This window comes from Achroia grisella, unplaced genomic scaffold (assembly GCF_030625045.1).
Source record: "Achroia grisella isolate CSIRO2021 unplaced genomic scaffold, CSIRO_AGI_Agris_v1 utg2156, whole genome shotgun sequence".
NCBI classification, from domain to species: Eukaryota; Metazoa; Arthropoda; class Insecta; order Lepidoptera; family Pyralidae; genus Achroia; species Achroia grisella.
In genome coordinates, this window is record NW_026712714.1 from 471,602 (window position 1) to 615,780 (window position 144,179).

Consider the following 144,179-nt stretch of genomic DNA (forward strand, 5'->3'; position numbering starts at 1 on the left):
GACAAAACAAAAAAGTTTTTATTAAAACGCACATAACGCTATCCGTGAAACTGACAACACTGCCAACCCACAGAAAAAAATTAGGGGAATTCCGAAGGTATAACTTTCGAATTTCTCTCAACTGAGTTGCCATGATTACAGTTGGGTTGCAATCTGTCATATTTATTTTGAAAATGAGAGAAATTTTCAAACGTTCTGTTCGATCGAGATTTTCTGGTGAGAGTTCGAGGACCCCCTGAGCTTGGCAGCCCCGGGGCGCTGTCCCGCCCGCTCCTAGGTAGCTAAGCCACTGGTAGTAACTATTGCCGCCACAAAATTATCGGCTAAAAAATAAAATAGCAATAAGTTATACCTAAATGTTAAAACTATCTATAGGTAGATATGTGCAAAATAGAAAAGTGAAAATATAGAAATAATCCTTGTAGTTAACATCTCCCAAATTTAAATTTATAAATAAATCTGTATTATTGTAAACATGTAGATACCTACAACATTTATTTGAAAAGAATACGAGCTGAGTTTCTTGTCAGTTCTCATCTCGAAATCATTCCGAACTGACGGTAGATTTGACATAAGATTCTATAATAGACTTACATGAATAAAGATACATATTTAGAATTTGAAATAAAAAAATATAGTGGCTGTATGGGCTGAGTTCTTTTGCCTTTCCCTAGAAAGGGAAAAACCGAACTAAAAAAAAATAATAAAAAATATAGTCCCTAGAATTATTTTGTTACTTTGTTTTATTGTATTCCATATATCCTGTAATATAATAAAAAAAATGTGTATAGATAAATAAAGTAGCAGCCAACGTGGAAATTAATATCCGGTTATATTTAAAAAAAACATGGGCACCGTAACGACGTCATGTCGGTGCTGATTTGTTGCTTAAAAAAACAGGTAGGTATGAAAACCTCCTGCAACATGTTTTTTTATTACAAAAAATATAGAGTTTTACATTTTTTAAATCCGGAAATGCTATAGAATCGTCTTCTACAAAATTTTAATGATTTATGACATCAGGCTCTAGTCGAATTAGTTAAGGTGATGACTGTATGCCTTAAGATAGTGTATCTACTAATTGAAGTGCAGGTAACATAAATGAACTGATCGGTAGGTAGTATTGTTTATCAAAAAAATTTCGGCGTTTTGAAATGAAATTTGTAGCTCTAATGTAATACGAAATGATCTCCATAGAGTTCAAATCGTATTACATTCATTTTAAATGTACCGTAGCGACATCTTTCATTGAGTAGAATTACTTGTTAGTTACTCTCAAACTGGGATGTTATTGGAGTCATGATTACAGTGCCATCTATATGTGAATAGTTTTATAAAGTTGTGAGCTATTTAAAACAAAAACAAACACTTTCTTTCTAATCCATTTAATTTTTTTTAAATATTTTATGTTGTATTAATAATCAGGAATATTATGGTCTATCAGGTAGTGATTTATATTAAAGTGAAACAAAAATAATTAACAAAAAAGTTTTGTACATTGGCAACACTGTCACCAAAAATTGAATCACAAAGTTTGTACTTCCTTGAATATCAAATATAAACTTTATTCTCAAGCGGGAGAGATTATTTTCATCAAAAATTCCACGTTATTATGACATTTTATCGTTTGTGAAGGAAGTGGCACAAAAATAGGATTGCCAACAATTTGAGTGACGTCACGCAATGGAGCTATGGACTTCTAAAATTACAGACAGAAGAAATTTTTATTTTGCCGTATACGCTTCATTTTCTTTTAATTAATACACGAAAGTGACGATATCCGTGTACGACGCGTGTGATCAAAATTGAAAGAATAAAACCGAAACGCCAGAAGTCAATCATTGTGATATTCGAGTTACTTGGTTACCAGTATTTTAATATTTTGTGAGTATAATTTATATTTCGTCGTAGCTGCAGTTAACTATCGATTTATTAAATAAGCGACGTCTCCCACGTGATGTTATAAGTTAATAATGAGTTAAATTAATAGTCTAGATGTCTATGTCGAAGAAACGAATGCTATGTTGATCTAAAAATATACTTCTTTGGTATATTTTGGGCGATATAATTCGTCAATTGGCCTGTGCGAGCTCTGGTGAGTATGAAAGTGCTTATTGCGCCTTTCTCGCGACAAAAAAGCAGTGTACTTTCCGTGGCCTTGATATTACGAATCAATTTCCCACAGTGGTGGTGTCAAGTTACAATACGCTAGCATTCTTTGACAATGAATTGAGTGGCACGACACTTACCGCCTTCTAAAACATGCGCATATGGAAAATTTGTTAATTCGATAAAGTACGCAAGTGACAAGGTTCTGTTAACCTTGACTTGGGATTTGTATGCCTTATTGTGTAGATGCGAACTGGTTTTTTACAATGTTTTTGACTCTCAAATCGTCCGCCCCGCCGTGTAGTGACAGCACCTCGATTAAAATCATCTGTTCATTTGTCAGAGATATAGTGATTGTCTTCAACTCTTCAAGGTTGTGTCCCAAATCAATATTTTCAATATCTATCACATTGTCATTCATATTCATCTCCTGAGACCCATAAATGTATTATATACCTATTTAAATGTGACTTTTAAGTTCTTTTTTACTTGGCAGTAGTATAATTTCCAATAATAATAATGTATGTAACACATTATTATCCTTAAGTAATATGTCCCTTCCATTCTGTATTGTGACCTTACTACAGTATTTAAAATATAATTATTGAGGAAAACTAATATTATTTAATGTATATTAACTGTATAATGTAACTCCATTTTATAGAAAATGTTTTATTAAATTTATTTTATTCTAAACACTTATCCAATGACAAAGTAAAATTTTCTTAAAAAAATAATTTAAGTAAATAGAACTATATTTCAAAACAAATAAAAATTTCATATCAAAATGATACATATATTTTTTGGTAAAATTTTTATATTTAAAAGAATATTTTACTATTATTATGAACCTCATTACATAATAATTGTATGGTTGTTCACTTCACACTCTATTTGCAAGTAGCTAAAAAACTGGTTAAGTAATATATGATAAATGTGAAACTTCATAACTAGTGGCATACACATCTTAATTTAGTAAGTTCCAACATATATCGTCATATATCTCGTAGAATACAGACGGATCTGACTATTAATTTAATATACCACTACTACCACTTTACGACCGATGCCATGCGAGGAATTCGCGGGTTCAATTCCTCGCACGGCACAAAAATTTGTATTCATGAGTATGATTGTTTGTATCACTCTGGGTGTTTTCTATGTATAATATGTATGTATTTATGAAAACAAAAATTATCTATGTATTTGTATCAGTTATCTAGTACCCATAACACAAGCTTTCGCTAGCTTAACTTGGGTCTAGATGGCGCTGTGTGAATTGTCCTGAGATTGTTATTATTATCATTATATATATTGAAGTACAAATGTTGCAAACTATTCTATATATCTTGCTTACTATCTATGTTTTTTATAATTATTATATTATCTATACATATTAATAAAGTTGGAGTGTCTGTTTGTGATATTGAAATAACCGTTTTTTACTACATGCACATGAATATAAATATTTTTTTTACAATATTTGTCTGTCTGTTTGTTCCGGCTAATGTCTGAAATGGCTGGACGGATTCTGACGGGACTTTTATTGACAGGTAGCTGATGTAATAAGGATGAACTTAGGCTACTTTTATATTAGTAAAGTTAAATTTCACGCAGACAAACTCGGGAGTACAGCTAGTTATCTATATAATTTTATATATTGGTAGCAGTTATATGTTACCTATTATATATTTATACGCTTGTAGGGAGTGGTTTGCTCCGATTTATTAAGTTACTCAAGTAGCTAATTATTTACAAGTAAACAAGTAAATAATAATAATAATAATCTCAGGACAATTCACACAGCGCCATCTAGACCCAAGTTAAGCTAGCTGAAGCTTGTGTTATGGGTCCTAGACAACTGATACAAATACATAGATATATTTTTTTTTTTCGTAAATACATACATATTATACATAGAAAATACCCAGACCGATACAAACAATCATACTCATGAATACAAATGTTTGTGCCGTGCGAGGAATCGAACTCGCGACCATCGGTCGTAAAGCGGTAGACTAGACCGCTAGACCACCGAGGTCGTCAAATATACTATTTTGCAGAATGGTTTCACACAAAATATTAAATATATAACAATTAACAATATTTATTTAAAAGAAGAATATTCACATTACATCCTCATTCTTCTTGTGGTGAGTCTGCTTGCTGAATAATATATATTGATACTAGCTACCGACTTCGCCCGAGTGTACATGTCTCTATCTATTATTTATATGTATAAATTAAAATTGGTCAGTTGTGTAATAAATGATTACATTATATTACATAAGTAGATTGTGCATTGTGTAACTCTGTGGCCTACAGTTAGCAACTGTGCCTGCGACCTTGTCGCTAATAATGCTAATAATTATCTGATTATATTTTATCATTGTCAAAATATCACATTGGCGTACATAGTAACAGTGCTGTGTGATATTTATGACCAATAACGGTAGAACTAATAAACAAAGAGAAAATAAATGGTCGGCCACAGAGACGCTGGGAGAATGAAATGTTAAGTAGTAAGTAAAAAAGTTAACAGCCGACTCCTACTGGAGAAGGGTAGGTCGAAGGATTTTTTTATGTATGATAACGCCTGCCCTAACGGTTTACCCTGGTGGGGCACCAGTGGAGGATAAGATAAGTATGAGGTCAGGTCAGCACATCGTGATAAATTCACCAAGAATGCATCACCATGGTTTCCAGGGGTGTCGCGTGGAGGTCAAGCTGACATGGTACATTGCTAGCAATCAGATCATCAATCCACATTACTAACAATCCCCTTTCCCACTTACATGATCATGTTAAAGTCTCCAGAAAGAAAAGAATAAACAAGTTTTTAAAAAATCTATGTACATCCAGTCTCCAGTTTGGGTGGATATTTTAAATTGATTTTACTATGACCTACAGTAGAAGGTTCCATATTACTATTTAGTTAATAATTATCCTTTACTTCATTGACGTCAATATTATTAGTTAATAGTACAAAACTAGCGACTCCCTTCGAGGAAGCTCTTTCAATGATTTTCACTTACTGAAAACACGCCTAAAAGTCAGGGGCATTTTTTTTTCTGTGTGTGTAGAATTATTTGGGACGGTCTTGGTGGTATGTAGCTGTATAAGCTAATAATTCTATCCACAGAAAAAAAATGCCCCTGATTTTTAGGCGTGTTTTCAGTAAGTGAAAATCATTGAAAGAGCTTACCTCACGATCGTCGATTTCACACACGTTATATTACATACATAAACCTTTCTGAAGGGATTCAAATTTAGCGTAAATATAGGCCTGTATGACAGAAGTAAGGGAGATAAGTGATTAACAAATAAAAAGGACTGAAACTGCCTTGTTTAATACTGGTTAAAGAAACTCAATCTCAATAATGTATATCTTTGTTTCAGATATAGTTACAATAAAAAATGCAAAGAAAACGACCGCCGTCCAGAATTAAAAGAGTTACATATATATAGATAAGTTATATGACCTAAGCGAGCTATGTGATACAGCGCATAGGGTAATTAATATTTAGTTAAAGTATATCAATCAGAATGCCTGTCGTATCCCCCTCGAGGTACACCTCGGCCTCCACGAGCCTCTCTGGCTCGTATCGCTCCACGCTAACTTCAACGTCAAGCTTAGACAAACCCTACTATAGAAGCAGTAGTGGTACATATGTCACGTCCACGCTCAGAAACTCATATGGAGACAAAACCACAGAATACAGATCGAGGTACTCGGACGTGGACGGGAAAAGAGAAAGAAAAACGTCCCTAGTAGAATATTCGAGAACGTCCCGGGCGCCGAGTATTACCGACTCAGATAGCGGAATCTCAACTCGATATCGGTCTGAAAGAAGCGAATCTAGGTCCAGAGATATATCGACCACGAGAAGCGAGAGCAGCAAGACATCCACCGAACCGAGGAACAAGAGGAATGTCATCAGCACAGCTGCATTGGCCATGTCGACGGCCGAGTTGTACAATAAGTATTCTCCAGCAAATTATGTGCCGTTGACGCAACGAATTAAAGAGCAACAGCAAAACAACAGCGCGGAAATATCTAGATCTAAATCTATATCCAACGATATCGGTAGACCGCCGGCGGCTGATCCGTCTAGATCTAGGAGAGCGAGGAATTCAGCGGCGACTATAACTGAGGTAAATATGAATGTATTTCCTTATAATTGTATAGTTTATTCTCACTTGGGTGTCTGCGAAATCATTAATTTTGACTAACTTTGATATTTGAAACTGAATTGGGCCTCAGTTTTTTGACTTTGTTTAATGCAATTTTTTGAATGTACCTTTAGAAATAGTCCAATTTTTTTACCTAAGAGCAAAGACTTGTACTAGTGTTAATTGCAAAATGGGTGTGTTATCAAAAACCTCTGCTGAGGAAGAGATCTTTTTGAGTCATAAACAATATTTAGTTAATACCATTGCACGTCACAGTATAATATTAATACATGACAATGAAACGTGCGGACGATTCTCATATAATATCAAATGAAGTTCTAAAGTCTAACGGATTGAAATTCAAACAGGATATTTCAAGTTTCCAGTTTTGCTATTAACTCGACTAGCCTTACGAGTATATAGTCTTTATCTTCACACAATAAAATGAACATATTTTAGCTATATGTGATACAGACGAAAGCATAGATAAGAAGATAAACAAGTATGAAAATACTTTTAAAATTTTTGTGGTGATCTATTTATTTTTTAACTTCTCTCGTATAAACCGCTGAAATTATCTTAAAAAATGACTTGAAAACAAATTATAACAAACGGACGGATATATGCAATATTATATTATAAAAAGCAGAATAAAAAATAAATATTCCCAATAGTAGATGAATACATGATAATGAAACGTGCCGACGATTCTCATGATATCAATTGAAATTCGCAATAGAAACGTCTGTAAAAAGTCTAACGGAATTGAAATTCAAATAGGATATTTCAAATCTCCAGTAATCTCCAAACCGGAACGTTAATGACCTTGAAAAAGCTGAATGCCTAGACATTATTGCGGAAATTCTATTTATAGAGTACAATAACATTATCTACCAAACGGGGTTAGTGGGCCGTATCTAGAAGAATAACGGGTCTTAAATTTATAATTAAAGGACTGAAGATGGGGATGTTCCATGTTTCCGACCTTGATGATGAATTATTAGGATCTTATCGCGATCTATTCTAATGATAAGTCGATTAATTAAATGTTATCTAGTTATTGACACAAAATTTCCATAGCGCTTTCTGAATGTCCATTTGTAGAGCATCATAACCCAATAGAACATTTTTATATCTACATCAGTACCCAGCTATACCAAAATTGTGTAGACCTTTGAAATGCTAAAAAGACCCTTGTCCTTATTATTTCCCAATATTTTCCTTGGCATTGTCATCGTTTGAAAAACTGAGTGGATAATACTTTACAGTTACACAATTGTGCACATTTCAAAAATTAACTAGAGCTATACCATCTAGTTGTGTATGATGTTACAAATTTCGCAGACACACAACATTGTGTGCGTGTGCGTGTGTGTGTACATACATTAACATCGCACTAAGAAAGAGCCATCGGTCGTTTTCAGCTTCAAAATAGAGTACTATCGCTTGGGAGGCAGACCCTCTTCTAAATAACTGCATTCACTATGAGAACTGCCTTTCAAATGATGTAATGCATTAGTTACATAGACGCGATGCAATCTATGTAGCATCAACATTCCTCATATATTTTCTCCGTGGATACGTGATGCTGCATATGTACTTGTAAACGCCACTAAAACTAACACACACAACCACAGGCCGCAATTTTGTCCATTATTGATACCATAAAAATAAGCATTCATTTTCAACAACACCAGAAACCCGAAGGCAGAAGATCAATGAAGGAAAGCTCGCCATCATCCAGTTACAGTAAAAGAAACTCTATGACGAATGGAGTCAAAGACAGCAACGGCAATGATGTGCCTTCTGTATCCGATATAAGAAAGATATACGATAGCAAAATGACTGTAACGAAACTGCCGGCAAACGACTCTAGATATCCAAACAAAACATCAGTCGAACACTATTTCAATAAGTTGAAAGATTGCGAGAACGGGACAGTCGGTTACACGAAATTACTAAAAGACGAAAAGCCGGTGCCTGTACATTTGCCTTATGTTGATAAGAATGGCGTAAATCGATGGGAGGTGGGCTCCTCCAGCTCTAGGTCGAATTCCAACTCAGATCTTTCTATAAGCAAGACTATATCCGAACCAGTCTCATTAGCTAAGCCATTAGTCGAAAAAAATAATTCCATGTCAACTTCATTAACTACTAAACTACCTCCAGATCGTTTAGCCAGTATTAAAAGTCAATTGGATCCAAATAATCCAATAGGAAAAATTCTAGAAAAGTCCACAGTTATACAAGTTGAAAATGGGGACGTAGATCATATTGAAAGAAAGAAAAAGAATGGTACAGATTTTAATACTCCAAAAACAAAAGAATCTCTGAAAAATGATATCGAGAAACAGGTAAAGACGCCAAAACACACATCTAACTTTGCTTCTTACATACAGATCTCTCAACCAATAGCAACCGGTACTTCATCGCCGAAAACTACGAAGCAGATAGAAATTAACAATATAATTAATGAAGAACTATCGAAGAATGATGTCCAACCTGCTGAACCAAGAAAATCAAAAGTAAAACTTAAATATATCGACTCTGAGCAAGATGATCGGCTAGTATTGGACAATGATATCGACTCTCCTAGTGGTACAGGCTTTGAAAATAAAACATTTGAACATGAGAATTTCCTTAAAAAGCGTACTGAAAAGGAAAATGGAGAAGATAAGTCACTAATTGAAGACGGTGTTAAGTCCATGGAGACAAGCACTGAAAGCACTTTCAGTGAGGCCACAGAAGATTCAAGTCCCGAGACTCCATCTTCTAGAAGGCGAGTGTTGGACCACAAAGATTTCGACGACATAAAAGCGGTGAGTAATCATTTTTATATTTTTAATTTGAATATTACTGAATTTTCAATTATTAATATATATTATTATTAGATAACTAAAAAATATAATGTTGAAAATTCACGCAATATTCATAGACACCATAGATTTTGGCTCTTTTTGAATGCACATTTGTTGTTTCTAATTGTTATGTTTGATTGATTACTTAAATGAGATGTTGTTTAGTTTGTTGTGGAAATTTTAGATTCCCAATATCCGTATACTTGTATATTAGACGTATTGAACGTATATTTTACTGTGTAGATACTTTAGATTTTGACGCATCAATATCCTGAACTTTCTGTTCCTCACTGCTACGGCTAATCGCGATCGCCTTTATTGTGAAGAGATTCTAAATCAACTTCGTTGCATAAGAAGTCTTGGATACCACATATTTTTTTAAATTAATATCGTTTCATGTTGTATTTATTGCTAATAATGTTTCCATGTAAAAGACGATCTGAGAATACATATACCTCATTGGTACTTCGTGTGAATCATTAAACGTGTCACCTATATGATTATTTTTGAACATATAAATCATAGACATTGCAGACGGCTGCTGAATATGTCTAATAATAAACATATAATTCACAGGACTTGTAAATAAGTATTTTTGTCTAATGATAAGTGACACGAGTTTCTGGCCAGTTCCTTCGATCTATTTGCTGAACTACTCCGGGAAAAATATAGAGAAATTAAATAAGCGTATATTATTATTTAAAACACATTATAATTTACACGCCTTGTCGCAAACTCCAGAAACAAGTTGGACTATAAAAATAAACGCTGATAATTAAACAGAAATATTGTAAAATAAGTAAAACAATTTGTCTATGATAAAAACAGCGAACGTCGAAGCTGTGTATAAATATTTAAAAGTGTCTGTCCGTTGACCTCTCGGAGTCCATTGTAATACTTAAATTTAATCCACAGTGCGTCATCATTTTAGAATATTGCTAGTGCTCAAGCATGTTTCCGTGGATGTTTAGCACAATTGTCTAGAAACAAATCTGCGGGAACTGGTATCTTCCAGTGCCTTGGATATCGAGGAACCTTTCATATGGATAACCAAGCCATATAATCGAAGTTACGTGCAAGATTAATGTTTTGCTGTGCGAACAGAAGTCTAGAACTTGTATCTTTAAATTATGAACTAATAGCGAACCGCTTCATTCGTGCTAGCTCCGGTAATTTTCACACTATAAAAATCTTAGAAATCTTAGAAAAAGTACCTTTTTTGACGGAGACGCAATGGCAAAAAATAGCACATCCCCAAATGGAAAGTGGTAATCACATGAGGTAAATATATGAGGTCTAACGTTGGCGCTCCTTAAGTACCTCTAATTTCACTGCCATATCTTAACTTTCACACCGAAACGCAGCTTTCTTCGAAGGATGCTTACCAACAAAATTGAGAGAGACAGAGTTCAGAGTAGCGAGACAGTAATTCAGACGACTTCTTACAAAATCTAGCAATTTTGCTGCTCAAGTTTGTGCTGACCCCAAATAATAGCATAAACGCAAGACAATACCTCTGACGTAATAATAATAACATTAACCCTAGACAATTTACACAGCTCCATTTCGTTCCAAGCTAAACAGAATTTTTGTTATATGTACTATCCAACTGATAGAGATGCTTTAATACATTTTTTAAAAGGACATACATACGTAGGAAACACCTAACACGATACAAATAAAAATACCTACTTATGAATACAAAACTTGCGCCTTGCGAGGAATCGAACCCGCGACCATCGCGTAAGGGGGTGTGCTAAACCGATAATCACCGAGGCTGTTGCCGCTAAACGGCACATCAAAAGTTAGTACCATAACAAAAATCGTTAATGTACAGCCGACTCTCTTCGAAAATCTCTCCGAGGATCTTTTATTTTGTCGCTTTTAGTATGCTTCATACTAGATACTGTTATATGGAATAAATGACTGTTATAGACAACAGATCATAAAGACCGTTGTCTTTACAAGACAATATGTCTAGACACCCGTACATACATGACTTATTCATATGAAAACTTATTAACAACTTCCCTTTCTTAGTGATAAAAAGATCTTCGAAGAAATTTTATAACTGACTATCAGAAGCTAAAAATTATTTTCTGGTAACCTTATCGACACGTCGTAGAATTGTCTTTCGATAGTTTCAATTATATCTGGAGATAAGCTAGAAATCCCAGAACTATATAAAGCACGGGTTCGTTGACATATAAGAAGTAGGTCGTTTATTTGTGCGAGTACTACGCACCTGTGCTTCGTCATAAGCGTAGGTCGTTGTATCTACTGTTGAACTCGCGTAGCAAACTCGACTATCCTTGGGAGTCCGTCTATATCAACTCACACGTTCGTCTAAAAGTGCACGTGTTTCAATGATTTATATTATGTATCATAAATCTTTGATACACGAAGCTCTGAAAATGATTTGGTAATTTAATCCAGAGGGTAACAATAGCAGAACATGAAAATGGCTTACGTGAGCCAAGTTTATACATCGTACTATGCATATTACGAATTAATTTCTTGTTCAAAAGTAATCCATTTTGCTGTTTGAGGAAGTTATCTAAGACTCGATTTCAGACATGAGAGAAAGAATGTTTTAATTGGATTATATTTTACGATCTAACATTTTCATTTCTTTCTCTCTATTGTTAATCTTATGAGTAGAAAATCTAATCAATTGATCATGTGTGTGTCAAGCACTTTCTTTTGGACGCTCCATCGAACTTGTACGGCCCAATGAACTTTTCCCATACGCATAAAAAAGTGGGTCTAAGACCACTCGTAATGATAATGTTTTCTAAATTTACATTTCACTTTGATCTATGAACACGACCGAGATATATTATTAATAAGCATGTAACTGAAAAAATGGGACTCCAGTCATAGATAAATTTAGATTATGTATCAAACATTCGTCCTTCATGGCATATCTCATGTGATCTATCGCCCATCAATTCTACAAAGAATGTGATTTTTTCTCAATATTACTAAAAGAATCTAAGAGTTCGCGATTACTATGAATTGGCATACAGTAATATTTTCTGTCCTATAATAGGCCTATGTACAGCAGTGGACGTCTTCCGGGCTGCGATGATGATGATGATGATGGATATTTTCTTGTTCATTAATGAACACTAATTAAACTTTTTACTTTTGAAATATAATGCGCTGGTCACTTTATTCTCTCAAATTTGAATTTAAATGAATCTGTATTATTGTAAGCAAAACAACATTTATTTGAAAAGAATACAAGCTGAGTTTCTTGTCAGTTGTTCTCATCAGTTGTTCTCATCTCGAAATCATTTCGAACTGACGGTAGATTTGACATATCATAAGAGTCTGTAATAGACCTACATGAATAGAGATATTTTGAATTTGAATCATGTACCTGTAATCAATACAATAAATATAAAAGATCTCTTGAAAAACCATTTTACAGAATGAGGAAGCCCTGACATCTTAGTACTCTCGGATAGCATTGTAAAAGTTTTTTTATATCACAAGGGACAAACGAATATGCGGCTCACCTGATGGTAAGTGATTACCGCCGCCCATGAGCACCCGCAACACCACAAGAATTGCAAGTACATTGTCGGCCTTTTAAAAAGGTATAAGCTCTTTTCTTGAAGGTTTCAATATCGTATCGGTTCGGAAATACCATTGATGGAAGGTGTGGTTGTGCGTGGCAAAAAGTTTCACCCGCCGCACTGTGGAGGACCGCCATTAATCCAGGTGATCAGGATGGTATTTTAGTTTTTGGCGGGTGGTACAGTGGTGTTCATAATGCTATTCATGTACGTATATAGCTAGCCGGCAGACAGATTATAGGGAAGCAAAGTTTCACTAGTATAATTTTCCTTTCTCTCAATTCACTCATCTATTCTATTTATATCTCACATTATGCCTCTAAAAACTTTACGTGCATTCTCTTCGCCAGCCCTAACCCTATCTACTTTAAGAAAAACTATAGGCGACATACCACAGCCAGCCATACCAACAGCATTCGCAAGATTTCAGAGACAATACGCGCCACGCGTCCCCTTTTCGTCAGAGTTGAACTAAAAATACTCACACTAAATGTTACGTCTGGAAATAAAATAACGCGGGATAACGTCTCTTGGCGACCTATAGAGCACATTTTTTCGTGCCACGTGCGATTTTTTTCGCAGAACCGTCTGCTTCCGTTCCATCAGTCTCGTAAGTTAAATTATTTCGCGCTTCAAAGTGTATGGAGATTAGAAATTTTGACAGAGCAAGTAAGTCGCATCGAGACAGTGTAAACTCCTTCGCGTTTCCCGCCAACGTTTAGATTGCTTTCTCTGTATCTGTGTATAACTCTGGCCGGTCGAGAGCGATGACATTTGCGCGCGTTCCAATTGACACCTGTCAAATTCATCTGTCAAACGTTTTGGAAAGGATTTTTACCGGTTTCAATGTGTTTTTTTTTTATATATAATATATAGATGTTTATTATTTGCGCGCCTTTTATGTTTTGTGAAAAAAGCTGGTTGTTTTTTAAGGGTAATGGTGTTTTGATAATTCTGTATATTATTATGAATATAGAATGACACAGTGGTATACATGTACGGGGAAACGACAAGTTGGTTAGTTGGTGTTTTCTGAAAGAGTTACGTCGAAAGTTAGCTCGAAATCTGCGAAATCAACAACGAACGGATATAATAAGAAACAGATAAGAATGTACACTTGTACACAAAACTATCCATAAGTTAGCAGATTAGTTTATTTTTTGGTATATTATCAATAATCAATAATCTCAGGACAATTCACACAGCGCCATCTAGATCCAAGTTAAGCTAACTAAAGCTTATGTTATGAGTACTAGATGACTGATACAAATACATAGATATTTTTTTCGTAAATCCATACATATTATACATAGAAAACATCCAGACTGATGCAAACAATCGTACTCATGAATACAAATGTTTGTGCCGTGCGAGGAATCGAACCCGCGACCATCGGACATAAAGCCGTTGTGCTAAGACAAATAAAGTAAAAATTGTCTAGTACTTATAAAAATGAACGATCCCCGTCCAATTAAAACGGTAATCGAAATTACAACGGCCTGAGCCGAAGTTCGAATCCCTAGCGGTGCGCTCAGACTAAAGTCGTATCCGTCAGGCAGGAGTTGACCTTCAGCCGCTCCATAAGTCCTTCCGCGGATTTGTGAATCTGCAATCGCCCACTATCGTCTGGTGAAGCCAAAGGCCAGCTGCGGCAAACAGTCTTAGAATCTTTCGAAGTAATCTATACATATAAATAAAATTGGAGTGTCTGTTTGTAATATTGAAATAACAGTTTTTTACTACATGCATATGAATATAAATACGGTACGGTACATACACTTAAAATAAAATTTTCTTACAAATTTTTTGTCTATACGGATTTTGATGAAACTTTAGAGTAAAATAGCTTTTACATCGGAATGCTATAAATTTCACGCGCGTGAAATTTGTAGCATTCCGCAGACAGAGGTAGTTTTTAATATTCATATTACTTGAGATAATTGAAAATTATTTACGATTTTATTTGCTCTTTAAGAGATAAAAGATAACATTATCTTCCTTTCATTGATATCCAATAGTTTAATCGGGAAAACGTAACAAACAGACAGAAATAGGGATTTATAATATTAATATGGATATTATAAGACCATTTCATTGCATCATTGACGACCTCGGTGGTCTAGCGGTCTATCACACCGCTTTACGTCCGATGGTCCGATTTATTCGTCTGGGTATTTTCTATGTATATGTATGTATTTACGAAAAAAAATCTATATATTTGTATCAGTTATCTAGTACCCATAACACAAGCTTTAGCTAGCTTAACTTTGGTCTAGATGGCTGTGTGAATTGTCCTGAGATTATTATTATTATCATCAAATATTTTTCATTTTCCGTTGAGATAACTGATATATTAGAATTTCATGAAAATATAACTGCTGTATATGATATGATTATTGTATGATTATTTCGTTGCCATGTACTTATAAAAAGAAAATATGTTTATTCTTAATTTTAAACTTTCGTGTTTAATATACATTATTTAAATTATTAACCGGGTCTTAACACGAATAATTTTATGGCAAATAAAGGTATTTACATCTCTCGACGTTTCGACTAGGTTGCACTAGCCGTGGTCACGAGCTGACTGGAGCAACAGCGATGTCAATGTAGATAGGTGACAGCAGTTTTTTCTTCATCTACGTGTTAAGTCGTGTTAAGACCCGGTTAATAATTTGAGTAATGTTTATTCTTGAATCAAAATATGATTGAAAAGTATTTTTATTCCGATCAACCTCGCACTTATTCAACACCAGCTACTCGCCCCGTCTTCGCACGGGTGTACATGTATTATATATATAGACCTTCCTCTTGAATCACTCTATCTATTAAAATGAAACACTTCAAAATCCGTTGCGTAGTTTTAAAGATTTAAGCATACATAGGGACGGACAGTGACAGCGATTTTGTTTTATACTATGTAATGATATTCAAAATAACAGCAACTCTTACCGATCACACTTTTATAGAACAATTGCTAAACTTCTGTTGTACGTCTGACACGGATAATCTAAGTAAACATTCCATTAGCACTTTTTTTTTAATTTTATAAGTAATATTAATAAGAAAGGAAAATACGCGAGTCTCTACGCGATCTCGTTCTTAAAGAATATATTATCAGTTATCAATAAAAGATATTTGGTTGGCGAAAAAACTGATAAGCACTATCAATTATCAAAGTAGATAATTCAACCTATTATGGAGCAGTATAGTGATGTATTATAAAAAGAATTACATGTATATATCGTGTTAAAAACTTCCTTTGTCAATTAAAAATATGATAAATTAAAAAAAAAAGTGTAAGGGTTATATTTTCGTGATTTTCCCCCGTTTTTTGCAATGACGGGACTTGCTGATTTCTGTTTCTATATGTGTCACGGAACGTTGGAACAGCTGATTGTTGAAAGTTTTAAGGTAGATACACGACTTTCGGACTCTAATGTTGTTGGCCGCAGCTGGCCTTTACAGCTTCACTGGACGATAGGGGGCGAGTGCAGATGACACTCCAAAACAAAGCAAGGACTTTGGAGCGGCTGAAGGCCAACTCTCGCCTGACGGAAACTACTTTAGTCTGAGGGCAGTCCGCTAGGGGTTCGAACCTCGGCTCAGGCCGTCTTAATTTTTATCATCGTTTGAATTGGATCGATCGGATTGGTGATACACGACCGTTTTTGTGCTTTTCACGTGACGTCCATACTGCATTCCATCATCATCTGCTTCTTCCTTATCTCATTTATTTGTAGTCGTAATTTGTTTTTCCCTTCCATTCATCCCTGTTCGCAGTCATCTCGTTATTTACTCCCTTTCTTACTATATCTTTCACACAGTCCATCCATCTCTTTTTCGGCCTTCCTCTGCGCTTATAACCACATTAATATATAACACCTTCTTTAAGGTATATCTTCATTGCTAGGCATTTCCGCAGTGCAATCCATGTATGTATATAGACGATGGTTGCCACCTACCATCAGGTAGGCCCTCACGCCTCAGCTGGCGAGACCTTCCAGTTACGTAAAACTCCCGCCTTTTGTACCAGTGTCACCAGCTTACCATTAGAGTCCAGCCATAATCAGTATTTAATAATCGTCCTGAGTGCCTAATGCCTCTTGAGTCTCTTCTCGTTACGCAAAGTCGGTTTTATTAATCTTGAGGCCCATACATTTAGCTGGTAAGCATCGTCATTTGACAGACCTAAGTCCTTCATGTCCTATGTCATTAATCAACCAGGTAGCCGCTGGCCTGCCTCGTGCTCTTTTTTTGTAGCCTTGGTAAGGCACTTTTTCACAACGTGGGTTTCAGGGTTTTCAATAAGGGTACGAAACCTTACTTAACAGTCGGCGACGTGACACCCCTGTTGTTTCATGCGTCCATAGGCTACGATAATTGTTCACCATCAGATGGGCAATATGCTTGTCTGCCACGTACGTGGTAAAAAAAAAAAGGTTTACCGCAGAATATGTCCCCACCACTTTACTCTATTGAATGTAGCTGTTTTTTTTATTTGGACGTCACTGATTTGTGTCCCTTTTGTTATATATTATATTATTATTAAATTTCTTCCTTGACTCGACTATGAAATCGCACAAAGAATATATATTACAACATGAATATCGGTGAGTCCCGTTATTAAATTTAATAATATTCATAACAATAATTACGTTTTAAAAAATGAAATTACATTAAATACTGTAACTAGAGCCGTAAAATGTAATAAGTAAATTAAAAAATATATAATTTACTTTTCTCCAGAATTTTGCGCGGGAAACTTTGTGATTGGTCAATAAGTCGTTGCAAGTTTCTGACCAATGACGGGCCAAATCATTATCGATTCATTCATTTTTCATTTGCTACAATATGGTATGGTCTGTGAAACCTTATACGATTGGTCGAAAGTTTTTTATCTACCTTATAAACTTAGCACAGGGGAAACCCACGAAAATTCATAAACGTTCTAAGATAATAGGATTATTGTATATAAATCAGTATATATGTATATATGTAGTAATATTGTTGTATTAGTGAAACACATGTTGAAATGTATTTACATTTAAAAAAATCGCGGCAAAACTACTTTTATATCGGAAACGAATCTCACGTACAGCGCGATACGTACTCGTGCGCCAGCGAACTCTCCAATGTAAGTTGTTTTTTTTTTTTTAATTTTAACGGCAATGGATACTAACTGTATGTACATGTACACTTTATTTTTTTTTATAAAGATGCTTTTTTTCATAAGATTGAAAATGTTTTTATGGTAGACCAGTAGCGTCTTATCGAAGAGTTGACTTTCTAGTATTCCGCAATTTAATGCCTCAAAAATCTATTTGATTGCAAGAAATCTAATTGTAATTTTTTTTAGGAAATATTACGGTTTTAGAATATATACCTTCAATAACAAAATGTTATCTAAACAGAAAATTTGACTGTAGTAATAATTGTAGACGTTTTTATAATACACAGAAATTGTTTTGCTCGAAGTAATGGGATTAATCATTGGATGGAACCTCGTCTTATGAGAGAACTAGTTGTACTTTATTTATCTAATATAAAAGATTTTTTCTAAAATAAAAGTAGCCTATGTTACTCCTTATTACATCAGATACCTGTTAAAAAAATTCCCTTTTTTGAACAAATAGAACCTTTGAACAAAAAGTTGTCTCCGTGGGTACCTCTATCTATACATATAAATGAAACTGGAGTGCCTGTTTGTAATATTGAAATAACCATTTTTTACTACATGCATATAAATATAAATCCGGTACATATACCAAAATAACATTTTTTTCTATTTTTGTCTGTCTGTCTCTTTGTTCCGGCTAATCTCTGAAATGCCTAGACCGATTTTGACGGGATTTTTTTGGCAGGTAGCTGATGTAATAAGGAGTAACTTAGGCTACTTTTATTTTATAAAAATAAGTCGCGTATACGGTTAGTTTTATCTATATCTGCTGCCAACCATTTTGTTTAAGGGTCAGATAGGGCAGTAATATTATAGCATATGGAGGCATGGTATCTTGGTCTTTTGGTATGCAACGCACTAAGCATATAGGATATTTGAATATATAAATTGAGAAGCAACGGTGAGAATATTTGCCTCTTTGAATTTCTCTCTTCGGTACGCACTAAGCCAGGTGGTGTTCTAGTATATAGGTTACGCTTATTTATCGACCAATTGGTTGGGTACATAGCTTGGTTACGCCTATAGTTACGTTGAAGAAAATAATTAAGAGGGATTGAATTTATTTACCAAAAAAATATTATGCTCCAATGTCAACACGACCCACTGGGGCCCACGTGGTGCCTTTGACCCCTATTAATTGGGTCATTTACTATCGCATACATCATATAAACTATAGTGAGTCAATTGTGCAATTTGGCACTACCCTTTGGCAATTCAAACCGGCGCCACCAACTGCCAGTACGCGCTGCACCTTCGCGATGGCCGCTCGGTGACGTCACGGGCGCGCGAAATGCTTTTCCCCGCCATTTTGCGCTTTCTCCCGCCATAACTGTCACATTTGACAGTTGAGTTTACAAAACAACCAGCTTTTTTTAACGATCAAAGTGCAGTTAGTGTTGTTAAAATAAAAAAGTGACCTTAATGAGTCGTTTGTAGAGTGACCTTCAGATGCGCCGTAATTGAATGTGAACTATTTGTAGTGTACCATAAATTGACAATGTGTTATTTATAAACGTCAGTGAAATTGAAAGTGTCTATGGTTCAAACATTTTTTTTTTAATCTATAATGCAGACTGTTTATTGTTGCAAAGGACTGTGTTGTTAATAACTTTGTTTAATAGTAAAAGTGATATATTTTTGTATTTAATATTTAAAAAAATTTGCGGACTTTATTCTATTGCTTATCAAATATACTACTTACTAGTCTAGCCTCATTGCTTTTTGAAAGATTATATCTATTACGATCTTTCATATTTTAATAAAACTTGTACTAGTCTAGAATACATCAACAGAGTTAGTTATTGCATTTTTGTGAAAAAAAAAACAGTGTAGAACAGAAAAATCAACTCTTTATTTATAAAACTTTTTTTTTATATTCGAGAATCCAAATTCGTCGCGATAAGAAAAAACAAAAACGAATACTTTAACGGTCATAGTAATACGGCAAATTGTCATTTTCGAGGACCTCAACTCCAATACACTTCATCCCTAGTCTATCTACAAACTTCATCCCGTTACATCCCTAATCGGGACTTTAAACAACCCCGAGTCGTTGGCGGCGGGCGTACCGTATTTATATGCTGACATACTACGAAGTGCTGGTGATATTGGCATGCGTGACGACCAGCGTGCTCGCGGCGCTGCGGCATGAGGTGTGGGTGCCGGCGGTGCTTCGAGCCGCGGCCCCGCGCCCCCGCGCCGGCCCCGGCCCGGCCCTCGCCGGCCCCGGCCCAGGCCCAGGCCCCGGCCCTTCCCTCGCAGCCGCGCCTGCTGGGCCGGACCTATGGCGTGAATACCTATCAGGTTAATATCGACTAATCAATTGCTAAACCTAAAAATATATTGGGTACATTACATATTGTAAAGGCAGGCAGGTTACTGCGACGTTTGTCTCCGTATTACCTTGAAACTAAGGGAAAAATTTACAAGTCCATAATCCGGCCTGTTAATTTTTTTCCCTACCGTTCAGTTCAGTATTATAGATCCAATTGAAAAGAACTGCCAAGAAATTCAATTAAATTACTTTTTTTTTTAAGTCATTTTATTTAGCAATGTACGCAAAATTCTAAAAATTCAATTTGTAGCAGTTATGAAGGTACAGAATAACATAAAATTGTTATAAAGTGTGTATGTTGATAATAGTCCGCGCGCACACCCCACGACAATCTGTCGCCGGCCAGTCGGTCGGCAAGCGTTTGTCGCGTCGCGTCGTCGTCGCCGGTCGCGAGCACAGTCGCTTCGCAGTCGAACTGGCAGCGGTGACGCTCTCCCGGATGGTACGGGCAAAGGATGTGTTTGGATGTTACACGACATTAAACTTCATACCTCTGAGCGTTCTTATACTAACTTGTACTAAACATTTAAAGCCTAAGAATTCATAAATGGATGATAGATTTATGATTTTTTCATTTATTTGATACGCAGTATGTCATTACATATGGTATACTGCGTAACAAATAAATTAATGAAGGAAACGTGCAGTCTTTCCTATTTAGGCTGTAAGGATAGTGTGTATATAAATAAATAAATTTATTGTACATTACCGGAAAGTAAAAGCGTTCGTTAAAATGGCTACACATCTGTAAATTCCTGTGTGATTGCTGAGTTAAACATGGACACCGCACTTGGACTGACGTTAATGCAAGCACTAGGCAACAGTTTTAATAATCACGAGCCATGTGGTCAGGTTGCCTAGATCCGTTCCTGGGTCAGCGGTCACATTATAATTATTATAATTTATAATCATAGAGCTTTTCTCATTCGCCATTCGTAAATCACTTCTAGAATTACGTAAATTATTATGATATATATACTTTGCGTTTGGCAGTTTTAATAATTACAGGCCCTAGACATGTGCTTTGTCTAGGTCTCAATCTGCTCCTGGGTCAGCGGTCATACTTCCTATGACATGAGCCGCGTGCTCGTTTGACTCCTATGCTATTAAAATTGCGTTTAATAAATCATAGTTTCATTTAATTTAATAACAATCAGTGATCTTAATAAAGACATTATACATTGATACATATAATCACAAAAAAACAATCATTGTAATCCAACGCGGCACATCGAGGCAGCGTACCCAAGATACTGGAGCGTTGCCTCTTTGAATGGCCATACTTAGCCTTTATCATATATATATAAAATTCTCGTGTCACTGTTTTCGTTCCCATACTCCTCCGAAACGGCTTGACCGATTCTCATGAAATTTTGTGAGCGTATTGAGTAGGTCTGAGAATCGGCCAACATCTATTTAGTTAGGGATAGTCAACCCCTAAATTTTTTTTTATTTTTTAGACAATTTTTAGTTCCTATTTTTTTATGATACAAAAATACATACAAACCTAAATTTTCACCCTTCTATCATCAACCCCTATTTTTTTATAGCGTTATTAATTTATATCGCAAAACAACGTTTGCCGGGACAGCTAGTAAATTATAATTATAGAGCTCTTCTCATTAGCCATGCGTAAATGACTTCTAGAACGACGTAAATGATTATATCCAATTTATACTAAACAGATATAAAATAAAGCGACAAATATGATCGTTGTAAACTATACAGTAAAGCAATATCAACCGTCATTCTCCGATCGTCTTTTTTAAATAGCAAATTGTACATATTTATCTTTTTTGTGTTGATAGCTAAATTGGGAGTGTTTTTTCATTTTGTGTCCAATCAAAAGTCGTCCTGTGTATTTAGGTTTAGTTTGTTATTAATTCGTCCAGCATTTTGGACATCTGTGGCAGCGTTTGGTAAGTTTTGGTAGTATGTAAGTATACTACAGAGCGAGTCGACGCGACAAATAGTTGACGATGTGTCGCGTCGTAGTCGCTCGGTGTGCGTAATTGTTTATTTGTATAAACATGGCATGCTCTAACCACTGTCACTTTTTTATTTTGGCATGATATTTCTATTGTGCGAGGAAGACACATTTTGTGACAATGCACATGATATTGTGACGCAGTTGATATTTGTTAGCTGCAACTGTGACGTATACATTGATAAAACATCGTACGGGTTGAACACGAAAGTGTGTGGTAGATATATTTGATTGAATTAGTATTTTCTTACTAATATGATAAACACGAAATTTTGAATATGGATGGATGTTTGTTACTCTTTCACGCCAAAACTAATGAACTGATTTCGATGAAACTTTACAGTAATATAGATTATATATTGTTATATTTCGCCCGATTTACATATCTCTTTAAATTATAGATTGTGTAATTTAAAGAGATATGTAAATCGGGCGAAATATAACGATATATGTCAAATAAAGGTATTTACCTCTCCCGATGTTTCGACTAGGTTGCAATGTAGATAGTTGTGCTGTCATCTATCTACATTGACATCGCTGTTGCTCCAGTCAGCTCGTGACCACGGCTAGTGCAACCTAGTCGAAACTTCGAGAGAGGTAAATACCTCTATTTGCCATAAAGTTATTCGTGTTAAGACTCGGTTAATAATTTAAATAATGTATATTAAACACGAAAGTTTAAAATTAACGATATATGTCAAGTTAGTGTAACAGACAAAGACGCGCGATAGCTAGTTAACTATAATTACGTGCCAATAAATAAGAGATGACTTTGCATAAAGTCGTAGTAGTCTGTCTCATTTATTTCTTAGTTTTGTTTTCTTGGATTAAGGGGGTCTTCCTATGTGACGGCCTGTTTTTTAGGGATATTTTAGGATTTTTTTTCTACGACCAGTAAATATTTAGAGCTTCAAGTTTTTTATCATTTATTAACACATATTTGGGCAGTATAAATATAAAATTTCAGCTAAAAATATTCAGTCAAACTAGAGTTACAGCGCTCTGAACACCCCCGCCTCGAAAAAAAGAGCTCCCACTTCCTCCACGATTCCGGCTTATCGGCTTATCTTAAAAAAAAAAAAAAACGGCGTTTTAATTTGTAGGCTTAAAAGCACGGAATGACCTATAATCAAATGAATATAAAAAAAATTGGATTTTTGATAGACATTTGAAATAAAATTTGCAAATTAGGCGTTTTTTTTTTGTTTTTTGCTATAAAAAAATCGAAGTTTTGAAAATTTTCGATTGATAATAGTTCATTCCATGCGTTTACATATATTGAGTGTGCCCTGTAAATTTCAAGTAATTCGGTCCAGCCGTTTCTGAGATACAATGGAGGAAAGTTTGAAAAACACAGTTTTGAGAAAAACGCGTTTAAAGTTTCAAGTCCGTTAAAAACTATTAAAATATCAACTTACTCTCAATCGGCGATGCCTGGTCCATAGAGTATTCCTTCCTCTTCCTCGTGAAACTCTTTTAAAGCAGATTGTTCAGCTCTTGAGTCAATCCTGGCTTGTTTAACGACATCACTTACGCGCCGCTCAGAGCGTAAGATTCGTTTTTCATCCCGTTTCTCAACATACGCTTGGGCTTCACGACCAACAGGGCATCCCATAATCGACATAACTTTTAAAATACCTTGAAAACCTTCATTAAAGATAATAACTGCTAAGTAGCTAGCAATTTCAACAACTTTGGGACCAGAATGAAGATGTTTAGGAGCGAAAGTCCAAATCAAAGAATTCAAAGATTCGTTATTGTTTTGTGTCTCTGCTCCTAAACAACGAATTAATAATTCGTCTTTCGATAAATCTTCGAAAACCGGTTTGATAGCTTCTTGGACTTGCGGAATTAGAGGTGGTTTATCGTGATGAAATTGGTCCAGTTCATTATTAGCTTCAGCCTTACGCCATTTACACCAACTGTCTTCGCCTTCTGGACAAAATTGATGCTGAGGGTTTTCATCAGAAGAACATTTGTGATAGTACGTTGCCCAAACTTCCTTTCTCATATCTTCAAGCGAATCTGGATGGCGTCGAATTGCTAATCCGTAGAATTTTGTAAAATATTATAACAATAGAAATTTCTGTTTAAGTCTGTAGAAACGTGTCTAAACTTGTATAAACAAATATATTAATAAAAGGGCGGCCAGGTATAAAGCCGACGGTACACAATAGGCCCGGTCTCTAACTGCCAACTCACCGCTCCGAACCGCTCTTTCTTTTACCTGCTGTATCTTTAAAACGACTTCGAATTTTCTAAAATCGCTTTACTACCGTATTCTAGACATGTTAAGGGAGCAATTTATGAAAAAAAAAAAAACGATTTTTTCAACCCATCACATAGGAAGACGCCCTTAAGATGTTTTTGAGATTTTATAGTACAGAGTCAACGCTTTGGATTGAAAACGCTTTAGAAGTATCGCAGATGACATTGATGACATGATGACGTGATGTCTATAGTGCTGTTTATATATATAGGGAAATATTTACTTACCATCAAGTGGGTGTCAGTTTGTTTAACATCATAACAAATACATAAAAGATTCAAATTCAAAATATATTTATTCGGTCTATTACAGACTCTTATGATATGTCAAATCTACCGTCAGTTTGGAATGATTTCGAGATGAGAAGAACTGACAAGGAACTCAGCTCGTATTCTTTTCGTATAAATGTTGTACATATTTACAATAATGCACAGTCATTAATATTCAAAATTGGGAGAATAGAGTGACCTCCAGCGTATGCTGTTGCAAACAAAATCTAATCAGTGTTCGCAACCTGAACTGACCAATCCCCACAAGCAGCACCCGTTCACGAGTATGACGGATATAAAATATATAATAAAAATAATACTAATACAATAGAAAATTCTTTGTTTAAACACTTTTGAGTAGTGTAAAGTAGGTAGTAATTATTTTTTTTATCTATCACTTATTTGGAAAGCTGCCTCGTCACATGAAGAACGAGCAAGAAACTTGCGTGTTGCTCTTTTAAATATTTTTTGTAACTTTTTTACATTTTTAAGTTTAAATGTGTGAATACAAACAACCAATAAATAAAATAAGCACTTTGGAATAGTAGTAAGTACTTAATTTTTTTTATCTACCACCCATTTGGAAACTGTCTCGTCACAAGAAGAACGAGAAAGAAACTTGCATCTTGCTCTTTTGAATAAATGTATCTTTACACTTTTAAGTTAGTGTGTGAATGCGAACTACCAAAACATTGGTAATAGACTCAAAATGTGTGTTCCTCGTATAAATATTTTATAATAGTATTCTTATGATAGTATATGATAATGTTGATGCGAAATATTAGATGGACTAGCTATACTCGCGACTTCGTTCGCGTGGAATTTAACTTTATTTTTCTAAAATATATGTAGCCTAAGTTACTCCTTATTTCATCAGCTACCTGCCAAAAGTCACATCAAAATCGATCCAGCCATTTCAGAGATTACCCGGAACAAACAGACAGACAGATAAAAATTATAAAAAGTGTTATTTTGGTGTCTGTACCGTATTTATATTCATAATAATTAAAAACGTTTGTTTCAATATTACAAAGAGACACTCCATTTTACTTATTATATATGTATAGATAAATTGAAGCTATAGAATTGTGTGAATATTTTTCGTCAACATAATCATTGATGGGTGTGACATATAATTGTTAAAATTTACTGAATACCAGAAAGGACAAGTTTTTTAATTTAACTTGTTACTGAGTTACACAGTTATACTAGTATATACACTTATACTACTTAGAAATAAGAAGTAAGAACTGATGTTATTCTATCTTTTCGACAAGTAAAATCATTGATTTTAAAAGTTATTTTAATAAATTATATATCATATCATATATAATCTTTAAAAGTAGAACGGTTATTATATCTGTTTCTTTATATAGATTGATTGATTCAAGAGGAAGTTTGTGAGTAATGATATATATACACTAGCTACTGACTCCGGCTTCGCACGGGTGTACATGTATTATATATATAAACCTTGCTCTTGAATCACTCAATCTATTGAAAGAAACAGCTTCAAAATCCGTTGCGTAGTTTTAAAGATTTAAGCATACATAGGAACGGACAGACAGCGACAGCGACTTTTTATACTATATAATAATGATATATAATTTTCTTAAAAAAAATTCGGTAAAGATCTAACTGGATTTTAAAGTACAAATAAAATATATATATATATATGTAATACACTAATTATTCCATCTTAAAACACAAGCTATCTGTTATTACAAATGTTAATAATTGTATGTCACACCCCCAACATCCCCTGAACTTGTCGTTTAACCCCCTGATTATACAATAAGTGGGTGTGTGCAGGAATTGGCCGGCGGTAAGAGCGGACCGAGTGGGCTCCGGCGAAGCGCTGATCGCTCAGAATCTATAGAGAAACAGCCCAGCCAGACCAGTGGTGAGTTCATACTTTGTTTTATTTATTTCGTCTTTATTCAGGCAGGTAAAAATAATAAGAATATATAATCACAGCAATGGGCAGGGCACATAGCTCGTAGGACAGATGGCCGTTGGGGCAGTAAAGTCCTCGAGTGGCGACCACGGACCGGAAGACGCAGCGTGGGAAGGCCTCCAGCAAGGTGGACCGACGATCTGGTCAAGATCGCGGGAAGGCATTGGATGCGAGCAGCGCAGGACCGATCGTCGTGGAGATCTTTGGGGGAGGCCTATGTCCAGCAGTGGACGTCTTCCGGGCTGCGATGATGATGATGATGATGATAATCATCGCTTAGGGGTATGGAAAATAGATAGTAGCTGATTCTCAGACCTACTGAATATGCATATAAAATTTCATAAAAATCGGTCAAGCCGTTTGGGAGGAGTATGGTAACTAACATTGTGACACGAGAATTTTGTATTCTTATTCTTCCTTATCCCATTTATTTGTGGTCGTAATATGTTTTTCTCTTCCATTCATCCCAGTTCGCAGTCATCTCGTTATTTACTCCCTTTATCATATCATCTTTCACACAGTGCATCCATCTCTATTTCGGCCTTCCTCTGCCCTTATAACCATCCACATTCATATGTAACACCTTCCTTAAAATATTATCCTCGTTCCTACGCATTACATGTCCATACCATGATAGACGATTACTCTTCAACCTCTCCGACACCGGCGCCACTTTCATACTTCCTAATAAGAATATATATATATGTAATTTATATTATAACTGTTCCCGCTCCTCCATATGCTATAATATTACTGCCATATCTGACCCTTAAACTAAATGGTTGGCAGCAGATATAGATAAAACTAGCCGTACGCGACTACGTCCGTGTGGAATTTAACTTTATTTTTTTTTAAATTAGCCTAAGTTACTAATTACGTCAGCTACCTGCCAAAAAAAAGTCCCGTCAAAATCGGTCCCGCCATTTCAGAGATTAGCCGGAACAAACGGACAAACAAAAATTGTAGAAAATGTTATTTTGGTGTATATTCATATGCATGTAGTAAAAAACTGTTATTTCAATATTACAAACAGACACTCCAATTTTATTTATATGTATAGATTACCGAAGTACAGTAGTGGAATCTACTCCACAGGGAAGGGGCAGGCCTAGACACGATTATATCAAGCAGATTAAGAAAAGAGTTGTTATAGAAACTTGTAAATAAATAAATAAATTTGAAAAATATATAAATAATTACAGTATAACAAGTTAGAGGCATGCGATAATCAACATAGAAATCGCTACGCACTCATTATTAGTGTAATCACTATGTAATTGATATTTATTTATTCAGTAACAATTTATATTGTGTTTGAAATTATACAATTTTTGCTGCTAAGAAATTCATCAACAACAACTTCCTCCTAAAAAGCTTCCAATTATGTATTTTCTTTAAACTATTGGCCAAAGAGTTATAAACCCTCACCATGTTTCACAATATTAAGGGTAGGTTTATAATGTTAGGGTAATCCATTCTGCGAGTACTTTCCCTTATGTCTCGATTCTCCCTGGACTCACTACCAACAATACTTTTTACAAAATCTGTTAATAGCACCAATCAGATAATATTGTCAGTGCTATGGATATAAAGTTTTTCTATAAAAACATTATCGTTAACGAATTCTTCAATTTTATAGTAAGCTTGAGTGGGAAATAAACGACTGTATTTGGTGTTTGCAGGATTGAACGGGCTCCGCAACATCGGGAACACGTGCTTCATGAACAGCGTGCTACAGTGCCTGTCTAACACGCGGCCGCTGCTGGAGTACCTCGCGGACGACAAATATGCCGACGATATCAACACCACGCTCTCGTGCATGAAGGGCGCCCTCATCAAAGGTAATATCATCATCATCATCGCAGCCCGGAAGACGTCCACTGCTGGACATAGACCTCCCCCAAAGATCTCCAGGACGATCGGTCCTGCGCTGCAATAATAATAATAATCTCAGGACAATTCACACAGCGCCATCTAGTCCCAATTTAAGCTAGCTAAAGCTTGTGTTACGGGTACTAGATAACTGATACAAGTACATAGATTTTTTTCGTAAATACATACATATTATACATAGAAAACACCCAGACTGATACAAACGATCATAGTCATGAATACAAATGTTTGTGCCGTGCGAGGAATCGAACCCGCGACCATCGGATAAAGCGGTGTGCTAGACCGCTAGACCACCGAGGTCGTCAAAGGTAGGCATTAATAATAATAATGAGTTCACCTTATAGATATTGCAATACCAAACACAGAAATAGAAATAATCTTTATTCAAATAAACTTAATATAAGCACTTTTGAATAGTCAAAGTTTTTGATTCTACCGCTCATTCGGAATGCAGACTCATCACAAGAAGAATGAGCAAGTAACATGTGTGTTGCTCTTTTAAATAAATATTGATTTAATTATATTTACATTAACAAAGATTAGGCATGCGCTAATCAATATAGAAACCGCTACGCACTTAATCTCTGTTCAATCAGATAACATTGTCTAATGAATTTTAAGTTAGATATTTTCTACAAAATCATTATTATCGTTTATAAATTCTTCAATTTTAAGCTATTTTACAAAGAAAATATTTTATAAGACATTTGAATTCTGGAAAATCAAGTACAGACTCTGGGAGTTTGTTGTAAAACCTTACGCAATTTCCATAAAACGTATTACTAACTTTCGTCAAACGGCACTTCGGTAAAACTAGTTTGTTGATACGTAGCTTTTATTAGTGTAATCACCTACTTTTTTAAAACTGTCAATATATTTCCTGGCATACATGATATTTTCGTAGATGTATTGAGAAGCAACGGTGAGGATATTTGATTCTTTAATACACATAATCATCTATCAACACATACAGAAAGAAATACTAAGTATACTGATCCAGCAATAGAACTAAAAATGCAATGGCAGGTAGAAACAGTAAAATCTCTCCCAATTATTATCTCGTCCACAGGTGTCATTCCAGCATCCCTACACACTAGCCTCAAGATATTACAGCTTCACCCACTTACTTTGATACTTCTCCAAAAAGCTGTAATACTAAAACACATACAGAATAGTCCGCAATTTTTTGTCATAATCATTTCTTTCATAATTGTCATTGTTTCGTTGTTTTCACCTGCAATGACAAGTTTTACACACCATCAAAGGGAGATATTTAAAATACTAGCTTTTGCCCGCGGCTTCGCTCGCGTTAATTTATCCCCTTAGGGGTGGAATTTATCAAAATCCTTTCTTAGGGGATGCCTACGTCATAGTAGCTTTATGCATGCAAAGTCTCAGTCCGATCGGTTTAAAATTGACAAAGTTTCATACAAACTTTCATCCCCTATTTTATCCTTTTGGGGGTAGAATAAATCGAAATCGTTTCTTAGCGGATGCCTATGTCATAACATCTACCTGCATGTCAAATTTCAGCCCGATCCGTCCAGTGGTTTGGGCTGTGCGTTGATAGATCACTACGTCAGTGACCTTTGAATTATGTATATTTAGATATACATAAGCAATAATAATAATAACTGTCCGGAAATTTCTGGGAAATAGATGAAAAGGAGATAATACCAGTCACATAATAAGTCATACAGACACACACACACAATGCATATGAATACACCAAAATAACATTTATTTTTAATTTTTATCTGTCTGTCTGTTTGTTCCGGCTAATCTCTGAAATGGCTGGACCGATTATGACGGAACTTTTATTGGCAGGTAGCTGTTGTAATAAGGAGTAACTTAGGCTACTTTTATTTTAGAAAAATAGAGGAAAGCAAAATTCCACGCGGACGAATTCGCGGGTACAGCTAGTAACTTAATAAGCAAGGATGTTATGGATATGAAATTTCGGATACGAATAGGTTTCCGAAACCTATAGGAATGATTATTATACCGGATACGGATGCGGATATGAAATTATTTCGGATTATCTGTTAGTTTCGGATAATTTCGGTTACGGATATTAATATTTTAAAGAATTTCAAAAGTAAAATACAAATCTAAATATATATAACTCAAAGGTGACTGACATAGTGATCTATCAACGCACAGCCCAAACCACTGGACGGATCGGGCTGAAATTTGGCATGCAGGTGGATGTTATGACGTAGGCATCCGCTAAGAAAGGATTTTGATAAATTCCACCCCTAAGGGGAATAAATTAACGCGAGCGAAGACGCGAGCAAAAGCTAATAGCTAATAAAATGGTTATATAACATATCTCAATTAGATCCCTATCCGATATTATCCGAAACTTTTATTTCGGATTCGGTTACGGTTATATAAAAATATATTCGTATATTTTTTTATATCGGATATCTATATATTTTTTTATGTTTCGGTTACGCAGCTCCCTAACATCCCTGATAATAGAATAGAATAGAATAGAAAATCATTTATTTTTGAATAGTCATAACAATTTGTTTTTTATCTACCACTACACAAGTTAAAGTATAATAACCAATATAATGACGCAGCGTTCGCGAGCGTGATCAAGGAGCTGTGGCGCAGCGGCGAACGAGACTCAGTCGTTAACACCACCACCCTCAAGTCGCAGGTGCAGAGGTTCGCGCCCAGGTTCATGGGGTACAGCCAGCAGGACGCTCAGGTACACTACAACAAAGTTTATTTGTACTGCCTTTAATAATGTTTCTGGAGAGGTAGGTACGTGATAAGCAAACAGCGAGGTTGATTACACACTGATTTAATATTCCTATAAAGAGTGGACGCAGCCATCCCTCAATATCTTAATCTGCCCACATATATAACAAATACAAATAGAGGTTAAGATCAAGTGTTGCCACATTTTAAGATGCCTTTAATAGAAATAATAATAATAATGTCAGGACAATTCACACAGCGCCATCTAGATTATCAAGCGCCAAGTTACGCTAACTAAAGCTTGTGTTATGGGTACTAGACAACTGATACAAATACATACAAAACAATCATATTCATGAATACAAATGTTTGTGCCGTGCGAGGAATCGAACCCGCCACCATCGGTAGTAAGGCGGTGTGCTAAACCGCTAGACCACCGAGGCCGTCAGATAGAAGTGACGGTCAAATGTTGTCACTTTTTAACATGCCTTTAATAGAAATAGAACTTACGGTCCAGTGTTGCCACTTTTTTACTTGCCTTTATAGGAAATAGAACTTACTGTCAAGTGTTGCCACTTTTTAACATGCCCTTAATAGAAATAGAACTTACGGTAAAGTGTTGCCACTTTTTAACATGCCTTTAATAGAAATAGAACTTACGGTCAAGTGTTGCCACTTTTTAACTTGCCTTTATATATACTTACGGTCCAGTGTTGCCACTTTTTAACTTGCCTTTATAAGAAATAGAACTTACGGTTAAGTGTTGCCACTTTTTACTTGCCTTTATAGGAAATAGAACTTACGGTCCAGTGTTGCCACTTTTTAACTTGCCTTTATAAGAAATAGAACACACACACACTTTAACATGCTCTTAATAGAAATAGAACTTAGGGTCAAGTATTTATTTTTAAATTTTTATAGAACTTAATGTCAAGTGTTGTTTTTAACTTGCCTTTATAGGAAATAGAACTTAGGGTCAAGTGTTGCCACTTTTTAACTTGTTTTTTATAAGAAATAGAACTTACGGCCAAGTGTTGCCACTTTTTAACTTGCCTTTATAGGAAATAGAACTTACTGTCAAGTGTTGCCACTTTTTAACATTCCCCTAATAGAAATAGAACTTACGGTAAAGTGTTGCCACTTTTTAACTTGCCTTTATAAGAAATAGAACTTACGGTTAAGTGTTGCCACTTTTTACTTGCCTTTATAGGAAATAGAACTTACGGTCAAGTGTTGCCACTCTTTAACATGCTCTTAATAGAAATAGAACTTAGGGTCAAGTGTTGCCACTTTTTAACTTGTTTTTTATAAGAAATAGAACTTACGGCCAAGTGTTGCCACTTTTTAACTTGCCCTTAATAGAAATAGAACTTACGGTCAAGTGTTGACACTTTTTAACATGCCCTTAATAGAAATAGAACTTACGGTAAAGTGTTGCCATTTTTTAACTTGTCCTTAATAGAAATAGAACTTAGGGTCAAGTGTTGCCACTTTTTAACTTGTTTTTATAAGAAATAGAACTTACGGTCAAGTGCTGCCACATTTTAACATGCATTTAATATTCTGACTTACATATTAGAGCAAACATCCATACGACTTCTTATTTGTGTTGCAGGAGTTCCTCCGCTACCTGCTGGAAGGTCTGCACGAGGATGTGAACCGAGTGACAGTTAAACCGAAGCCTATACTCACAGAAATCGATGACAACCTCAGGTACAAGATATTTCTTAATGTTTTTTTATAGCATACAGAACAAATCGACTTGCGGCTCACATGATGATAAGCACCCTCAATTAATTGAACCCGCGACCTTCGGAAGTAAAGCGGTGTACGAAACTTTTAGACCATGACTACCACCATGTAAAAAATGTATGCTCGTCTGTTTGTTTGAGGCAGCGCCACTACTGATGTATATTGACAGGTGAAGAATAAAACAAATTATTATATGTAGGTGACGTAAACGTTGTGAATGGAATTGAACTGGTGTACTGTGGATTAATGGAATGATGCACCCGTCTGCATAAACGGTTTGCGCTGGGGGAACACCAGTGGAGGATGATAAGATGAACTTGAAGTCAGGTCAGTTAACACATCTTGGGAAATGATAATTTACTATGATGGTTTCCAGGGCTATTGTCAGGTGCCTGTAGCACCTGTAGCACTGCAACCTACATAGATCTATTATGCTCGCCCTTTTTCAGAGTTCTTTACCTTTAACTAGACCCGTCAGGGACAAGACTCGAAGGATATTCTTAAGAGCGATGGTTTTTATCTCCTCGGGAAAGAGTGTAAACTTTCCAAAGGAGATATTTCGTTTATGCATGAGTGGGCTACAACCATATACGATGTGTAGTGGCGTTTCCTCTTCATTTTAGCATAATCTGCAGATTTTTGACGTGCATAGGCCTAGTTTTGCCATATGCTTGTTTAATATTTTGTTTTTACTTAATAGCAGTAGTCTAAAATCTGACATGGTACTCTCCAGGGTTAACCAGACATGGTACTTTGATAACAATGGGGTTATTAGTCCACATTACTAACAATCCGCTTCCCTCCTACTGTGGGGTGTTGCAGTCCAAGTCTGACATTAACAACAGTCAATTTAGTCTCCGTAATTAAAAAAGAGACTTTAGTTAGAATGGCAAATTTGGGTGGGAGCGGAATTGAACCGGTGTACTATGGGGTGTACGCTGGCGGGGCATCAGTGGAGGATGATAAGATGAGCATGCGGTCAGGTCAGTTAGCCCATCGTGACAAATTCACCAGGAATTTAACACGACGGTTTCCAGGGGGAACCGCGTGGAGGTCGACCTGACAAGGTACATTGCTAGCAATGGGGTTATCAATCCATATTACTAACAATACCCTTCCCCCCAACTATGGGGTGTTGCAGTGAGTCTGCGGCGGCTGCGGAGGCGTGGAGCCGGTACGTGCGCATGGAGGAGTCCCGCGTCGGAGACATCTTCGTGGGACAACTCAAGTCCACGCTGCGCTGCACGCACTGCCACCACGACAGCGTCACCTTCGACCCCTTCTGGGACCTCAGGTACTGTATCACGACAGCGTCACCTTGGACCCTTTCTGGGACCTCGGGTACTGTATCACCACAGCGTCACCTTCGACTCCTTTGGACCTGAGATACTGCACCACGACAGCGTCACCTTCGACCCCTGGGACCTCAGGTACTGTATCACCACAGCGTCACCTTCGACCCCTTCTGGGACCTCAGATACTGCACCACGACAGCGTGACCTTCGACCTCTGGGATATCAGGTACTGTATCACCACAGCGTCACCTTCGACCCCTGGGACCTCAGGTACTGTATCACCACAGCGTCACCTTCGACCCCTTCTGGGACCTCAGGTACTGCATCACCACAGCGTCACCTTCGACCCCTGGGACCTCAGGTACTGTATCACCACAGCGTCACCTTCGACCCCTTCGGGGACCTCAGATACTGCACCACGACATCGTGACCTTCGACCTCTGGGACCTCAGGTACTGCACCACGATAGCCTCACCTTGGACCCCTTCTGGGACCTCGGGTACTGTATCACCACAGCGTCACCTTCGACCCCTTCTGGGACCTCAGGTACTGCATCACCACAGCGTCACCTTCAACTCCTGGGACTTCAGATCACTACCTGAACACATTTGCCAGAGTACCTTTCCTGGGTACCTTTTATCGTATTCGGTCGGCCTTAAAACTTCTCTGTATTATAGATGGTGGTAGTTAGTTACCACTACCATCGTCTAATATCTTTTTAGAATATCGTATTTTTCTATAATATTGATCCTAATACACTTAATTCAAAAAATTCAAAAATCGTTAATTCATATCTGACATTTTAGCCGCTTATGAACATCAAATATTTTCTCCACCGTCCAGTTCAGTTTATTGATCCAATTGAGAAGAACTGGCAAGAAACTGAAGTACTTTTTTCTTGTGGTTTAGCACACCACCTTACCTCCGATGGTCGCGGGTTCGATTCCTCGCACGGCACAAACATTTGTATTCATGAGTATAATTGTTTGTATCGGTTTGTGTTTTTTCTATGTATAATATGTTTGTATTTACGAAAAAATTTATCTATGTATTTGTATCAGTTGACTAGTACCCATAACACAAGCTTTAGCTAGCTTAACTTGGGTCTAGATGGCGCTGTGTGAATTGTCCTGAGATTATTATTATATATATTTAAATTGTTTCTGTCCGTGTTCACAGTCTGCCGATCCCGTCGCGGACCGGTAACCTGAAGTTACAACAGTGCCTGCAACATTTCACCAAGGAAGAGGAACTTGACGGCGACGAGAAACCGGTACGTTTTAACAATGTTCAGTTGTAGAATAGAAAAGAAAACTCCTTTATTCAAATAAACTTCAAACACTTTTGAATAGTCATCACATTTATTTTTCAATCTGCTGGTCATTCGGAAAACTCATCATAAGAATGAGCAAGAAACCTGAGTGTTGCTCTTTTAAATAATTTTATTGTTATTTTACATTTTTAAGTTGATGTGTGAATACAAACTACCAACTAGCAAATTCAATTATTGAATTTATTACTCAAATATTAAATATACAACCAACTGGTTAAGGACTAAGAGTAAGCGAGTCTAAGAGTCGTAGTGACAAGAGCAGACCAGTCCCTACAAGCAGCACTCGTTCACGAGTATGACGGATATTGTATTCTATTTACATAAATAATTGCGGCGTACATATGATAACTAACTTTTGCCCGCGGCTTCGCTCGCGTTAATTACCCCCTTAGGGGTGGAATTTATCAAAATCATTTCTTAGGGGATGCCTACGTCATAGTAGCTTTATGCGTGCAAAGTCTCAGCCCGATCGATTTAAAATTGACAAAGTTTCATAAACACTTTCATCCCCTATTTTATCCCCTTGGAGGTAGAATTAATCAAAATCCTTAGTGGATGCCTACGTCATAACATCTACCTGCATGCCAAATTTCAGCCCGATCCGTCCAGTGGTTTGGGCTGTGCGTTGATAGATCACTATGTCAGTCACCTTTGAGTTATATATATTTAGATGTGATGGTAATGTACACTTTACTAAGTTGAGATGATGTGTATGCTCCTTTTCTTGCTTTTAATGTTTAACTTCTTTATACAACTACTGTGTGTGCTAAAGATAGAAATAAATCATTCATTCATTCCTTTATCTATCTGTGTACAGACGTGTTCGAAGTGCGGCGTGCGGCGGAAGTGCCTCAAGTGGTTCACCGTGCAGAAGTTCCCGCAGGTGTTAGTGTTGCATCTCAAAAGGTACAGCATACTACATACTTTATAATAATAATAATAATCTCAGGACAAAACGTACCGGTTTCTCGTCGCCGTCAAGTTCCTCTTCTTTGGTGAAATGTTGCAGGCACTGTTGTAACTTCAGGTTACCGGTCCGCGACGGGATCGGCAGACTGTGAACACGGACAGAAACAATATAAATATATATAATAATAATCTCAGGACAATTCACACAGCGCCATCTAGACCCAAGTTAAGCTAGCTAAAGCTTGTGTTATGGGCACTAGATAACTGATACCTATACATAGATATTTTTTTGTAAATACATACATATTATACATAGAAAACACCCAGACCGATACAAACAATACTCATGAATATAAATGTTTGTGCCGTGCGAGGAATCGAACCCGCGACCATCGGTCATAAAGCGGTGTGCTAGACCGCTAGACCACCGAGGTCGTCACATACTTTATTACAGGGGTTGCTTGATTAGACCCAAGATCTCTTGTTTACCAGGGATGTTATGGATATGAAATTCCAGATACGGATAGGTTTCGGATATAGAAATGATTATTAATTATCCGTTAGTTGTGGATAATTTGACATTATTTTTTTAAGAAATTTAAAAAGTAATACATTACATTACGTTATACAAGTTTCTCAACGGTACAAAAGTTGGTGTGGTGTGTTAAACCTTTATACCATCGAGGCTGTTTTTACGCACATAATATGGAACTAACTGTACATGTCGTTTGCAGATTCTCGCCGCAGGAGCGTTTCCGCGGGAAGTTGAACGTGGTAGTGGAGTTCCCGCTATCGGCGTTAGACGTGTCGCCGTACGCAGCCGCGCCCGGGACACGCTGCCTCTACAACCTGTACGCCGTCAGCAACCACTCGGGTACGTAGTGCGCAGTACGTAGTACGTAGTACGGCCGGAACACGCTGCCTCTACAACCTGTACGCCGTCAGCAACCACTCGGGTACGTAGTGCGCAGTACGTAGTACGTAGTACGTCCGGAACACGCTGCCTCTACAACCTGTACGCCGTCAGCAACCACTCGGGTACGTAGTGCGCAGTACGTAGTACGTAGTACGTCCGGAACACGCTGCCTCTACAACTTCAACTAGCAACTTTAAACGTCAAGACCTGGCAAGAAGTACAGTTACTTAAATAAAATAATATTGCGACTATAAATTGAGATGTAAGCTATCCTATCTTTCAAGTTGGATCAAATTGCACACAATGTGCAAATCAAATTTGCAATCGGTTCAGTAGTTTAGGAGTCCATCGCGGATATACAACGTTATAGTTATTTTTAAACTTTCGTGTTTAACATACATTATTTAAATTATTAACCGGGTCTTAACACGAATAATTTTATGGCAAAGAGCACATCGCAGCGGTTAAAAATCGACAACCACACAAATCTGCGATTGCCGATCATCTACTGTACAAATCACTGGATTAAACCGTACGCGCCTAAGGTCCTCTCTACTGATCGCCACTATTATCCACGAATGGTCCGGGAGGCGATTGAAATTAAAAAACTGTTGAGAAACTCTTTTGATATATTTAAAGTTTTCTTATATTCTATAATCAAATCTATTAAAACAAAATTATATTATGTCACTTCACTGTCTACCATCTTACCATTAAATACATTTTTCCAGTCATAAATAGTTTTACTACATATTTCTACAACAAAAACATCCGAATTTCAACAGAGAGGATGGCTTAAAATTATCATCTGCGTGGAATCCAGTCATAAATAAGTTCAAGCAAAGTTCAGTAGCATCAACAGTCGATAAGTGTACGGATACCGTGAGTGTGTCGCGAACTTACGTTGAACAATCTAGTGACGGTAGATGAAAAAACTGCTGTCACCTATCTACATTGACATCGCTGTTGCTCCAGTCAGCTCGTGACCACGGCTAGTGCAACCTAGTCGAAACGTCGAGAGATGTAAATACCTTTATTTCAGATTATTTTGAAGAGTTATCCACTATTGTACATGTTAGCCGTTTGGAATATAATGCTAGAAGATTAGCTGAGAAGTTAAAAGAAATGATACCATCAAATGGTGCAGGTCGCCATCCAAGCTGTAGTAATGATATAAATAGAATTTGCTAAAACAACAAGCAGAAGGAAAGAAAAAAATGCGAAGTGTTGCTAACATTAATATTGAAATACTTTTATATATATATAAAGATATATATATAGATTTATTTGCCATAAAATTATTCGTGTTAAGACCCGGTTAATAATTTAAATAGTGACACGTGATTGTTATATATATATAAAGATATATATAGTAGTTGTTTGTTTGTATTTGCAGGTACTACATACTCTGGGCACTACACAGCGTACTGCAAGCATCCGTACACCAACGAATGGCATGAGTACAATGACTCGAGGTTAGTTTTCAACATTTTATTGTTGTAATGTTCTTCGGAAAGTAATTTCGTTTTTTCTGACAGAGCATTTAATTGTATTTTTGCACTCAAATTCACACTTAAGCCGTATCATTTTTATATGCATTGAGAACTCATATAGCAAGGCTTGTGTGTGAAAAATTTCAATTAATTCTACACAGTAGTTTTTTATTGGTATTTAGAGGAAGTATGAATGTGGCACCGGTGTCAGAGAGGTTGAAGGGTAATCGTCTATCATGGTATGGACATGTAATGCGTAGGAACGAGGATAATATTTTCGAAAGATCAAATGAATGTGGATGGTTATAAGGGCAGAAAGGGCAAAAAAAGATGGATGGACTGTGTGAAAGATGATATGGTAAGAAAGGAAGTAAATAACGCGATGACTGCGATGATGTGGAAGCGAAAAACAGGTGATGTAGATAACAGTAGTTTTTTATTGGTGGTATTTTATGGAGAGCGATAAGCAGCATTTTCGACATATCTTACTGTTTTACTACAGAAAGGTCAAAAATGCTGTTGAAGTCGAAAATTGACCGATGTGTGGAGAAGGTATGTTAACAGTACGATAAACTGGTTCGCTAATTTCGATCCGGAAATTTTGATGTCGAAAATGCATCATCCTCGGGAACGCCGGTTGAAGCTGATAAAGGCATTGGTTGATGCGACCCGGCGAAGTTGAGTGCAAAATACAATGAAATCCTCAGTCAGGAAGAAACGAAATTACTTTCTGAACAACGTAACAAATTATTTACGCTAATTATTCTACAAATAAGACATGCTTTTTTTATATACTACGAAATTGGCAAACAAACATACTGCCCATGTGATGGTAAATGGTTACCGTAGCCTATGGATGCCTGGGACACTATGGGTGTCACATGCGCGTTACCGACCCTTAAGAAACGTTAATACATCCTTCTTGAAAAACCTCATGAAAAAGATACACACAAATACATTTTATTCAAATAAACACGCCTAAATCTAAATGTATATAACTCAAAGGTGACTGACATAATGATCTATCAACGCACAGCCCAAACCACTGGACGGATCGGGCTGAAATTTGGCATGCAGGTAGATGTTATGACGTAGGCATCCGCTAAGAAAGGATTTTGATTAATTCTACCCCCAAGGGGATAAAATAGGGGATGAAAGTTTATATGAAATTTCGTCAATTTTAAACCGATCGGGCTGAGACTTTGCACGCATAAAGCTACTATGACGTAGTCATCCCCTAAGAAAGGATTTTGATAAATTCCACCCATAAAGGGATGAATTAACGCGAGCGAAGCCGCAAGCAAAAGCTAGTCTTAATATATAGTAACTAGCTGACACCGCAAACGTAATATTTTAAGGAAGGTGTTACATATGAATGTCGATGGTTATAAGGACTGAGGAAGGCCTTAAAAAGAGATGGATGGAAGAGATGTGTGAAAGATGATATGATAAGAAAGGAAGTAAATGACTGCGAATAGAGATGAATGGAAGAGAAAAACATGTTACGACGACCACAAATTAATGGGATAAGGAAGAAGCAGATGATGTAAAATAAAAAAAACGTTTACCACTATAGTAATATATGAAAAATCTGTTTCAGAGTGACCCCGATAAGTCCTCGCAACGTGGTCTCTTCAGAGGCCTACGTGCTGTTCTACGAGCTCGCGCGCCCCAACTCGTAGCGCCCCTCCAGGTACCATCCACCACTCACAACTTACCACTCATCGCCCACCACTCATCACCCACCACTCATCACCCACCACTCATCACCCACCTCACTACTACAATGTACATAAGAATTAATCTTCAGTGAAAGAAACTTGTATTTAACTTTGTTTAATATACATTATTTATATTAATCTATACATATAAATAAAATTGGAGTGTCTGTTTGTAATATTGGAATAACCGATTTTTACTACATACATATGAATATAAATACGGTGCATACACTAAAATAAAAAATAAAAAATTTTTATCTGTCTGTCAATTTGTTCCGGCTAATCTTTGAAATAGCTATTTTGACGTGACTTTTTTGACAGACAAAAATTGTAAAAAATGTTATTTTGGTATATGTACCGTATTTATATTCCTGTGCATGTAATAAAAAAACGGTTATTTCAATATTACAAACAGACATTCCAATTTTTTTATGTGTCGATATAAACATAAACGCTATAGAGACGGTGCGTACCGTTCCATCGCACACTAGACGATTTTCTGTCGGCGACTATTTGTTGCTCGGGACCAAAATTAATTGACTGTTTATATTTTCAGCGTGGGAGCGAGCAACGTACGATAAGAGAAGACGAATAAAGATTAGTTACAAAATTGACAGACCGTGTTAATTGTATTGAGCAACCAGCGCCGATAGAAAATCTTGCAATGTGAGTAAGCTGTGATTGTACCGCGTGTGCGACATATGTATGGTTAGCCTCTCATCTGCGAAGGAGCCAATTGGTCTCGGACACTGTAGCCCCATCTCAGAAGGAGCCAATCGGTCTCTGACACTATAGCTCGAATTGAGACAGAGTCAATTGGTGTCAGATACTATAGCCCCATCTCAGAAGGGTCCAATTGGTATCAGATACTATAGCCCCATCTGAGATGTAGGTAATTATTGGTCTCGGACACTATAGCCCCATCTCAGAAGGAGCCAATTGGTATCAGATACTATACCTCAATCTCAGAAGGAGCCAATTATTGGTCTCGGACACTAGCCCCATCTCAGGAGCCAATTGGTCTCGGTCACTATAGCTCCAATTGAGACGGAGTCAATTGGTGTCAGATACTATAGCCCCATCTCAGGAGGAGCCAGTTGGTCTCAAGCACGATAGCCCCATCTCAGAAGGAGCCAATTGGTCCCGGACACTATAGCCCCATCTGAGAGATCCTGTAATTGATCAGATGGAACTTTATTGTCATTTTGACATTTGGTAGGTTAACAATTATTACTATAGTTTGTTACGTCATAACGTGAATAATTTAAAAACACATTTGCTCATAATCTGGATCTAATGTTGTCGTTTTTTAAAACATAAAATACGTGCACTACGTATTCCGTAATACTCTAAAAACTCCTTATATATATATATAGTATTAAAGTATATAATAGTAAAGATATATTCCATAACTGCATTAATAGCAATTTTTTTTATCAAATCTCAAAGTAAACGCCGCACGACGATAGCCAGTAGGCAGCCCCGATTTAAAAAAGCAAAACCGCGGAAAAGCAACACTGTGTTTCACAGTTTTATAGTTGAGTTCATTTCAAAAGTGTGTTGAAAAACGTCGTACGTTATACGTGTTTAACACACTCGGCTCTATTACGCTCTCGCCTTCGACTAAGGTTGAAATTGCGCAGTGTGTTATAACCATTACAACGCACTTATATCTTAATATGCTATAATGGTAAAATGCTATAATGGGAGTTTTCAAGAAGGGTATATTAAGGTTTCTTAAGGGTCGGCAACGCGCATGTGACACCCCTGGTGTTTCAGGCGTCCATAGGCTACGGTAGCCGTTTACCATCAGATGGGCCGTATGCTTGTTTGCCACCTAAGTGGTATAAAAAAAAAAAAGTATTTACGTCGCTCGACAAATTATTCATCAGTTAAGACGCAACAAATTGTTTTAATAATGTATGTACGCGAAAGTTTAAGAGTATTCGTATTAATACAGTTCAAAATGCTTAATATTTGTCTTCAAAGATCTTATAATTCGACCAGATTGTGCACTCATATAGAACAGAAGAGTTAAACGAAAGAACGCTATGTGAACGATTATTTTCGTTTTGTTAATTCAAATCAAGATGTGATTTTAGAAGGAAATTTAATATATTTTTTCATTTTGAAATCTTGCATTCTGCTCATCAAGCTTTTTATAGATTTGTTGTGGGACTGTGACGTGAGAGAACTGTACCTCTAGTGACGTAATTGTCTCATTTTACTTTATTCGACGACCTCGGTGGTCTAGTAGTCTAGCACACCGCTTTACGTCCGATGATCGCGGTTTCGATTCCTCGCACGGCACAAACATTTGTATTCATGAGTATGATTGTTTGTATCGGTCTGGGTGTTTATTTATTATCTGGGTATTTCTATATTATTTATATTACATTATGGTATATTTATTTTATATCTAATTTATCTTATATATAAAATTCTCGTGTGTTTTCTATGTGTAATATGTATGTATTTACGAAAAAAAAAGTATCTATGTACTTGTATCAGTTATCTAGTACCCGTAATATCAGCTTTAGCTAGCTTAACTTGGGACTAGATGACGCTGTGTGAATTGTCCTGAGATTATTATTATAGATTATTATTTCCCATCAGTGAATAAAATTCCCATATCTTTTAAACAATTATTCAAATATATATTTCAAATTACTAGTATTGTAACTCGTTTCAATAATACAGATTGATGTATATTAGATTTTAGACTTTATTACATTCATATTAATTTTATTTTAACTTGATATAAATTTGAAGTGCCCAATCGTGTATTATAGGATCTTTGAAAATGTATCTTAATATTTAAAACGCATACAAAGATTGTATCTAAATGTAGCAATATACATTATAATAATTAAAACTGATAACAAAATCAGAGGTATATTACAAAAAAATATATGTATACAACAAAAATACATAGAGCTGTATTCAGCAATAATATAATTTATAAAGTGCCATAAAATTGGGGCACTGTTGCCAGTTGCATAGTGTGCGGTGTACCTTATGTTTACATGATCAATACTTGGACCTAATACTAATTGTCGTTGTTTTCACATCACAAAATTAATATATTTTTAATTTGTGTAAAAGTGGCTTCTAGTCTATTCGTCATTTATTGTAAAAATCGTTATGTTCACAAATTTGGAACGATCTTGTGTAAAAATGTTTATTGGATATTATGTCGTTTGGTACCATGTACACACCAAAACAACTACGCTACCGAAAATGTCCGTTGTATGTATTTATTTCCCTTATAAATACTCGCAATGTGTACAGACCGTGCAATTTGAGGGCGACACCAGTGGCGCCAAGTGATTAGTGTACAAAGTAATATTAGCGAATCACAGTTAATGTGTTCAATCACGGTTAAAGTAAAATGAAATTTAACGTGTAGTGTGTAAAGATTAAAATTATATAAGAGCACACGGAAATTGTTATATTGCGACATAACGTCACGCTCCACGGTCCAGCGATATCCATTTTTTTTTATGATTATGCGACAGACAATAAGAGTAAGGAAGAAACGCATACCGCTATTGGATGTCTATGGTTTATTATTTGTTAATAAATGTTTATTTTTATTTGAGTAATCTTCATAAAAGTTAAGGAAATATAGCAATAATAAACTTAACATACAATAATAATATTATTATTAAGTATCGTTTTTTTTGTAATTTGTATGTTAGAATAAAATGGAACGGTGGACCGTGAGGTAAAGTCTTAAAGGTTTATTTTCAACTCCGCTTGCTTCAGAGACTAACTTTGTTACCTTCAGCGCCTTGTAATAAGATAATTAAGTTACTCGCTAGTTAAATAAATTGTAACTTGGCCATATTCCATTTGGTAAGAAAACTTATTCAAATTCAAAATCTTTTATTTTGATTTTTTCAAAATTTTTTCCTTACCGTCCAGTTCAGTATATAGATCCAATTGAGAAGAACTGCCAAGAAACTCAATTTAATTACTTATTTTAATTTCAGTTCATACGTCACAATAGTAACAGGAAACAGTGTTTCGTTTGTCAAAAATGATACAGCTGTTTTTTTAGTGTATACAACATGTATATTATTGTATATATTTAAGCAAAAAGACGGTTCTTGGGAGAAATGGCTAATGATAGCCTAATTGCTACACTGGACGGGACTACGTTTCATGGTCTTTATTATATATTTCAGACCTGACTGATACATGTAGTGGTTACAGAGTTACTACACACATGCATACAAACTCACGATATTAGTGCAAAGAATTGCGTGTAACGTACACACAAATATATACACCACATTGGTGCAAATCAGACTACATGATGTTTCATATATTCTAACCATACACACGACACCGTCCTCGCCGGCGAAGACGACGACCTCAACCACAACATATGGTGCTTCACACTGGCGCCCCATCTCTCCGATCAGTCCCCCGTCCAATTCAAACGGGGATCGAAATTACGACGACTTGAGACCCGGTTCAAAACCCTAAGTAATAGTGCCCTTAGACTGATATCGTATCCGTCAGGCAGGAGTTGTCCTTCAGCCGCTCCATAAGTCCATCCTTTGGTTTGGAGTGCCATCTGCACTCGCCCCTATCGTCCGGTGAAGCTGTAAAGGCCAGCTGCAGCCAACAGCATTAGAGTAGTCCGAAAACATTCATTTACAGTCTTCTAAATATTTGCTTTTGGGTTATTGAATTTATGGTTCATTGCTATATCTCAGCCTCCTGGTTTGTCTGCTCTTATATGAGACGCGTATAATATAAACAAACGGAATATGGCCAAGTGAAGCATTGTAGCTTTACATTAGGTAATCGTGTCTATTCAAGATGGAAAATAATAGCATTTTTCGCGTATTGTTATTGAATTGAAATTCTCTATTAAAACGAAAATTTACCAACTTAAATAGACACAAGTGCAGTTGCAGTTCAAACGAGAAATAATGTATATAAAGACGCTAAAATATCACACAGCAAATGTATAAATACTGATTTGCTTTAATCAATACACGAGTATTAATCTCAGTGCCCTCGTGCAGGCAAATAGTTGATCGATCGACGACAAAATGTCGCCCGATATGCGGTTGACCTTTGTCTTACATGGTTTCTCTTGTAACTCACACACGACTACTATTTCCAGTGGCCTCGTGCAAGCAATTATTTGATCGATCGACGACAAAATGTCGCCCGATGTGCGGTCGGCCTTTGTTTTACATTGTTTCTCGTGTGAGTTGCAACTTATAATTATAACATTGTGATTGTTATTGCCCACAGAATGTGAAATAAATTTATTTATTTGTTATAATTAAATTATTTAATACGCTATTTCTATTTAAATGAATCTTGTTTTAACCAAAGATGTTTGTTGATGATCACTGTATAATTAATATTATTAAATAATTTATAAATACTATTACATATTTTATAATGTCGAGGCAGCGGGCGGTCAATATATATATTATGGCATACGTAACAGATTTATAATATAGAAATATATATTTAAATTAAATTATTCGAGATTGTTTCATTTGATTTAGCCCTTTTTTGTCTATTGATTTTTTTTATTAATGTCTAGCTGACCCCGCGAACTCTATGTCAAAGGTTTTTTGAAGTTTAGTTACGCAATAAAGTTCTGAACCCTGTTTGACAGGTATCAGCAGTTTGTATGGGAAAATATGTGTTGTTTTTACTATTTTACATGCAATTTTTATATTTTATATTTTACAGGTAGTTGATATAGTAAGAAGTAATTTGGCTACTGTTATAGAAAAATAAGTTAAATTTCACGCAGACGAAGTCGCGGGAACAGCTAGTATATAATAAGTAAATTACAATATATGTAGTTAATAAATCGACATATTATATCATAATACATATATAAAAAGATACTATACTAAATATATTAAAGCAAATATATATGATTATATAAATACATAACGACCTAAGCATCAGGGATGTTATAGATATGAAATTTCGGATAGGGATAGGTTTCGGATATAGGAATGATTATTATACCGGATGCGGATATGAAATTATTTCGGATTATCCGTTAGTTTCGGATAATTTCGGTTACGGATAATAATTTTTAAGGAATTTCAAAAGGAAATTACAAATAGCAATAAAATGGTTACATAACATGTATATAATTAAGAAACAACATCCGAGTTTGTCATAAACTTTACAATATATGGATTCGGTTACGGTTACGGATATTTTTTATCATATATAAAAAGATACTATATTAAAGCAAATATATATGACTATATACATTAAGCGATTAAATATTTATAAGATGATTGTTTTGGAAACTGCTTCATGTATTGATCGCGGCGAGAGGGTGATTTTTCAGAAATTTATCACGGTGGTTTCCAGGGGAAACCGCGTAGAGGTCAACCTGACTTGGTATATTGCTAGCAGATCATCAATCCACATTACTGACACCCTTCGCCTCTACTACAAGTGTTTGTTACCAAGTATATCATAATAAGTACTACTAAGTTACGCTAATTATATGGGTAAGTTATGTTCTTACAACACATATATAAACTATATAGGTCCGAGGTTTAACAATATGACACGTATTTTGTACGTAACTATGTAAGTACTATATGTTATGACTATCTGTATGATATATCTTAAGGAAGGTGTTATATATGTATGTTATAAGGACAGAGGAAGGATCTAAAAGAGATGGGTGGACTGTGTAAAAGATGATATAGTAAGAAAGGGAGTAAATAACGAGATGACTGCGAACAGGGATGAATGGAAGAGAAAAACATTACGACGACCACAAAAAAAACTGTAAAGCGACTTCTTGTCCATATTTTATAAAAAAATTTAAGGGGTTCATCCCGAAGCTCCCACCCCTACGGGGGAAGTAACGGGATGAGAAAATCATACGACGGCCTCGATGGTCTAGCGGTTTAGCACACCGCCTTACTACCGATGGTCGCGGGTTCGATTCCTCGCACGGCACAAACATTTGTATTAATGAGTATGACTGTTTGTATCGGTCTGGGTGTTTTCTATGTATGATATTTATGTATTTACAAAAAAAAAATATCTATGTATTTGTATCAGTTGTCAAATTCACTGGTGCTCTGCCAGCGTAAACCGTTAACGCTGGCGGGTGCACCATTCCACTATCATAAAAAAAACTGACCTGACTACATGCTCTTCATATCATTCTCGACTTGTGGGCAGCCAGCGTATATTTTTGCGCAGGTGGCTATGTGATAATGATACTGTATCATTTATAATCCATAAATCAAATTTGTATATTTTTGTTACCTATTGCCAATACTAAAGATAAGATAATAGAAAATACGTAGGTATACTCAAATAGGTAAGTAATATATTCTGTAGACATCAAGTCACAAAATTATTAATAAAATTTCTCCTTTGCTTTAATAGTCACTATTTCCAGAAAATAAAAAAAAAATACGACCTATTTTTTCTTGCCTTATTAAAAATTACAATTTTTACAATGTTGTGTGAAATTATTTATGGACAGAGAAAATACTAATATTAAAAAATTAAAACAGAAGTTTTCTGCAAAACGCCATCTAGTAGCAACATTATATAACTAACAACACAAAAATGCGTCATCAACAAATTAGGTTAAAAAAATACTTCTATTCGGCGATAGATGGCGCAATACAATAAATTACATTTGTTTTCATAAACAAAGGTCCATCCATGAATTATGAGATTAAATACTTGTCCAATGTCTATTCGCCTTCAACTAAACCTACGTAGTCATAATATGCAAATAATTGTAGTTTTAATATATGTTATTATGTACCAAAGTCAATTTTTACAATTCACGTATAATGCGCCGACCCCAAATAGGCAGGTTCAAGGACAGGACAGAACAAAGTTACATAGTCATAAGTAAGTAGAAGGCTTGGTTACTATACACATGAGGTAACAGACGTAGTTTACATTTTCAATCCAATTTTTGAGGAGACGCCACAAATGATAATAAATTGTACCTACTAATTGAAAATAAAACCAGAAATGGGAAAAATATCTTTGTTGTATCAAACGTTTATTGAGAAAATGTACTAATTACAGTTCTTTGTAACTTAACTGCAATAAATATTTAAATACCTATATACCGATAGAAAATCAATGCCTTGTAGTTGTGTATGCATTTTGCATTTTACAAAATAGATCGATAATTCTACTGACGGACTTGCCCCATGCCGTTTGAAATTGGCGCGAATGACGTAAACACCGTGACGTTGACGTCACTGCATTTATAGCGTAACAGAGACCAGTCTACTCGTTTCATTCTAACATTCGAACAATGAATGAGCGCAAGAGAAATAGCAATATCCGTATAAAGGTTGTGAATCGAGCTCTCTTTTTTTCAAACCTGTGTGATGATCAACTAAGACTACACTTATTGATAAGAAAAACACTGATAAGAAATAAGAATAATGCATGTTATCTTTTTTAATGTCAGTTTAGAGATACTTCAATAAGAGTTAAACCATTATAATTGCGATTATAACTAGGTATAAACAATCAGTCAGTTTAATAATTACGTTACTTAATGAAACATTGGAGTCCGTATATGAACATCCCCAGTCGAATGACGTGAGCGCCGGTGGCGCCGCAGCGGCCAAAAGTAGGAACTAACAACAGTAGACAAAAATCGCTCGACAGAATTATAAGGTCGGCTGAGTTTTCTCGCGTTTTTCACGAAAATGGCTAGCAATATTAAGCCGATGCACAAAAGCAAACATTTTCCGATAGATCAGCTCGTGTGTGTTGGTAATTATGAGTTAGAGAAAACGATCGGTACAGGGAATTTCGCCGTTGTAAAACTGGCTACACATGTTATTACTAAGAGTAAGGTGCGTACCATCATCATTTCATCGTGTTTTTCAGTGATATTAGTGTTTATTTGCCTATATACTGTGATAGTGTCCGTCTACGCGACGTCCTGAGTGTTTTTGTGCTTGTTTATGATGCTGTGCTGTGTAGGTTTTTTCCACTCGCCTGAGGCTCGTTTGGATGCTGCGGCCAGGTTTGCCAAACAAACAACTAATAAGAACTCGTTTACTCTACTGATGGTTGAGGGGGCGAGAAGAGAGCGAACGTGTTTGTAAAAAAAATATATTCAATACAACCAGTTCGCGGTGTACATTATTTACAAGACGTCGTAGATAAGAATAATACTTTTGTAATCAGTCGCGTTATACGTTCGAACTTCAAAATTTCCCTCGAATGGGAAAATAAGTTTCCAATTCCAATTAGAACTTTTACTTTCGTTATTGTTTTGTGTAGAAATTAGAAATACTTTATTGTGGTGAATGACTGAATATAATGACCTCAATTATGTTTTTTTTTAATCAATTATAGTCAATTTGTTCATTCATTGAGTGTCCTCTCAACCAATTATTTTAGTCGTGTCTCCGTTGAAATATGTAGCTCCCGTGCAGTCATTACTTATCTAGAGACATCAATAAACTTCCTTGTTAGAAAACTACTCATCACCTATGTGGTACTCAGGACCTACTAACATGCCGCGCAATTTATTTAAAGACATTTTAAATGTCTTAACAAAGTGGACCTTAACAGGATTCCTATAAGAATAACATTGGCAGTTCAATTTGAAATTCACAAAATTTAAAAACAAACCAGTGAGTAGTTACCTTGTACCTACATAAAAATATTAAAAAAATAGTCCTAGCATATTTAACTTGGGGTAGTTAGTTAAATGGTCTACCAAATTATTGTAAAGCTAATTTGTTTAAAAATATTGTAACACATCTTTTTTAGACAATACATAGGCTGATTTTATGGTATAATCTATGCTCACAGCAAAGTTCTTTGGTTTTAAATAGAATGGAATAGAAAATCCTTTATTCAAATACACTTAATATAAGCACTTTTGTATAGTCATAGTTTTATTAATCTACCACTCTCGGAAAGTTGTCTCTTCATAATAAGAATGTGCAAGAAACTTGCATGTTGCTCTTTTGAATAATCCTTCTTATATGAGTTCGTAAACATTGTTTGCTATATAAATTATTACTGCATATATTCCATCGTTAACACCTTAAATATGTTTATAAATTGTCTCTGATTCTTAAACATACCAAATATAAAACAAAAACTTAACAATAATACATCAAACCTTTTCAGAGGAGTTTGAAAACAAACTTTTGGTCATGAAATTTTTATAATACAGTATGTCAGAGATGTTATGGATGTGAAATTTCAGATTCAGGTAGGTTTTGGATATAGGAATGATTATTATACTGGATAAGGATACGGATATGAAATTATTTCGGATCATCCATTACTTTTGGATAATTTCGGTTAGGAATATAATTTTTTTGAAGAATTTCTAAAGTAAAATATAAATAGCAAATAAAATGGTTACATAATGTGTCTCAATTAGGCTCCACCCCTATCTGATATTATCCGTAACTTATTTCGTATTCGGTTATGGTTACGGAAATTCTTTTATATCAGATATCCGATAGTTTCGGTTATGGTTATGGAGTTCCCTAACATCACTGCAGTATATAATGTGGAGAGAGCTGATTTAGTTACTTTATGAGTAAAGTAAACTAAACTGGAAGGCATTGGATGCGAGCACCGCAGGACAGATCATCGTGGAGATCTTTGGAGGCCTTTGTTCAGCAGTGGACGTCTTTCAGGCTGAGATGATGATGATGAAAGTAAACTTCAGAACTGTACGAATTGTATAGTATTTGTATGTAGGATTATGTTTTCCACATTTAGCCTCTGATTTGTTTTTATTTAAATTGTAAAACAATGCTCTGGAGATGGGCGCAAATGACTGCAATACAGTTTTTATAAACTAACGTAGATATTTACGTTTAACATGTTATTGTTCCCCTCCGATCGATCCCCCGTCCAATTCAAACGGGGATCGAAATTACGACGGCCTGAGCCGAGGTTCGAACCCCTAGTGGTGCCTCAGACTAAAGTCGTATCCGTCAGGCAGGAGTTGGCCTTCAGCTGCTCCATAAGTCCTTCCGCGGGTTTGGAGTGCCATCTACACTCGCCCCCTAACGTCCGGTGAAGCTGTAAAGGCCAGCTGCGGCCAACAGCATTAGAGTAGTCCGAAAAAAAAAATTTTTTATAACTTTGTTTTTGGTTTAAATAAATTCTTTAAATTTTAATTTGTGTCTGTTTGTAGAAACTGCAGGAATTTAGAACATTATTTCTCTCATTTTTTAACTAGATGAATATGGAATCACTTACTCATTGTACCAAAGTAAATAAGTTATACACATTTTTTTTTTATTGGGTTTGGACTATTGTCAGTTTTTTTTTATGGATGATAATGAAATGGTGCACCCGCCTGCGCTTACGGTTTACGCTGGCGGGGCACCAGTGGAAGATGATAAGATGAACATGAGGTCAGGTCAGTTAGCCCATCGTGACAAATTTAACAAGAATTTATCACGATGGTTTCCAGGGGGAACCGCGTGGAGGTCAACCTGACATGGTACATTGTTAGCAATGGGGTCATGAGTCCACATTACTTACAATCCCCTCCCCCCCCCTGTTGCCAGATGTTTGTAGCACCTGTAGCACTGCGACCTACATAGATCTATTGTGCTCTCCCTTTTTCAAAGTTCGCTACCTAGACCCGTCAGGGACAAGAATTGAAGGATATTCTTAGGAGCGATGGTTTTTATCTCCTCAGGATAGAGTGTAAACTTTCCAAAGGAGATATTTCGTTTATGCATGAGTGGGCTACAACCACATAGGATGTGTAGTGGCGTTTCTTCTTCAAAGTTATACACATGCATATAAGAATAAGAATAAGAATAACATTTATTTCATAAAATATAACTTAAGTAACATTGTAACTATGACCCCACACTAGGCTATGCCTGTATCCTGGAAATCAAAGCAGGTTTGACAGTTAACGTTACATTGGTACGGCGATATGCATATAAAAATTTAGTGTTTATATAATATTAATACTAGTAATATATGACAAAAAATAAAATAAAATAAACAAAGAATACAATAATAAAAATTACAGATATGTATTTGTTAGTCGGCGAGTGTGTGTGTGTGTGTACGTGTGAGTGTGTGTGTGTGTGTGTTTGAGTGAGTAAGAATGTTATTTGGAAGTGTTGTAAATTCATATAGAATCATTAGAATATTTCAGAATTGTACTTTATTTTAATACATACATTGTATACTTTAACATTAATACATATATATTTTTAATATTGATTTTTAGTGTTATGGGTAGGTTATTAATATTTGAATTTAATATATCTATACATATAAATAAAATTGGAGTATCTGTTTGTAATATTGAAATAACCGTTTTTTACTACATGCATATGAATATAAATATGGTACATACACCAAAATAACATTTTTTACAATTTTTGTCTGTCTGTCTGTTTGTTAGCCGGAACATCTCTGAAATGGCTGGACCGATTTTGATGGAATAGAAATAGAAATAGAAATAATCTTTATTCAAATAAACTCATTACAAGCACTTTTGAATAGTCATATTTTGATTCTACCACTCATTCGGAATGCAGATTCATCACAAGAAGAATGAGCAAGAAACTTGTGTGTTGCTCTTTTTAATAGATGTGTTTTTTTTTTATATATATAATTACAGTGTAACAAGTAAGAGGCATGCGACAATCAACTACTCATTATTAGTGTAATCAGATAATATTGTCAGTGCTATGTATTTAAAATTTTTCTACAAAAACATTATTATCGTTAACGAATTCTTCAATTTTATAGTAAGCTTTTTTTGCAAAGGAAGTGTTTTATTTGACATTTAAATCTTTTTTCTGGCAGATTTATAACAGACTCTGGTATTATATTTTAAAACCTTACGCAATTGCCATAAAACGAATTACTAACTTTAGCCAAACGACATTTAGGTAAAATCAGTTTGTTATTGTTACGTAAGCTTTTATTAGTGCAATCACTAACTCTTTTGAAACTGTCTATATTCTTCCTGGCATACATGATATTTTCATAAATATATTGAGAAGCAACGGTGAGGATATTTGATTCCTTAAAGCACTCTCGCAAAGACTCCTTGGAACCCATGCTATAAATGGAGCGAATGGCCCTCTTTTGTAAAATAAATATTGTATTTATATCAGCTGCTTTGCCCCATAACAAAATACCATACGACATAATGCTATGGAAATAGCTAAAGTACACAAGTTTAGCCGTTGCCACGTCTGTTAATTGTCTAATTCTTCTTACCGCATAAGCGGCAGAGCTAAGTCGACTCGCTAATTTAGTAATATGAGCACCCCATTGCAACTTGGAATCTAATGTGATACCTAGAAATACAGTATCATCCACAAAATTAATAGGTTTATTGTCCAACGTGATTTTTGAATCTACCGGCCTTACATTGGGGAGAGTAAATTTGATACATTTAGTTTTATTTGCATTTAGTAACATATTATTAGCCGTAAACCATTTTAAAACATAAGAAAGAGCACCGTTTACTTCGTCCAAATCATCAATATGTCGATTGACTTTGAATACTAATGAAGTATCATCAGCAAACAGAACTATGTCAGCTATCTTTTCTACCATATAAGGAAGATTATTTATGTAAACTAAAAATAAGAAAGGACCTAAAATAGAGCCCTGAGGAACACCCATTTTAATACTAGTTCCCTCCGACTTTACACCATTTATTTCGACAACTTGCATTCTATTATTTAGATAGGATTTCATCATGCTTTGTGCTTCATATTCAACGCAATCAAATGCTTTTGAAAGATCACAAAATACACCGACTGCATCCTGAGACCTCTCCCAAGAATCAAATATATATTTAATGAGAGCTACACCGGCATCAGTAGTGATAGTAGATGGGACTTTTTTTGGCAGGTAGCTGATGTAATACGGTGTAACTTAGGCTACTTTTATTTTATAAAAAGAAAGTTACGTACAAAGTCGCGGCTACATCTAGTACAAAATAATATAGCAAATTGATCCTAGATACTTGTAATAGATTTTACGACTGCATCAAATTGAAGTGTCAGTTTTAAAGTCGGGTTATGACAGTGACGCCTCAGAATTGACCCCAATCAGAGGCTGGTAAATACTTTTGTATACAAAATTACTACTAATCAGTATGCATGTCCATAGCACATAATAACCCATTAACATGGCCCATGCCCATACACGACTGTGACTGATTTGTTTTATGTGTATACTAGTTACTCGCCCCGGCTTCGCACGGGTGTACATGTATTATATATATAAACCTTCCTCTTGAATCACTATCTATTAAAGAAACCGCTTCAAAATCCGTTGCGTAGTTTTAAAGATTTAAGCATACATATGGACCGACAGTGACTTTGTTTATACTATGTAATAGTGATTGTTAGTTAATTTATGAAAGTTATTAATTTATATCTACTTAAATAAAATTTAACAAAAATTTTTGTTACTCTCTCACGGACTACGGAACGAATTTTAATGTTATTTTACAGTAATATAACTTATACATCAAAATTATATAGGCTATATTTTGTATTGAAATCAGCACAGCTAGTCGTACATATAAAAGATTTCTTTGCATGTGCAGAGTGGCGTAGTAAGGTAACCAAGGGCCCAGGGGGAAATAAAAAAATAGGCAGTTTTATTAAAACGCACATATCGCTATTGTCCGTCAAATTGCCAACCCACAGAACACCCGTCAACACACTGCCAACCCACAGAAAGAATTTAGGGGAATTCCGAAGGTATAACTTTCTAATTTCTCTCAACTGAGTTGCCATGATTACAGTCGGGTTGCAATCTGTCATATTTATTTCGAAAATGGGAGAAATTTTGAAAGTTCAGTTCGATCGAGATTTTCTGTTAAGGATTCGAGGGCCTACTGTGCTTGAGGGCCCCGGGGCACTGCCCTAGCTAATCTCTAGGTACATACGCCACTGCATGTGCACAACCTGACTGAAAGATGTGATCGAGAGAGATGCGATCGAGATTTTCTGGTAAGGGTTCGAGAGCCTACTGTGCTTGAGGGCCCCGGGGCACTGCCCTGGTTAATCCCTAGGTAGTTACGCCACTGCATGTGCACATCCTGACTGAAAGATGTGATCGAGAGAGATGCGATATTGATGCGATCGAGATTTTCTGGTAAGGGTTCGAGGGCCTACTGTGCTTGAGGGCCCCGGGGCACTGCCCTGGCTAATCCCTAGGTACTTACGCCACTGCATGTGCACATCCTGACTGAAAGATGTGATATTGATGCGATCGAGATTTTCTGTTAAGGGTTCGAGGGCCTACTGTGCTTGAGGGCCCCGGGGCACTGCCCTGGTTAATTCCTAAGTAGTTACGCCACTGCATGTGCACATCCTGACTGGAAATCTTGCCGGATGACAGCCCTAAATGTAAGACGCATGCGCGCAAAGTTAAGAATCACCTATCACAGCCGTCACATTACAGACGCCAACAATAACAGAGGCAGGTTTATCTTCGCGAACCAAAATAATAATATTGTTGTTGACTGAGTATCCAGTTCAAAGAGTTGATGGGACGATTATCTGCTTATAGCTATGGCTGTTTTCTAAAACGTAAACACACCGAAAATGGTTGAACGGTGCTCAGTTTCCATTTTTTTATGCAATGATGGTGGTAAACAAGCACACAGCCCATCTGATGGTGAACTGTTATAATGGAATGGTGCACCCGCCTGCGCTAACGGTTTACACCAGTGGAGGATGATAAGATGAGCATGAAGTCAGTCGCATGATGACGAGGACCCTCACAGGACACTGCAAACAAGCATATGGCGAAACTAGGCATAGGTCTAGTTTCATTTACAACAAAAATCTGCAGATTTTGCTAAACTGAAGAGGAAACGCCACTACACATCCTATGTGGTTGTAGCCCACTCAGCATAAACGAAGTATCTCCTTTGGAAAGTTTACACTCTTGCCCGAGGAGATAAAAACAATCGCTCCTAAGAATATCCTTCAATTCTTGTCCCTGACGGGTTTTGGTAGCGAACTCTAAAAAAGGGCGAGCACAAAAAATCTGAATTTAAACATCTATTATACATATTTATTACCAGCTGTTCCTGCGACTTTGTCCACGTGGAATTTAACTTTATTTTTCAAAATAAAAGTAGCCTAAGTTACTCCTTATTACATCAGCTACCTGCCAATACAAGTTCCGTCAAAATCGGTCCAACCATTTCATAGATTAGCCGGAACAAACAGACAGACAGACAGACAAACAAAAATTGTAAAAAATGTTATTTTGGTGTATGTCCCGTATTTATATTCATATGCATGTAGTAAAAAACGGTTATTTCAATAATTCAAACAGACACTCCAATTTTATTTATGTGTTGTTCGACAAATAAAAAAATTATTAAATACAAAAAAATCTTAATTTAAACTTATATATACATTTTTATTATTTATTTATAAGATATTCTTTTATGATGCTTGACTAGGGATGAGAGAGGGGGTGCTCGATTTGCAACATGGATCGTGCTGCAATTCTAAATTTCTTTATAATCAACATTGGATTGGAAAACCCGCATCTTAATTTTTTTTTTATGAGTAATGGGGGTTGCCTGAAAACCAGCGCTTTATAGGTGCACCTCATTGAGGTTGTGCTTATATCAGCAACAGCTGAGGCAGCTCCTATTGCCAACTTCCATGTTATTATTTATTTCTTGTTTTGTGTCTTATTGTAAATTGTATTATTTGTGTTATGTTGGCAATAAATCTATTATCTATCTATCTATCTTAAATACAGGGAATTTTATTTTTGGGCACTTTATTTAGTTCGAAAGGTTTAGGTACTGACTGAGCTTAACAGCAAGCTAAAATAGCTACTGCTCCTCGCCCCATTTCTCCCCTAAATATACTTTAGGTGGGGACTCTGTAATTGAATATAATTAAGGAAAAGGGGAGTTGAAATGTTGTATGCAGGTATTGACATTTTTAATACTAGAACCTAGAAAGTAATTTTTAGGCTGTTGAAAAAATAAAGAAAAAGTGTTGCCCTTACAACACTTTTTTTTTTATAGGAGAGATGTAAGGTTATGTCGAAATATCGTCATTTTTAAAGCTAGAAGTTTGAAACTTAATTTTTAGGCTGTTGATTGAATTTTATAGAATTCTTTTTCATTTTTGAAGCTAGAGCGATGAATCTTCTTTATTGGGTTAGATTACTAAATATTCGTTCATTATTTGGTCAAGATAACTATTTTACGCGGACGAAGTCGCAGGAACATCTAGTGACATATATTAAAAAAACACAGTTTTTATTAAATTTCTGAAATATTTAATTTATAACAAAATTTCACAAGTTCTCTAGTGCTTTTTCTCATCTCGATTTTCAATCGTTTTGTCTCCATTCGAGAAATAACGTGCGAAAACGCCATTCTTGCTCAGTGAGTGGTGAACACGGATACAAGTGTAGAGTGTCCGCTCCACGCCACGACACATACACCTGAGGCGACAGTTGACAGCTGGTTTCAATTGTATATATATTTCAATATATATATAATTGTATTTCAATTTGCTCGTCACACAATAAACATTGGTTTCGTTGATTCGTCATCACATAGCAGGCCAATATAGCCAACGTACTCAACTGTTAAATATTATGGAAGTCCTAGTTCTTTTAGCTGTAACTAGCTACTCGCCCCGGCTTCTCCCGAGTGTACATGTATTATACATATAAACTTTCCTCTAGAATCACTGTATGTATTAAAACCGCTTCAAAATCCGTTGCGTAGTTTTAAAGATTTAAGCATACATAGGGACAGAAAGCGAGAGCGACTTTATTTTACACAATAGTAATGATGATCAAACATTTGATTATATTTTTGAACTGTATCCGCTACTTCGTTCGCGTGGAATTTAACATTATTTTCCTATAATAAAAGTAGCCTAAGTTACTCATTACATCAGCTACCTGCCAAAAAAAGTCCCGTCAAAATCGGTCCAGCCATTTCAGAGATTAGCCGGAACAAACAGACAGACAAAAATTGAATAAAATGTTATTTTGGTGTATGTACCGTATTTATATTCATATGCATTTATTAAAATACGGTTATTTCAATATTACAAACAGACACTCCAATTTTATATGTATAGATGTATAGTATAGATGATAATTTTGCATATTTCTAAGAAATGTTCACTAAATTCACCTAACTGGGTACTAAATATTGTATACCTCAATGTAAGTTTAAAACCAAACTGTAATAGTATTTAATATTTTATCGAATTACATGTTATTTTGCGGAAGTCCTGTACTTTACGTCATGTATTTGTATTATTTTGTTAAATTCCGCTAACTTTAGCATGTGTAAGACAACAAATATAGACGACCTCGGTGGTCTAGCGGTTTAGCACACCGCTTTACGTCCGATGGTCGCGGGTTCGATCCCTCGCACAGCACAAACATTTGTATTCATAACTGATTGTTTGTATCGGTCTAGGTGTTATCTATAATATGTATGTATTTTATAATAATAATATATCTATATATTTTCACACAGCGCCATCTAGACCCCGTTAAGCTTTAGCTAGCTAAATGGGTCTAGATGGCGCTGTCTGTTGTCCTGAGATTATTATTTTTGATAACTGATACATATACATAGCTTTTTTTTTTTTGTGAATACATAATTTATATTTATATATATATATAAAAATTTAAACACCTTTTTTCAATATAACTCGTATTAGATATATCAACTCTATGTACTAGTAGAAGTATGTACTATAATAAAATAACAACTATATAACATTAATTTAACTATGTCTCTAACACAATTCACTTTAGCAATTAAAGTACAACCAGCACATCCTGTGCTCAAAGACCGAATGCCGCGGCCTTTTTTTTTTCAGTTATCTATGCTGATCCGTAACATAAGCTTTACAGCTTCACCGGACGTTATGGGGCTAGATGGCGCTGTGTGAATTGGTCCTGAGATTGCCCGACGGATTATTATTGAAACCACTTCGGTTCGAACCTCCTGACCGTCGTAATTTCGATCTCCGTTTGAATTGGACGTGATCTTACAAAAGGCTTCCCTTTTATACAGAACATAAGATGGTGAAATTTAATCAAATTACACCATATAAAAATTTAAACACCTTTTTTCAATATAACTCGGAAACGTCAAAATGAAATATGACAAAATGTTTCAAATAAAATGCCTTTTTTATACGTCTTCCGGGCTGAGATGATTCTCATTATTATTATTATTGTATATCGAATACTATAAATATATTTATTATATATCAAAAAAAAAATACTATAAAAATATATATAAAATATAACCGGTCCTCCTCTCTTCTCTTCCGCTTGCTGCCCAACAGGGTTCATAAGTAACCTACTATTATCTATATAATATTTATCTAGATACTGTAAAATTATTGAATGCAAAGTTATAGGAACGGTTTGCTCTTATCACTACGACTGATTTAATCTTATTGTTTTTTTATATTTGAGCCTAAATGAATTAGTACTTATTACTTCAGCTACCTGCCAATAAAAGTCCCGTCAAAATCCGTCCCGTCATTTCAGAGATTAGCCGGGGCAAACAGACAGACAAACAAAAATTGTAAAAAATGTTATTTCGGTGTATGTACCGTATTTATATTCATATGCATGTAGTAAAAAACGGTTATTTCAATATTACAAACAGACACTCCAATTTTATTTATATGTAAGTATAGATGTATAGATAACGTATGCATACGTACATAATAATTTCAGATAAGATTATTTTAGCTGATATTTCAAGTAGACGCGTGTTTGGTGGCGATATCGTCAGTAGCAATGATCAAGAAAATGGAGTGATTTTCTTCTTAAGTTTATTTTCTAACAACCCAAAGGTAGTCTGGAAGAGATTGCTTTGCGTTGAGGCCGCCTTTTGTATCAGTTAATGTACATTGTCTATTTTAATTGTTTCTTTTTCTGTAATTGGTGCAATAAAGAATATAAATAAAAAAGGAAAATATATATGTTCATCGATACATATAAATAATTCATATTGAATTGAATTCTTCCTCTTGAATCACTCTATCTATTAAAAAAACTGCTTCAAAATCCGTTGCGTAGTTTTAAAGATTTAAGCATACATAGGGACAGACAGCGATAGCGACTTTGTTTTAAACTATGTAACTAGCTACTCGGCCCGGCTGCGCACGGGTGTAATGTATTATATACATAAACCTTCCTTTTGAATCATTCTATCTATCAAAAAAGGCGCTTCAAAATCCGTTGCGTAGTTTTAAAGATTTAAGCATACATAGGGACGGACAGCGACAGCGACTTTGTTTTATACTATGTAATGATAATGATAACAGCATCTCTGTAATATTGAAGACTGATATAAGGTTTCCAAAGTCTGTACTGTATTTATATTCATATGCATATAGTAAAAAATGGTTATTTCAATATTACAAACAGACACTCCAATTTTATTTATATGTATATAGATAATATACGTAATTAACAATTGGAGGCAACAGAGAGAGAGAGAGAGAGAGCAGAACTGGAGTCGTGTCGTATCAAGAAAAAAGAGAAGAGAGAAAGAGAGTGGCAAGAGCTCCACCGACTTCGCACGGGTGTACATATATTATACATATAAACCTTCTCTTTAATCACTCTATCTATTTAAAAAAACTGCTTCAAAATCCGTTGCGTAGTTTTAAAGATTTAGCATAGGGACAGACAGCGACAGCGACTTTATTTTACACTATGTAATGACGTCTTTGCAAAAAATGAATTGAAGTATATATCAGTTGTCTAGTATCTATACCACAAGCTCTGCTTATCTTGGGACTAGATGGCGCTGTGTGAATCGTACTAAAATAGTTAAATATTAAAACCAATGAAAACTGTAAATCATAGTGTGGTTCAGGGATGGAAACTGTACGAGAATTTTGACCTTCAAAATTCAAAATTCAAAATATCTTTATTCATGTAGGTCTATTACAGACTCTTATGATATGACCGGAATGATTTCGGATTCGACAAGAAACTCAGCTCGTATTTTTTTTTAATGTTCTTCGGTTCGGGGAAATGTTCTTCCTTGTACAAGTTTGTTTGGAAGAGTTTCCTACGGAATCTGATATTGTCCGAGGTTAGACTGGGAAATTAAGCTAGTATATGAGATGTACGACTTTAAATAATAATAATAATAATATATATTTGTCTTATATATCTCTTTATCTTATATATAAAATTCTCGTGTCACAGTTTTCGTTCCCATACTCCTCCGAAACGGCTTGACCGATTCTCATGAAATTTTGTGAGCGTATTGAGTAGGTCTGAGAATCGGCCAACATCTATTTTTCATCCCCTTAAATGTTAGGGGTAGTCCACCCCTAATTTTTTATTTTATTTTAAGGCAAAACGTTTGCCGGGACAGCTAGTTGCACTATAAATAGTGCACAAGAGGCGAGCTTAATGCCATATGGCATTCTCTACCAGATAACCTTTGGGTAGAACTAGAAAGCGTCGTATAGTAATGGCGAAAATTTGTGATAAATCTTGCACAATTCACACAGCGCCATCTAGTGACAAATACAGCAGAGCTTGTGTTATGGGTACTAGACTAGATGAGAACTTACATTTTTTTTTGTTGATATTACAACTGTTACAAACGCGAAAGATTGTGACTATGGATGGATGTTTGTTACTCTTTCACGCAAACACTACTGAACAGATTTTGATGAAACTTCAGTAATATAGCTTATACATCAGAATAACACCAAATTTACAAAAATCAGTGTTTATCTCTAATTGTCATATTTAGCTTATTATTAAATGCCTACGAGCGATTCTTTTTAGTTAATACTACAGTTAAACTAAGTTTCGACACTCAACGACTTGTTTTTTTTAGTAATAATGTATATATAGATAAGTTTTTTTAAAGATTGTATGTGTCAAAAAAAAGAAAAAGAAAAACAGGCTGTAATTAAAAAAATGTAATTTTGCCGAAATAAATGTCAAGTAAGTGTGATGCGCGGGTCAGCTAGAACATACATAATATATATAGAAAACACCTAGACCGACATATCATATATCATAGTCATGAATAGAAATGTTAGTGCCGTCCGAGGAATCGAACCCGCGACCATTGGATATAAAGCGGTCTGCATAACTAAATCATCGAGGCCGTTATACATTACAATGTTGACAGCCCTGGTGCGGCGTGGCGCGTGCTCTGCTGGCCACAAATGTCTGTCAGCTAGTATTTTTCCCAACGTTTTTTTATAAAAGCATCTGTGGCCTTCGACCCGGTGCGTTTTGTACGGTGGATTGATAGAAAAATGTTTGTATTCGACGTGAATGAGTGACGTATACTAGTGTTGATTGATCAATAACGATTGATTGATTACAGTGCTCGTTATAGTTTGAGGACGATGATGGAATCGGGCTATCGCTTGTGGAACATGTTGAGAATGAAATTGGCTCAGTGAGAGTTAACTACTATGGTTTCCAGATGGACCCTTTGCATGACTACCTGATAGGGCAGTGCTAGCAAAGGACCTACTAATCAAATCAAATCAAAATTATTGTTTCATATGGACCTTTCGACCTCTTATGGACGTCATATTTTTATCATAATCGCTATCATCCAATTTGGCTAGCTTCTTTAGTTAAAATACTAATCAAATCAAGTCAAAATTATTTATTGGTATTGGACCTTTGGATCTCTTATGGACGTCACATTTTTATCATAATCGCTATCATCCAATTTGGCTAAGCTTCTTTAGTTAAAATACTAATCAAATCAAATCAAAATTATTTATTGGTATTGGACCTTTGGATCTTATGGACGTCATATTTTTATCATAATCGCTATCATCCAATTTGGCTAGCTACTTTAATTAAAATACTAATCAAATCAAATCAAAATTATTTATTGGTATTGGACCTTTGGATCTCTTATGGACGTCATATTTTTATCATAATCGCTATCATCCAATTTGGCTAGCTTCTTTAGTTAAAATACTAATCAAATCAAATCAAAAATATTTATTGGTATTGGACCTTTGGATCTTATGGACGTCATATTTTTTTTTATCATAATCCCTATCATCCAGTTTGGCTAACTACTTCAGTTGAGAAACTAATCAAATCAAATTAAATATTCGTTTTCGTATAACAGACTGCGAACCAGATGGGCCTCTGCAGTTACAACTTGGTAAAATGGGGTGTCGCTTCAAGGGAGACTTGCGACTGCGGAGCGCCATCCCAGACTATGGCCCATCTATTGACCTGTCCCTTGTGCCCAACATCCTGCACAAAGGAAGGTATAAAAATGCGACAGAATGTGCAAAAGTCGTTGCAACATTCTGGGGAATATACATTTACGAAAGAAGAAAACAGTAACAATTTTTTGTCATAACATTTTAAATGCGTATAATATATATATAAATATTGAATACAATGTGTTGTGTTACTTGTTATACTGTAATTATTATTATTTATATAAAAACATCTATTCAAAAGAGCAACACACAAGTTTCTTGCTTATTCTTGTGATGTATCTGCATTCCGAATGAGTAGTAGAATCAAAATGTGAGTATTCAAAAGTGCTTGTAATGAGTATTTGAATAAAGATTATTTATATTTCTTATCTATCAAATTCTCAGTTCAGAACAACCATCAACCACAAGAATTTCATGGAGATAAAATGTACTCTTTACAGACTACCGTATGATTGTACTTGTAGCATATAACATATGAATTATACATCATTTATATATGTATTATATGACCCCGTGAACTGCGTTCCGCCTCAAAATTAACTATGTACAACGTTTTTTGTAGTTTAGTTTCGCAATAAATTTCTAAACGCACCCTGTTTGACAGTATCAGCCGTTTGTATCGGAAAATATAATTGTTGTTTTTAATATTTTACATGCAATTTCTTCATATTTTATCACCATAAACCTTCCCTGGACTACCATGAATATTTCAAAGTTTACAAAGAACTTCCAAAGTCAAACTCCTAGCCGTGTCTGTCTGTACATTCACGATAATATTAAAAAGTACTGAACGGATTTACATGCAGTTTTCATGTATCAACAGACTAAGGTTAACGTGTATTATATGTTCTACGTGTGCGAAGCCGGGATGTGTCGCTAGTTTATGTATTATAATATTTTGTGCCACTTCTGCAGGTAATTTTTTTATTTTATTTAGTTCAACCAACTTCACTTCAGTTCCTTTTTTTTTGAAGTTGGCTATCTGCAATCAGTACGGATACTGTAATTAGGTGAGTTGTTGGTAGTTGGCGTGGGATCTCTATCCTTTGACAGGGTCCCCATATTTCTGCTGGCTGGAAATATTTCATCCAACTCCAGGATATTTGCTCTTTTAAGTCTCTTTGCTGGATTATTGGTTAGAAGCTTCTGAGCTAGTTCGTTCGGATAGCAAGGCGTGCCTTATATTTGGTGCTTGTTTTTCCGATTACTTCCCTGATTGTGATGGTATTGCCAAAGTGGTGAACCTCAAAGTTGGTGATGAAAGATGGAGCTTTTAAGATGCAGTTTTGACAGCGTTGGAGGATTTCAATGTTCGAGTTACAGGCGCTTCCCCACAATTCACTTCAACAATTTTAGTAATAGTACTTCTGAAACTTATACCTAGGCAGGACCGCATTTGCAATTTCCCCTGGTATTTCGGGTATGCGGCGTGGTGGACCGGTCTTTGGGCTCCCTAAAATATGGTCGAGCGCAGTGATGGCTGGCTCTTTCGTCATATTCGTGAACGAGTGCTGCTTGTAGGGTTGATGTTTTTATATTTGACACTAATAAATTAGTGCTGGTTGGTAGTTTGAATTCACACGTTACGACTTGTAAAATGTGAACTTACAAGGATTATTTAAAAGAGCAACACACAAGTTTCTTGCTCGTTCTTCTTGTGATGAGACAGCGTTCCGAATGAGCGGTAGATTAAAAAAAAGTTATGACTATTCAAAAGTGCTCTAAATTAAGTTTATTTGAATAAAAGAGTTTCTATTCTATTTACTTACCATCAGGTGAGCCGCAAGTTTGTTCCTATGCTATAAAAAAGAACTGACAAAATATTTTGCTGGTACATTTTTTTTCACCAGCCGGTATGTTATGTCGTCGACCTACCTTGAGAAAGACCTTGTTCAATGTAAAAAAAACAATACTATCTCAAGTTTTTGCGCGCTGCCATACTCTTGGTTTAATTCACTATCACTATTTTTTTGCTACCAGTACCTGGTTGTTGATCTACAATACCTGTATTTGGGGGAAGGAATTGTTAGAAATAGGTCCCATGTTCGATTGACCTCCACTCGGTTTCCCCAGAAGACCATCCTGATAAATTCCTGGTGATTTTTTTATGGATGATAATGTAATGGTGCATCCGCTTGCGCTAACGGTTTACGCTGGCGGGGCACCAGTGGAGGATGATAAGAGCATGAGGTCAGTTAGCCCATCGTGATAAATTCAACAAGAATTTTTGAAATTCAAATTCAATATATCTTTATTCATGTAGGTCTATTACAGACTCTTATGATATGTCAAATCTACTGTCAGTTCGGAATGATTTCGAGATGAGAACTGACAAGAAACTCAACTCGTATTCTTTGCAATTTAGTATTACATGCTTACAATAATACAGATTCATTTTTAAATTCAAAATTGGCAGAATAGAGTGACCACCAGCATATGCTATTGCAGAAGCAAATAGTCTAATCAGTGTTCGCAATCCAAACAGACCAGTCCACACGTGTCCCCCACAGTTATCACAATGGTTTCCAGGGGTAACCGCGTGGAGGTTAACCTGACTGGTATATTGCTGGTAATAAGATCATCAGTCCACATTGCTACTTTCCCCCCTTCCTGGTGAACTTGCCACTATGAGTTTCCTAATATAAAAATCTTATTAATACAAACATTTGTGCCTCCGAGACGAATACTAACAGCCTCAGTGGACTAGCTGTTTAGCATACCGCCTTGCTTCCGATGGTCGCGGGTTCGATTCCTCGCACCGTACAAACATTCATGAGTATAATTGTTTGTATCGGTCTGGGTGTTTTCTATATATTTACGAAAAAATATCTATGTATTTGTAACAGTTATCTAGTGCCCATAACACAAGCTTTAGCTAGCTTAACTTGGGTCTAGATGGCGCTATGTGAATTGTCCTGAGATTATTGTTATTATTATTATATACCTGTTTCAATATATTATTTTTGGAAATATGTACATATATAATATTCTGTGTATGTGTGTCTGTATTAGCCTTGAATTCTTGATGTTTCCTGTGTATATTACTTATGTATTTATTTACAAAAAAAAAAATACATATATCAGTTGTCTAGTACCGATCATTATAGTATAAAACAAAGTCGCTGTCGCTGTCTGTCCGTACCTATGTATGCTTAAATTTTAAAAACTACGCAACGGATTTTGTACGTTTATAAAAGCGGGAGTAAGAAACAGACTGTAGTGCCCTATTGGTTGCAACTAACACAGTGGGGGTTCGTACTTGAATATACCCCGGCCGGAATCGATCTCATGACCTCGCGTCAAGGTAGTAACAACTCGTAACTGGTTTCCAATATTAACTATCGGAACTAAGTAACTTTCTGTTCAGAGGGTAGCAAAAGAAAATAGTTAATAAATCTATATGAAGTTGTATTATAAGAATACAAACTGTAATATAATCTATACATATATATAAAAAAAATTTTAAATACATAGCACTGACAATATTATCTGATTACACTAATAATGAGTGCGTAGCGATTTCTATGTTGATTGTCGCATGCCTCTTACTTGTTACACTGTAATTATTTATATAAAAAAAAATCTATTAAAAAGAGCAACACACAAGTTTCTTGCTCATTCTTCTTGTGATGAATGAGTGGTAGAATCAAAATATGACTATTCAAAAGTGCTTGTAATGAGTTTATTTGAATAAAGATTATTTCTATTTCTATTTCTATTTCTACATCTATACATATAAATGAAATTGGAGTGTATGTCTGTCTGTCGGTCTGTTTGTTCGGGCTAATCTCTGAAATGGCTGAACCGATTTTGACGGGACTTTTTTTGGCAGGTAGCTGATGTAATAAGGAGTAACTTAGGCTACTTTTATTTAAAAAATAAAGTTAAATTCCACGCGGACGAAGTCGCGGGAACAGCTAGTATATTATAAAACAAACTAATTTGAAATATTTAGGTGTTTGAAAGAAAAAAAAATGGTTTGTAGCTTGATGTAGTAAAAATTACTATTTGTACTGAAACGACAAAAATGTATCTTTATGCTGTATAGTACGACAGTAATGGAAACACTAGTATATATACAAATAAATAAATAAATAATCTCTGTACAATTCACACAGCGCCATCTAGACCCAAATTAAGCTACCTAAAGCTTGTGTTATGGGTACTTGACAACTGATACAAATACATAGATGTTTTTTTTTTCGTAAATATTACATATTATACATAGAAAATACCCAGACCGATACAAACAATCATACTCATGAATACAAATGTTTGTGCCGTGCGAGGAATCGAACCCGCGACCATCGGACGTAAAGCGGTGTGCTTCACCGCTAGACCACCGAGGTCGTTATATAATACGTAAATTTTAAAATTTTATTGTGGAAAGTGTATTTAAAGCTTTTAACTTTTGCACCACTACCCCGCTGTAGGTGGTAACATTATTTGAAAATTTGAATTTTTTTTATTAGGTATGATAATGTAATGGTGCACCCGCCTGCGCTAACGGTATACGCTGGCGGGGCACCAGTGAAGAATGATAAGATGAACATGAGGTCAGGTCAGTTAGCCCATCGTGACAAATTAATCAGGAATTTATTACGATGGTTTCCAGGAGGAACCGTGTGGAGGTCGACCTGACATGGTACTTTGCTAGCAATGGGGTCATAAGTCCACATTACTAACAAATAAAATTTCAAAGTCCACCTTACTAACAATCCGCTTCCCCCTAAAATTTCAAATTCAAATTCAAAATTCAAAAATCATTTATTCATGTAGGACATTTTAGCCGCTTATGAACGTCAAATTTTTATATTATAATTTTATTTATTCCCTACCGTCCAGTTCGGTATGTAGATTCAATTGAGAAGAACTGGCAAGAAACTCAATTGAATTACTTTTTTTTTTTAAAGCCAGTTTGTTGACAATGATTTTTATATAGGTGTCTATGTCTAACATTAAGTGACATTTACACCTGTCAATTTAGTCTCCGGGATTAAAAAACAGACTATAGTGTGAAATGTTTAGTGAAACAGCACATTATGTTTCCGGCGACTTTCTCTGTACACATTCATCCCATATTTCATTCCATCTCATTCTTTCAAATTCAAATTCAAATTCAAAAATCATTTATTCATATAGGACATTTTAGCCGCTTATGAACGTCAAGTTTTTACATTAGAATTTTTTTCCCTGCCGTCCTTTAAGATGAATGATACAGTTCATCTTCACCAGATCAATGAACCATTTGGCCTCGGTGGTCTAGCGGTTTAGTACTTCGCTTTACGTCCGATTATAGCGCGTTCGGTTTCTCGCACATTTTTTTAACAAAACACCCAGATTGATCTCAGCCCTATTGGTTTAAAATTGACAAAATTTCATACAAACTTTCATCCCCTATTTTATCCCCATAGGGGTAGAATAAATCAAAATCCTTTCTTAGCGGATGCCTAGTCATAACCTGCATGCCAAATTTCAGCCCGATCCGTTCAGTGGTTTGGGCTGTGCGTTGATAGATCACTATGTCAGTCACCTTTGAGTTATATATATATATATTTAGATTATCTAGCCATGGACTTGCTACGCGTGACAATGATTAACCCACATAAAAAATTGATCCTCTACATCTCAGATACTCCATTTTTCTAAGTTGGTTAAGCTAATGAGGCTTGAAAGTGTAACGAGTATAGTTACTGAACCGTTTATAATATTACTACGGATGGAAAGATAGAATTAATTTTGTAACAATTGTACTTAAATTTTTGTAGTAGGTATCTTAATCATCTTTACATAGTATAAAACAAAGTCGCTGTCGTTGTCTGTCCGTCCTTGTGTATACTTAAATCTTTAAAACTACGAAACAGATTTTGAAGCGGTTCTTTTAATAGATAGACTGATTCAAGAGGAAGGTTTATATATATATAATACAGCAATTATACAAGGCGCAGATCCTACCGGACATGGAATACTGTTCTCATCTCTGGGCGGTAGCCCCACAATACCAGCTACTTCCATTTGACCGCATTCAGAACCGAGCAGCCAGAGTCATTGGTAATCAACGTCTATGTGACAGACTCGACCCATTGACTTTGCGGCTTGTGTGTGATATTGCATCTCTGTACATATATCACGGGGAGTGTTCTGAGGAATTGTTCGGATTAATACCAGCTGCTGAGTTTCACCACCGTACCCCGCCAGAAACTGAAATACCATCCTGATCATCTGGATGAATGGCGGTCTTCCACAGTGCGGTTTTCTAGAAACTTTTTGCCTCGCACAACCACATTGTGGAATCGCCTTCCAGCAATGGTATTTCCGAACCGATACGATATTGAAACCTTCAAGGAAAAACTTATTCCTTTTTAAAAGGCCGACAACGTATGCAATTCCCTCGGTGTTGCGGGTGCTCATGGGCGGCGGTAATCACTTACCATCAGGTGAGCCGCATGCTCGTTTGTCCCCTGTGTTATAAAAAAAAAAAAGAATAACACAGGCTATATTTTTTATTGATACTTCAATATTGAAATTTAACGCGAGTGAAACTGTAGCTAACAGCTAGTAGATAATGTATAACAAGGAAAGTAGCTTGTAACGGGAATCGAATGTAGTCCTTGACCCGCAGCGCGGCCGCGGCCTCGCCTTGTAACGACAGCGACGCCGGTGCTCACCCGACCCCCGCCGGATGGGGGTATCTGAGATCTTATATTTTATCCCACTAAGATGTAAATTTCCGAACCGATACGATATTGAAACCTTCAAGAAAAGAGCTTATTCCTTTAAGGCTGACAACGTTCTTGCAATTCCCCTGTTATTGCGAGTGTTCATGAGCGGCAGTAATCACTTACCATCAGGTGAGCCGCATGCTCGTTATCCCCTATAAAAAAAATGTAAACCAACCTGAATTTATGTATTTCAAATTCAAAATATCTTTATTCATGTAGGTATATTACAGACTCTTACGATATGTCAAATCTACCGTCAGTTTGCAATGATTTCGAGATGAGAAGAACTGACTGAGAAATATGGTCGAGCGCAGTGATGGCTGGCTCATACGTCATACTCGTGAACGAGTGCTTGTAGGGACTGGTCTGGTTTTAATTCTATTGTGTACTTAATAATAATAATCTTTATTTGTCTCAAACAAAAACTTTTCACACAATACAACTATTGCCCATAGAATAATATAATTTAAAACTAATGAATGAGACAAAACGGTCTATAACTCAGTGAGGGCAGTGAGTCCATCCTCTCTGCTATTCTGTTACACCCTGAAGCTGAAGGCAATAAATTAATGCTAGTTGGTGATTTGTATTCGTTTCGAATTGGAAATGTAAAATTACAATGATTAATTACGCAAATTTCTTGCTCGTTCTTCTTGTGATGAAACAGCTTTCCGAATGAGCGGTAGATAAAAAGAATGATAACTATGACTATTCAAAAGTGCTAATAGTTGTTTCTTATGTATTATAATTAATTAATTATTAATAACAACGCAATAGAAATGTAGAATCCATTTTCGTCCTGACATTCCAATATGCCAGCACTTGTTTTGATTTCGGTCTTAAAAAACATGTTTTAGTGTCTTTGAATGATTCAATCTATATTTCTGAATAGTAATTATGTATGTGTATGTAATAAAAAATGATAATACCAAGTAGCGTTACGTGGCGCGGCGCGGGAATCGAAGGCCTTGACCCACGGCGGGCGACCTCGCCCGTGCAGCACTTCTTCAGCTGACGAGCGACAACGAACCAGTTTTGTCATTTTGTGAAAAAAAATGTGTTTTGTATTGTTATATTGTACTTATTAATATTACAATACAATACAATCTCAGGACAATTCACACAGCGCCATCTAGACCCAAGTTAAGCTAGCTAAAGCTTGTGTTATGGGTACTAGACAACTGATACAAATACATAGAGAATTTTTTATTTCGTAAATACATACATAATATACATAGAAAACACACAGACCGATACAAATCATACTCATGAATACAAACGTTTCCACCTAGTGAGGAATCGAACCCGCAACCATCGGACGTAAAGCGGTGTGCTAGACCGCTGGACCACCGAGGTCGTCGTTAATACACGTTCGCGGTTTAATTGACAAAAAAACTAGTTAGTTTTGTATAATATAAATAAATATTGTTAAATCACAGCGCCATCTTGTCCCGAACTAAGTAGAGCTTGTACACACTTAACATTAGTCGGCTAATGTACATAGATTAAAAAAAATAGAACAATATTATAAGAAGGAGGAAAGCTTATTGATACTTTAAAAATTACTAGCTTTTGCCTGCGGCTTCGCTCGCTTTAAGAAGTATTATTATTAGGTATAGTTTTTGCGCCTTTACAGTACTTTCATACAAACTTTCATCGCCTATTTTATCCCCTTAGAGGTGGAATTTAGCAAAATCCTTTCTTAGGGGATGTGTACGTCATAGTAGCTTTATGTATGCAAAGTCTCAGCCCGATCGGTTTAAAACTGACAAAGTTTCATACAAACTTTCATCCCCTATTTTATCCCCTTGTTGGTAGAATTAATCGAAATCCTTTCTTAGCGGATGCCTACGTCATAACATCTACCTGCATGCCAAATTTCAGCCCGATCCGTCCAGTGGTTTGGGCTGTGCGTTGATAGATCACTATGTCAGTCACCTTTGAGTTATATATGAAAAATTATTATTATTTAGTGTATTGCTATACCTTTTTTATTTCTCTAGTCCAGTGGTTCCCAATTAGTTTTTGCATGCATACTGAATTATACATGCATATGAATATAAATACGGTACATACACCAACAGAGCATTTTTTTTTTTTAATTTTTGTCTGTCTGTTTGTTCCGGCTAATCTTTGAAATGGCTGGACCGATTTTGATGAACCTTTTCTTAGCAGGTGGCTGATGTAATAAGGAATGACTTAGGCTAATTTTATTTTAGAAAAATAACATTAAATTCCACGCGGACGAAGTCGCGAGTACAGCTAGTAATTAATAAAACGGAGGCACATAAATATAATTTCATTTCATAATTATCAAAGTACTAAATGCAGTTTTACTGTATTGTCCACGGTTTAATACAAGCTCTACTTTATTTAGGATTCTTTCAGTTTTAATGTGCCATTGGGGTCCCTAAAATAAGGTCGAGCGCAGTGATGACTGGCTCATCCGTCATACTCGTGAATGAGTGCTGCTTGTAGGGACTGGTCTGCACTTATGAAGAGATGACTCTAATAAATTAGTGCTGTTGGTAGTTCGTATTCACACGTTTCGACTTGTAAATGTGAACTTACAAGGATTATTTAAAAGAGCAACACACAAGTTTCTTGCTCGTTCTTCTTGTGATGAGACAGCTTTCCGAATGAGCGGTAGATTAAAAAAATGTTATGACTATTCAAAAGTGCTTCAATTAAGTTTATTTGAATAAATGATTTTCTATTAATTAATAATATTTATATATTTTGCATGCCTATTAGGCAAAACATAATGGGACATTATATTACAATATCAACCAATGTAAACCTATGTTTAGTGCAAATAAATTTGATTTGATTTATTCTATTCTAGACATGGTCAGTCATATCTATGAACTACAAGTCTAAAAATACTGAACGTACAGTTTCGACTTTGTTACGATTTTATTGTATGTAAAGATAAGATGTAAAGATTTATGTTATGTTGGCGGTGTAATCTAATCTGCACGTCAGCCGTCAGTGAGCAGACACCTCGTAGTCACCTCGTGTATTATGTCCGTACCACACATTGAGGTATTATGTACTAGAGCAGCGGTCGTCAAACTGCGGTCCGTGGGCTGCATGTGGTTTGTGTGCGGTCCGCAGGGGCAGATCTAACTTAAGGGCTTTTTGGGCTGCAGTCTAGGGCCCCGTGGATACAAAGAGCTGCAGCACTGAAAATAATAGACTATTTTGCGTTATCTAGTCCCACGGTAAAGTTTGTGTGTGTACTAGACAACTGATATAAATACTTAGTTTTTTTGTTGTAAATACATACATAATATACATAGAAAACACCAAGACCGATACAATCATACTCATGAATACAAATCTTTGCACCGTGAGAGGAATCGAACCCGTGACCATCGGAAATAAAGCGGTGTGCGGTCTTGGACTCGTTAATGTATATAGCCAACGGTAAAGATTTATTATCAAGTGCTCGTCTGTTTGTTTGTCATTCAATTATATTTAAGTAATAATATAATATTAAAATACTGCATAAATATATTAAGAAATATCTGTCGGAAAATCTACGACCTCATGCGCTCATTATTCTAATCACAGATTGAAGTAAAGCGAGAGAAAAGATACACATCAATATAAAATGACGTTTTTATTTTATTACTATCTGTTCCCGCGACTTCGTCCGCGCGAAATTTAACTTTATTTTTCTAATATAAATTATTTTTTCTAAAATAAAAATAGCCTAAGTTACTCCATATTACATCAGCTATCTGCCAATACAAGTCCCGTCAAAATCGGTCCAGCCATTTCAAAGATTAGCCGGAACAGACGGACAGACAGAAAATGTAAAAAATGCTATTTTAGTGTATGTACCGTAATTATATTCAATATGCATGTAGTAAAAAATGGTTGCTTCAATATTACATACAGACACTCCAATTTTATTTTATAGATTATTGTGTGTGTGCCGCCTGCTTTCCTCACCGCATTCTTATAAGTCAATGTCGCGTGACGTGAGTTTGTTTATATGTTGCGTCTTCTCTAACGCGTGGTTTATAATGCCTCAATGGTAACAATGGATTTTTTATATGTATTGGAACATTAAAAACATAATTTATCTAAGTCCTGGTCCGTATATATATAAACAATGTTTATTAGATAGCGTTATACAAACAGACACACCCATTGCATTTAATTTTACTTTAACCCCCGACGAGGGAAGGGGATTGTTACTAATGTAGACTGATGATCTCATTGAGTCTTACAAATCCGTCATACTCGTAACCGGGTGCTGTGGACCCGGTCACGAGTATGACTCGGCTCGTGGACTGGTCTGTTCAGGTTACGAACACTGATTAGACTATTTGCTTTTGCAATAGCATATGCTGGTGGTCACTCTATTCTCCCAAATTGGAATTTAAAAATGAATCTGTATTATTGTAAACATGTACAACATTTATTTGAAAAGAATACGAGCTGAGTTTCTTGTCAGTTCTTCTCATCTCGAAATCATTCCGAACTGACGGTAGATTTGACATATCATAAGAGTCTGTAATAGACCTACATGAATGTAGATATTTTGGATTTGAATTGCTGGCAATATACCATGTCAGATTGGCCTCCATGGGGTTCGAGTTCCTGGAGTTTGGTGTTAGAATAGATTTTTTTTTATACCACTTAGGTGGCAAACAAGCATACGGTCCATCTGACGGTAAACGGTTACCGTAGCCTATGGACGCCTGAAACACCAGGGGTGTCACATACGCGTTGCCGACACTTAAGAAACCTTAATATACCCTTCTTGAAAAACCCCATGCTGTATAGAATAGAAAATCCTTTATTCAAATAAACTTAATTTAAGCACTTTTGAATAATCATAGTTATCATTCTTTTTATCTACCGCTCATTCGGTAAGCTGTCTCATCACAAGAAGAACGAGCAAGAAACTTGCGTGTTGCTCTTTTAAATAATCATTGTAATTTTACATTTCCAATTCGAAACGAATACATACGTCAGATTGACCTCCATAGGGTTCTTCCTGGAAACCATTGTGATAAATTACTAGTGAAGTCACGATGGATAACTGACCTGACCTCATGTTCATCTTATCATCCTCCACTGGTGCCCCGCCAGCGTATACCGTTAGCGCAGGCGGGGGCACCAATCCATTACGGACTATTAAAAAAAACGAGGGGTGTGTTATACGTTCAATGAGTGTATGTTTTGCATTGTAACTCCCCAATGGATGCATGTGTTGATACGGTTCTCGATATTAAGGTACATCAACTAATGCGCGTAATAGACGTATATGGATTACAATAAATAACAGAGGATTTATTTAGAACTAGCTTTTTTTTTACTATGGTGGTGGCAATCAAGCATACGGCCCATCTGATGGTAAACGGTTACCGTAGCCTATGAACGCCTGAAACACCAGGGTTGCTGCACCCGCGACTTCGTCCGCGTGGAATTTAACTTTATTTTTCTAAAATAAAAGTAGCCTAAGGTACTCCTTATTACATCAGCTACCTGCAAAAAAGTTCCGTCAAAATCGGTCTAGCCATTTCAGAGATTAGCCTGAACAAACAGACAGACAGACAAAAATTGTAAAAAATGTTATTTTAGTGTATGTACCTTATTTATATTCATATGCATGTAGTAAAAAACGGTTACTTCAATATTACAAACAGACACTCCAATTTTATTTATATGTATGGATTGTAGTATGTAGGTAGTGAGTATATCGGTAAATAATTGTACGATTTGTTGTAGTTAGTACTTATTTATTGGTATTGTGTTACAATATTTATATTGTAACACGGTAGACAGATAGGTACGGTAGATAAAAAAAATTGTTATGACTATTCAAAAGTGCTTAAATTAAGTTTATTTGAATAAATGATTTTCTATTCTATTCTATTCTATTAGAAACGCGAGTACTCAACGCGGAGTCATAATGCAGACTGTTTCACACTTAACTTAATCTATATTAGTGGAGACGTAAACTGATGGAAGGGTCTCAAGTGTAGATAGAAATATTACAAGTGTGGGCACATGTATGATTTTACACTTAACTAATGTTAGTGGAGACTAAACTAGTGGAAGGGTCTCAAGTGTAGACAGAAATATTACAAGTTGTCATATATGTGGGCACATGTATGATTTTACACTTAACTAATGTTAGTGCGAGACTAAACTAGTGGAAGGGTCTCAAGTGTAGATAGAAATATTACAAGTGTGGGCACATGTATGATTTTACACTTAACTAATGTTAGTGGAGACTAAACTAGTGGAAGGGTCTCAAGTGTTGACAGAAATATTACAAGTGTAGGCACATGCTCATGGGCGAGCACCACGTATTGTCAGGTGAGCCGCAATCTCGTTTGTCCCCTGTACTATAAAATATATGACATTGGAAACCTTCAATATTACAGAGATGCTGTTATCATTATCATTACATAGTATAAAACAAAGTCGCTGTCGCTGTCTGTCCCTATATTTCAATCTTTAAAACAACGCAATGGATTTTCAACCGGTTTTTTTTAATAGATAGAGTGATTCAAGAGGAAGGTTTATATATACATGTACACCCGTGCGGAACCGAGGCGAGTAGCTAGTCATACAATAAATCGTGTACTGGTATTTATCGCCCAAACTGCGACTCGCTACAGAGAGCTCTATCTGAACGCTGCGCTGTTGAAATCAGTGTAGCCAGATGACAATCTGATATTCCCCAAAATTTTCACAATATTTCCTTATTTTTTCTACAACTCCTCTATTATAGATTATAGCCGATTTTTTTTTATGACCATATTTTAAACCACTAGGTTTTGTTTTTATTTATAACTAGTTGTTCCCGCGACTTCGTCCGCGTGGAATTTAGATAGATAGATAGATAAATTCTTTATTCACAATTACAGACACATAACATACATGAGATACAGAAAAACACGAATTAATAAAAGAAATGTAGGTGACTTTATGTGCCGCAAAAGTGAAAAGGCAGGTAGCCAACTCAGCATAATGCTACAGATAACTCTGCAGCGCTGATATTCTGTTGGCTCCTTACTTATACTATACTTATTACTAAAAAAAATTACATAAATATTAAACATCGAGCTCTTTATCAAAATAAGTATGAATAAATTTTCAAATGTTTAAGTTTATTTTCTAAAATAAAAGTAGCCATGTTAATCTGTTTGTAATATTGACATAACAATTTTTTACTACATGCATATGAATATAAATACGGTACATACACCAAAATAACATTTTTTACAATTTTTGTCTATCTGTCTCGATCTGTTTATTCCGGCTAGCCTCTGAAATGGCTGGACCGATATTGACGGGTCTTTTATTGGCAGGTATCTGATGTAATAATAAGTAACTTAGGCTACTGTCATTTTAGAAAAATAAACTTAAATTCTATGACGAAGTCGCGTGTACAGCTAGTCATCCATAAAAAAATATCCTGAAATTGGGTATGATGTTATAAGCTGGTATCACAGATTATATTAGGACTACCAACTGAATGTTCAATAGATAATATTACTACGCATCGAGATAACGAATTTAAACAAATACACCATACTTATGTAACTTTGACAACAGTGCTCTTGATAAATGTATGTATGTATGTGTATACACGTGATAATCGTACGTTGCGAATAAAAACATATGTATATATGACTGCCTCGATTTAGTAAAGCGCCTTACTTCCTGGTCGCGGGTTCGATTCCTCGCACGGCACAAACATTTGTATTCATGAGTATGATTGTTTGTGTCGGTCTGGGTGTTTTCTATGTATATTAAGTATGAAAAAAAAAAGAGGGCCATTCGCTCCATTTATGGTATGGGCTAGTATATTATATATTCCCTTTGATGGGGTAAGTCATTGCGAGAGTGTTTTAAGGAATCAAATATCCTCACCGTTGTATATCTTCTCAATACATTTATGAAAATATCATCTATGCCAGAAGGCATTTATAATATAGACAGTAAGTGATTTCAAAAGAGTCAATATCGTGATTTGCACTAATAAATAGATTCTCAGATTTACTGAATATAACAATCAAACAAACTGATTTTACGAGTATGGTAACTAAATTGTCGATTTTTGGTATAAAGTTAGTAATAAATCGTTTTATTGGCAAGTTTGCGTAAGGTTTTATAATAAAGTATCTAGAGTCTGTTAGTGTGTAAATCTGAATGACTCCTGGGGACGAAAAAAGATTTAAATGCAATTTATCAAATTTAAAACAGTTCCGAATAATTTTTGCAAATAAAAATTTACATCTCTCGCTTACTATAAAATTGAAGAATTCGTTAACGATAATAATGTTTTTATAGAAAAACTTTAACATCTATAGCACTGACAATATTATCTGATTACATTAATTCGGATGTTTTTGTCTCTCTAATGAGTGCGTGGTAGCGAGACACGTCGAGATATTTTGATTATTCGTGTTATGCCGGTTAACTTGTAACGTATATTACACTGTAATTATTTTATATTTATATGTTTTATATAAACTCTCTATTAAAAAGAGCAACACACAAGTTATACGATTATTCTTGAAATGATTCTTCAGCAGTACTTTTATTTGTGATGAATCTGCATTCGTCGCTGAATGAGTGGTAGAATCAAAATATGACTATTCAAAAGTGCTTGTAATGAGTTTATTTGAGTAAAGATTATTTCTATTTCTATGTATTGAAAAAATATCTATGTATTTGTGTCAGTTATCTAGTACCCATAACACAAGCTTTAGTTAGCTTAACTTGGGTCTAGATGGTGCTGTGTGAATTGTCCTGAGATTATTATTATTATAACTATTGGTGGCCGTTAATCGTGACGCTACCAACATCACGTGACTCGCTATGGTTTTAAATTTGAAATGTAAGTACTTAACAAATTAGTCAACTGAGTGTTCTTTATGTATTGATGATGATAAGTGATGAAGAAAGAAATTTTCTTACAATACGGCACGTGTTGAGAATGACGGCTTCTTGTAACAGGTCTATTGTAGAGGAGGGGATCTGCAATGTGTCTAGATGTTTGATAAGACTTCTTGGTATAATTCCTGTGGATGACAAAACTATTTGTACTATATGAATGGTGTGTGCTTTCCATTGTTTTTTTAATTCTATTACTAGATCTGTATACTTTGTTAGTTTTTCATTGACGGTGCTTTATATATTGTGTGTTTGCGATGGATATATCTACAAGATATACTTTTTTATTGATTTTCTCGTGATGTTACGTCGGGTCTATTGTGATGTACGGTTTTGTCAGTAATTATTGTTATATCCCAGTACAGTTTACAGTGGGCATTTTCTAATACATTATTATTATTAATTATACTTAATATTGTACCAATTTTTTCTTTAATATAAATAAAATTCTATTAACATAATGATTTAGTATACTTTTCATTATATAACCTATACATATTTCATTATATACTATATTGTAGTTGTATATCATATTATATATTCCTTCTTTGTTTATATATGTTTATATTTATGTATTATTGTAAATGTAATAGTATAAATATTATTATATCATTTTTTATGCCTTGATTTTTATTTCTTTTTTGTTACGATTATTTTTGCACCGCCAACAATTTTTTCTGTACTGCCTATGGTTGACTGGTAGAAAATACCGCATGGTGATAAGTCCGCCAAATGTACTGTTACTTTTGTACTGTGTGCATTAGTTATATATATTAAAATAAATAAATAAACAACCTTATCTAGCTATATAGCGTATATTGAATGCGTGTATAAGCTTTTAGGCATACATAGTGTTGGATTACAATCCAGCTCTTATCATTACTGTATTGATTGTTTAATCTAATAAATTATTGACGTTATTGATTATATTTGTTTCAGGTTGCAATAAAAATAATAGACAAATCAAGACTAGACTTGACAATTTGAAAACTTTCAGAGAAATAGTTATGTATTCACATAGTCAGATTATATCGACTTGTAAATGTAAACTTACAAGGATTATTTAAAAGAGCATACACATTTTCAACTTGTCTTATTAAACCTACGTCCTTTAGATTCATACAACCAATCCCTCTAATACATACATAAGTAGCATCTACTGCACTCTTATTCCGAACGAGTGGTAGATAAAAAACATAATACAACAAATTTTCAATTGTCTTATTAAACCTATTCAAAAGTCCTTAAACGGCGTTTCCCAAGTTTATTTGACAAACTGTCACATTTATAATATTAGTGTGGTTGCTACAATAAACGCTGCTGGTACGCAAGGTTTGAAGTTAACTCAAGTCAAAATTATAAATGATTTTCAACTTGTCTTATTAAATTCTATTCTATTAGATTCATATGCAACCATATCACTCTAATTCTAGCATCTACTGCCTCTTGTAATTTTTCAACTTGTCTTATTAAAATATAAATAAAATTCTATTTACATAATGATTTTGTAATACAACAAATTTTCAATTATATACTATCTTTGATTCAGTTGTATATCATATTATATATGCACTCTTTGTTTATATATGTTTATATTGTCTTGTATTATCTTTAGATTCATGTAATACATATAAATATTATTAATACAACAAATTTTTTATGCCTTGATTTTTATTTTTTATTTTGTAATATGATTATTTTTTGATTCACCGCCAATCACTCTAATTTTAGCATCTACTGTACTCTTGTAATACAACAAATTTTCAACTTGTCTTATTAAACCTGGTTGACTTGTAATACAACAAATTTTCAACTTGTCTTATTAAACCTACGTTCTTTAGATTCATGCAACCAATCACTCTAATACATACATAAGTAGCATCTACTGCACTCTTGAACGTTCTTTAGATTCATACAACCAATCACTCTAATACATACATAAGTAGCATCTACTGCACTCTTGTAATACAACAAATTTTCAACTTGTCTTATTAAACCTACGTCAAATGTGCACTAATTACTCTTGTAATACAACAAATTTTCAACTTGTCTTATTAAACCTACGTTCTTTAGATTCATGCAACCAATCACTCTAATACATACATAAGTAGCATCTACTGCACTCTTGTAATACAACAAATTTTCAACTTGTCTTATTAAACCTACGTTCTTTAGATTCATGCAACCAATCACTCTAATTATATTACTGTATTGATTGTAATCTGTTTTGTATGCTAATAAATAAATATATTTGGACGTTATTCGTATATAATATCCGTATGTAAAATACTAATTTATACATTATTTGTTTCAGGTTGCAATAAAAATAATAGACAAATCAAGACTAGACGAAGACAATTTAAAGAAAACTTTCAGAGAAATAGCAATTATGAAGAGACTGAGGCATCCACATATAGTCAGATTATATCAGGTAATACACCAAACTTTCCCTTATTAAACCTGTTAGTGCCATTGAAGCACTCTTGTAATACAACAAATACAACCTATGTTCATTAGATTCATACAATGCATCCCTGACTTATTAAACCTACTTCCTTTAGATTCATACAACCAATCACTCTAATACATACATAAGTAGCATCTACTGCACTCTTGTAATACAACAAATTTTCAACTTGTCTTATTAAACCTATGTTCATTAGATTCATACAATGCATCCCTGACTTATTAAACCTACGTCCTTTAGATTCATACAACCAATCACTCTAATACATAATTTTTTTTAATACTCCACTTATTTAGATTATTTTACTTTTCCTTTCTGGTGTGTGTATGTGTATATGTACAATAAGTAATACGCATCACAATTAAATATATACACAAAAACAAGTAAACATATAAATATATTTTTTATTTAATAAAAAAATATTGTTCATTAGCTGTGCCCGCGGTTTGACGCGCGTGAAAATGGCCGTGTCAGAACTTAGATGGAACAAACAGACAGACAGACAAAAATTGTAAAAAATGAGGTTTTGGTGTATGTACCGTATTTATATTCATATGCATGTAGTAAGAAACGGTTATTTCAATATTACGAATAGACACTCCAATTTTTTTTATATGTATAGATACATGTACACCCGGGGCGAAGCCGGGACGAGAGCAGCTTTATCTTATATATAAAATTCTCGTGTTACAGTTTTCGTTCCCATACTCCTCCGAAACGGCTTGACCGATTCTCATGAAATTTTGTGAGCGTATTGAGTAGGTCTGAGAATCGACCAACATCTATTTTTCATCCCCCTAAATGTTAGGGCTAGCCCATTTATTTTATTTTAAGGCAAAACAACGTTTGCCGGGACAGCTAGTGTATATATAGAAGATAGTATAAGTGTTTATATTAAGTTTATATAAATAATGATTACTGTTGTTACAAAACTGTCTATAATTTTCTATTTCAGGTTATGGAGAGCAGCCATACAATATATTTAGTGACAGAATACGCACCCAATGGTGAAATATTTGGTGAGTGTTAACTATTGATTAGCGGATCTACCTAACGGCTTTTAGGCTACAGTCAGGGCCCGAGGATACAAAGGGCCCCTGAAACTATATTTAGAATATAAAATATATCTACATCATATATATAAAATTCTCGTGTCAGTTTTCGTTCCCATACTCCTCCGAAACGGCTTGACCGATTCTCATGAAATTTTGTGAGCGTAGTGAGTAGGTCTGAGAATCGGCCAACATCTATTTTTCATCCCCCTAAATGTTAGGGGTAGTCCAACCCTAAATTTTTTATTTTAAGGCAAAACAACGTTTGTCGGGACAGCTAGTTATTTATATTATTAACCGGGTCTTAACACGAACTAATTTTATGACAAATAGCCACGTTGGTCTAGCGGTTAATCATACCGCCTTCCGATGGTCACGAATTCGATTCCTCGCACGGCAAACATTTGTATTCATGAGTACGATTGTTTGTATCGGTCTGGCTGTTTTCTATGTATAATATGTATGTATTTACGAAAAAATCTATGTATTTGTATCAGGTATCTAGTACCTATAACACAAGCTTTAGCTAGCTTAACTTGGATCTAGATGGCGCTGTGTGAATTTTCCTGAGATTATGTCATTATTAAGTCTCAGAGAGACACGTGGACATGTTCTAAATATATATAACTCAAAGGTGACTGACATAGTGATCTATCAACGCACAGCCCAAACCACTGGACGGATCGGGCTGAAATCTGGCATGCAGGTAGATGTTATGACGTAGGCATCCGCTAAGAAAGGATTTTGATTAATTCTACCCCCAAGGGGATAAAATATGGGATGAAAGTTTGTATGAAACTTTGTCAATTTTAAACCGATCGGGCTGAGATTTTGCATGCATAAAGCTACTATGACGTAGGCATCGCCTAAGAAAGGATTTTGATAAATTCCACCTCTAAGGGGATGAATTAACGCGAGCGAAGCCGCGGCAAAAGCTAGTATGAACATATGACGGATTAACTAGAACTACTAAATCAGCGGACTCCGAATGGAAACGCATATATTACCCACAAATGTTAGAAGGACACCGCGACTTTACTCGCCGTGAATAATAATTGTTCAGTCAATTGCAGTTATCGTGGAAATTTCCAGAAATACTTCCTCGGTACTACACCATCCAAATTTATGTGGTGCTCGGCGTTTATCTAACCAAATTACATATGCGTACGCCTTGCGGTTGATATCGTGATTACTCCGTCGTAATGTTCTTTGGTACATACATATATATATATATACATATACTAGCTTTGTCCCGGCAAACGTTGTTTTGCCTTAAAATAAAAAAAAAATTCAGGGGTGGACTACCCGTAACATTTAGGGGGATGAAAAATAGACGTTGGCCGATTCTCAGACCTACTCAATACTCCCACAAAATTTCACGAGAATCGGTCAAGCCGTTTTGGAGGAGTATGGGAACGAAAACTGTGACACGAGAATTTTATATATAAGATATAGGGCACAGCTAGTGTATGTAATAATAATAATAATCTCAGGACAATTCACACAGCGCCATCTAGACCCAAGTTAATGTGTTATGGGTACTAGATAACTGATACAAATAGCTTTCACACACTTTCACATTATGTTTCACAGTAGGTTAACACAGTTCTAATTTATTTCAATTCACAACAAATGCGCGCGCGCGTCAAGGCCGCTGTACGGTCCGTCTGTTACTAGTTAAGGGAGGGGTAGGAAAGACGCGGGAACACAAAACTAACGGGCTCTTCCTTTGCAAAAAAGCTTACTATAAAATTGAAGAATTCGTTAACGATAATAATGTTTTTATAGAAAAACTTTAAATCCATAGCACTGACAATATTATCTGATTACATTAATAAAGAGTGCGTAGCGACTTCTATGTTGATTATCGCATGCCTCTTACTTGTTATACTGTAATTATTTATATAAAAAAAAACATCTATTAAAAAGAGCAACACACAAGTTTCTTGCTCATTCTTCTTGTGATGAATCTGCATTCTGAATGAGTGGTAGAATCAAAATATGACTATTCAAAAGTGCTTGTAATGAGTTTATTTGAATAAAGATTATTTCTATTTCTATTTCTAATATAATAATCTGTGCTTACCATCGTAAGCACAGATTATTAGATTGGATGGATGGTATAGGGTAGATTTTGAACAGCGCTGTATGAATTGTACTAAGATTATTATTTTATTTCGTCCACAGATCACCTAGTCTCCAGGGGTCGAATGCCCGAGACAGAGGCGGCGAGGTCCTTCGCACAAATGGTAGCCGCTGTCGGGTACTGCCACGCGAACGGAGTGGTCCACAGAGATCTAAAAGCCGAGAACCTGCTACTCGATAGGGATATGAATATTAAGGTGAGCAAACCTTCTAGAAACTTCTATAACCTTCTAGAAACTTCTAGGTTCCACCGCAGGGAGACTGGAGTCATTTCCAGTGCTTTCTCTGTCTCTTTTTGCTTGTTTGTTGATGTGCTTGCATGATTGAGTTCCTTTTTGGACAATGACATTTGGCGGTAAAATTACAACCTTCTAGAAAGAACCAGGTTGCATCGTAGGGAGACTAGTCATTTGCTATTGCTGTCTCATCGATAAAATGGATCTTATCTCATCGATGAAATTATGGTGTTAAAAAAAAGCCGAGAACCTGCTACTCGATAGGGATATGCATGTAAAATTGAGGTAATCTTCTAGAAAGGTCCAGGTTCCATCGTAGGAGGACTAGTCAGCGGGACTTGCATGACTGAGTTCCTTTTTAAAGGATGAAATTGTGGTTGTAAAAAAAAGCTAAGAACCTGCTACTCGATAGGGACATGAATATTAAGGTGAGCAAACCTTCTAGAAACTTCTAGGTTCCATCGCAGGGAGACTGGAGTCATTTCCAGTGATTTCTCTGTCTTTTTTGTTTGTTGATGTGCTAGCATGACTGTGTTCCTTTTTGAATAACGATATTTTGGCGGTAAAATTACAACCTTCTAGAAAGGTCCAGGTTCCATCGTAGGGAGACTAGTCATCATATAATAAACTTACTAATCTATACGTATAAATAAAATTGGAGTGTCTGTTTGTAATATTAAAATAACCGTTTTTACTACATGCGTATGAATATGAATACGGTACATACACTAAAATAACATTTTTTTTCCGTCTATTTGTTCCGGCTAATCTCTGAAATGCCTGGACCGATTTTGACGAGACTTTTTGACAGGTAGCTGATGCAATAAGGAATAACTTAGGCTACTTTTATTTAAAAAAAAATAAAGTTAAATTCCACGCGGACGAAGTCGCAGGAACAGCTAGTACAGTAAATATAATCGTATAGTTATGGTTCGATGTCACTCGACAGCTGGCAGACTTCGGGTTCAGTAACGAGTATACTTCGGGATCGCCGCTGGCCACGTGGTGCGGCAGTCCGCCGTACGCGGCGCCAGAACTCTTCGAGGGTCGACAGTATGACGGGCCAAAGGCGGACATCTGGGTAAGTTATAACTTAACTTACTTTAAGCATACTCGAAAGGGAATAATGTAACTTTAATATATTTACATCTGGGTAAGTTATAACTTAACTTACTTTAAGCATACTCGAAAGAGAATAATGTAACTTTAATATATTTACATCTGGGTAAGTTATAACTTAACTTACTTTAAGCATACTCGAAAGAGAATAATGTAACTTTAATATATTTACATCTGGGTAAGTTATAACTTAACTTACTTTAAACATACTCGAAAGAGAATAATGTAACTTTAATATATTTACATCTGGGTAAGTTATAACTTAACTTACTTTAAACATAATCGAAAGATACTAATGTAACTTTAATATATTTACATCTGGGTAAGTTATAACTTAACTTACTTTAAACATACTCGAAAGAGAATAATGTAACTTTAATATATTTACATCTGGGTAAGTTATAACTTAACTTACTTTAAACATAATCGAAAGAGAATAATGTAACTTTAATATATTTACATCTGGGTAAGTTATAACTTAACTTACTTTAAGCATACTCGAAAGAGAATAATGTAACTTTAATATATTTACATCTGGGTAAGTTATAACTTAACTTACTTTAAACATACTCGAAAGAGAATAATGTAACTTTAATATATTTACATCTGGGTAAGTTATAACTTAACTTACTTTAAACATAATCGAAAGAGAATAATGTAACTTTAATATATTTACATCTGGGTAAGTTATAACTTAACTTACTTTAAGCATACCCGAAAGAGAATAATGTAACTTTAATATATTTACATCTGGGTAAGTTATAACTTAACTTACTTTAAGCATACTCGAAAGAGAATAATGTAACTTTAATATATTTACATCTGGGTAAGTTATAACTTAACTTACTTTAAACATAATCGAAAGAGAATAATGTAACTTTAATATATTTACATCTGGGTAAGTTATAACTTAACTTACTTTAAGCATATTCGAAAGAGAATAATGTAACTTTAATATATTTTAATCTTAATCCTTACTCCTTTAATTACATAGTATATAACAAAGTCGCTGTCGCTGACTGTCTGTCCCTTTGTATGCTTAAATCTTTAAAACTACGGAACGGATTTTGAAGCGGTTTTTTAATAGATAAAGTGATTCAAGTGGTAGATTCATATGTATATATTAATACATGTACACCCATGCAAAATAGGAGGGAGCAGCTAGTATATATAATATTTTAAATGTGAAAGTAAGGATGTTTGTTATGCTTTCACGCAAAAACTACTAAACCGATAATCATGAAATTTTGTACACATGTTCTTGGTATTAGAATGAATATAGGATACTTTTTATTCAAAAAAAAAATTTATTATATACGAGCGAAGCCGCGGCTAATAGCTAGTAATATTATAAACTTGAAAGTTTGTAAGTATAGAACTATGGATGTTTGTTACTCTTACACGCAAAAACTACTAAACGGATTTTGATGAAACTACAGTAATATAGCTTATACATCAGAATAAAACATAGGCTATATTTTATATGGAAATTTAACGCGAGTGAAATCGTGGGCAAAGCTAGTTTATAAAATAGATTTTTTGAAAAAAATATGAAATGGTATAATCGTACGGTGCAACCAGTCTGCTGTAACGATATCAATCATAAAAGAGATGTGAGATTGACCGATTGATTAATTGATCGATTGATTGATTGATGGATTGATTGATTGATCGATTGATTGATTGAACGACGTGATCGAATATAACACAATGGTTAGCTGGTAGAGAATGCCATATGGCATTAAGCTCGCCAATTGTACATTATTTTAAATAGTGCAATAAAGGATAAATAATAATAATAACATAATATTGATCCGGCTGTTTGTTTGTGGTGTCAGTCGCTGGGCGTGGTGCTGTACGTGCTGGTGTGTGGCGCTTTGCCATTCGACGGCGGCACACTGCACGAGCTCAGGCAGGTCGTGCTCAGCGGCAAGTTCAGGATACCTTACTTCATGTCACAAGGTAACTACTATCATTCACTCATAAACTTAGCGACGCTCTTGTGTGGACTGTGGAGCTCTTGCCACCCTCTACGATCTTCCATCATACTCTTTAAGCCTAATACGACACGACTCCAATTCTGTCTTTAATTTGTTCCATGTAACTGTGCCTTGGTCTTCCTTTCCGCTTCTTTCCTTCTATCTTTTCCTCAATAATTAGTTTCAAAAATTCATCGTGCCGTATCAATTGCCCCAATATTTTTCCTTTTCTACTTTCTTTAGCATCCAATATCTGCCTTTTTTCTTTCACCCTGTGCAATACTTCTTCATTTCTTACTTTATCTTTCCAGCTAATTCTTTCCGTCCTTCTCCAGCACCACATTTCAAAAGCTTCCAGTTCGTCCTTTTCTTTTGGAGTTAATGTCCACATTTCACATGCATACAAAGCTATACTCCAGATATAGGTCTTAATAAATCGTTTCCGTGAGTTCTTGGATATCTTAGCACGTAAAAGGTATTTTTTGTTATCAAATACTTTTTTTGCCATGGCTATTCTTGTTGTAATATCCGTGGTACGTCTACAAAACTACTATAGTAGTAGTTTTTTATTACCATCAACACTTCACTTCATCAATATGCTTCTTATTAATCGTTCCCTCACTGCTGAGGATCGCGACTCTACATTATCTTGTCGATCAGCTGTCGCCATAAGTTGCGCTGACGCCTGGTGTAATGAGGCGCTGACAGTAATGTTTAGCTGACGGGATACCTGGTCTGACCATCGAGTGGGACTTCGGCCTCAAGGTCTTTTACCCTCTATCTTGCCTGTTACCATTAGTCTCTCCATATTGTCCACACTCGTCCGCGCAACGTGTCCGAAGTATCGCACAATGCGTTGCAGATAAGTAGAAGACAGACGCCGTGACTCTTCCAATTTGAGCTTTTTTAGTATAGAGACGTTTGTACGGTGGGCTGTCCACGGTATCGTCAATAGTCGACGCCAGCACCACATTTCAAAGACGTTAACTCTTTGGCTATCAGTAGCTTTGAGTGTCCATGTCTCAGGGTATCCTCAATAGTCGACGCCAGCACCACATTTCAAAGGCGTCAACTCTTTGGCTATCAGTAGCTTTGAGTGTCCATGTCTCACGGTATCCTTAATAGTCTATGCCAGCACCACATTTCAAAGGCGTCAACTCTTTGGCTATCAGTAGCTTTGAGTGTCCATGTCTCACGGTATCCTTAATAGTCTATGCCAGCACCACATTTCAAAGGCGGCAACTCTTTGGCTATCAGTAGCTTTGAGTGTCCATGTCTCACAGTAACCTTAATAGTCTATGCCAGCACCACATTTCAAAGGCGTCAACTCTTTGGCTATCAGTAGCTTTGAATGTTCATGTCTCACGGTAACCTTAATAGTCGACGCCAGCACCACATTTCAAAGGCGTCAACTCTTTGGCTATCAGTAGCTTTGAATGTCCATGTCTCACAGTAACCTTAATAGTCGACGCCAGCACCACATTTCAAAGGCGTCAACTCTTTGGCTATCAGTAGCTTTGAGTGTCCATGTCTCACGGTATCCTTAATAGTCTATGCCAGCACCACATTTCAAAGGCTGACCTCTTTGGCTATCAGCGGCTTTGAGTGTCCATGTCTCACGGTATCCTCAATAGTCGACGGCAGCACCACATTTCAAAGGCGTCAACTCTTTGGCTATCAGTAGCTTTGAGTGTCCATGTCTCACGGTATCCTCAATAGTCGACGCCAGCACCACATTTCAAAGGCTGACCTCTTTGGCTATCAGCGGCTTTGAGTGTCCATGTCTCACGGTATCCTTAATAGTCTATGCCAGCACCACATTTCAAAGGCGTCAACTCTTTGGCTATCAGTAGCTTTGAGTGTCCATGTCTCACGGTATCCTTAATAGTCTATGCCAGCACCACATTTCAAAGGCTGACCTCTTTGGCTATCAGCGGCTTTGAGTGTCCATGTCTCACGGTATCCTCAATAGTCGACGGCAGCACCACATTTCAAAGGCTGACCTCTTTGGCTATCAGTGGCTTTGAGTGTCCATGTCTCACGGTATCCTCAATAGTCGACGCCAGCACCACATTTCAAAGGCGTCAACTCTTTGGCTATCAGTAGCTTTGAGTGTCCATGTCTCACGGTATCCTTAATAGTCTATGCCAGCACCACATTTCAAAGGCTGACCTCTTTGGCTATCAGCGGCTTTGAGTGTCCATGTCTCACGGTATCCTCAATAGTCGACGCCAGCACCACATTTCAAAGGCTGACCTCTTTGGCTATCAGCGGCTTTGAGTGTCCATGTCTCACGGTATCCTCAATAGTCGACGCCAGCACCACATTTCAAAGGCTGACCTCTTTGGCTATCAGCGGCTTTGAGTGTCCATGTCTCAGGGTATCTTTAATAGTCGACGCCAGCACCATATTTCAAAGGCTGACTTCTTTGGCTATCAGCGGCTTTGAGTGTTCATGTCTCATGGTATCCTCAATAGTCGACGCCAGCACCACATTTCAAAGGCTGACCTCTTTGGCTATCAGCGGCTTTGAGTGTCCATGTCTCACGGTATCCTCAATAGTCGACGCCAGCACCACATTTCAAAGGCTGACCTCTTTGGCTATCAGCGGCTTTGAGTGTCCATGTCTCAGGGTATCTTTAATAGTCGACGCCAGCACCATATTTCAAAGGCTGACTTCTTTGGCTATCAGCGGCTTTGAGTGTTCATGTCTCATGGTATCCGCAATAGTCGACGCCAGCACCACATTTCAAAGGCTGACCTCTTTGGCTATCAGCGGCTTTGAGTGTCCATGTCTCACGGTATCCTCAATAGTCGACGCCAGCACCACATTTCAAAGGCTGACCTCTTTGGCTATCAGCGGCTTTGAGTGTCCATGTCTCAGGGTATCTTTAATAGTCGACGCCAGCACCATATTTCAAAGGCTGACTTCTTTGGCTATCAGCGGCTTTGAGTGTTCATGTCTCATGGTATCCGCAATAGTCGACGCCAGCACCACATTTCAAAGGCTGACCTCTTTGGCTATCAGCGGCTTTGAGTGTCCATGTCTCACGGTATCCTCAATAGTCGACGCCAGCACCACATTTCAAAGGCTGACCTCTTTGGCTATCAGCGGCTTTGAGTGTCCATGTCTCAGGGTATCTTTAATAGTCGACGCCAGCACCATATTTCAAAGGCTGACTTCTTTGGCTATCAGCGGCTTTGAGTGTTCATGTCTCACGGTATCCTCAATAGTCGACGCCAGCACCACATTTCAGAGGCGTCAACTCCTTGCCTTCCAGCGGCTTTGAGTGTCCATATCTCTGCACCATATAGCGCGATGGAGAAAATCAGTGATCGTACCAGGTGTATGATTTTGTTGGTGATGTTTCATCACTATGCTTACTGACAACGAAATTTACTATTTAACTCGCTGGTTTAGCATACCGCCTTACTTCCGATGTTCGCAAGTTCGATTCCTTGCACGGGACAAATATTTGTACACGGGACATATATGGGTGTGTTCTATCTATACATATAAATAAAATTAGAGTGTCTGTTTGTAATATTGAAATAACCACCAAACATACACCAAATTAATTTTTTTACAATTTTTGTATGTCTGTCTGTCTGTTCCGGCTAATCTCTAAAATGGTTGGACCGATTTTGACGGGACTTTTATTAGCAAGTATCTGATGCAAAAAGGAATAACTTAGGCTACTTTTATGTACTTATATTTCAGATTGCGAGCACTTGATCCGTCACATGCTGGTAGTAGACCCTGAGAAGCGGCTGTCGCTGCGCAGCGTGGCTAAGCACCGCTGGCTGGCGGGCCGGCCTCCAGGAGACTACGGTCGGTAACTGGTCTTTTCATTCACAATCAATCAACAATCAAATTAGAAAATTATATTGGAAAAATGCTAACCTAACAAATTCAAATTCAAATTCAAAAATCATTTATTCATGTAGGACATTTTAGCCGCTTATGAACGTCAAATTTTTACATTATAATTTTATTTTTTTCCCTACCGTCCAGTTCGGTATATAGATCCAATTGAGAAGAACTGGCAAGAAACTCAATTGAATTACTTTTTTTTTAAAGCCAGTTTATTTACAATGTATATTTATATAGGTGTCTATGTCTAACATTAAATGAAAATTCAGTGCATGAACAACTATTGCCATGCACACTCGTCATTCAAGTAATCGTTTAGTGAGTAATAGGCTTTGCTCAGTAAATATGATTTAACAGATGTTTTGAATTTATTTAAGGGTAATTCCAACATATCCTTTGGTATCTTATTGTAAATTTTTATACCTATTCCCATAAAAGACCTATTAACTTTTTCTAAACGATACTTGGGGACAGCAAGTTTGTCTTTAAATCTTGTATTAATATTATGAATATTGCTGTTTTTTGGAAATAAGTCAAGATTTTTATGAACATATAGGATATTTGAATATATAAATTGAGAAGCAACGGTGAGAATATTTGCCTCTTTGAATTTCTCTCTTAATGAGTCACGACTCTTCATACAGTAGATCGCTCGAACGGCACGTTTTTGTAATATGAATATATTTTTAATATCTGCCGCTTTTCCCCATAGTAATATTCCATAAGAGAGTAAACTATGAAAATAACTAAAATAGACTAATCTAGCAGTATCAGTATCAGTGTACTGTCTAACCTTACGCACGGCAAAAGCTGCTGAACTTAGTTTCGCTGCAAGGCTTTGAATTTGTGCACCCCATTGTGTTTTATTATCTAGTGTGATTCCTAGAAAGACAGTAGATTCTATAAATTCCAGAGATTCGTCATTTAATTTAATATTGCAATTAGTATTAAAACTTTTAGACAGAGAGAAATTAACACATTTTGTTTTTTTAGCGTTTAACATAAGATTGTTAGTTGTAAACCAGTGCAGGAGACGCCGCAAAGCACTATTTACATCGTCATAATTATTAGTCATTCTATTAACTTTAAAAATCAATGAAGTATCGTCTGCAAATAATACTATGCCGCATCTATCCTGCATGGCATATGGGAGATCATTAATGTAAACTAGGAATAAAAATGGACCGAGAATAGATCCTTGAGGTACACCCATTTGCACAAGTGACCCGTCAGACGTAGCGTTGCTAACCTTCACTTTCTGTATTCTATCAGATAGATAAGATTTTATTAAATTTAAAGCATTGTCTTTGACGCCATAAAAAGCAAGTTTTTTTAGCAAGGTATTATGATCAACGCAATCAAAAGCCTTAGAAAGGTCACAAAAAACACCTATCGCATCCATTTTAGTTTCCCATGCAGCAAATACGTGTCTAAGCAACTCTGCACCTGCGTCTGTAGTTGAACGACCTTTGGAAAAACCGAATTGACTATTGTGGATTAAATTATTTAAATTGAAATAACTGACAAGCTGCATAAGGATTATTTTTTCAAAAATTTTACTGAGTGCTGGGAGTATAGATATAGGTCTATAATTTATTGGGTCACTCCTATCTCCAGATTTAAAAAGCGGTATGATTTTACTAATTTTCATTATGTTAGGAAATTTACCTTCATCTATACATTTATTGAAAATAAAAGCAAGAGAGGGCGCAATAATTTCCATTATACTATCTAGTATTTTAACAGATATACCCCATAGATCCTCTGTTTTTTTATTATTAAGCTGTTTGAATATTTTCATTATTTCTACGGATGATGTATGTCTAAAGTTAAATACAGCTGATGACTTGCTAACATTGTCTGTTAGTAAAGTTTCAGCAGCAGACGGGGAAGATTTTAGAGCCTGTGTCGTAATTAATGGAATATTAGTGAAATAAGATTCGAATGCATCCGCGACCTCTGTGTCGGAATTTACCAATTTGTTATTAATATTTAAAGCTATTTTACTATTTTGAAAATTAACTTTTCCAGTTTCGCTATTTATTACTTTCCAAGTGGCTTTTATTTTATCTTTAGATTTAGTTATTATTTTACCTAAATAGAGAGACTTAGCTGTATGACAAACCTTTTTAAATATTTTCGAATAAGATTTTACATGTTCATGAAATAAGGGATCGGATATATAGCTTCGTTTTTCGTAAAGTTCGTAAAGATTAGCCCTAGACTTATAAATACCAAACGTGGCCCAGTCACAAAACTTTGATTTTACACTAGTTGAAAAGGTTTTTGTTTTAAATTCACTGCTAGCTTCATTGTCAATTAAATTAAAAATATGTTCACATACAATGTCCGGGTCATATTGAGGTACTATGACACTAGATATTTTATGTTCAATTTTATTTTTAAAACGTGCCAAATTCTTTTGTGTTATTTGTCTGCATGTAATTGTTTGTGTCCCTTTGGATCCCTTAGTTTCAATTATAACTTTTTGTCCATAATGATCAGATCCAAGACAGTCGAAATTCATTTTCACCTTTACTTCACAATTACAAAAAACATTATCTATACAAGTGGCAGAATTTCCTGCGACCCTAGTGGGTTCTAAAAAAAGATTGTGCAAATTAAATGATTTAAATAAGTTAATCAATCTTAAGCTTATTGAGCATTCCGATAATAAATCAACATTAAAATCGCCACATACAAATAATGTTTTATTCCTCCGTGCGACTCGTCTCAATGCTTCCTCCATAGCCAGTTCAAAAGAATCAAAACAAGCCGATGGCGGACGATAAACGCAAATTATTATACAAGTAACTAATTCTACGCAAGATAGTTCAATTGTTTGCTCAATAGAAATATTTACAATGTCTTGACGGTTTTTATATTCTACATCATTTTTTAAAATAATAATTGACCCGCCATGAATGGCATTGTTCCTAGCAAAAAAACTAGCTATATTATAATGTTCAAAAGGACAAATTATTTCATATTGTTTAAGCCAATGTTCTGTCAGACATAACACCCGTACATTGTTAGATTCTAAGAATAGACTTAATTCTAATTCTTTGCTGGAGAAGCCACGAATATTTTGATGAATAATGACCATATCCTGTGGCTTAACCAATGTCGTAGATGTTAGTTTAAATTAACACATGTCACATTATTAGTATTATTACTAATATTACTAATTAAATCCGTTATACTACTTATAATGGGATCATAAATGTTATACGCTAGTAAACTAGCAATAGTCTTTTTTTGTTTTTTAGGAAGATAAAAATTACCTCCCGTCATATAATAATTTGTAACAAATTTGTTACTTTCAAAATAAAATATATCATTACAATGATATGTCATCGAATAAATTAAATTATTTATACTATAAATGAACTTATTCTGTTCATTAGTCAGGGACCTTAAGTAAGTAACCTTAAGTTTATTTGAATAAATATTATTTCTTATTTCTTAATCGACGATAAAAAAAATCTAAATGAAGAACCATTCTTCACTTCGATTTTTTTTATCGTTGATTTTTGTTCAGTAATGTATCAGGTCACAAACATATCGTTATTGCCATAAATGACTGATTTTATGTACTTTTCCCATGTGGTTGATGTAGAATTCCTAAAAAAATAAAACTATTTACGTTTTTTATAATGTGGAAGTCAAAATTTTATTCTCAACTTAGTCCTTCGAGCCGGATCTGGTTGAGAAATTAATTTGTTTATTAACTTAGACAGGCCTCAGTATACTAGCAGTTGAGCACACTCTACTTCTAAAGGTCGCGGATTCAATTCCTCGTACGATGTAAAGATTTGTATTCATGAGTATGTTTGTATCGGTCTGGGTATTGTTTATGAATATTATGTATGCATTTACAAAAAAAATGTATTTTAAGTATTTCTTTGAGTTGTCTAGTACCCATAACATAAACTCTGCTCAGATTAGGACTAGATGGCATTGTGTGAAATGTCCTGAGTTTAAAAAAAGTTTAAAGAGAAGAAACATATATAATTTTTTGTATTTATCCATATTTGTTTTTCTTTATATATTAACTGCAAAATTGCACCACCTTATTATCTTTAATCAACGCGACTGTTGACTGGTAGAGAATGTCATCAGGCATTAAATCCGTCATGTATATTAAAGAATAAATAAATATATAATTTTCTGTATTTATCCATATTTGTTTTTCTTTATATATTAACTGTTAAATTGCACCACCTTATTATCGTTAATCAACGCGACTGTTGACTGGTAGAGAATGTCATCAGGCATTAAATCCGTCATGTATACAAAATAATAAATAAATACATAAATATCTTTTCAATAATAGTGAATGTGGTTTTGTATAATATGTATGTAATATCGTACAACTAAGATTGAAACTCCATGATTATTTTTGCAAACGATACGCCATCCTATTTTTGTCCCACGAATAAGTGACGTGTTAGTAACCGTATTTGTTTTTTTATGGCTGTATCCGCACAGTTCCCTTTCCCTGAAGGGATAAACAGAACCGGTTCCCCCTGGAAACCATCGTGATAAATTTGCGGTGAATTTGTCACGTTGGGCTAACTGATCTGACTTCATGTTCATCTTATCCTCCACTGGTGCCCTGCCAGCGTAAACCGTTAACGCAGGCGGGTGCACCATTCCATTATAATCCATAAAAAAAAATAGAACCTAAACAGAACCGGTTCCCTCTGGAAACCATAGGGATAAATTTGCGGTGAATTTGTCACGTTGGGCTAACTGACTTGACCTCATGTTCATCTTATCATCCTCCACTGGTGCCCCGCCAGCCTAAACCGTTAACGCAGGTGGGTGCACCATTTCATTATAATCCATAAAAAAAACAGAATCTAAACAGAACCGGTTCCCTCTGGAAACCATCGTGATAAATTTGCGGTGAATTTGTCACGTTGGGCTAACTGATCTGACTTCATGTTGATCTTATCATCCTCCATTGGTGCCCTGCCAGCGTAAACCGTTAACGCAGGCAGGTGCACCATTTCATTATAATCCATAAAAAAAAAACAGAACCGGTTCCCTCTGGAAACCATCGTGATAAATTTGCGGTGAATTTGTCACGTTGGGCTAACTGATCTTACTTCATGTTCATCTTATCCTCCTCCACTGGTGCCCACCAGCGTAAACTGTTAGCGCAAGTAAGTGCACCATTCCACTATCATCCTCTAAAAAAAAAACAGAACCTAAAAAAAGACAGTTATATTTGTAGACAAACACGTGAAGCGTGGGGAGAAGTCAATGAGTGATTTTCCGCAGACATCTCGCAGGGCGAGTGCGCGTGTCACGGGGCGGCGGCGGCGAGGGGGGCGGGGGCGGAGGGGGCAGTGGGGGGCGCGGGGGTGGAGGGGGGAGGGGGGCCACACGACACCGTGCTGGCCCACATGCTGGCGCTGCCCGGCCTCACAGACCACCACATACACCAGGTATGTCTTCTCACGCGTCTACACTTGCTACTCTTTTTTCTTCTGGCTCCAGCGAACTCGCTACTTTATGGATGGCTCGGTAGTCTACGGTTTAGTACTTGCTTGCTTCCGATGGTAGCGGGTTTGATTCATGACGCATGGTACGAAGATTTGTATCAGACTTAGGGTTTGATGCCGGCTACCGGAAGAAAAAGTAGCACCGTGACTAGTGACACGGGTGTAGGTTTAAAAGGCCCTTTTAGAATGCTTTAACACTCATCTTCACTACTTGCAGCTTCCCCCCAGGCCCTACTAAGTCCGGGATAAACCCGTCTCTAATACAATTTACTTTAGTACATCCAAAATACAAGCTGCACGTTCCGTGCTCGTCGACTGAACGCCTTGGCTTATTCTACGAAAGAGAATTATTCAACTACCGACCTCCGTATTTATAGACCGAAGTCAGTGTAGTAGGGAGAGAAACGGGGGTAACGGTTATCTTATAAATGACAAATAATTTAGTTCGGTCTATAAATACTAGATGGCGCTATTTACAATATTAATAATAATCTTTACATTGGGTACTTCATTAACACTAAACACAAACTACCTTCTTTTAATGTCGAGTCTTTCTACAATATTGATGTGAACCCTAACACGAGTGAATAGACACTATTTGAGATTGCGTGTAACAGTTTAAACTTATCACTTAACATGAGTGAGATCAGTCAAAAGCGCTTAAATTTAGAAATAAAAAAGTGAATAATGATGCTACAGATGTACAAAATGTCTGGTGTGTACCACAGAGCGTGCAGGAGGAGCGTTTCGATCACATCTCGGCCATCTACCACCTGCTGATGGACAAGCTGCAGCAACGCTCCAGCGCCAGGAACAGTCTGCAGCACAGAGGTACTGACCAGACTACACTGCGTCCCCTTAGGGGTCGTCCTCGTAAGTGGCTGAAGTGCCACTTACGACCGTAAATTTTTTTTATATTAATATTTTATCCTTACCGTCCAGTTCATAAATCTTTCATTGTTTATTTGATTTATAGCAACTTTGATGTGCTACTATATAATTTTATACTAGTTAGTAAATATATTGTTACAGATTCCTTGGACTCCACAACAGGCCAGCCATTAGATCTCACTAGTTGTAAGGTACTATCGAAAATGTGTCTAATGATTTATGTAGTAAAGTTGTAATTTAATTGTTGAGTAAAACTAAAATCACAATGACTTTAAACTACTTTGGTTATATGTTGACAGCAGAACACAGAGGACGAACAAATGGATGCAGAGGAGGCTTCATCCCAAGAGTGCCTGGTCTCCATCCCCTGCGCCACAGACTACCTCGCCGACGCGGCTGATAGTCTCGAGAAGGTAACTCAATCATATGTTCAGCGATAATAAACCTATTATGATTAACATAAAATTCGATGCAGTTATATGTATTGGCGGCGATGTGAGTCATAAGCGATTTATATCGAATGTTAAACATCTAGCCTTTATTATTTTTTAATTTTATTGGACTATTTGTGTCATTGAAGAAATTAGGAAGGATTGGAGGTCCAAGTTTAGATCCCTTAAGCACTCCCAGGTTAATCACACTGTGTCAAATTAAAATACTTAAAAAATAAGAAGCTAACAAAGCTAAGCAGATAAGGGTCTTGAAGATCATTTGGACTCACTAATTTAGTGGGCAGGGCATTTTTTGGGGGCCAATTTCTCAATAAGTTTAGTATGTTCAACTACGTCAAATGCTTCAAAGAATTCTAAGTACATTAGATTTAGATTGCCGCTTTTAGTAATTCGTATTAGAAACTTTGTCTAATTTCGAAGAGTAAGATGTATTCATATCCTAATATTTTATTACACCTTCCAATCGGAACACGGCTGCAGTAGCCGAAATAGGGCTGAAAGTTGGTATAAAAATAAATGTTTTGCAGTTCGACGAGGGAGGCGCGGCGGCAGCGGAGCCCCGCGCGGGGCCCGCCACCGCGGCCGCGGCGGCGCCCGGGGACTCCCACGCCGCCCGCAGGCACACCGTCGGCCCGGGGGACTGCCGCCACGCGCAGGTACCACATCCGCAGGGACACATCCGCAGTCACGAGGACGCCCGGGGACTCCCACGCCGCCCGCAGGCACACGTCGGCCCGGGGGACTGCCGCCACGCGCAGGTACCACATCCGCAGGGACACATCCGCAGTCACGAGGACGCCCGGGGACTCCCACGCCGCCCGCAGGCACACCGTCGGCCCGGGGGACTGCCGCCACGCGCAGGTACCACATCCGCAGGGACACATCCGCAGTCACGAGGACGCCCGGGGACTCCCACGCCGCCCGCAGGCACACCGTCGGCCCGGGGGACTGCCGCCACGCGCAGGTACCACATCCGCAGGGACACATCCGCAGTCACGAGGACGCCCGGGGACTCCCACGCCGCCCGCAGGCACACCGTCGGCCCGGGGGACTGCCGCCACGCGCAGGTACCACATCCGCAGGGACACATCCGCAGTCACGAGGACGCCCGGGGACTCCCACGCCGCCCGCAGGCACACCGTCGGCCCGGGGGACTGCCGCCACGCGCAGGTACCACATCCGCAGGGACACATCCGCAGTCACGAGGACGCCCGGGGACTCCCACGCCGCCCGCAGGCACACCGTCGGCCCGGGGGACTGCCGCCACGCGCAGGTACCACATCCGCAGGGACACATCCGCAGTCACGAGGACGCCCGGGGACTCCCACGCCGCCCGCAGGCACACCGTCGGCCCGGGGGACTGCCGCCACGCGCAGGTACCACATCCGCAGGGACACATCCGCAGTCACGAGGACGCCCGGGGACTCCCACGCCGCCCGCAGGCACACCGTCGGCCCGGGGGACTGCCGCCACGCGCAGGTACCACATCCGCAGGGACCACATCCGCAGGAACCACTTCCGCAGGGACCACATCCGCAGGAACCACTTCCGCAGGGACCACATCCGCAGGAACCACTTCCGCAGGGACCACATCCGCAGGAACCACTTCCAGTCACGAGGACCACATCCACGCCGCGCAGGCAACCACTTCCGGGGGACCACGCGCATCCACATCCGCAGAACCACATCCCAGTCACGGGACCACATCCGCCGCCCGCAACCACTTGCCGCCACGCGGGACCACATCCGCAGCGAACCACTTCGCGTCAAGGGACCACATCCGCAGGAACCACTTCCGCAGGGACCACATCCGCAGGAACCACTTCCGCAGGGACCACATCCGCAGGAACCACATCCGCAGGGACCACATCCGCAGGTACCACATCAGTGCATCATCATCATCATCAGCACTCGTGGTGCGTGGTGGCGGCGGCGGAGCCCCGCGTGGGTCCCGGAGGCCCCGCGGAGACGGTGAAGAGAGTTTTTTTTCTAACGAAGTGCGTCGAAGAACATGTTGTGTAAAGCAGCTATTTACCATAAAATTTAAATATTGTAACGTGTCTGTGATATAAAGTGTTGATTTTGTGATTTGTATTGAATGTATCTAATATCGTTGCAGGCGGGCGGAGATCTGGGCGCTGCGGCCGACCTCCGCGCGGCCCCCCTCTACGTCTCCGCGCACTTCAACGTATGTACCCAACACTCGCTGCACTATCAGCTTTGCTGTTCTAATCCTGATATCTATTACCAAGCAATACAACTTTGTATTGTATTTTGGAATTCAAATTAAGACTAAACTGAATAAGTCGTTAAGTCAATTCTTTCTTGAATATCAAATTTATATCTTGCTAGTCTATAATCCTAGAATTATAAATGCTGATGATGAAATATCTACATCATCTGGGTTTTTAACGGAGGAGGACATGGAGGGATCATCTGGATATCTCATTATTCTACTTGTTCTACTATACAACACCTGGTATATTGAGATGATGTTGAGCTTGGGCATACGTGTTGCAGCAGCAGGCAGGCGCGCCGGTGTCCCTGCTGCCGCACACCAACCTGGCGGCCAAGCTGCCGGCCGTGCAGCACCAGCCGCCGCGGTACTTCAGCGTCAAGGACCAGCACCTGCTCAAGCCGCCGCACGCCATGCAGACCCATGGTGCGTACTCATCACACTCAACACACACATCACACCACTGTCAAAAGCTGCCGGCCGTGCAGCAGCACTTCAGCTTTAAGCACCAAATAAATATCCACACATTATTAATAGTGCTACAACACTGTTAATTTTATTAGTGCCAGCACTAACCAATACTATATGATATTATCAATAAGTAGTGCCACAACATTAATTAGTGTATACATCAATCAACACTATGACACTATCAATAAGTAGTGTCACAACATTAGTTAGTGCCAGCACTAACCATTACTGTATGACACTATCAATAAGTAGTGCCACAACATTAGTTAGTGCCAACACCAACCAATACTATATGACACTATCAATAAGTAGTGTCACAACATTAGTTAGTGCCAACACCAACCAACGCTATATGGTACTATCAATAAGTAGTGTCACAATATTAGTTAGTGCCAACATCAACCAATACTTTATGACACTATCAATAAGTAGTGCTACAACATTAGTTAGTATCAGCACCAACCAATACTACATGACACTATCAATAAGTAGTGCCACAACTTTAGTTAGTGCCAACATCAACCAACGCTATATGGTACTATCAATAAGTAGTGTCACAACATTAGTTAGTGCCAACACCAACCAATACTATATGACACTATCAATAAGTAGTGCCACAACATTAGTTAGTATCAGCACCAACCAATACTATATGACACTATCAATAAGTAGTGTCACAACATTAGTTAGTACCAACACCAACCAATACTATATGACACTATAAATAAGTAGTGCCACAACATTAGTTAGAGCCAACACCAACCAACGTTATATGGCACTATCAATGAGTAGTGCCAACACCAACTAATACTATATGACACTATCAATAAGTAGTGTTACAACATTAGTTAGTATTAGCACCAATCAATACTATATGACACTATCAATAAGTAGTGTCACAACATTAGTTAGTGCTAACACCAACCAACGCTATATGGCACTATTAATAAGCAGTGCCACAACATTAGTTAGTGCCAAAAAGCTGGAAACACAGGTGATGTAAAATTTGTTTCCTTGCTAAGAAAGACTCTAGACTTGGTGGTGTCTGAGCGAAACGTACTATAAATAAGGAAACTAACAACATTATAATAATAATAATAATAATTTCAAGACAATTCACACAGCGCCATCTAGACTCAAGTTAAGCTAGCTAAAGCTTGTGTTACGGGTACTAGATAACTGATACAAATAAATGTATATATTTTTGTTTTCGTAAATACATACATATTATATATAGAAAACATTCAGACCGACACAAACGATCCTACTCTTGAATACAAATGTTTGTGCCGTGCGAGGAATCGAACCCGCGACCGTCGGACGTAGAGCGGCGCGCCATACCACTAGACCCACCGGTCTAGTAACAGCGACTGCGGCACCACCGGTGGTGGCGCCGCAGTCGCTGTGGTGCGCGGTGCGCGGTGTGAGGTGTGAGGTGTGAGGTGTGGTGCGTGTGCCGCAGCGTCGTCGCTGGGCCGCCGCGCGTCGGACGGCGGCGCGCACGTGGCCCGCGGCCGCGACCGCGCCTGCTGCCACTCCGCGCCGCCGCACCACGTGAGTACCACGCCACACGACATACCTCCCTGACACCCCCCTCACTCCTACTTGTCATGAACCATGTCGCAACGCTTCCTTATAACCAATATACCCCCCCTCCCCCTAAATCCCCTCTCCTAAAACCCCCTCCCCCTAAACCCCCCTCCTCTAAACACCTCTCCCTTAACCACCCTCCCCCTAACCCTAACCCCCCTCCCCCTACTTCCCCTCCCCCTAACCCCCCCCCCCCCCCCCCTCCACCTTCATCCCAGACCGTTATCTCAATAATTAATTAATATTTTTAAGACAATTCTAAGCCACAGCTTTACAGCTTCACTAAACGAGACATATCTGTCAGGCAGGAGTCGGCCCTCAGCCGCTCCATAAATCCTTCCGCGGGTTTGGAGTGCCATCTGCACTCGCCCCCTAACGTCCGGTGAAGCTGTAAAGGCCAGCTGCGGACAACAGCATTAGAGTAGTCCGAAAAAAACTGAACGAGTGCAAATGGCAGTAAAAAGGCCAAAGCATTACAGTAGTCCGAAAAAAAACAGCATTAGAGTAGTCCGAAATAATAAAATAATAAAAAAAAAACTGAACGAATGCAAATGGCAGTCCAAACTGACGTAAAAACTTATGGAGCGGCTGAAGGTCAACTGCCCGAGGGATGCGACTGAGATCCTTAGGGGGTCGAATGTTGACTGGTCGTAATTTCGATCCCCGTTTAAATTGGAGGGGAGATCGGTCAGATGGGGAATCTACAACCGTTGCTGCTGAAAAGAGCAACCACCCGGATGCTCGTCCAAGGAAGATTGAAATGAAATGAAATGAAATGAATAGAAATAGAATAGAAATAATCTTTATTCAAATAAACTCATTACAAGCACTTTTGAATAGTCATATGTTGATTCTACCACTCATTCGGAATGCAGATTCATCACAAGAAGAATGAGCAAGAAACTTGTGTGTTGCTCTTTTTGATAGATGTTTTTTTTATATAAATAATTACAGTGTAACAAGTAAGAGGCATGCGACAATCAACATAGAAATCGCTACGCACTCATTATTAGTGTAATCAGATAATATTGTCAGTGCTATGTATTTAAAATTTTTCTACAAAAACATTATTATCGTTAACGAATTCTTCAATTTTATAGTAAGCTTTTTTGCAAAGGAAGTGTTTTATTTGACATTTAAATCTTTTTTCTGGCAGATTTATAACAGACTCTGGTATTTTATTGTAAAACCTTACGCAATTGCCATAAAACGAATTACTAACTTTAGCCAAACGACATTTAGGTAAAATCAGTTTGTTATTGTTACGTAAGCTTTTATTAGTGCAATCACTAACTCTTTTGAAACTGTCTATATTCTTCCTGGCATACATGATGTTTTCATAAATATATTGAGAAGCAACGGTGAGGATATTTGATTCCTTAAAGCACTCTCGCAAAGACTCCCTGGAACCCATGCTATAAATGGAGCATGAAATAATTTATTTGCGAAATATTGGTACAGTACTATAATTAATACGATGCCACATGAAATTGATTGATCAGCAATATTTACCATACAGGCATGCAAATTACGTGAAGGCGCTTGTGCCACTCAAATATTCTTGGACACTGTAAAAATTACCAAGTGACAGACAATTCTTTAGTTTGCGTTTGAATAACGTATGAGACCCCAGTTCTTTAATCTCTCTTGGAAGATTGTTGTACACTTTGATTGGCATACAGTATACATTTCTCTTATGTAAGTCTAATCGACACATTGGTGTGTATAGTCTATCATTAGGTCTCGTTACTCGCAGTGTTGTGTGACACAACACTGATCTGAAATGTTAACACTGACAAAACACTGAAATGTTGATCTGACATTTTGCTAGTAATATACCAACATTTTTTTTCTCCCGAGCTTCCACAGTTACAGTTAAATTATTTGTTGTATCTGTGCCGTTTTGATATTCCTATTCATTTTGTGTATTCTGTTAGGTGTCAGACAGTGGTGCGGGCCGGCCGGCGGCGGAGGCCGAGGAGCAGGCCGCAGACGCCGCCTACGACTCCACGCTCTGCAGGTAACTGTACACTCTACTAGACACACACACTACTCTCTATACACCGCACTACACTGTACACACTACATTATACATCTCCGTAATAACTTTTACGAATGAGACTAAGTATGAACATGTTTAAGCAAGAATTGCGTGTAAAGACATGTGCCTACACTTGTATTATTTCTGTCAACACTTGAGACCTTTAGTCTGTACTATTTAAATTATGATTTAAGTTAAGTGTATAACAGTTCAGTCTACGTTCTGACTACGCGACGAATGTACGCGGTACTAATAAGCCAACAGTACCAACTAAACGTACAATCATCATCATCATCAGTCCACTGCAGTCCACTGCTGGACATAAGCCTCTCCCAAGGCACGCCACTGGGCACGATCTTCAGCCCTTCTCATCCAGTTACTACCCGCAACCCTACGTAAGTCATCGCTCCACCTAGCAACGTTTGCCAATTCGCGGTCTCCACTCTAGAACACGCCTACTCCAGCGAGTATCGATTCTGCGACAGATATGACCAGCCCACTGCCACTTCAACTTACAGATGCGAAGAGCTATGTCGGTGACCTTAGTTCTCTGGCGAATCACTTCGTTTCGGATTTTATCCCTCAGAGAAACTCCAAGCATAGCTCTTTCCATAGCTCGTTGAGCGACTTTGAGTTGGTGGACCAGTCGTATCGTCAGTGTCCACGTTTCGGCACCGTAAGTCATAACGGGTAGGACGCACTGGTTATAAACCTTGGTCTTAAGGCCTTGTGGTAGCGACGACGAGAAGACTTGACGAAGTTTCCCAAATGCCGCCCCGCCTAGCTGTATTCGTCTCTTGGCCTCCCTCTCAAAGTTGTTTTTACCTAGTTGGAGCGTTTGCCTTAGATAAATATACTCCTGAACAACTTCGAGAGATACTCCATTAATGGCGACCGGTTCCGGACGAATGCGATCATTGAACATGATCTTGGTTTTGACCAAATTCATCCGAAGACCGATGCGTTGAGACGATTCAGCCAGGCCGTTCAGCATCTGTTGTAAATCCTGCAGCGATTCAGCCATCAAACGTACAATAAATAGTACAATTATTTCACTGGTATACTTACGACCTAAATATTACGATAATCAATATAGGTATTATGTAGCGACACCTCATCACATCATATATAACGCTACAGTGGTGAGGATGTGGTACGGACAGAGGCCAAAAGCTCTCGGTTCTCACAGGAGAACCGAGAGCTTTTGGCTTCTGTCCGTACCACAACCGATTGACAAATGATTACCAGTCACAGTTCAACAGTTCATTTGTATGTAAATATTATATTTTTTACTCGAAATTAATTTGCCTTTTTTCTTGTATCTATTAAAATTATCATTATTTTAGATCTAAATAAAAGTGTATTCTATTTATGAGTATAAAAAAATTAACCAGCTGAGAAGGCAAACATGTTCAAACATTGTCGAAGGCATAAGTTTAACAATAACAATATTAGATTGAAGGGAAAATAAACGCTAAATTGCACTCATTTACTGGGTCGCAACGATCAATCATGGCGTCTAAGTCATCAGCCGGTTCAAATGTCAAACGAACCTAGGGTGGCAATAAAAAAGAAAAAACCGAGTTGCCATTATTAAAAAAGTGATACACAGGTATAGAGCGTGACGTTAGGTAGGTACATAATGTTGTTTTGTTTTTTGTTTTTACAACAAACTTCCAGACTCTGTAGTTAATTTGCCAGAAAAAATTCAAATGTGTCATAAAATATTTTCTTTGTAAAAAAGCTTATTATAAAATTGAATAATTTCTAAATGATAATAATGTTTTTGTAGAAAATATCTAACTTAAAATTCATAACGCTGACAATGTTATCTGATTGAACAGAGATTAAGTACGTAGCGGTTTCTATGTTGATTGTCGCATGCCTAATCCTTGTTGTTAATAAATATAAGTAAATCAATATTTATTTAAAAGATTACACACAAGTTTCTTGCTTATTCTTCTTGTGATGAATCTGCATTCCGAATAAGCGGTAGAATAAAAAAAACATGACTATTCAAAAGTGCTTATATTAAGTTTATTTGAATAAAGATTATTTCTATTTCTATTTTGAATGTCACCAGATACATGCTGAACCGCGGCAGCAGCAAGCGACATACGATGGCCACGCCCGAGGACGCCGCCAATGTCGCCACCTCCTGTGCTGGCTCTATGGTATGTTTCTCCACTTATACACACCCATCGTCATTCAATGTTCCCATTAATGTTACGTTTACATTCAGCCGCTTCCCCTGCCACTCGCGCTGCCGGAAATATTGCCGGGCGACAACTGAGCGAGGCTGAATGTAAACACACGTTGCCACTCGCGCTGCCAGTCCTTTGACTCGCGCACGAAAAACCTACAATCGAGGGAGCGCCGGGCAGCGCGAGTGGCATGGGAAGTATCGTGTTTACACTCTCGCGCTGTTCACTACCGTGCTCAAGTATCTGCCCACTCGGGCTGAGTGTAAATTAGGCTTAAGAGCCCACGCACACAGAGAGCGGTCAGAGTTCTGCGTTCTAGTGACCGTTGACCGCCCAAGAGTTCCAACGTACACAAGCGGCGTGCAAATTCTGCGTTTAGTTTCGTTTGGGTCATTGCACATGCAACATGTCACTAGATAGTTCGTCATCCGATGAAGAATTATAGCTCTTGTCATAAATACGTACATATTATACATAGAAAATACCCAGATCGATACAAACAATTATACTCATGAATACAAATGTTTGTGCCGTGCGAGGAATCGAACCCGCGACCATCGGACGTAAAGCGGTGTGCTAGACCGCTAGACCACCGAGGTCGTCAAGATAGTGACAGTGATGGTTGTTCTCAGCCGAGCACGTCGCCGTCGTCGAGCAGCAGCCTGCGCGTGCGCAGGACCGGCCTCCTCACGGTCACCGAGCGGCCGCCAGGTCAGTCACCCCTACCCTACCCTACCCTGCAACAGCCTCACTTACATTCCGCTCACGTATTTTGATGTTTATTGTCTGAAGAGTAGAGCATAATTTTCTGTGCTGCTAGCTATAATGAATACTCATTTTTAAACATGCAACCGTTTTTTTTTTGATATTTTTTTCAAAATGTATGATGTGTAATGATGAGTTTTCCCCTTAAGCTTAAGGGAAACATTTACAATACCATGATCCGGCCTGCTGTCTTGTATGGATCAGAGTGCTGGCCCGTAAAGGCGACGGATGAAAGACTGCATGCAACTGAAACACGAATGTTGAGATGGATGTGTGGTGTGACAAGAATGGATAAGATAAAGAATGAATACATCAGAGGAAGTATGAAAGTGGCGCCGGTGTCGGAGAGGTTGAAGAGTAATCGTCTATCATGGTATGGACATGTAATGCGTAGGAATGAGGATAATATTTTAAGAAAGGTGTTACATATGAATGTGGATGGTTATAAGGGCAGAGGAAGGCCGAAATAGAGATGGATGGACTGTGTGAAAGATGATATGATAAAGGGAGTAAATAACGAGATGACTGCGAACAGGGATGAATGGAAGAGAAAAACATTACGACCACAAATAAATGGGATAAGGAAGAAGCAGATGATGATGATCTGTAGTGAAGGTTGATAATAATTAAATTTCTTTATTGCAACCCAAATATATTACAAATATTTTACAAAGTGGAGTAGTGTCACGATAACAGCCATACTAGTAAAATACAGGTATTATCAAACATTTTCACAAATTTATAGTTTTTTTTATAATCTAAGTTGATTTTGGGGGTTTTTTTTCCAAAATATATAGTTGTATAATGCGATCTCAAGGTTGATTTTTTTAAATTAGATTGTTAACATATTTTTTTTTACTAATACTGCGCTTAGAACTATAACTAAATATTTATGTCGAAGGTGGGAGTGTATGTCCTCCCCTTTCCCTCAATGAAAACCTAGTCATACTCGTCATACTCGAGAACGGGTGCTGCTTGTAGGGACTGGTCTGCTCTAATCACTACGACTGATTTCCTCTTATTAATTGTTTAACCAGTTGGTTATATATTCTATATTTTTTCTATTTGAGTATTTAATTGAATTAGTGCTAATTGGTGGTTTGTATTCACACACTTAAAAATGTAAAGTAATAATAAAATTATTTAAAAGAGCAACACGCAAGTTTCTTGCTCGTTCTTCATGTGATGAGACAGCTTTTCGAATGAGCGGTAGATTAAAAAATGTGATGAGTATTCAAAAGAGCTTCAATGTAAGTTTATTTGAATAAATTATTTGTATTCTATTTAAATAATTAGATAAATAAGAAAATACGTTATCTAAAAAATACAAAAACATTTCAATTGTTAAAACATTAGGAGCCTCATGATGTAACAGTGTAACTATTCTCAATAATAACGAATAAAAACTGTAATATCGTTTTGCTGGTACGATCCAATCAATAGTTGCGTTACCAACCGTACAACGTAGCTCGCACCTACATGTCGTTAATTAAATAGAAAAATTAATGTTTGTGCCGTGCGAGGAATCGAACCCGCGACCATCGGACGTAAAGCGGTGTGTTTATTTATGATGTCTACAATAAAATAACATACAAGAATAACCTTCAATTCCGAAATATGGTATTCGATAAAGAGTTCCGCATTCTGTTTTGTCCCGTATGCTTTAATAACTTATGCTCTACTCTTTTAGATTAAATTTTATTGTTAAAATAGAAAGTTTTTGCTACATTTTTATTGCTTCAGAACTGCGTTTGCATATTATAAGAATATAAATAGATATATAAGATACTTATCTTATACATTTGCTTACTCATGTTAACATGCCTGAACAATATGTGTTTACTAAATGCTATAAATACAGGCTTTTGGGATACATTTTCTGGAGTTTTCATATATTAAGTAAGGAACGCTGTTAGTTAACTATTACTAAGTATATTTAACGATTCATAAACCTCAAATGTCAAAGGATTTAATGAGATTTTCAAAGATTTATTTGGTAAAATGTGCTAGCTAATATATACAGTATTCATTATATAATTATAATTAATTAATTATATACAAATATAATTACAGTGGACCCGCGGTAATCCGGCCCCTGTCTAATCCGGCCCCCCTTGTAACATTGTCTATTATTTGTTATTGAATATTACTTTGACAATATACTTCAGAGTGCATATATACATATATATAACATAGAATCTTATCACTGGATCTGTAATTTGTCGGATTATATACGGACTAATATAATCCGACAGATACGATGGTATGAAAAACGTTTGTCGGATAACCGGGGGTCCACTGTATATGTATATAATATAAAGAATCATCATTGGATCTATAATTTGTCGGATTACAAGGTACTCTTTTATAAAAAAAATTTGGACTATAAGGGGTCTTAGGCAGTACTCTATAATCCGACAAATTCGATAGTCCGACACTGCCCTGCAAAATGATTGTCGGACTACCGGGGGTCCACTGTATATATACAGCGGACCCCCGGTTATCCGACAAACGTTTTGCAGGGCAGTGTCGGACTATCGAAATTGTCGGATTATAGAGTGCTGCTTAAAGGTCCGCTATAGTCCGGAATTTTTTACAAAAGAGTATCTTGTAATCCGACAAATTACAGATCCAGTCATAATATTCTATGTTACATATATATGTGTGTATGTATATGCACTATGAAGTATGTTGACAAAAAAATATTCAATAATAAATAATAGACCATGTCGGGTTACAAGGGGGGCTGGATTACCGCGGGTCCACTATTATATTTGTAAGTTTATGTAGGAAGACTATAAGCCTAGATGTCTTGTCAATTTAAGCATACATAGGGACAGATAGCGAGAGCGATCTTATATGTAATGACTAGACAAGTTGTTAAGGGTCCTCTGCGTATAGTCCGGAATTTTTTACAAAAGAGTATCTTGTAATCCGACAAATTGCAGATCCAGTGATAAGATTCTATGTTATATATGTATGTATGTATATGCACTCTGAAGTATGTTGACAAAAAAATATTCAATAATAAATAATAGATCATGTCGGGTCACAAGGGGGGCCTGAATACTGCGGGCCTAGATGTCTTGCCAAATGTTACTTAATTCAATAAGCTTGAACAGTTTTAATAGATTTTGCGCCTGTTCACCAAACGATAACATATCATCCACTGTCTGTAATATTCTTAAATATGCATTCGCTAATTCGGATTTAGTGTTTTATTTTTCTGTTTGATTTTTTATTAAGTAGTGTATAGCAGCATGCCGCTAAACTGCATTCTTTTTTTTTGCTAATGTTATTTTTTTGACACATTAATTTTTAGTTATAAGTCCGGAGTTAGTAATGGAGGTCGAGGCCCGAATGAAGAGGAATTACCTGCCTCCCTCCATACAAGGTCAATACCAAGGTCCACCCACCCCGACGGGGGCGCAAAGCGTGCCCCCGAGCCCCACACAGGGGTCCATAACAGCCGGGACCCCAAATTATCAAAATCAAAACCAGATCAGTCTAAAGCCGGTTTTAGAAACGATACCACAAGGCAATATAATGGGAGGTACCCCAATCGCTAGTCAAACGCTATTAGGACAGTATTCAAGTCCCGGTGCGCAAAGTATGGCCCCCGGTGCCATTATGAGTGGCACTTTGACCCAAAACCCAGGATCAATAATGACGGGGACCCCGATGGGTCAACAAACCCCAGGACCAATGACAGTCCAGATGAATCCCCCACATCAATCATCAATTATCCCTGGAATGCCGATGAGCCAACCACAAGGTTCAATTTTATCTGGTACCCCAAATCAAGGATCGATTATGTCTGGCACACCGATGAACACTCCAACTCAAGGGTCTATTATGTCAGGGATCCCTATAAGCAACCAAACACAAGGCTCTATAGTATCAGGAATACCAATAAGTGGTCAAAATCAAGGACAAATAATGTCTGGTACCCCAATGGCTGCACAAAATCAAGGATCCATAATGTCTGGTACCCCCATGAATCCAAATACTAATTTTGGTGCCAGCACCAGCTTTGGAACTATTACCCCAGCAATCAATGTAGGAGCCAACACTAGTTTTGGGACCGCGCCTAATTTTGGTTCGATAACCACCGGTACCCCAATGAATACATATCAAGGCCAAGGATCTATAACGAGTGGTACCCCGGTTGCCAGCGGACCCTCGTTCCAGACGCCCAGCACCAGTTATAACCAAAGTCAGTACACTCGGCAGCGGAAGTATTCCGGACCTCAGAGAGTCAAACTACAAATGCTAGCGACTGTACAGGAAATGGGTAATTTTTTGTTCTTTTTTTTTATTTTCACGGCTACGGTACGCGGGAATTAACACGGAGTTACGGTTTAAAATGTTCATAAAGCTTTGTATTCATTTACTTCATTACTTATTTCAATTATTATTTTTAGAACTAGTAACGTGGTCATTACTAACCTCAGTGGTCAAGTTTTTTGCGTACATTCAAGACTACTAGTACAATTATGATATTTCTTTCGAGGTAGTCCCAGGTTTGTAACATCATTATATTGGCGATGTGGATGATTGGTGGCGGCCATTTTTACGTGAGATGCTTTTTCACAAGTTTATAAACCTACTAGCTTTTGCACGCGGCTTCGCTCGCGTTAATTTATCCCCTTAGGGGGGGAATTTATCAAAATCCTTTCTATGGGGATGCCTACGTTATAGTAGCTTTATGCATTCAAAATCTCAGCCCGATCGGTTTAAAATTTACAAAGTTTCATACAAACTTTCATCCCCTATTTTATGCCCTTGAGGGGTAGAATTAATCAAAATCCTTTCTTAGCTGATGCCTACGTCATAACATCTACCTGCATACCAAATTTCAGCCCGATCCGTTCAGTGGTTTGGGCTGTGCGTTGATAGATCACTATGTCAGTCAGCTTTGAGTTATATATATTTAGATAAACCATCTAGTAAACGATTTTTGAGGTTATGTTCCGTCTCTTTCTTTCAACCTGCATTCGTAATTTTAAAGAGTCGAAACACGATTTGTTAAAATTGTTTTCTTCAAAGGTATGTTTTGTGAATTAAAGTAAGTACACATAATATCATTAACTACACATTTTATGTTTGTATGTGTGTGCGTGTTATTAGCATTTATGTAGTGTGCACTTGTGGTGTGTAGTTTTTTTTTTTATATTAGAAATACATAACTTGACTATATGTGGGATATTTTCGTGCATGAAATTTTTTGTTCTTTTTATTCAGTTAAGTCCCACTTGGTGTGCTTTGTTTTGTGATATTAATCGTAGTATAACGAATATAGAGATGCTATATGTGTCGTAGAAATTAGTTTTATCATTTTATGTTTAACTGTCACTTCTAATCTTAAAGGAGTAAGAAGTGTTGAATTAGTTATTTCGCGCGTGGCTGATTTACTATCAATGCATTTTTTTTGTGTAACACTAGCTATTCGACCCGGCCTCGCACGGATTATATATATAAACCTTCCTCTTGAATCACTCTATCTTAACCGCTTCAAAATCCGTTGCGTAGTTTTAAAGATTTAAGCATACATAGGGACAGATAGCTAGAGTGATCTTATATGTAATGACTAGACAAGATGTTAGTCAGAAGCGTGGCGTGCCTTGGCGGGGCCCCGTATAAAACATTGTGAGGGGGCCCTTATGAAAGATAAAGATTTCTCGCAAAAGAAAAAAAAATTGCAATAAATTCGCTCCGACTTTGCACGGATGTACATGTATTATATATATATATATACACCTTCCTCTTGAATCACTCTATCTATTAAAAAACCGCATCAAAATCCGTTGCGTAGTTTTAAAGATGTAAGCATACATATGAGACAGACAGCGACAGCGACTTTGTTTTATACTATGTAATGATTACACTAGTGGGATGAAATAGATGTAAATCAAGTGGAGGAGTGGTGAGTGGTGACCGTGTGTGTAACTAGTACATTCCCCCGCAGCGCGCGAGCATGCCGAGCGGTACTCTCCCGTCCGACGAGCAGAGAGCTCTCCACCACGCGCGCTGCACGACCTGGCCTCCGCGCGGCTCGAGTACCAGCAGCTGCAGGTCGGTACCACTCCCATCATCCACCTCCTTTCCCGCATCAGATCACGCCTTCAGCAGCTACCACTAAGAGTGTCTCAGGTAACGTACACACCACAAGCTTCTCCCGATTATATAGTCTGCTAATACCGAGCTGGCCAAGAAGTTTGGTATAGTTCTGTTATAAAGTTAACTCGCATTTTTGTCTAATATCCTTTAACACATCTAGCGTCTTGTAGGTCACCGGTGAGCTCATAATATCTGGATCTTTGCGCCGCGTAGGTCACCCGTGTCTCGACTCATTTTGTGTTTGAGATGTTTTTAAAATTTTGTGAAATTTTCATACATTTGTAGTACTAAAATGACCTCTCGGCGCATGCGAATAGAAAATGTGTTTGTCCCACAGCGCCACAGTAGTCACTGGTGACCGAAATGAATTTTCTTTATTTTCCTAGAAAATTTCAATCCATCCATTTCATCAAAATACGTGTTAATGTTTACCGATGTCATAAAAAGATCTTTTTTTCATACAAAAAAAAAGTATTTTTGTCATTTTTGCAATGCCGTTTAACGTGTTAAGCGGGTAAGTGTACACGGCCCTTTACGGTTTAGGTCTAGGACCTACTTCGTCGAGAAACTGGAAGCTTGAAATGATACAGTAGAGAAACACAATAGAAGTGTTTTTCATTGAGGGGATATTTCGGCCTTATATGGTCGTGTACACGTGCTGCTGCACGTAGCAACGGCTCGAAGGTCGCGCAGCTGCGTTGATAATGTTACACGTGCCATGCGATGAGAGTTCTAGGAAGTTGCAAGGAGTAAATTTGGCACGTGTAGAAAATATGTAATTAGTTAGTACATTAATTGAACATTTATATATTGTGTCTTCGAATCAAGAAAGAGTTTCAATGTGATGTTTTATCCGTCCACAGCGAGGCCTGGAGCGACGGAGTGGAGGTGGAGGAAGTGGGGGCGCTGCGGGGGCCTCCCCGCCGCTGGACTCGCGGCTGCACACGCCCGTCGGCAGCATGCCGGGTCAGTACACCCCCACAGTGCCCCACACACCCCCGTGTACTGACTCGCGGCTGCACACGCCCGTCGGCAGCATGCCGGGTCAGTACACCCCCACAGTGCCCCACACACCCCCGTGTACTGACTCGCGGCTGCACACGCCCGTCGGCAGCATGCCGGGTCAGTACACCCCCACAGTGCCCCACAGTGCCCCACACACCCCCGTGTACTGACTCGCGGCTGCACACGCCCGTCGGCAGCATACCGGGTCAGTACACCCCCACAGTGCCCCACACACCCCCGTGTACTGACTCGCGGCCACACACCATGCCGGGTCAGTACACCCCCACAGTGCCCCACACACCCCCGTGTACTGACTCGCGGCTGCACACCCCCGTGTACTGACTCGCGGCTGCACACGCCCGTCAGCAGCATGCCGGGTCAGTACACCCCCACAGTGCCCCACACACCCCCGTGTACTGACTCGCGGCTGCACACGCCCGTCGGCAGCATGCCGGGTCAGTACACTCCCACAGTGCCCCACACACCCCCATCACAAGAAGAATGAACAAAAATTTTTTGTTTTGCTCTTTTAAATAAAATAAGTTACATAGTGAACGTGTAAAGTATGGTATACAGGGTCGCCGGCGCACGTGTGCGGCGGTGGCGGCGGGGGTGGCGGGGGTGGTCCGCCACCTCTGGAGCTGTCGGCGCTGTCTGCGGAGGCGGCGCGCGCGCTGCTGGCCTGCTGCCCCGACAGAGAACTGCTGCGAGCCGGCCTCCTCACGCAGGTACCGACATCACCCCACAACCAAAACCCTCCCAACCCTGTACCACTGTCCTCGCAATTTTCCGGCTCGAAGGACCAAAAAAATAAGATATCCGGCCTCACTAGTACCCGGCTCGAAGAACCAAAAAAATTTGTAATGCTGTTTATACTATAAATATTAACGAACTATTAGGTATACAACTACAAGTCATCGACAGGGAATTCATCCCCACACGCTAGAACCGAAGTGCTCTCGGACAGTGCGGTTTCAGAGGATTTTGTTCACGCACTTAGAGCATGGGGTTTTTCAAGAAGTTTTCTAAAAGAGTGTATTAAGGTTTCTTAAGGGTCGACAACGTCAGACGTCCATAATCTACGGTAACCATTTACCATCAGATATACAAAAAAAAATCTAGCACAATACAATCATCAAAGGATGATCCTTTGATAATTTTACTGATAGCTGTAATTGTCATGTACATTGGATACCATTTCTGATTGTGGCTTGATGATGACTGATTTCATCAGTATCATGCAAAAGCGCCAATTTTCATAAATTCAACACTAAATCTTTTTTATCAATTATTAAGTAAGGACGTCAATTTGGAAACGTTCATTTCAATCGATGTAATTTAACTGTTGATTAAAGTACTCCAGAAAACTTATTAATATTGTATTTTTCTAGGAAACGGCGCTGAAGCTGGGCATAAACCTTCACACGCTGTACTTGCCGCACGTGAACATCTCGCAGGAGATCCTGAAGGCGTTGTCGTTCGGCGGCTACGCGTTACTGTCCGGCCATACGTCGCCGGCCAGTCCGGGCTCGCCGCTCCACCAGATCACCGAAGGCCTAAGCTACCTCCACACGGGGTCCATCACTAGAGGCACCCCCCAACCTAGCGCGACACCCCTAGACCTTCGCAGCAACGTCGAAATGGACACAGGTCAGGCCTACCCTCAATTACATCCTATGGTACATCCTCAGATCCACATGGTCACGCACAGATCTCTGAACAACTCCCCCATTTCAAACCCAGGGTCTCCTCTAGACATGATTCAGGAGGAAATAGGCAATGGAAGTATTGACGTTAGAAATTTCCAGGACACCAGGAACGTACAGTTCCAGAATTATGTGTCCACTCATCCGCAAATAAGTCTGACGGATTGCTTAGGGTCGGAGATCACGTTAGTCGCTTCTTCGTCGGAAGACAGCATGGATAGTCTAGAAAATAATATGAAATATTCCTTACCTCAGTTCGTCATATCTGAACCTTCAGATCTGGACGATCGGCCGTCGATCACTAAAGGTATCGGCAGGAAAGTGAGCCAAGAGACGGAACCGCCACCCCCTATCGAAGTACCCAAAGATATTGAGTCAGAAAAGGACACGGAAATGCAGTCTCCCAAAGAGGATGAAGGCACCAGGTTCTTGACTGAAGAGCTTAAGTACCCGAGACGGGGGAGCGACAAGTCGCTCGGATTCAGTGACGATTCTTTGAGTAACGACTCGGCTAATGCGTCGCCCAACTGCGAGCACAACGTCCAGTCGATATACTCCAACATCGTCTCGATCAGTTCGGGTTTTAGCGAAAATCGAGGCAGTTTTTCAGAACATCGAGAATCGTTCTCCTTTTCAGATCGGGGCAGTTTTTCAGAGAGAGGCGAATACGGAAGGTCGTCATTTTCGGAGCGGAGCGATTTCGGCCGCGGAAGTTTCTCGGAGAAAGGCGAAACTCCTAGGTCTTCATTCTCCGCTCAGGGGACTCTAGGCGAAGTTAGAGAATACTACGAAGATGTATATATGCCTAGAGACAGCAGCAGGCATTGTTTAGAAAAATGCGACGAGGAAGGCCAGGAGAACGAAGACATTGACAAACTGCAGCGTTCCACTATGGATCTGCGTTTGACTGATGTTTGTAGACCCGAAGAGCAGAAAATCCCCATTCTGCTCAGTCCACAGAAGGTTTCCTGCATGCAGGAGTATTACGAAGTCAGTTTGTCGACGGTCTGCTCGAAGTTGGACTCGCAGAGAATTGTAGAATTGTTAAAAGACGCGATCAATACAAGGGTCCCGCCACAGAATATATTCGTAGAAACGAACGACCAAAAAGACAGCGACGACACAGAGGCGTTAACGGGATTCCTAAATCTGGAATATTCCGGCGGAATCCAGATCGAGTTGGTGGTTTGTGAGAACAAGTTGAAAGAGAAGAAAGGTCTCAAAATGAGGCGGATATCGGGAGATCAGAGGGAGTACGGCAAACTCTGTCAACAGCTGATAACGAGTTTGACAGTGTAAGTTGACATTGACTCTTTCATACCAAAACATGTACTGGTTCTAGATATTTCGTAAGTCGTGATATAATATATCCAAAGGGTTATTAAACATTTTTCACATTGAAAAATGTTGTAACTCGCCGTTTGCTACGTCTACGACCAGGTTCTTATACTGGACGGCTGTCAAGATTGAATGTCAAAGTACTCGTACAGTCACTGACATTTTGACATTCCCATTTTGACAGCTGTCACAGTAACGTCAATTGAATACCAAAAAACTAACGTCAATATAGTATTCCTATGATTCCTGATTTCATTACAAAATTGTATATTTGACACGTAGTAAGTTAGGATTCGACTAAAGTTGCCATCTGGGGTGTAACACACCAAATCAAATCCAAGGGGTAGTACAACCACCATACAATGATCCCACAGCTAGAAAAGTCCTTTCCTTTCCACTTTTCTATCCCGTCATATAACGCACCAAACATTTCAGTGGACCTATTTTACCTGCCAGGTTTTGTGTATTTACAACAATAACATGCAGTGCTTTATAAAACAAAATAACTAAATTGTAAATCCATAGAGCTGAACATGATTAAGTTGTATTTTTTAGATAGGTCCTAACAACATCGTGCCATCAGCTCCATTTAGATATGCCGTAGATTTCCGTAAACAGTCTCCACTCGTTTCCATCAACTTCAACCATTTAGCTTTTTACTATGTTACAATCAAATTACAGTTTTTTAAAGAAACCAACATATTATGTGCATTTATTAATTGATATATTTGAAACGTCCATTCCTATATACAATTGTATGTAAATTTCTCTATATATAATATGTTTTAATAAAAATTTATTAGCAATAATTAAGAAATAGTGATACTATTTCGATTGTATGACAATGTGACACGTTCATATATAGAAATGTATGTAATTCACATGTTATTCTGGGTTGCTGTAAATATTGCAATATATAGGTACTGACGTTGATTTTTTAATTAATATTGAACATAACAAGTTTGAAATACAAGTAACATGTGAAATATATATCATTTCTATGTTTACTATTGATGGCTTTAAACTCGTCAGTGAAGTCGATACTATGCTGCTTGCCTGTCTGTTTGTAACACTATATCAATTTAATTCCTTCAATATATTTATCAATACAATTAAATTCAGATTATAAAGTTCTTATAAAATTATGACAAAAATGTCATTTTGACATTTGCAATTTCAATTGACAAAACTTGACACTTGAAATGTCATGTTTTGACATTTCAAGTGTCAAGTTTTATTCATTCACAAGCCACGAATTTAACTGACATTAGCAAAATCAGTCGCCCATCAGTAAAGTTCCAATCAATTACTGTATCAGTAAGGACTGTAGATGAAATGGGTGAACATGATTGGTACAATCCAATTCGAATTTTAACGCCGTTAACTTAAAGTCGTATCTCGCATGCACATTCGCTGGCAAACTTTAATTAGCTTTACAGTAAGGTGAGTCTTGTGGACGGTATCACGTGATTAGTCAATATGTGTTAATATGAAAATGTATATATAAATATATTGTATAGTAATTTCTGACATTTCGGCGCATATCTGTATAATAGGTATGATATTTATTCCAAAATGAAGTATAGGTGTTAATTCCATTTTAGTAATATTTAGAAAAGGTTAGATAATTGTAAATAATTAGTTTTAAGTCAAGTGTTGGTTACATTACACTATTCTGTGGACGCAGTCGGGTAACGCTACGTTTGGTGCGCACTATTGTTTGTTTTAATATGTATATAATTGTAAAGACACGGTATAATAAATTTGTTTTAGATATTGGACTGTTTTGTCTCATTCTTTCCATATATCTTCCCAATTTGATAGAACGGGACAAAACACCCAATAGTAAAGACTCTGTTTAGTTTGTTATTGGTATTCGTCAACAGAGAATCAGTAAACGTTACTGTTGGTGTTTTGTCCCATTCTGTCAAATTGGGAAAATATATGGAAAGAATGAGACAAAACAGTCTCTTTTCCGGACTAGATGTCTTAGAATAACAATAGAAACTTTTATAAAGGTTTTTACCTAAAGGAAATGTACCATAGTAATGTAAGCACCAAATAAGCGGTTATTGTTTATCGGTACAGACGTACACAAGGTTGTAAAGCATTGTACGGGGTCTGAGGTGCGAGAGAGACGGAACACACTAGTGCCCTAATGTATTTGGACATTGTATTTTTAAATTCACCTCAATACAACATCAATGTATGCATAAGAAGATACCGAAACCAGCAATTTATACTAACTCGAATTTTCAGTAACTTCGTTATTTTTATATATTTCTTAATATTTTTTTTATTGTTATTATATATATAAAAAACACCATTTTAAACAGTTTAGCATATAGAAGCTAATTTACTAAAAATTCGAGTTAGCTTAGTATAAATTGCTGGTTTCGGTACGATATATTTTTGCATTATTAAACCTAGTAACGAAACTCGAATTGTAATAGTTTTTAACTGTATGTACTGCGTCCCTCTCGCACGTCACACCATAGACAATTAGTCTAGATACTGTATTGCCATAGGTATGTAGAAATGAGTTATCAAAATTTACGATTTTGTAAATATAATTTTAATAAAATGATCCTGAATACAATTATGTTATATGTTGTTTTATTGTTTACTACTCGCCCCGGCTTCGCTCGGGTGTACATGTATTATATATATAAACCTTCCTCTTGAATCACTCTAATTACATACTAAGTTTCGGTTACTTACAAATATATATGTATATCATTGGTACGGTTTGCAATAAAATCAATATATTATTTTGCAATATTATTATTATTGTATTAGAGAGGTAAATTGTAGTTATATCAATTATATTAGTAGCTGGTGTCTGAGGTACAGGCCTGGTCTAGTTTAGACACTACTGCACTGGACTTTGTGTTAAATAGTTTTTAAGAACTATTGCTTTATATATGGAAATACATATAGAAACTTAGTTGGCAAATTTTTGACATTTCATGCCCGCCATATTTATTTTTATTTTTTTTTATTTAGTCTTTTGGTCGATAGTTCATGTTTGTTGCGGCATTGGATACTTGGTATCAACAAATTAATCTATTAAAAACTACTTCAAAATCCGTTGCGTATCCGTTTTAAAGATTTAAGCATACATAGGGACGGACAGCGACAGCGACTTTGTTTTATATTATGTAGTGACTTCTATATTAATAATTTGACAACCTCGATGGTTTAGTGGTTTAGCCTTTCCGCACGGTACAATAGTAATCTATACATCTATATATATAAATGAAATTGGAGTGTCTGTTTGTAATATTGAAATAACCGTTTTTTACTACATGCATATGAATATAAATACGGTACATACACCAAAATAACATTTTTTTTATTTTTGTCTGTCTGTCTGTTTGTTCCGGTTAATCTCTGGAATGGCTGGACCGATTTTGATGGGACTTTTTTGGCAGGTAGCTGATGTACCTTTTATTTTGTGGATGATAATGGAATGGTGCTCCCGCCTGCGCTAACGGTTTACGCTGGCGAGGCACCAGTGGAGGATGATAAGATGAGCATGAAGTCAGATCAGTTAGCACATCGTGACAAACTCACTAGAAATTTATCACGATGGTTTCGCTCGATAGGAAGAACCCCGTGGAGGTCGACCTAACATGGTACATTGCTAGCAATGGCGCTTACTAGTTCCCATTACTAACAATCCTTTCCCCCCTGTAATAAGTAGTAACTTACGCTACATTTATTTTAGAAAAATAAAGTTAAAGTCCACAAGAGGTAAGAGACATTCTGCCTTAATAGCAACAAACCAAGTCGACAAGACAACGAGCGCCGGATAATGTACCTAGTATAGAATGTATATTATTATTTCATTTATTTCGGATATTTATCCATCCATATTATGTTAGTAAGAAACTCATTAACTATGTTAGTAATTTACAATTTTATATATTTAATTCATATATTTATGTATCTGTCCACGTCCAGAGGCCCTGGGTCCGCAGCAATGCAGCGATATCCAGTGCCCCTGAAGCGGACAGTCCGACATATTGGATATGGTGTTTAGGAGGTTGTTTGCGCTCCCCCAAATTCTACACATCAGTGATGCAGTTCTATTTCTCATGATGGCTTCAAAACCATCTACCCGCGCTGCTGCAAACCTCTCTGATGCGCTACAAAATCGAGGGAGCCCAAACAACATCCTAAACCCATTATTATATTGTATATGACGACGTCGCTGGCCTCACGGTTTAACACCCCTTTACGTCCGATGGTCGATAATGATCATAGCACAAACATTTGAATTCATGAGTATGATTGTTTGTATCGGTCTGGATGTTATATGTGCGAAAAATAAATCTACGTATATATATCAGTTGTCTGGTACCCATAACACAAGCTTTAGCTAGCTTAACTTGGGTCTAGATGGCGCTGTGTGAATTGTCCTGAGATTATTTTTTTTTTTTCAAAAATTGTCATCTCCCCTCTTAAGGAGAGGAAATGGCAACATACCGATTTTGACGGGACTTTTTTTGGTCCCGTCAAAATCGGTATGTTGCCATGTCGATGGTCAATGGTCGATAATTGTCATAGCACAAACATTTGTATTCATGAGTATGATTGTTTGTATCGGTCTGGATGTTATATGTGCGAAAAATAAATCTACATATGTATATCAGTTGTCTGGTACCCATAACACAAGCTTTAGTTAGCTTAACTTGGGTCTAGATTGTGACGGTTCACCTATACCCATAAGTATATTATAAATATTTAGTTCAAAAATTGTATTAGATTTTAAAAACAATTCATTTTAGGACTTTAATTCACTAACTAAACATTGATTTAATTTCTATAAACTAGATTATTTAAAAAATAAATAATTATAAATAGAAACATTATATGGTTTAATAAATAAGATATATTAAATAATTTTACGTAAAAACAATACAAAAATAATATTAAATAAAAAATGTTTCAATCTTATTTCATAGAATTCATCAACTCAAAACGATAGCTTTGATTTACGCACACTAATGTATATCATTATTAACACATACACATTGGTAAACAAAAATGTCTATAAATAGCCAATATGGATGTTAGACGGGATTAGTCGGGAGTGACCGTGAGGTGAGCAAGTGTTTAATTAATTATTTTATTAGTGGTTCCTGTCGAGCATCTCGGTAAGTGATTTAATTCTTTTACTTTAGATGAAACACTCTGAAATTTATTGAGAAGATAATATTTAGGATGTGTTGATCCAGCTAAATTTATAATTGCAAATAATAGGATTATTAAACTCGTTTAGATGTATGTTAAGTCGACTTATGGCCATAATCTAAGCCTTGTTTAAATGTTAGATATTAAAGTTATAATAAGATTGAGAGCTCTATGGTTTAGTGGCTTAATGTACGCTGTTTCCTGAAGTCGCGGATTCGAGTTACATGCGTAGCGCATGTAAATTATTATGCAGACATACATGTGTATAATTTTGTTATTTTCTATTATTGAGTTATTGTGTGCATGTTAGTATTATAAAATCATTTTCTCTAGGTATTACATATGTTTATTTACTTTTTATAATTTGTGTGATTTTATTATTTTTATATTATTGTTTTATTTTGTGCATGTTAGTATTATAAAATTATTTTCTTTAGGTTCTACATGTGTTTATTTCCTTTTCTATAAATTGTGTGTTTTACTATGTGCTTAAATCCTATGTAATTGTACATCATACAATGGGTAAAATATATATTAGAATAATTGAATCTTTACGTACGTTATAGTCTCTAGAAATTCGTGTATCGGTTTATATTAATTTATTTATTTCTTAGGCATATACGTTATACAGCGTTTGGTACTTTATTGTTAGATGTTAAGGAATTTCCTCATGTTGAAATCTTCAACGTTTATAGGTAATTTAATATTTACAATAAGAATTCAGATAATAGCAAAATTACTTTAAATAAATAAAAGTAATCTAATGGAGTTATAATAGAACTTTGTTGCACTTGTGTAGCTATTAATAATTCAATTACTTGCCAACGGTAAATATTTCCCTCACTAAATTCATCTATTAATTATTTATTTCAAATATTTTATTACTCACACTGAATAACTAGCTTTGTAGTGTTCTTTGTTTGTGATAGTAATGCAAGGTTGCTATTTCAAATAGAGGGATTCTGCCTGGTTGGGATTTAGTAATTACCCATACTACAATTATATACATTCTACAAAAGGTGTCGCATGGGGGAGTTCTTGATTACTGAAGGCTTCACTAGAAGGAGGAAAATACTTGTATCGATGATTGAACTATTGAAGTGACATTTTCCAAGAGTTTTTGATGATATATTATGATCCGTAAATCTCTATGGAGGCTTTAGTAAGGAAGTATAATTTCTGAATTAGTTGTGGAAGTTTTCATCAGGAGGAGAGAGAGGCTCAGATCAATGAATCTATGATGAAGTCACATGTTCCATCATTTGAGGAGAGATGGGTCAAAGCTCGCAATGAAGGTTTTAGACCACGATCCCTGTGGAAATTTCTACAACCAATAGGGACTTCAGTTTAGTTGATAACTATGTGGTTATCTAGGTCTCACACCCTGAACTTTACTATATGTGCGTTATATGTGTGGTGTATCAATATAGAGATATGTTGCTACCCTGGACATATGGCGTTATGTAGGTAAAGATTTAGGACACATATCACATTTATTACATAATACAAATTATTACACTGCACAAATATGTATATAATAGATGAATTAATCCGTAATCAATATTATCTATATTAATCAGCTGAAGCAATAGCAATGCTGTTCAATATGACTCCCTTATAGATATAGAGACGTATTTTGCTTTCCGTAAATAGTGGAATTGCCTAATTATAATATATAGTTGTGAAAATTGTACGCATTGGGGGGTTTATTAGATGAGATCTGGGAGTTTACCAGAAGTAGTGAAGGTGAGTGTTAGTGCATTTTAAAAGGGTCCTTTAAACCTACACCCGTGTCACAAGTCTCGGGCACCACTTGTGGTTCTCTCCCTGAACCATCAGTGGCCAGTATGAGGGCCTAAATCGTCATCATAATTAGTAGGTTTAATAAACGTATACATATAAAAGTATAATTACTAAATAAACCGGTATCTATTAATTCTTATTGGACTTCGGTTCTTTATTAATTAAGATATTTATTATTATTTTCTTTGTTCCAGTCAATTCATTAAAATAAAAGTTTATTTCAAGGTCCTTGGCCTTAATAACAAATACTAATTACTTTATTGTATATGCTCAACTTAAGCATATTAGGACTCTTAGTCCTTTAATTTATATATACATATTATATATATATATATATATATATATGTTTATGTATACATAAATATAATCACTTCTATGGGCTTCGGTCCTCAATCTATATATATTTATGAGTATCCATTTATATGGCTAATCATTTCATCAATTATCTTAGGCTTTAGCCTTTACATCTAAGGACTCCGGTCCTGTATCACATCGACTGTCCGCCTAGTGGATGTTCATACATCACTTTAATCCATGTCATAGAACTTTGACATTATTATCTATATTATTCTGATTATTTCACTATGTGATTAATCAAATCTTACTGATATATATTTGGACGTGCAGTCCTTCTATAAACTAAACATTATCTTCTGGTTGGTTCATCATGTGGATCATTCAGATATCTCTATTTAGATTTGGGACTTATAGTCCTCGCTTATAATATCTCACTAATTATAATGATTACTTTACTATGTATTTTTTAGATAGGTCCTAACAACATCGTGCCATCAGCTCCATCTAGATATGCCATAGATTTCCGTAAACAGTCTCCACTCGTTTCCATCAACTTCAACCATTTAGATTTTTACTATGTTACAATCAAATTACAGTTTTTTAAAGAAACCAACATATTATGTGCATTTATTAATTGATATATTTGAAACGTCCATTCCTATATACAATTGTATGTAAATTTCTCTATATATAATATGTTTTAATAAAAATTAATTAGCAATAATTAAGAAATAGTGATACTATTTCGATTGTATGACAATGTGACACGTTCATATATAGAAATGTATGTAATTCACATGTTATTCTGGGTTGCTGTAAATATTGCAATATATAGGTACTAACGTTGATTTTTTAATTAATATGGAACATAACAACTATGAAATACAAGTAACATGTGAAATATATGTCATTTCTATGTTTACTATTGATGGCTTTAAACTCGTCAGTGAAGTCGATACTATGCTGCTTGCCTGTCTGTTTGTAACACTATATCAATTTAATTCCTTCAATATATTTATCAATACAATTAAATTCTGATTATAAAGTTCTTATAAAATTATGACAAAAATGTCATTTTGACATTTGCAATTTCAATTGACAAAACTTGACACTTGAAATGTCAAGTTTTGACATTTCAAGTGTCAAGTTTTATTCATTCACAAGCCACGAATTTAACTGACATTAGCAAAATCAGTCGCCCATCAGTAAAGTTCCAATCAATTACTGTATCAGTAAGGACTGTAGATGAAATGGGTGAACATGATTGGTACAATCCAATTCGAATTTTAACGCCGTTAACTTAAAGTCGTATCTCGCATGCACATTCGCTGGCAAACTTTAATTAGCTTTACAGTAAGGTGAGTCTTGTGGACAGTATCACGTGATTAGTCAATATGTGTTAATATGAAAATGTATATATAAATATATTGTATAGTAATTTCTGACATTTCGGCGCATATCTGTATAATAGGTATGATATTTATTCCAAAATGAAGTATAGGTGTTAATTCCATTTTAGTAATATTTAGAAAAGGTTAGATAATTGTAAATAATTAGTTTTAAGTCAAGTGTTGGTTACATTACACTATTCTGTGGACGCAGTCGGGTAACGCTACGTTTGGTGCGCACTATTGTTTGTTTTAATATGTATATAATTGTAAAGACACGGTATAATAAATTCGTTTTAGATATTGGACTGTTTTGTCTCATTCTTTCCATATATCTTCCCAATTTGATAGAACGGGACAAAACACCCAATAGTAAAGACTCTGTTTAGTTTGTTATTGGTATTCGTCAACAGAGAATCAGTAAACGTTACTGTTGGTGTTTTGTCCCATTCTGTCAAATTGGGAAAATATATGGAAAGAATGAGACAAAACAATCCCTTTTCCGGACTAGATGTCTTAGAATAACAATAGAAACTTTTATAAAGGTTTTTACCTAAAGGAAATGTACCATAGTAATGTAAGCACCAAATAAGCGGTTATTGTTTATCGGTACAGACGTACACAAGGTTGTAAAGCATTGTACGGGGTCTGAGGTGCGAGAGAGACGGAACACAGTAGTGCCCTAATGTATTTGGACATTGTATTTTTAAATTCACCTCAATACAACATCAATGTATGCATAAGAAGATACCGAAACCAGCAATTTATACTAAGCTAACTCGATTTTTCAGTAACTTCATTATTTTTATATATTTCTTAATATTTTTTTATTGTTATTATATATATAAAAAACACCATTTTAAACAGTTTAGCATATAGAAGCTAATTTACTAAAAATTCGATTTAGCTTAGTATAAATTGCTGGTTTCGATACGATATGTTTTTGCATTATTAAAACTAGTAACGAAACTCGAATTGTAATAATTTTTAGTTGTACACTCCGTCCCCCTCGCACGTCGCACCATAGACAATTAGTCTAGATACTGTATTGCCATAGATATGTAGAAGTGAGTTATCAAAATTTACGATTTTGTAAATATAATTTTAATAAAATGATCCTGAATACAATTATGTTATATGTTGTTTTATTGTTTACTACTCGCCCCGGCTTCGCTCGGGTGTATATGTTTTATATATATAAACCTTCCTCTTGAATCACTCTAATTACATACCAAGTTTTGGTTACTTACAAATATATATGTATATCATTGGTACGGTTTACAATAAAATCAATATATTATTTTGCATTATTATTATTATTATTGTATTAGAGAGGTAAATTGTAGTTATTTCATTCATATTTGTAGCTGGTGTCCGAGGTACAGGCCTGGTCTAGTTTAGACACTACTGCACTGGACTTTGTGTTAAATAGTTTTTAAGAACTATTGCTTTATATATGGAAATACATATAGAAATATAGTTGGCAAATTTTTGACATTTCATGCCCGCCATATTTTTTTTATTTTTTTTTATTTAGACTTTTGGTCGATAGTTCATGTTTGTTGCGGCATTGGATACTTGGTATCAACAAATTAATCTATTAAAAACTGCTTCAAAATCCGTTGCGTAGTTTTAAAGATTTAAGCATACATGGGGACGGACAGCGATAGCTACTTTGTTTTATACTATGTAATGTACTACTATAATAATAATTTGACAACCTCGATGGTTTAGCGGTTTAGCCTTTCCGATTCGCGGGTTCAAATCCTCGCACGGTACAATAGTAATCTATACATCTATACATATAAATGAAATTGAAGTGTCTGTTTGTAATATTGAAATAACCGTTTTTTACTACATGCATATGAATATAAATACGGTACATATACCAAAATAACATTTTTTTACAATTTTTGTGTCTGTCTGTTTGTTCCGGTTAATCTCTGGAATGGCTGGACCGATTTTGACGGGACTTTTTTGGCAGGTAGCTGATGTACCTTTTATTTTGTGGATGATAATGGAATGGTGCTCCCGCCTGCGCTAACGGTTTACGCTGGCGGGGCACCAGTGGAGGATGATAGGATGAGCATGAGGTCAGGTCAGTTAGCACATCGTGACAAACTCACTAGGAATTTATCACGATGGTTTCGCTCGATAGGAGGAACCCCGTGGAGGTCGACCTAACATGGTACATTACTAGCAATGGCGCTTACTAGTTCCCATTACCAACAATCGTTTCCCCCCTGTAATAAGTAGTAACTTACGCTACTTTTATTTTAGAAAAATAAAGTTAAAGTCCACAAGAGGTAAGAGACATTCTGCCTTAATAGCAACAAACCAAGTCGACAAGACAACGAGCGCCGGATAATGTACCTAGTATAGAATGTATATTATTATTTCATTTATTTCGGATATTTATCCATCCATATTATGTTAGTAAAAAACTTATTAACTATGTTAGTAATTTACAATTTTATATATTTAATTCATATATATCTCTGTCCACGTCCAGAGGCCCTGGGTCCGCAGCAATGCAGCGATATCCAGTGCCCTGAAGTGGACAATCCGACATATTGGATATGGTGTTTAGGAGGCTGTTTGCGCTCCCCCAAATTCTACACATCAGTGATGCAGTTCTATTTCGCATTATGGCTTCATAACCATCTATCCACGTTGCTGCAAACATCTCTGATGCGCTACAAAATCGAGGGAGCCCAAACAACATCCTAAACCCATTATTATATTGTATATGACGACGTCGGTGGCCTAACGGTTTAACACCCCTTTACGTCCGATGGTCGATAATGATCATAGCACAAACATTTGTATTCATGAGTATGATTGTTTGTATCGGTCTGGATGTTATATGTCAAAAAAATCTACGTATATGTATCATTGTCTGGTATATAACACAAGCTTTAGCTAGCTTAATTTGGGTCTAGTTGGCGCTGTGTGAATTGTCCTGAGATTATTAATTTTTTTTTTTCAAAAATTGTCATCTCCCCTCTTAAGGCACAAAAGGCAACATACCGATTTTGACGGGACTTTTTTTGGTCCCGTCAAAATCGGTATGTTGCCATGTCGATGGTCAATGGTCGATAATTGTCATAGCACAAACATTTGTACTCATGAGTTTGTTTGTATCGGTCTGGATGTTATATGTGGGAAAAATAAATCTACGTATATATATCAGTTGTCTGGTACCCATAACACAAGCTTTAGCTAGCTTAACTTGGGTCTAGATGGCGCTGTGTGAATTGTCCTGAGTTTTTTTTTTTTCAAAAATTCTCATCTCCCCTCTTAAGGAGAGGAGATGGCAACTTACCCCCGCCAAAAGCACAATCAGCCGGGGTTCAGGGCCCCAGGGAGAGAAACCTGCATCTTTCCCGGGAGTGAGCCGCCTCGGAATCCCAACCGTCTGAGACGTTGTTCCAGACTGGTTGGGATAAGATCGTTCACCGACATAACGATTGGAATGATTTCGGTGGACATCACCCCCACATTTCAGTCACCTCGTGAGCCAGGTCGAGATATTATTATTATTATTCTTTATTTTTTTCTCAGCTATTGCTGAATGAATATGTTTCTCCACACTTACGGGCCGAAACCAAGTAAGTGCAGAGTGTGTGTATGTGTGCGTGCGCGTGTATGTATGTGTGAGTGTGTGTGTACTTATTGTGTGCCTGGTGTGACTGGTGTTATATCATTTTCATCGATTTCGAGAAATTTTCGGACTGTACGACAAGTATTTAAGATGGCAGCTTTTTGAAGGGTGATGTAAAGTGTTTTTTGTATATCTAATTGTTTCAGGCTATGATGTAGGTGTTTGGGTATGATACCTGTAGATGAGAGGACTATGGGTATTATATAAACTTTTTCCTGTTTCCATATTCTTGTTACTTCTTCCTTTAGCTCTGCATATTTGTTTATTTTTTCAGCAATTGTCTTCTGGAGATTGGATTCCGGATTACGGATTCCGGATCGGATAAAAGTATTTTACATTTATCCACTCCAAATTCCATGTCAATGTCTTTAGAAAATGTTTGTGTGATATCAGCTAGGTGAAAGAGCTCTTTCCTACTTGTGGCGAATAACTTGATATCGTCCATGTACATTAAATGTGATATAATGCTTTCAGGTTCTTTTTTGTTCAGTTTAAATCCTAGGTTACTTTTAATCAGCAAGTTAGATAACGGGTTTAACGCAAGATGAAAACCATAATGGGTTTAAAGCATCTCCCTATTAAATATCCCTGGTATATAATCCCTCTTTTAATATTAATAAAATCAGTACTTAAGGATTCATTTTTATGTTTAATATTTAGGGTTGTTTGCCAATTTTTCATAGCGGTTTGTAGAAGGGTTATAATTGTAGGGTTATTATTATTATTATGTAGTACGGAGCCATTCTTTCCTTCCGTCCTTGAACAGTAGGCAGGAAGTCTGCGTTTATATGCCACTTCCTTCCGTGACCTCGCGTCTGTCCGTCTGTATTTAATTAATCATAATATGAGGGCGATGAATGAACGTGTAACAATTATACATATCCTTATATATATATATATAATATTATAAATGTGAAAGTAGCTATGCTTGTTGCGCTATCACGCAAAAACTACTGAACCGATCATCATGAAATTTTGTACACATGTTCTTGGAGGTATCAGAATGAACATGGGATTTTATTAAAAAATAAAACTTTTTTATACCATAAAAAAAATTATATCAATATTTGCTACTTCAACGCCATCTGGCAGCCAGTAATGAAGTTATGCGAGCGAAGCCGCGGGTAAAAGCTAGTATGGAATAAAAGAAAATAGAGTTGAAATAATTCCTATTTTTTTTTTCTTTCTTCATGTAGTTACGTTTACTACCCCTTTAGATAAAAAGGGGTGAAAGTTTAAATTTTTTTTGTATTTACTTTAGTTACTTGTCCTATTTATTTGTAGATCGCTACATTAGATGAAAAAAAAAACCGGTAAATGCGACTACATTTTGACAACTACGCACGAACAGATCTGATCATTTTTTTTTATTATATTTTTTTAATTCAAATAACTTAACTTTCTGCATTAAAAGTAGCCTAAGTTAATCCTTGTAACATTAGCTACCTGCGAGTGAAATTCCAGTCAAAATCGGTCCAACCGTTTCGGAGATTAGCAAGAACAGACAGACAGATAAAACATTTTAACAATTTTTGTATAGTTACATTCAGTGAATATTTCAAATTACAAACACTTAATTTTTTGATCAGGACGGCATAAGTAGCAGTGTAATTAATTAATTAATTACAATAGCAATAAATTCTCAACTAAATAGCAAAATAGCATAAATGGCCTAATGACCTAAAAAAAACAAAATGTATGGCATTCTTAGCAAAATATATTTGCTCAATATTTACTAGACCGAGAAACCTCAATCGATCACCATCAACAGGAAATTGGCGACATTTTTAAAGAAAAAAAAGCTGTCAAAGTGCGGCGCAGGAAACGAAAATTTCTTTTAATTGGCACATATAATTAGGTAAACCATAAATTTAAGACGAACAACTGGGAATATCTACCTTATAATAATACGCATAAGAATCTATTTTGAAAAACGTTTAAAAAGAAATACGACTCCAATGACGAGTACCCAGTTACAACTAAAAAAAAAAAAGATATTATAATGTAAACTCGACCTTATTTGTTGTAATCATATGGTCGATTCTTTAAAAGCATTATAGCCTTGCAGAAAAGACAATTGTATCTAAGGACAACCAGGAAGAAAGAAAAAAAACACTAAACAGATTATAAAGATGTTGGACTCACCGCCACGTGCAGCGGAGGCTGCGCCGGATGGCTCATGCACGCCAGCAATTTAGATGAAAAAAATCATCAGATGTTAACAACATTTTTTCACTACACTTTTTTTTTATATTACCCTATTTCCTGAGGAAGAGGTAATGTTTTGGGATTTAACATAGTCATATATTTAAATGAATGAAATATAGGTAGTACGTTTTTAATATTTAGCATAACGTTGATCTGAAATTATTATATTGTTTTTTAGAAGTACATATATTTTACGCAAAATGTATGCATTTACACTGAGTAACATGTAGTTAATTTTTTTTTATCTTAGACAGACAGGACAGATAGGTAAGTTTTATTCTGTGGGTGTATGTGTACGTGTAACATTTTTTTATTTCTATATTCAATTAACACAATATAAACTTACAGCTAATTGCCGACATGTTTATATTTTAAAACTGTTAAACTTAACTATACACTACTTAACTCTATAACGACAAAAACATTCTTATTTTATTTATTACGACTCGTAGCCGTTCCTGCGACTTCGTCCGTGTGAATTAGAACTTTATTGTTCTGAAATAAAAGTAGCCTAAGTTACTCCTTATTACATCAGCTACCTGCCAAAAAAGTCCCGTTAAAATCCGTCCAGCTATTTCAGAAATTAGCCGGAAGAAACAGACAGACAATAATTGTATAAAAAAAATCGTATTTATATTCATAGCATAGAATCATATTCATTTATATGTAGATATAGATAGAATTCATGGGTTGGTTACTAAGAAATACGATATATACTTAAAGACACTTGTTTTGTAAATTCATACATAATATATACCTATACATTTTCTACGTTCTACATCCGGATTAATACAAACAATCATATTCATTATGTGTACAATTATTTCATTGGTATTTTGCTAAATTATTAGTCAATTATTTCACTATTAGCCAATTAATATTATACCAAATTTCTTTGAGTCAAATTTCTATTATTGTATATTAGCTGTACTCGCGACTTCGTCCGCGTGGAACTTTATTTTTCTAAAATAAAGGTAGCATATGTTACTCCTTATTACATCAGCTACTTACCAAAAAAAGTCCCGTCAAAATCGGTCCAGCCATTTCAGAGATTAGCCGGTACAAACAGGTAGACAGACAAAAATTGTAAAAAAAATCATTTTGTTGTATGCATCGTATTTATATTCAAGTGTGTGTAGTAAAAAACGGTTATTTCAATATTACAAACAGACACTCCAATTTTTACAATTTTTATCTCTGTCTGTCTGTTTGTTCCGGCTAATCTCTGAAATGGCTGGACCGATTAACAGACGCTCCAATTTTCCTCATATGTATAGATTGGACATGTTTATTTGAATTTACGGACACTAAGATTAAAATTTAAATCTATGAATCACAGATAATATAATATTTCATATTAAAATTAATAAAATACATCAATCAAAAATGTTGACGACGCCTCATTTTTTTGCCGGCACCGGTAAAATCTGACACATTTTGACACATTTTAACGGATGTGACTAATTTCGCGTTTCTACCATAAATAAGCTGTTTCTCCCCAATTCGACTTTACGGCGCGCTTTACGCAACGCGCCGATATCTGAACCCTATTTATAGAACCATTGTCGAGAGCAAAAAAATATATAAAAAAAAAACATTGTACTACTTCCGTTTTGTGACGATTTTTTTTTATCGGAACGTGTTCCGGCTCGGGTGTCAATTTATAGATAGAATAGAATAGAATAGAAATAGAATTAATCTTTATTCAAATAAACTCATTACAAGCACTTTTGAATAGTAAAAAATATATAAAAAAAAACATTGTACTACTTCCGTTTTGTGACGATTTTTTTTATCGGAACGTGTTCCGGCTCGGGTGTCAATTTATAGATAGAATAGAATAGAAATAGAAATAATCTTTATTCAAATAAACTCATTACAAGCACTTTTGAATAGTAAAAAATATTTAAAAAAAAACATTGTAGGTACTACTTCCGTTTTGTGACGATTTTTTTTATCGGAACGTGTTCCGGCTCGGGTGTCAATTTATAGATAGAATAGAATAGAAATAGAATTAATCTTTATTCAAATAAACTCATTACAAGCACTTTTGAATAGTAAAAAATATATAAAAAAAAACATTGTACTACTTCCGTTTTGTGACGATTTTTTTTTATCGGAACGTGTTCCGGCTCGGGTGTCAATTTATAGATAGAATAGAATAGAAATAGAATTAATCTTTATTCAAATAAACTCATTACAAGCACTTTTGAATAGTAAAAAATATATAAAAAAAAACATTGTACTACTTCCGTTTTGTGACGATTTTTTTTTATCGGAACGTGTTCCGGCTCGGGTGTCAATTTATAGATAGAATAGAATAGAAATAGAAATAATCTTTATTCTAACTCAGTACAAGTACTTTTGAATAGTCATATTTTGATTCTACCACTCATTCGGAATGCAGATTCATCACAAGAAGAACGAGCAAGAAACTTGTGTGTTGCTCTTTTTAATAGATGTTTTTTATTTATATAAATAATTACAGTATAACAAGTAAGAGGCATGCGATAATCAACATAGAAATCGCTACGCACTCATTATTAGTGTAATCAGATAATATTGTCAGTGCTATAGATTTAAAGTTTTTCTATAAAAACATTATTATCGTTAACAAATTCTTCAATTTTATAGTAAGCTTTTTTGCAAAGGAACTGTTTTATCTGACATTTAAAAGATTTATAACAGACGCTGGTATTTTGTTGTAAAATTACGCAATTGCCATAAAACGAATTACTAACTTTAGCCAAACGACATTTAGGTAAAATCAGTTTGTTATTGTTACGTAAGCTTTTATTAGTGCAATCACTAACTCTTTTGAAACTGTCTATATTCTTCCTGGCGTACATGATATTTTCATAAATGTATTGAGAAGCAACGGTGAGGATATTTGATTCCTTAAAACACTCTCGCAATGACTCCCTGGAACCCATACCATAAATGGATAGATAGATATATCGTTTATTTGTTTGTTACTAATCACACACAAGATGTTCCTAAGAATAGACAATACATAATACAATATAAGATTTATAACATTGTGTTATTATGTGTGATCTGTAGCAATACAAAAAGGTACCATGCTCAGCGTGGAACATTGTTCAAGCAACAAAACACTGATTTTCAGCTTTAACCCATTTGAGGGTACGTGAAAATAATAATTAAAATAAATATCTTATATATAAAATTCTCGTGTCACAGTTTTCGTTCCCATACTCCTCCGAAACGGCTTGACCGATTCTCATGAAATTTTGTGAGCGTATTGAGTAGGTCTGAGAATCGGCCAACATCTATTTTTCATCCCCCTAAATGTTAGGGGTAGTACACCCCAATTTTTTTTTTAAGGCAAAACAACGTTTGCCGGGACAGCTAGTAAAATAATAATCTCAGGACAATTCAGCATCATCTCCAAGTTAAACTGAAGCAGCGATCTTCAACGTTTTACAAAACAAGATCGATTTTTTTTTCTGCACCATAGATACTTTTATAAGGATTTTTTCCTTTTATATTAATGGTACTCCTTATTACTTAATTGTTGTCATTACTGAGAGTGGCCTATGCTGTTAGCGGGCCGCAGAAATCACATCAGAGGTCCGCAAGCGGCCCGCGGGTCTGGTTGAAGACCCTTCAACTAAAGCTTGTGTTATGGGTACTATATAACTGATACAAATATCGACATAGAAATAGAAATAGAAATAATCTTTATTCAAATAAACTCATTACAAGCACTTTTGAATAGTCATATTTTGATTCTACCACTCATTCGGAATGCAGATTCATTACAAGAAGAATGAGCAAGAAACTTGTGTGTTGCTCTTTTTAATAGATGTTTTTTTTATATAAATAATTACAGTATAACAAGTAAGAGGCATGCGATAATCAACATAGAAGTCGCTACGCACTCATTATTAATGTAATATAATATTGTCAGTGCTATAGATTTAAAGTTTTTCTATAAAAACATTATTATCGTTAACGAATTCTTCAATTTTATAGTAAGCTTTTTTGTTTACATAGATTTTTTTAGTAAATAAAAATAAACGTAGAAACGGTATGGGTATATACCGATACAAACAATCATACTTTGCCATGCCAGGAATCAAACTCGCGACCATCGGATGTAAGGCGGTGTGTAAATGCAAATAATAATATTTTTTGACAAATTACCGTACAATAAACATTTAGTTTATCAAGGCCCTACGTATGTAGATACGTTACACCACGGGTTGCCCGCCGAGCCGTATGCTTGTTTGAAAATGTTATATCTAGTATAAAAAAAAACTCTACGTTGAGGCAGTAAATGAAATAAATAAATGAATAATTGCTACTATTTATAGTTTAACTAGCATACTCGGTCACACGTTGCTGTAACTAAGGTTCTTGAATAAAATAATATTGCGACTATAAATTGATATGTAAACTAAGCTATCTTTCAAGTTGTATCAAATTGCACACAATGTGCAAATCAAATTTGCAATCCGTTCAGTAGTTTAGGAGTCCATCGCGGACAAACAACGTGACACGTAATCATCATTAAATAGTATACAACAAAGTCGCTGTCGCTGTATCCGTCCCTATGTATACTTAAATCTTTAAAACTACGCAACGGATTTTGAAGCGATTTTATTTAATAGATAGAGTGATTAAAAAGGAAGGTTTATATATAATACATGTACACCCGGGCGAATAGCTAGTTTTTATATATAAAGACTACGTTTAATATGTTTTTCGTTATAATATCTTAATCTTCTCTGAACGGCAGCAAAAGTTAGCCACTATTGTTGTGAGTCTGCCAACATGCCCAACATGCGGGAATAGAGAATGTATTTCTAAACGTCAATGGTTGTTGATTTTAAACAACAAACCCGACATTCCACGCTAGAATACGTGACTTATATAAAGTAAAAATCACGTTTGTAATTTTTTTTACATAAAAGATGTGAAGGTGCAGCGTCCGAGCGGAAGTCCGCCACCGGATGTGGTCTGTAAACAGCTTCATTGTGATTTCATTGCGATTGTCGATAACATATCGATGTTTCTATTTTGATATTTTTAGATATACTAGCTGTCCTTCGACTTCGTCCGAGTGTTATTTTATATTTGACCAAATAAAGAATATTCAATAATCTAACTAACGAAATAGCGAAACAAAAAATAATAGTCTTTTTTCTTTCAAAATAAAGAAAAGAGAAAAAATATTCAATAATAAAGAAATAAGGAAAAAATATTCAATGATAAATAAATAAAGAAAAAATATTCAATAATAAAGAAATAAAGAAAAAATATTCAATAATAAAGAAAAAAGAAAAAATATTCAATAATCTAAATAATGAAATAGCGAAACAAAAAAACCATACCAACTTTCAACCCCTATTTTGTTTTACCCCTTTAGGAGTGACATTTTTACAAACTTTGTATGTAATGTATATTTAAATTTAATTAACATCCTAAAAAATAAACTTCAAGCTTCTAGTTTTTTACAAATTTTAAATTAAATCGATACACAGATAGTAGAGAAAGGATTTTTTAATGTGAAAAAGGATTATAAGGGGTAGGATGGAAAGATGAAAGTTTATAAGATTGTATGTGAGCTTTAGAAGCTCACATACAATCTTATAAGCAAGCATACAAACTTCTATCTTATTGATTCACGTCCGAATGTTTTTTTTAGAAAAGGGAACAATGAACTACCTATGATTTTTTTTTTCGGGACTACTCTAATGCTGTCTAATGGCCGCAGCTGGCCTTTACAGCTTCACCGGACGTTAGGGGGCGAGTGCAGATGGCACTCCAAACCAAAGGAAGGACTTATGGAGCGGCTGAAGGCCAACTCCTGCCTGACGGATACGACTTTAGTCTGAGGGCACCACTAGCGGTTCGAACCTCGGCTCAGGCCGTCGTAATTTCGATCCCCGTTTGAATTGGACGTGGGTCCATCGGAGGGGACTACCTATGATATGGTAAAAGTGCATAAATAGCAATGGTACATACTTTGATTAAATAAATATATTATATGTTGAAAAAATCGACTTTATGTTACTCCATTACGAAACGCCAATTTAAATTTTAAAAAATATTGATCTGACATATATACATATATATATGTATATATATTAACAATAAAATATAGTAACAAACACCCATTATATATATATATATATTTTATTTATAGTCTGTGGATGGATAGATAGAGGGATGGATGTTTGTTACTGTTTCACATAAAAATTACTGAACAGATTTTGATGAAACTTTACACTAATATATGTGTACACTAGCAGTACACGCGACTTCGCTTGATTTTTAACTTTACTTTTTCAAAGTAAAAGAATTTTTCTAAAATAAAAGTAGCGTAAGTCACTCCTTGTTTCAGAGATTAGCTGCAACGAACAGACAGACAAAAATTGTAAAAAAAAAATTTCAGTGTATGTACCGTATTTATATTCATATGCATGTAGTAAAAAACGGTTATTTAAATATTACAAACAGACACTCCAATTTTATTTAGATTAGTATAGCATAAAAGCTACAAATCAGGTTGTGAACACTGATTAAATTTGTTGTTCTTTGCGATAGCATACACTGGTGGTCACTCTATTCTCCCAAATTTGAATTTTAATAACTGTATTTATCATAAACATGTTCCACTATTATTTGAAAAAAATACGAGCTGAGTTTCTTGTCAGTTCTTCTCATCTCGATATCATTCCGAACTGACGGTAGATTTGACATATCATAAGAGTCTGTAATAGACCTACATGAATAAAGATATTTTGAATTTGAATTTGAATTTGATTTGATTTTGAATTTGAATTTGAATTTGAATTTGATTTTGAATTTGAATTTTTATTTGATTTTGAATTTGAATTTGAATTTGAATTTGAATTTGAATTTGAATTTGAATTTGAATTTGAATTTGAATTTGAATTTGAATTTGAATTTGAATTGAATTTGAATTTGAATTTGAATTTGAATTTGTATTTGAATTTGAATTTGAATTTGAATTTGAATTTGAATTTGAATTTGAATTTGAATTTGAATTTGAATTTGAATTTGAATTTGAATTTGAATATGAATTTGAATTTGAATTTGAATTTGAATTTGAATTTGAAATATCATGTATGTGAAACCGCGGTCACAGCTACTGTACTATAGGCGTACTGTAACAGTATTGTCGATATTTCATACCATTTCTGCTGTCCCCGGCGGCTGCCCTCACGTGGTCGGAAGTGAGTTATTAGGGTGATATCGCAGTGAGTTTACGCACGCTTACGTACTGTCACTAGAATTTTCAATGTTATTGGGAACTGCCCTTGATACGGAAATTATTTGAATACACAACTATACATTATTATAATTACAACGGATTAGTGTGGCCAATTTACTGTCAAATGTATATCTATATATATAATATTGAAGTGACTGTTTGTAATATTGAAATAACCGTTTTTTACTACATGCATATGAATATAAATACGGTACATACACCAAAATAACATTTTTTACATTTTTTGTCTGTCTGTCTGTCTGTTTGTTCCGGCTAATCTCTGAAATGGCTGGACCGATTTTGACGGGACTTTTTTTGGCGGGTTGTTGATGTAATATGGTGTAACCCGCCTGCACTAACGGTTTACGCTGGCGGGGCACCAGTGAATGATGATAAGATGAACGTGAGATCAGGTCAGTTAGCCTAACATGGCAAATTCAGCAGGAATTTATCACGGTTTTCAGGGGGAACCGCGTGGAGGTCGACCTAGCAATGTACATTGCTAGCAATGAGATCATCAGTCCACATTGCTAACATCCCTCTTTCCCCCTAGTGGGAAACGGTAAAGCTTGCTTAGTATGACGTAAATAAAAAATACCTAAATAAAACACTTACGCCAATACAGTCACACACAGAATTGCCTATAGGAATCGAATCTGCAACCATCGGAAGGTATAGTTTTTTAAGAGGATGATAATGGAATCGTGCACCTGCGCTAACGGTTTACGCTGGCGGGGCACCAGTGGAGGGTGATAAGGTGAACATGAGGTCAGGTCAGTTAGCCCAATGTGACAAATTCACCGGGAATGTATCACGATGGTTTCCAGGGGCAACCGCGTGGAGGTCGATCTGACATGGTACATTGCTAGCAATGGGATCATCAGTCCACATTACTAACACTCCGCCTTCCCACCGGAAGAAGGTGTGGTTAAACAATATTTTATTATTGATTTTTCTTACATTGCAACACCTGGTCCCAAACTTAGCTTTTTTTCACACAGCGCCATATAGATCCATTGTTAAGCTAGCTAAACCTTGTGTTATGAGTAACTGATGTAACTTTCCGAATGAGCGGTAGAAAAAAAAAAGGTGATGACTATTCAAAAGTGCTTCAATGTAAGTTTATTTGAATAAATGATTTTCTATTCTATTCTATTTTTGATACATAGACATTTTTTTCGTAAATACATACATATATATCGTATAGTAGATTCTATAAATTCGAGAGATTCGTCGTTTAATTTTATCTTGCAATTAGTATTGAAACGTTAGAGAGTGAACAATTATAACATTTTTTTTTAAGTCAGATCAAAATTTATCAACTTAATTTCATCAATATTTTATTTTGCTACTAGCTGTTCCCGCGACTTAGTCCGGAATTTAACTTTATTTTTATAAAATAAAAATAGCCTAAGTTACTCCTTATTACATCAGCTATCTGCCAAAAAAAGTCCCGTCAAATTCAGAAGCCGGAACAATCAGACCGACAGACAGACAGACAAAAAATGTAAAAAATGTAATTTTGGTGTATGTACCGTATTTATATTCATATGCATGTAGTAAAAAACTGTTATTTCAATATTACAAACAGACACTCCAATGTTATTATTTGTATAGACTGGAATTACTAATGAAAATCACTTCCCGTCAGAACCCTTAGTAACAATAAAACGCAGACGTTTTTTCTTCGCGTTCCACATCAGACTACTAGTCGCCGACGTGACTTTTATTAATATAATAAAAGATCGTTTGTCCGTTTCTCCGTCCGTCCCGGAAACGGAAGTGCATTGTAAACAATCCTAGTGGTCTTGTCTATGGTGCAAAGGTTGTAAAGTCCGAGATGTCCTTTTAAATAGGTTTTATGTTTTTATAATTTATATAGCCTCCCCGTAGTGGCTTTTGTATGGAACCCATCCACTGAGGATAATACGTTTCAACTCTCATTTAATTTCTAAACAGTGTCCACTGTTTTTTTCTTAACGTTTAAACAAATGAATAACTTAGAACAATTCACAGCTCTAGTCAAGATTTCTCACAGTCTAGAGTTGCCAACATTTATTGCCAAAAAAAAAATATATAAACTGGTTTAGAGGAAAAAAAAATAAGTATTAGTCTGTTAGATTATGTTATCTGTGGTATTATAAAAAAGTATTTTTCAATTTCTATGTTTCTATTGCTATACAAACGTATTTTTTTTGGAAATTTCTAACTGTAGTAAAGTTAAGCGTTAAAAACATAAAGTAAAAACAACTAGATAATCAAAGATAGTCAAAGAGTTTGTCATAGACCCCTGAGGGTCAATATAGACCATTTTAGGAATTACTGCATTAGATAGTAGAATTATAGAAACCTCTACTAATGTTGTAAGTGCGAAAGTAACTCTGTCTGTATATACGCGTCCTTTTTTTCTACTACTCTAATGCTGTTGGCCGCAGCTGGCCTTTACAGCTTCACCGGACGTTAGGGGGCGAGTGCAGATGGCACTCCAAACCCGCGGAAGGACTTATGGAGCGGCTGAAGGCCAACTCCTGCCTGACGGATACGACTTTAGTCTGAGGGCACCACTAGGGGTTCGAACCTCGACTCAGGCCGTCGTAATATCGATCCCCGTTTGAATTGGACGGGGGATCGATTGGAGGGGGCTTGCACACCTAAACTGCTGAACCGATTTAAATGAATTTAGTAAAGATAGTGGTCTAGGACCTGATAAAGTACATAGGCTACTCTTTATTGCGGAAAAAGAATTGTACCTAAATGGTTGAAAGAGGGTATAAAAAGATATAGCTTAAATAATAAAAATATTACCCAAATTCATCATTACAGAGTTAAATCTTAATGAATTAAAACTATTTTGGACAATTTATTCAAAATCGTCTTTAAAATTCTAAAATTTTCAAGATGTCGTAATATTTAACCATGTAGTTATTACATATAATGTACTAGATGTGCCCGCGACTTCGTCTGCGTAAATTGTCGATACTTCCATATAACCTTTCATCTCCTCTTTCAACCCCTTACAAACCCTTTTTCGGATTAAAAAGTACCCTATGTCCTTTCTCAGGTTCTAGACTATATGTGTACCAAATTTCATTTAAATCAGTTCGGTAGTTTTGGCGTGAAAGCGAGACAGACATTCAGAGTTACTTTCGCATTTATAATATTAGCACAGATAACATAATATTACATATTAGTAAGAATAAAATAAAAAGATCAAAGAGCTGTCATTTATCCCTTTAGCTTTTCTACAAGTATTTCTACGGGATAATTAATGTCCAATTTGAAGTAGGGCTCTTAAAATACGACTCGACTGTTGGTATCTGCCAATTTATTTTAAAAATATATTTTGCGCGGGAAACCGAAACGGAAACGCGCCCATAATTATCGTTCTAAACGTAATTTGGATTGAACGTTCCCAAAATTTGTGTTTTAAAACTGAACTCTAATGCAACGCACGACAGTTTATATTTGGAATCCACATGAACA

General features: G+C 36.4%; 2 protein-coding genes across 2 annotated transcripts; both read left to right on the top strand.

Annotated features, from left to right (window-relative positions):
* The first annotated feature begins 1,680 nt into the window (after positions 1 to 1,680).
* On the top strand, positions 1,681 to 40,738 carry LOC131842266 (uncharacterized). Its single transcript, XM_059190802.1, has 13 exons — positions 1,681 to 1,884; positions 5,509 to 6,264; positions 7,980 to 9,101; positions 26,576 to 26,666; positions 28,403 to 28,561; positions 31,202 to 31,332; positions 32,941 to 33,038; positions 34,219 to 34,371; positions 35,552 to 35,645; positions 36,523 to 36,611; positions 37,349 to 37,488; positions 38,927 to 39,005; positions 40,624 to 40,738. The coding sequence occupies exons 2-13, from the start codon at positions 5,656 to 5,658 to the stop codon at positions 40,703 to 40,705; spliced, it is 2,847 nt and encodes a 948-aa protein (XP_059046785.1). The 5' UTR covers positions 1,681 to 1,884; positions 5,509 to 5,655; the 3' UTR covers positions 40,706 to 40,738.
* An 8,672-nt stretch (positions 40,739 to 49,410) lies between these two features.
* LOC131842307 (uncharacterized) lies at positions 49,411 to 119,190 on the top strand. The gene is made up of 24 exons (XM_059190845.1): positions 49,411 to 49,611; positions 81,985 to 82,101; positions 83,093 to 83,156; positions 85,377 to 85,531; positions 86,520 to 86,651; positions 88,528 to 88,651; positions 92,389 to 92,499; positions 97,831 to 97,997; positions 98,783 to 98,885; positions 99,087 to 99,136; positions 99,248 to 99,358; positions 99,925 to 100,053; positions 101,517 to 101,585; positions 101,918 to 102,059; positions 103,567 to 103,658; positions 105,632 to 105,714; positions 107,819 to 107,909; positions 108,572 to 108,650; positions 112,027 to 112,998; positions 114,673 to 114,779; positions 115,688 to 115,946; positions 116,027 to 116,284; positions 116,406 to 116,557; positions 117,221 to 119,190. The coding sequence occupies exons 1-24, from the start codon at positions 49,462 to 49,464 to the stop codon at positions 118,832 to 118,834; spliced, it is 5,331 nt and encodes a 1,776-aa protein (XP_059046828.1). The 5' UTR covers positions 49,411 to 49,461; the 3' UTR covers positions 118,835 to 119,190.
* Positions 119,191 to 144,179: the final 24,989 nt, after the last annotated feature.

Coding starts and splice junctions, on each gene's coding strand:
- LOC131842266 (XM_059190802.1), top strand. CDS start 5,656: ATGCCTGTCGTATCCCCCTCGAGGTACACCTCGGCCTCCACGAGCCTC. Junction 9,102..26,575: donor ATTTCGACGACATAAAAGCG/GTGAGTAATCAT, acceptor GGGTGTGTGCAG/GAATTGGCCGGCGGTAAGAG. Junction 39,006..40,623: donor CATGAGTACAATGACTCGAG/GTTAGTTTTCAA, acceptor AATCTGTTTCAG/AGTGACCCCGATAAGTCCTC.
- LOC131842307 (XM_059190845.1), top strand. CDS start 49,462: ATGGCTAGCAATATTAAGCCGATGCACAAAAGCAAACATTTTCCGATA. Junction 101,586..101,917: donor ACGTCTCCGCGCACTTCAAC/GTATGTACCCAA, acceptor TACGTGTTGCAG/CAGCAGGCAGGCGCGCCGGT. Junction 108,651..112,026: donor GGTCACCGAGCGGCCGCCAG/GTCAGTCACCCC, acceptor ATTAATTTTTAG/TTATAAGTCCGGAGTTAGTA.